This window comes from Leucopleurus acutus (assembly GCF_964270905.1).
Source record: "Leucopleurus acutus genome assembly, chromosome: 10".
In the NCBI taxonomy this organism is placed as follows: Eukaryota; Metazoa; Chordata; class Mammalia; order Artiodactyla; family Delphinidae; genus Leucopleurus; species Leucopleurus acutus.
This window is the reverse complement of record NC_139153.1, coordinates 84392932-84519879: the sequence shown is the minus strand read 5'-3', so window position 1 is coordinate 84519879 and position 126948 is coordinate 84392932. Positions and strand designations below refer to the sequence as shown.

At 42.1% G+C, this 126948-nt stretch overlaps 23 protein-coding genes, 1 long non-coding RNA gene and 2 pseudogenes across 27 annotated transcripts; 14 read left to right on the top strand and 12 right to left on the bottom strand.

The window, feature by feature from the left end:
- Positions 1-16672: 16672 nt before the first annotated feature.
- On the top strand, positions 16673-17421 carry H1-4 (H1.4 linker histone, cluster member). Its single transcript, XM_082849067.1, has one exon. It carries the CDS (start codon positions 16720-16722, stop codon positions 17377-17379), a length of 660 nt encoding a protein of 219 aa, XP_082705193.1. The 5' UTR covers positions 16673-16719; the 3' UTR covers positions 17380-17421.
- A 1076-nt stretch (positions 17422-18497) lies between these two features.
- On the top strand, positions 18498-27814 carry LOC309967358 (histone H2B type 1-M). The gene is made up of 2 exons (XM_082847949.1): positions 18498-18917; positions 27439-27814. The coding sequence occupies exon 1, from the start codon at positions 18528-18530 to the stop codon at positions 18906-18908; it is 381 nt and encodes a 126-aa protein (XP_082704075.1). The 5' UTR covers positions 18498-18527; the 3' UTR covers positions 18909-18917; positions 27439-27814.
- A 980-nt stretch (positions 27815-28794) lies between these two features.
- LOC309967946 (histone H2B type 1-L-like) lies at positions 28795-34096 on the top strand. Of its 2 annotated transcripts, none has more exons than XM_082848932.1 (3): positions 28795-28905; positions 30397-30422; positions 33248-34096. In XM_082848932.1, exon 3 carries the CDS (start codon positions 33262-33264, stop codon positions 33637-33639), a length of 378 nt encoding a protein of 125 aa, XP_082705058.1. In that variant the 5' UTR covers positions 28795-28905; positions 30397-30422; positions 33248-33261; the 3' UTR covers positions 33640-34096. The 2 variants fall into 2 exon arrangements, with proteins under 2 accessions (XP_082705058.1, XP_082705057.1); XM_082848931.1 differs by having other exon boundaries at positions 33245-34096.
- Positions 34097-40481: 6385 nt separating this feature from the next.
- Positions 40482-40837, bottom strand: LOC309967128 (histone H4). The gene has a single exon (XM_082847633.1). The coding sequence runs from the start codon at positions 40819-40821 to the stop codon at positions 40510-40512; it is 312 nt and encodes a 103-aa protein (XP_082703759.1). The 5' UTR covers positions 40822-40837; the 3' UTR covers positions 40482-40509.
- A 2838-nt stretch (positions 40838-43675) lies between these two features.
- Positions 43676-44308, top strand: LOC309967991 (histone H1.3-like; the record flags this gene model as incomplete). The annotated part of the gene is made up of 1 exon (XM_082849068.1): positions 43676-44308. One exon carries the CDS (start codon positions 43676-43678, stop codon positions 44306-44308), a length of 633 nt encoding a protein of 210 aa, XP_082705194.1.
- A 225-nt stretch (positions 44309-44533) lies between these two features.
- Positions 44534-44950, bottom strand: LOC309968003 (histone H3.1-like; the record flags this gene model as incomplete). Its single annotated transcript, XM_082849079.1, has 1 exon — positions 44534-44950. Exon 1 carries the CDS (start codon positions 44942-44944, stop codon positions 44534-44536), a length of 411 nt encoding a protein of 136 aa, XP_082705205.1. The 5' UTR covers positions 44945-44950.
- Positions 44951-47263: 2313 nt separating this feature from the next.
- LOC309967994 (histone H2A type 1) lies at positions 47264-48120 on the bottom strand. Its single transcript, XM_082849071.1, has one exon. The coding sequence runs from the start codon at positions 48090-48092 to the stop codon at positions 47700-47702; it is 393 nt and encodes a 130-aa protein (XP_082705197.1). The 5' UTR covers positions 48093-48120; the 3' UTR covers positions 47264-47699.
- A 284-nt stretch (positions 48121-48404) lies between these two features.
- Positions 48405-48790, top strand: LOC309967999 (histone H2B type 1-C/E/F/G/I-like; the record flags this gene model as incomplete). The annotated part of the gene is made up of 1 exon (XM_082849075.1): positions 48405-48790. Exon 1 carries the CDS (start codon positions 48410-48412, stop codon positions 48788-48790), a length of 381 nt encoding a protein of 126 aa, XP_082705201.1. The 5' UTR covers positions 48405-48409.
- A 4364-nt stretch (positions 48791-53154) lies between these two features.
- Positions 53155-53583, bottom strand: LOC309967998 (histone H2B type 1-C/E/F/G/I-like). The gene has a single exon (XM_082849074.1). The coding sequence runs from the start codon at positions 53554-53556 to the stop codon at positions 53176-53178; it is 381 nt and encodes a 126-aa protein (XP_082705200.1). The 5' UTR covers positions 53557-53583; the 3' UTR covers positions 53155-53175.
- Positions 53584-53864: 281 nt separating this feature from the next.
- LOC309967995 (histone H2A type 1-B) lies at positions 53865-54275 on the top strand (the record flags this gene model as incomplete). Its single annotated transcript, XM_082849072.1, has 1 exon — positions 53865-54275. The coding sequence occupies exon 1, from the start codon at positions 53883-53885 to the stop codon at positions 54273-54275; it is 393 nt and encodes a 130-aa protein (XP_082705198.1). The 5' UTR covers positions 53865-53882.
- A 931-nt stretch (positions 54276-55206) lies between these two features.
- On the top strand, positions 55207-55605 carry LOC309967993 (histone H3.1-like; the record flags this gene model as incomplete). Its single annotated transcript, XM_082849070.1, has 1 exon — positions 55207-55605. The coding sequence occupies one exon, from the start codon at positions 55207-55209 to the stop codon at positions 55603-55605; it is 399 nt and encodes a 132-aa protein (XP_082705196.1).
- A 5277-nt stretch (positions 55606-60882) lies between these two features.
- On the top strand, positions 60883-61247 carry LOC309968001 (histone H4). The gene has a single exon (XM_082849077.1). The coding sequence runs from the start codon at positions 60900-60902 to the stop codon at positions 61209-61211; it is 312 nt and encodes a 103-aa protein (XP_082705203.1). The 5' UTR covers positions 60883-60899; the 3' UTR covers positions 61212-61247.
- A 2804-nt stretch (positions 61248-64051) lies between these two features.
- LOC309967996 (histone H2B type 2-E-like) lies at positions 64052-64434 on the bottom strand (annotated as a pseudogene). The gene has a single exon. The product of its transcript is annotated as a histone H2B type 2-E-like (transcript).
- Positions 64435-65819: 1385 nt separating this feature from the next.
- LOC309967992 (histone H3.1) lies at positions 65820-66251 on the top strand. The gene has a single exon (XM_082849069.1). The coding sequence runs from the start codon at positions 65834-65836 to the stop codon at positions 66242-66244; it is 411 nt and encodes a 136-aa protein (XP_082705195.1). The 5' UTR covers positions 65820-65833; the 3' UTR covers positions 66245-66251.
- A 3729-nt stretch (positions 66252-69980) lies between these two features.
- On the top strand, positions 69981-70292 carry LOC309968002 (histone H4; the record flags this gene model as incomplete). The annotated part of the gene is made up of 1 exon (XM_082849078.1): positions 69981-70292. The coding sequence occupies one exon, from the start codon at positions 69981-69983 to the stop codon at positions 70290-70292; it is 312 nt and encodes a 103-aa protein (XP_082705204.1).
- A 5094-nt stretch (positions 70293-75386) lies between these two features.
- LOC309968000 (histone H4) lies at positions 75387-75766 on the bottom strand. Its single transcript, XM_082849076.1, has one exon. It carries the CDS (start codon positions 75748-75750, stop codon positions 75439-75441), a length of 312 nt encoding a protein of 103 aa, XP_082705202.1. The 5' UTR covers positions 75751-75766; the 3' UTR covers positions 75387-75438.
- Positions 75767-80435: 4669 nt separating this feature from the next.
- On the top strand, positions 80436-81170 carry LOC309967989 (histone H1.3-like). Its single transcript, XM_082849066.1, has one exon. It carries the CDS (start codon positions 80474-80476, stop codon positions 81137-81139), a length of 666 nt encoding a protein of 221 aa, XP_082705192.1. The 5' UTR covers positions 80436-80473; the 3' UTR covers positions 81140-81170.
- Positions 81171-81430: 260 nt separating this feature from the next.
- LOC309967083 (histone H2A type 1-like) lies at positions 81431-81895 on the bottom strand (the record flags this gene model as incomplete). Its single annotated transcript, XM_082847565.1, has 1 exon — positions 81431-81895. One exon carries the CDS (start codon positions 81893-81895, stop codon positions 81431-81433), a length of 465 nt encoding a protein of 154 aa, XP_082703691.1.
- A 6736-nt stretch (positions 81896-88631) lies between these two features.
- Positions 88632-89048, bottom strand: LOC309967794 (histone H3.1; the record flags this gene model as incomplete). The annotated part of the gene is made up of 1 exon (XM_082848649.1): positions 88632-89048. Exon 1 carries the CDS (start codon positions 89040-89042, stop codon positions 88632-88634), a length of 411 nt encoding a protein of 136 aa, XP_082704775.1. The 5' UTR covers positions 89043-89048.
- Positions 89049-90058: 1010 nt separating this feature from the next.
- LOC309967472 (histone H2B type 1-L-like) lies at positions 90059-90478 on the top strand. Its single transcript, XM_082848138.1, has one exon. It carries the CDS (start codon positions 90081-90083, stop codon positions 90459-90461), a length of 381 nt encoding a protein of 126 aa, XP_082704264.1. The 5' UTR covers positions 90059-90080; the 3' UTR covers positions 90462-90478.
- An 8745-nt stretch (positions 90479-99223) lies between these two features.
- Positions 99224-100489, bottom strand: LOC309966811 (histone H3.1). Its single transcript, XM_082847128.1, has one exon. The coding sequence runs from the start codon at positions 99859-99861 to the stop codon at positions 99451-99453; it is 411 nt and encodes a 136-aa protein (XP_082703254.1). The 5' UTR covers positions 99862-100489; the 3' UTR covers positions 99224-99450.
- An 863-nt stretch (positions 100490-101352) lies between these two features.
- On the bottom strand, positions 101353-101855 carry LOC309967505 (histone H2A type 1-like). The gene has a single exon (XM_082848175.1). The coding sequence runs from the start codon at positions 101781-101783 to the stop codon at positions 101391-101393; it is 393 nt and encodes a 130-aa protein (XP_082704301.1). The 5' UTR covers positions 101784-101855; the 3' UTR covers positions 101353-101390.
- Positions 101856-102159: 304 nt separating this feature from the next.
- On the top strand, positions 102160-102581 carry LOC309967997 (histone H2B type 1-C/E/F/G/I-like). The gene has a single exon (XM_082849073.1). It carries the CDS (start codon positions 102181-102183, stop codon positions 102559-102561), a length of 381 nt encoding a protein of 126 aa, XP_082705199.1. The 5' UTR covers positions 102160-102180; the 3' UTR covers positions 102562-102581.
- Positions 102582-105756: 3175 nt separating this feature from the next.
- On the bottom strand, positions 105757-106122 carry LOC309967440 (histone H4). The gene has a single exon (XM_082848092.1). The coding sequence runs from the start codon at positions 106104-106106 to the stop codon at positions 105795-105797; it is 312 nt and encodes a 103-aa protein (XP_082704218.1). The 5' UTR covers positions 106107-106122; the 3' UTR covers positions 105757-105794.
- A 3650-nt stretch (positions 106123-109772) lies between these two features.
- On the top strand, positions 109773-113721 carry LOC309967127. Its single transcript, XR_014326493.1, has 3 exons — positions 109773-109850; positions 111291-111359; positions 113060-113721. It is a non-coding gene; the product is annotated as an uncharacterized lncRNA (long non-coding RNA).
- Positions 113722-120359: 6638 nt separating this feature from the next.
- LOC309967672 (histone PARylation factor 1-like) lies at positions 120360-121373 on the bottom strand (annotated as a pseudogene). Its single transcript has one exon. The product of its transcript is annotated as a histone PARylation factor 1-like (transcript).
- Between the last annotated feature and the right edge of the window lie 5575 nt (positions 121374-126948).

Sequence of the window (126948 nt, the reverse complement as noted above, 5' to 3'; positions counted from 1 at the left end):
GTGTTGGGGACTGGGGGTCTGGATGGTCCACTGCTGTATTGCCAGCTCTCAGCTGGTATCTGATATTGCCTGGCATGTACTAATCACTCAGGAAATAGCTGATAAATTCCTAAGGCTGGGTTGTAAGAAGGACACACCCAACTTAGTCTTAAAAAATACCTATATAAATCTATACAAAGTGGTTTGTGTGTGTACACACGTACATATACATATGCATGTACACACAGCACAGACATGCAGTGAAATATTCTGGAAAGACGTGCGAATCTGGAATGAAAATACTTGGGTCTGTATGCCAGCTCTGCCATTTACCAAGTGTCTGACTGGGGGTGAGTCACCTGCCATCCCTGAAAAATCAGGCTTTTCATCTGTAAAATGGGATAATATCACCTCCCAGAGTTTTGAAAAACCAGTCAAATGAGAGCACGTGAGAAAGCACTTTCTTCCTTGTAAAACCTAACATAAACATGTGCAAGCTCATATAAAGATAGAAGTAGAGATAGAAATGATCTCTCACCTGTTGATCCATTCACAAATGTGGGCAGTTGAAGAGGATGTTGGGATTTCCAAGTTGGGACTTGCCAGCTTCCACCTGCAGAGATTGAGGTGACTTAGGTTGTGATAAGCCAGATCACTGCCTGCTTCGGGCAGCCACTCTCCCATGGCCGGAGGAAGCTTCCAGAGGAGTGGGCCTGGCAGACATGTGGTGTTGAAATGGCAGTGGACGCACCCACTCACCTGCTACCAGGTCTCTTCCAGGTGCAGAAGCAGCAGCCCCAGTGGACCGGGTGGGCATTTCGAACTCAGCTGAGACACCTTTCCAAGAGCAGAGACGCCTAAGACAGGGATGCTGCAAATTGTGCCTATTCCATTGGGGGCTCAGCTTGACTCCCTGGATATGGAGAATCACCCCTACTGGGTACCTGTGCAACTTTGGCAGAGAAAAGAAATATGTGGAAGGCCATTAAGGAAAGGGGCCCTAGATACAGTGGCTCTTTGGGAGGAAAGAATAAAGGAAGGGGAGAGCACAGAAGGAAACTTCGATGTCCTTTAGCTCAGTCCTTCAGGCTGTGGATGAAGAGACTGGGGCCCTGAGCAGCTGGTCTCTGTGTGGTCACAGAGCAGATCAGTGGCTTGTGCACGTCGCCCACAGAGTTATATTTCTGCCCTCGCCGTCTTCATCCTCTCAGGCCTCCACTGGAAAATCTACATGTCATTTTGAACCTTCCTTGCGTTCTATTCCGTGTTCCGGGTAACATCGGTAGCCTGGAATTGGCCATAGCGGCAGTATTTACACAACAAGAACTGGCTACAAATCAGTATTTGGGGAGTTTTCCTAGAGAATCCGTTGTTAAACGTTTACCAGCACACCACTACCTTAAACGTCCTTTGTTTCTACCCCATAAAGATACTCTCATACCGCTCATGACTCTCTCTGTCTCCATCTCTCTCTCGTGCACACACATTGGCTCATGCTATTGTGCTGTTTTCCTACCTAAAAGGGTTCTGTCTCACCTCCCAAACGAGCCCCATGTCTCTGGGCTGATTTAATTCCCACAGTCCTATGATCCACACCTATTGTGGATTCTTCTGCATTGTTTCCCATCTGCTGGGTTCTCATATCGACTTTCCAAATTTTATGAGGAACCCTGACACACTCTTCTCACACATCCTCACCTGCCTCACCCCTCACTTCCTTCAAGCTTTTGCTCAAATGTCACCTTCTCAGTGAGACCCTCCCTAGCCTTCCTCCTACTCCCAGAGGGGAGAGATCCCTGCTGGGAGGGTGGCCAAGGTCTGGCGGAGAGTGATGCTGGGAGTGTGGACTGTCAGTACAGCATGGCTAGGAATGCCATGAGCAAAGGCACTGCTAGGACACAAGCAGGGCTGTTTAACCAGTGACCCCAGGGATTTCCTCTGGGTTGCCTGGCAATGAACTGGGAACAATGGCTGCTTCTCTCCCTGTGGGAGAATCAGCCAATGTTCTCAGGTGCTGGGAGGCTGGTGCTCCCAGCTGAAACCCACACAGAAAAGGTTTCTTCTCCTATTCAAGTCTGGTCTCATGCTTTCTCTATGAAAAGGAACAGCACAGGCACTGGGTCCCCTTCTGGAGCACAGCCCCTCTGTGCATCAGGCTGTCCCCTTCCCTGGCACGTGACTCAGAGCTGCAGGAGAGCAGGCACTGCGCATCTGCCGACCTCTGCCCACGAGTTCCAGCAGACACAACAGACACTGTGCCTGCCAACCAGACAGAAGCCCAAAGTACGAAGACCTGTTAGGAGGAGTTAATGACCTCTAGAGGAGGGAGTCGGTGGGAAGGAGTGGCTATAAACAGCTTTCATTATGGGCTGAGATCGAACTTTTTAATCATTATTCTAATCACCTTGTGTCTCATCTTCTCAAATGTTCTTCATGAACGCTACAAACCAACAGCTCTTTCTGAAATTTCTTATTTATCCCTTTGTATTCCTCCCCCACCCCACCCCCACCCCCGCCACCCTTTCTTTTGCCCAGTGTTTTCCAGCTCTCTTTCCTCTCCATTTAGCATCAGCTATTTTTTAAGGAGCACTTTTTAAAAGTACCTTGTTTTCACACTAGGTGGTCAGTGTTGAAATACGTGGAGACTCTGCCACCGCTGCACTCCGCGGATGCCCCCGTGGGACCCAGTCACGCCGGAACTAAGGACTCAGCTCGGACTTCCGGTGCCGGTCCCGGCATCTGTGTTATGGAGCCGCAGAACGGTCCTCTGGCTCCAACAGTAAGAACCACGACGCTCGGATCTCACCTGTGACTCAGAAGCTGTGCCTCAGAATCAGACAAATATTCCTTGTTATCCAAATTTACTGCTATCTAAACTAGAGTTGGGGGCTTCCCTGGTGACGCAGTGGTTGAGAGTCTGCCTGCTGATGCGGGGGAGGCGGGTTCGCGTCCCGGTCCAGGAGGATCCCACATGTCGCGGAGCGGCTGGGCCCGTGAGCCATGGCCACTGAGCTTGCGCGTCCAGAGCCTGTGCTCCGCAACGGGAGAGGCCACAACACTGAGAGGCCCGCATGCCGCAAAAAAATAAATAAATAAACTAGAGTTGGATTGGGAGGAATGTGGTTCTTACCTCACTTCATTAGATTATAATGTTCACTCAAGCACTAACTTATTTTATTTAATCTTCATAATGTCATGAGGTAGGTGCTATTATTGTCCCATTTTGTAGATTGGGAGACCAAGGCACAGAGAGATGACCTAACTTGCCCAGGTCATGTACCTGGTAAAAAGGACGGATGGGGGAAGTGTGCAGATGAGAATAAGACACACACAGGGAATCAGCTTCATAGTGTTATTGGGAAGGCAAATGAGGTAATACAGGTAAAGACCTCAGAAGAGCGCCCAATCCGAAGGGAACCCTCGACAAATGCGAGTTGCTGTTTGCTGCTATTACCATAAAAGTAATTATCTAATTACACAATGCAACCAGTGGTCTAATAGCCCAAAGAGCTAAAAACTGCCTGTCTCTTTGGAGGCTTTGTTTGCTTTAATTTGGTTATTTGTTACACGAATTTTATATTGTTCTCTGGACTTTAGTCTTTAAGAAATACCCTGGCCTCATCTACCTGTTCCACCGGGGCCTCCCATTGGTCAAATCTACTGGAAGCCAGAGAGCAAGGGAGCCTGGGAATTGTAGTTTCCAGTGACAGCGGCTTCGGAGAGTAAACAGGCAAATGAGGGAAACAATCAGAAATTCAAACAAATATTTCTGCAAATCTGATGCCTCAGCATGAGACCTTGTATCTGCACTCAACCAGAGGTACACTTCCATCTTTAAGTGCAGAAAGGAGCAGAAATAAGGCCCTGCTCCTTTTTTTTAAACTTTTAGGTGAGTTATGATATTCTGTGAGAGAAAGAAGTGGGTATACAATTTTCAGAAAGCAAGAAGGCATTTGACTTTAAACAATTTACTCTTTTTATTTGTACTCAATCCAAATGAAGTGACTGCAACTTTCAAGGCTGTTTGTTTTGAGTTCTGGAACAATGTGAAATAATGAAAATAAAAACCCAGATATGGCCATCCATCAGACCCTACTTTGCAACCCTACAATTGCAACCCTACAATGCGACCTTGAGCAAATTATTTTCCCTTTTCATCTTCAGTTTCCTTGTCTGGAAAATGGAACCGATGATGATCACCCACCTCAGAGGATAGATGCAAAGATTAAGTGGGGATAATGTGCTTGGTACAAAATAGACACTGAAAACCATGCCCTCTCTTCCCTTTATTTCCCCTTGTATGTCTTTGGCTTATCTCTGGATGTATCCGTTATCTATTGCTGCATCACAAATTATCCTCAAACTTAGCAGCTTCAGGAGCTGAGCGTGGCTGAGCTGGGTTCTCTGGGTCTCTCACAAGGCTGCATTTAGGATGTGGCCAGGACTGCCATCATCTCAAAGCTCAATTTGGGACTGATCCGCTTCCAAACCCGTGCACATGGTTGTTGGAGGGACTCAGTTCCTCAAGGGCTGTTTGTTAGACTGAAGTCCTCAAGTCCTTGTTTCTTGTCATGTCGGTGGCTTACTGACTTTCTTCTGAGGAAATGAGCAAGTGAGAGAGTGCAAGTGGGGGCCCAAGATAGAAGCTACAACCTTTTGTAAACTAATCTCAAAAACGACACACCATAGCTTTTGACATATTCTCTCTTTTTTTTTAAGAGTCTGTGCTTTTTAAAATTTTTTATTTATTTATTTATTATTTTTGGCTGCGTTGGGTCTTCGTTGCTGCGCGCGGGCTTTCTTTAGTTGTGGCAACGGTGGCTACTCTTCCTTGTGGTGCTCGGGCTTCTCATTGCAGTGGCTTCATCTTGTTCCGGAGCACGGGCTCTAGGTGCGTGGGCTTCATTAGTTGCAGCACGCGGGCTCAAGCTGCTCCGTGGCACGTGGGATCTTCCAGGTGCAGGGCTCGAACCCATATCCCCTGCATCGGCAGGCAGAGTCTTGACCACTTCGCCACCAGGGAAGTCCCGACATAGTCTCTTTGTTAGAAGCAAGTCACCAGGTGCAGCACACACTCAAGAAAAGGGGATAACAGGGATATGAACCCTCAGAGTCAGGGATCGTTTTGATTCTGTCAGAGGATCCCCACCACACTGGATATATCACAACCTGATTAAAAGAAGGTGAAACTGTCTTCTTGATCCCGCGTCTTTAAAGATGGAAGTGTACCTCTGGTTGAGTTCAGATACAAGGACTCATGCTCAGGCATCAGATTCGCAGAAATATTTGAATTTCTGATTGTTTCGGTCATTTGCCTGTTTATTCTCTGAAGCTGCTGTATGTCACTGGAAACTACAATTCCCAGGCTCCCTTGCTCTCTGGCTTCCAGTAGATATGACCAATGGGAGGCCCCAGTGGAACGTGTTGGTGAGACCAAGTTATTTCTGCCCTTCCTGCCTTTGCTTCCTGGGGTTTCTTCAGCCTCACTGGCACTCTTTGGCTCCAGTCCCACCAGATAGCTGGTCTCTTGGTGGTCTCCACTCCTGTCTTACCAGCCTGTGTTGTTCCAGCTTCACTGGAGACTGGATCTCCAGTTGGGGCTGGCCCCAACTCCTAAATGATAGCAGCACCTCTTTTTCCTTTGTCCTAGCTCTTGGAGAAGTGGCAACTTCTTGCTGCTGCTTATCTTTGGTTACTCCTCATCTCTCTTTTGGTTTCTTAACTCTTTCATGATCTGTTTCACTGATTACCTCTATTAAATTCATCCTATATAAAATCCCTGGAGCAGTTTTTAATACACTGACAAACAGTGGGACTGAACCCAAATGATAAACATTGGTCTTCCCTGAGCAACTCATGTACAGAGCAGTGTTTGCAGCAAAAGTTTTCTAAAGCATTTGCGATGCTACATATCTGCCCTAGTGCTCATGCTGCTGGAAGTCCAGAGGGTGATTGCTTATTCAGGATGTAACTTCACCACTCTGGGCTTAAGTTTCCTATTTTACAAAGTGGGAGGCTTTGTGACATCTGTGGTCTCTTGAATCCCTGAATATTAGGGGCTGCAGAATTTCTCCACAGGGAAAGTTTAGGAACCATATTTTGGGAAGTGGGTGGAGGCACTTTATATGAGACCAAAGTTGGGGTGAAGGGGAAGAAAAGAAAACAAACAAAAACCCAAAAGCCTAAGTTGTCCGTGTCACAGAAGCGGGGCGTCACTGGTGGAGACTGTGGGGGAAGTTAATGAGGATTGTACTATGACTTCATAAACTAAGTATGTTGTCCTACAAATTGCTTCCTATTTCCTACTCCAGCCCCTGCTTTCTACCCCGCCCCAAATCAAAGAATAGTGCTTAGAAATAAAGTTTCAGGGCTTCCATGGTGGTGCAGTGGTTAAGAATCCGCCTGCCAATGCAGGAAACACGGGTTCGAGCCCTGGTCCAGGAAGATCCCACATGTCACGGAGCAACTAAGCTCGTGCTCCACAACTACTAGCCTGCACTCTAGACCCCCGCAAGCCACAACTACTGAGCCCACGTGCCACAACTACTGAAGCCCGCAGGCCTAGAGTCCGTGCTCTGCAACAAGAGAAGCCACCGCAATGAGAAGCCCGCGCACCGCAACGAAGAGGAGACCCCACTCGCCGCAACTAGAGAAAGCCCGTGTGCAGCAACGAAGACCCAACGCAGCCGAAATAAATAAAATAAATCTATTTTAAAAAAAAGAAATAAAGTTTCAAAACATGAAAATAAAATTTTACTGTACTTGGTATAACAATAATTTATAAAGGATGGCAGAATTAGTCACTGTTACAGGGCGGAGAGGCAGTACAGGAAAGCTCTCTTAGCTTAAGTCCTTGGGCAAGTTACTTAACATCTTTGGATGCAGTTTTGTCTTTTGGAAAATGGTGTAATAATAGCACCATTGTGCCAGTGACTTGTAATAATCCTTGTTATTACAAGGATTAAGTGAGTAAGTATTTGAAAAGTGCTTAGAACATATTGTATTTACTGGCATATTGTATTTACTCTATGGTAAACTTTATAAATATATTGCAATATTCTAAATTGTAACTGACTGTATTTGTACTGTAACTGATATAAATTATATTGGAGTATCATGGTTACTGTAAGTCTGGAGAATTCATATAAGAGCAACCGTGAGAAAAGGGAGGTTGGTGATCACCTAGAAAAAGAAGAGTTTGTAGAATGGTAACTTGTTCAGTGTGTCTTTTCCACAAAACAAAACACTGTACACAGGTGTCCTCAGGGTGGAGGAGCTGATTGATTGGGTGACCACTTCTTGATAAAAATATCCTTATTCGAACTATATGCTCAAAAAGCATCCTCTAATCTGTATCTTGGTCTCCTGACCAGAAAGTATGTACACCTCTGATACTTATTTTCAATATCAAGTGCACCTCTTATTATAAATTAATTAATGGCATTGCTTATTAACTCATTTCATGTGAATTTAGGTTTGTATAATCATAGTAATAGGTAATATGTAATGTGCAGGGTTGTTTACTATGTCTCAGTATTATAAGCACTTCAAAAATATTTTATCAAATCTCAGCATACTCCTAGTGAGTAGATAATAGCTGTATCCGTTAGATTTTGCTAAATTATATAACAAAAACCCCCAAAATCTAAGTGGATGACAATGGCAAGGGTTATTTCAGGCTCACATTGCATTTTTTTATAGATCGGTTGTGGTTCTGCTCCACATTTTCTTCATGGAGGGACCCAGACTAAAGGAACATGACATGAAAAGATCTCATTGCTCCTAACGATTCTGCTGGAAAGTGAGTACACCTCACTTCTACTCACATTTGATCTACCAAAGCAACTCCCATGGCAGGGACTGATATCAAGTTGGAGTGGAAGTGTACTCCTCACAAAGGTAGGCATGTCATAAACCGATATTAGTGGGCAGAGATGTATAATTCTCACAAAAAGGGCAGCAAAAACTTGGGAGTAAAAGTGAAATCTACCTCACTATCCTCATTCAAATTTTAGACATGAGAAACTTGAGAAATAGAGTTTAGTAAATTTCTTAAAGTTGCAAACCTGGTAAGTGATAGGATTGGGATCTGAAATAGAGCTGTTCATCTCCAGAACTGTGATAGCCAGACTCCAACATGGCCCTGGTAATTCTCATCCTCTGACATGCACGCACATGTGCAGACTCCCAAACTAAATAGGACTGATCTATGGAACTAATAGAATATTGTGATTTCTGAAGTTATGTCATAAAGGATATTGTGACTCCTGTTTTGCGCTCTCTTGGATCACTCATTCTTGGGGAAGCCAGCTGTGATGGAGTGAGCTCTCAAGCAGCCCGATGAACAGGTACACATGCCAAGGAACTGAGGCTTTCTGCCAATAGCCAACACTGACTTGCCAGCCATGTGAGCCATATGAGACATCTGGGATTGGATCTTCTATTCTCAGTCAAGTTTTCAGATGACTGCAGCCAGAGTAACATCTTGACTGCAATCTTATCAGAGATCCCAAGTCAAAACCACCCAGTTAAGTCACCCCCAAATTCCTGACCCATGGAAACTGTGTGAGATAATAAATGCTCATTACTATTGTAAGCCGCTAAATTCTGGGGTAATTTGTTACACAGCAATGGATAACTATGCCAAACTGCCACCGCCAGGTATGAATTAACAATATTGTGTAAGTGGATGGAACTTACATTTACAAACAAGCAAATTCATATAATTTAGGGGGAACAGAGAGGGAAATGTAAAGGGATGCTGAGGGAATAATAGGAAGTAGGATAGACAAAGAGAGAAAAGTCAAGAACAGAGAAAATATACACAGGCTCAAATGCAATCTATTCTTGTTCATTGAACCATCTCTTTTGAAGACACCAGCAACATCTTTGAATAAATTGATGTTGAAGAGATTGATTCGGAAAATGATTATGAGTTCAATATTAAGGTTAATGGAAAGGTAGTTAATATCTCTGAAGTCATTCTTTCTCACAGGGTCCACTTACTAGACAGAAGAGAATACTTCTCAAGCTCTTGCCAGAATTAAGGGATCTGTGTTTTGACTCTTAAGAGTATATATGTAGACACTTATGTTTTATATTCTTAAGCTCTTCTGGGCCAAGAAAGGATACCCAATTCTCCATCCCAACCCCAGATCTAAACTACTCTCCACCTGCACCTTCTGCAAGGACCCTTCCTCCTTCCAGATGCCACAGGATTCCCTTCCTGACAGCCCAGGGGACAAATCACTAACCTCTCTCAGGCTTTCATTTTGAAACAATAATGGGTTCTTGGAGTTTCCATATACTTCAACATCCAAATTAAGTTTAGAATCATTTATTAGATTCACTCTTTTCATATTTTTTTGTTTCGGTTTTATTGATTTATTTAGACTTAGGCCAGTGAACAATTTAACTCTGAGTTTAGAGCGTAAAATGTGCATGAGCTTGTGTATAGTGCAAAATACATAAGATATCAAAATATATACATACTCTGCAAGATATAAAGATAAAGAGATTAAGATCACCTCTTAAACTATACCTTCAATCTGCTGATGAAGACTATTATTTATTAAATCAATTTATTTGGTTGTGATAAGAAATCAATAGATTTCTCTACTGAAATTAAAGAGAAAAGAGGAGAGGGAAGAGATGAGAAGAAGAAATAGCGGAGCAAATTGCATTGAAAAGGAAGATCTATTACTTCCTCAAAATTTTGTTTCAGTAAGGGCAAGCATGAGCGCACGTGAGTGTGAGCGTATGATGTAAAATGTGTTTCCTAGTGTAGGTTACAGTCAAAAAGAGTTCTTAAAAAAATAAATAACTGGCCAGCTAATGATCATTTGAAAATAAACTGAAACCATTACTGTTTAGGCTACAAAGCATCCAACACTTAGTGGCTTATAACAACTATTTTATTATACCCATAGATTCTTCAAATCAGGATTTCTGATAGAGCAGAGTGGAGTTGGTTTGTCTCTTTGCCAGGATGTTTGGGACTTCACCTGAAAAGACTTGACCACTGGAAGCTGGAATCAGCTGGAGACTCCTTCTCTCACATTGCTGGTCCTTGCATTAGGATGGTTCAAAAACTGCTATGACTAACCAGAGTGCCCAAACGTGGTCTCCACAGGCAGCTTGACTTTCTCACAACGTGGTCTCAGAACTACCGAAATTCTCATGAGATAGATAGTTCAGAAACAGAAGCCTAAGTGTTCCAGCAAATAAGGCAGAAGCACCATTGCTTTTTAAGACCTAGCGGTGGAGGTCACACAGCCTCCCTTCCTTCACATTCTATTGGTGCAAGCTGTCACAAGGTCACTCAGATTCAAGGGGACCAGAATTAGACTTGATGCGGGAGTGACAAGACACATTGGAGAAGGGAATGTGGGTCAGGAGAAATAGTTGCGACCATTTTTGAGAAGCTAAATTTGCCATATTATGTATCCACGAGAATGTCCAGGACTGGTAGACTAGATAAGTAAATACATTGGGCCACATGTATAAAAGAAATATTAAACTGCAGTGCAAATCACCAAACTAGAGCTCTCCGCACCAGTATAATACAGAGGGCTGGATCTTGTTCAGGGAAAGAAAACAAGACATGAAAAATTAAATACATTGTGATTTTCCACATATACATAACAAACTCAGGCCAAACTAAAGCATTGTTTATGGATACACAGATAAATGATGAATCTGTAAATGAAAAAACACGTATATAATTTCTGTGAAAGTCCAGATAAAGAGCAGAAAGAGGAGAGAGATAGTACCTGAATGTCTGAGAAACTCAGCACCCATATATTTTTTTAATAAGCTTCATCATATTTTAAAGAGAAACATGTTGTTTACTAATAATAAAGTAATTGTGCTTATGGTAGAAGCTTTGAAAAACTATTAAAGTTTGGACACAAGAATAAAAATCACCTACATTTCCGCCACTTTGGCAAACCTATGTCACATTTAGGTATATTTCCCCCTTCTATGAAAAGTGGTATAACACGGTGAGATATGAAGAGAAACTTTTTTTTTTAGGAAACTTTTTATTTTGAACTAATTTTATATTTACAAGAAAGTTGCAAAAACAGTACAAAAATTTCCTTATATCCCTCAACTGGCTTCCCCTAATGTTAATGTCTTACATAACCATTGTACACTTATGGAGAACAAGAAATGGACGTTGGTGCAATATTGTTAACTAAACTTTATTTATTTTTCAATTCTTTTTTAAAATTTAATTCAAGGGGCTTCCCTGGTGGCGCAGTGGTTGAGAGTCTGCCTGCCAACGCAGGGGATACAGGTTCGTGCCCTGGTCTGGGAAGATCCCACATGCCGCGGAGCGACTGGGCCCGTGAGCCACAATTACTGAGCCTGCGCGTCTGGAGCCTGTGCTCCGCAAGAAGAGAGGCCGCGATAGTGAGAGGCCCGCGCATCGCGACGAAGAGTGGCCTCCGCTTGCCACAACTAGAGAAAGCCTTCGCAAAGAAACGAAGATCCAACACAGTCATAAATAAATAAAATTTTTTAAAAATTTAATTCAATTTTTTTATACAGCAGGTTCTTATTAGTTATCTATCTTATACATATTAGTGTATATATGTCAATCCCAATCTCCCAGTTCATCCCACCACCACCCACCCACCCCATCCCCACCACCATGTTAACTAAACTTTAGACTTTATTCAAATTTCACAAACTTTTCCACCAAGTCCTTTTTCTTTTCCAGGATCTTATTCAGGATCGCACATTGATTTTACTTAATGCTTTTCCTTAGTCTCCTCCAGTCTGTAACAATTCCTTAGTCTGTCTTTCCTTTCATGGCCTTCACATTTTTGGAGTATTGATCAGTTATTTTTTTAAATGTTCCTTGGGTGGAATTTGTCTGATGTTTTCTCATCCCTGGAATGAGTTTATGCCTTTTGCCAGGAAATAGCACAAAAACGATGAAGTATCCTTCTCAATGCAAGGAGTTCATGATGTTGATATGTCTTACTATTTGTGGGGTTTACCCTGCTCACTTAGTTAAGGTGGTGTCTGGGTTTCTCCACTGTAAATTCATTACCTTTCTCTTTGTAGTAGATAGATATCTTGGGGAAGATACTTTGAGACTATGCAAATCCTGATTGTCCTTCAAATTTCACTCAGTGATTTTAGTATCCACCTGTGGATTTCATCTGCAACAAGGAAAAGTTGTCCATTTTCCTTATGTATGTATGTATTTATTTACGGGTACATATTTTATCTATGAGTTAAAATCCAGTATTATCAATTTTTATTTTGTTGCTCAAATGGTACCAGCTTTAGCAATTAGTAGCTCCTTGAGAGTGGCTTGCATGGTGTTTCAACAAATTTTCATTTTATTTTAAGCATCTTCCTTTTCTGGCACCACAAGATGTTCCAGGCTCACCCTGTATTATCCCTGCTCCAGCCTTGGAGCCAATCACTTCTCCAGGTGGTCCAGGTTCCTTTGATTAGAGAATGATGCTTAAAAACCAAAGATTGTCTTCCAGGTGTGCTAATTGCTACTAGGGTGTCACTGCTTTTAGGTCCGCTCCGCTGACAGAGCAAGGAAGTATATTTGTATGTTAACCCAATCACATACACACACTTCTAGGTGTCTATATCTATTAAACTGGAGATGTATTTTAAAATATGAGTTTATATTAATACTTCTGATTCTAATCCAGCACAGGTTTCATTTTAGCCAAATACTTCTTTTTGCACTAGTGAGAACACTGGATCTCATTTTCTACACTGTGTTTACTTCTTTGTTCGATTCTAAACACATAAGTAGTTTCAGAATTGTTAACCCATAACCCTGAGAAAAACACTTTTATTAGATTACAACCTTTATGTGTAGTTGCTTTTGTCTTTAGCCTTATAGTATCCGATCAAGATACTGTTTTCTACAGTTACTTAAGTTAATTTTTATCTTCCCCAATCCCTTTAGTGTTATTATGTAATAACTGTAACTTAATATAGTTTGGTTAATTTGTTAGTGCTTGTATTCCATTCTGAGTTCCCCCATCTCTACTGCTTTTAATAGTGTGACTATTTTGCTGGTACATGAAGCATTACTATAGTTTTAAGAGTCAGAGTTGTACAAAAAGACATACTCAGAAAACTGTCACTCCCTTCTCATCCCTGCAACTCTGTTCCCATTCCTTCCTTCTTTCCATTCCTTTCTAATCCCCACCCCCATAGATAACAAATCCCTTTCATTTTTGGTTTATTCTTCCTGTGTATCTTTTGCACAAATGAGAAAAAAAATGTATTTTCTTATATCTTCATCTTTCTCTTACAGAGGGTATCATACTATAGATACTCTTCTGCACTTGGCTTTTTCACTTAACCATCTACCCTGGAATTCATTCCTCAATAACTCATAGAGATCTTCCTCATTCGTTTTTGTAGCTATATATTACCCAATTGTACATATGTGTTCTAGTTTATTCAATCGCTTTTATATATGGATATTAAAGTTTGCTCCAATATTTTACAGTTCCAAAGAGTGCTGCAATGAATAACCTTGAGTATGCACCATGCCCCAGCTTTATTTGTTGAATTAAATAAAAATAATAACAATTTCTGAAATAATATATAGCCCATTTTAAGAAGTTTTCCAGAAATGCTCTACACCAAAAGCCAAGGTAGAGTGCCTCTTAAAAGAGTCTACAAAGGGGAGGCTGTCCCAACAGATAGAGATCTACAGGTGGTCTTCATAGCGTCACCATGGCTGCGATCATACAACACGCCTGCTATGAGGAAGCTGGAGAAGGGCTAATTTGTTTAGCAAAAAAGCACCTCTTCCCCAAACTCTGTCTTGACTTTTCTACTGAAATAGAAAAGTCCAGAATCAAGTGCTTGATTCTGGAGCCCAGAAGTTTGGAGTAAAAGGAACCAAGTATAAGCCTCACTTTCCTTTCAGCTTTTCCACAAATCTCATCATTACTCTTAGCACAGTTGCTATCGTGTTCAAAATGCAAATGTTTGCAGAGTGCTCCCCATTTTTTATGACTTGGGGTTTCTTAGAGGCTTAAAAACGCCAATAATAGGAAATTACTTTTTGTAGATCATTAGCGATTAACACACTTGAGAATATTTCATGGCTGTAAAAGTTCAAGAAATGCATGAGGAAGACTCCTCCCACTCTGGCCATATGAGATTGCACTGTAAGAAATACATTTTACACGGTGGCACCCAGCACACCATCAAAAAGCTATGCAGAAAACTGAAACTACCTGCTTTGGGCTCTGATACTTTGTATTCTATTCTAGTTCATTAAAAAGGAAACATTTTGGCCTTGTGCTACAAAATTGATTTTGCAACCTTTAATGATTGTTCAGACCTGCAGCCTGAAAAACACTGAGCAAATGCTTTGAAGTCAAACAGATGTGAGCTGGAATCCTGGATGCACCTCTTACCAGCAGTCTTCTTGGGAGAATTATCTGCGGCAAGACTTTGGAATCTATATTTAAAGCACAGGTACAACACACACACATACACACACACACACACACAAACACCCTAGGTAGTTCTGATATAACTGACAGATCAATAGGAAAATAGAGCCTTTGGTGTTACTTCTATTTCAAATAAATGCTTGATGTAACAGTGGCAGATCCTCTACGTCTTCTTTAAGTCTGTCAAATAGTTTTATTTATAGAAAACACACTGCAACATAGGAGATGAGCATAGATGAGTTAAAAGATCCCAGAATTTGAAGAATTTAAGTACCTCCAAATCAGAAGTCGTTAGGAATACATAGAAAAAAGTGAGGTATTTGAGAGAAAATTCCAGTGTGCTCTGCAAATTTCAACTATGTAGGGGAGTGGTTTTGTTTGTCATTGCAAATGAGCATAACCCCACTGCCCTGGGATTAAAGTGCCCATAAAATCAATTTCTGTAGTAACCATCAAGTGGTCTGTTTTGGAGCCTAATCCCCTCCCTTTTTATTTTAATATATAACAAAGCGCATATTTATGTTTCACTAGCATGCACAAATTACATTGAAAATGTTTACATATTAAGGCTTTAAAAAATATTGATAATTTATATGTCTTTTATACCAGATTCAGCATTAATTTAAACAAGACTCTTTTGAGACATTTCATTAATGTTGAATCAAAGATCTGTATTCTTTTATTTCAGTAGTAGAGTCTGTTGTGTGTGGAGAAAATTGGGGGAATGGAACTAAAAATTAATGTGATGTCAAATGCCATGTTACAACCAGCTACACCCACAGAATTGTATCCTATCACCTTATAGCACTGGCCAAAATTTCAAGTCTTTCAAGTACATGGCTTGCAGTTTTTAAAGACAATTCCGTCCAGATCATTTTCCAGGAATAATTCCTTTAGTTGGGTTTTCATTGCCAACGTGTACACTTTGGTGATTGCCAATATGTACTACCTAAATAAAAGCACTTTTTCAAAGACCTTGCAAAGGGTGTCTTCAGAGGACAAAAACTTAACGTGAATGGTCCCTCAAAGCTCTGCTTCCGAGCTGGAAATCTGAACCTGTCATTCGATCCTACACGGAACTTATTTTCTTTTTGATGGAGCTCCGGGAAGCATAGGACCATAATCTTCATGAGTGAAGCCATATTTGCTGTGTGGACAAGTCATTCATCAGTTATTCAGTGATAACAGGGTCTGGGTTTCTCCAGTAAAGGGAATAGATATGTTATAATCTACAGTTTCCATTTAGTTCCCCTTATGATCAACGCTTGAATTCCAACTCTAAAGAGTATATTTCTATTTGATCCTGAAGCATGTGCCAAAAGAACTCACCAAGACTGCAAACAAATTCTTCCAAGTGCGCCTCCGCTTCCAGTGACTTCATAGAAAACATCTGCGTGTTATTTGAAAATTAATCCTTTTCCATCTGTGTATCCTGTGTTTTGGACTCCCTTTCCTTCCCAAATATCCTGAATTCAAGGTATCTAAACTCATGGAGCAGTTGTCCAGAGGAGGAGAAGCATCCGCCCCTCCCCCAACCCCTGGGAGCAGACAGGAAAAGAATTATCCTAAGGAATTGTTTAAAAACCCAGACGCAACAGAAAGAAATAAAACCATGGCTGCATACGTTGATGTCCCAGGGGTCCAACATTTAACCTCATATGGGCAATAATTTGTTTAGCATTAAACTAAACCAGTTTGATGAACTCAAATGCCCTCGGCTCAATAGACAGGACTCTCAGAGGAGCCTGTGTTACTTCCCTCACTTAAGTGCAGATTTGTAATAAAAATCCTAATGCCAGTTACATGCTTTTTGGACCTATAAGAACCTAACCACTTGGAGAATCATATTTGAGAGGTCAGAAAACTCCACAGTTAAAGATCGGTTTATAATTTACGAAGAAAATAGAAAGTTTTGTTTCTCTGAGTTGAAATTTGACAAGCACGGCGGGAAATATTGCTGGGTTTTGGCATAAGGTTTTGTGCTTTCCTCATAATTTGAGACCTGAGTGAAGCCTGAGACTTCGGGGATCATTTTCTGGGAAAAATCGGGCAATTCAGTGCAGAGAATTTTGATATTTTTGGCATTTTTTGAGGTGTAACAAACACAACTCGGGATCCGAGAGGACACTCTGAGGCTGCCAGCGAGGCGGGCTGGACAGCGCACCAATCACGGCGCAGCTCCGCCCTATATAAACGGGCGGGCGCAGCGGCGCGGCCCGAGTCCCGGCCAGTGCCTCTGCTTCCGGCTCGAATTGCTTTCCCAACAATCGCTTTCAACATGTCCGAGACTGCGCCCGCCGCGCCTGCTGCACCGGCCCCTGCCGAGAAGACGCCGGTGAAAAAGAAGGCCCGTAAGGCTGCAGGTGCCGCAAAGCGCAAAGCGTCTGGGCCCCCGGTGTCCGAGCTCATCACCAAGGCTGTCGCCGCCTCCAAGGAGCGCAGCGGCGTGTCTCTGGCTGCGCTCAAGAAGGCGCTGGCGGCCGCGGGCTACGATGTAGAGAAGAATAACAGTCGGATCAAGCTGGGTCTCAAGAGCTTGGTGAGCAAGGGCACTCTGGTACAGACCAAGGGCACCGGCGCCTCGGGTTCTTTCAAGCTGAACAGGAAGGCGGCCACCGGGGAGGCTAAGCCCAAAGCCAAGAAGGCGGGCGCGGCCAAGCCCAAGAAGCCCGCAGGAGGGGCTAAGAAGCCCAAGAAGGCGACGGGGGCGGCCACCCCCAAGAAGAGCGCCAAGAAGACCCCAAAGAAGGCAAAGAAGCCTGTCGCGGCTGCAGGAGCCAAAAAAGCAAAGAGTCCGAAAAAAGCGAAAGCAGCCAAGCCGAAGAAGGCGCCCAAGAGCCCAGCGAAAGCTAAGGCGGTGAAGCCCAAGGCGGCTAAACCAAAGACCGCCAAACCTAAGGCAGCCAAGCCAAAGAAGGCGGCAGCCAAGAAGAAATAGGAAGTTGCTTTGGCCTAAGGCTTAGAAGCTCGACACAACCCAAAGGCTCTTTTCAGAGCCACCCAAAGATATCAGGAAAAGAGCTGTTGGCACGTTTTAAGGGGGCGTGGTTAGGAGTGAAAGGCTGCAAGTGAGGGGCGGCCCTCCCTGGGGTGGGTCTTGATGGCCTCGGCTGTTACAATGTGACAGTCCCTTTAGGAAACTGGTGAGAGTGCGGTTAGACTGACCAGGGGACAGGCCTGAGCGTAAGCTTGTTTTAGGCTCCAGTATGCAGAGAGTGGAGACCGCTGGTTGAAAGTCCCCACTTAGCCCCAAAGGGCGCGGTAAGGGAGAACACAAACTCAGGGGCAGGAAGTCTCCCCCCACTGTATCAGGCACTACGTTCTGTAGGTGTCTGGAGACCACTAAAGTGAAATTTAAATGTTTACCCCATTGCACGAAAGACGGTTTATCATTTAATGAGCCACTTGCATTTTCTTTGCTTAACAAGGGCATGCCGACAGGCAAAACTGGCAAGTTTGCGAGAAAAATACTCCCAAGTATTTTAAGCATCATGGTTAATAAGTAACAAAAATTATCAGGACTTCTGATAGAGGACGAAGAGGTTAAGAATTGTGAACTTTTAAGAGGGTGACCCAGCCCAGCACGTTATGTGCAGGTAGTGGCTACTTATTGGTCAGCTGCCCAGGGCGCGGGGTAATGCGTTTACGAGCTTGTCCACCAGCTCCAGCTGGACATTAACACGGTGACTAGTTGCGGGGCCCGAACCAATGCACGAAGTTATCCAAAGGAACAGAGAAGTTGCTTTCAGTTACTAACTTAAAGCTAGCGTGTTGTCATTTCCTTTCATCTGCTTGCTGTGAAATACACAGTGCAGGTGCTTCAAAAGGCTATTTGTACTAGCTATGGGTAGTCTAGTGTAGGCCCGTCTGATTGGGTCAAAGCACACTAACTAAACAGCCAATGAAAAGGTAGACCTGCTAGTATCATTTACATTCCTGTTTGTGACGCCACAATAAAATTAATCCAATCATGAGCGAAATCTTACTAACCTAATTTGAATACCGCATCTATAAGTAAATGTGGCCTCAGCGGGGGCGACTCTTTTCCCAGGTGTTAGCGTTAGTGTTCGAATTTTTAACGCTACAATGCCAGAACCCACCAAGTCCGCTCCGGCCCCGAAGAAAGGCTCCAAGAAGGCGGTGACCAAGGCGCAGAAGAAGGATGGCAAGAAGCGCAAGCGCAGTCGCAAGGAGAGTTACTCCGTGTACGTGTACAAGGTGCTGAAGCAGGTCCACCCGGACACCGGCATCTCGTCCAAGGCCATGGGCATCATGAACTCGTTCGTCAACGACATCTTCGAGCGCATTGCGGGCGAGGCGTCGCGCCTGGCGCATTATAACAAGCGCTCGACCATCACTTCCAGAGAGATCCAGACGGCCGTGCGCCTGCTGCTGCCCGGGGAGCTGGCCAAGCACGCCGTGTCTGAGGGCACCAAGGCTGTCACCAAGTACACCAGCTCCAAGTAAACTTGCCAAGTAAGCGTCTTTACACCTAATCCCAAAGGCTCTTTTAAGAGCCACGCATGCTTTCAGCAGATGAGTTGTAATCCTTTCATTCCAAAGGTTATTTCCGGATGTCTCCTGCCAAATTTAAAGCTTCACTACTGTTCTTTAACTAATACAGCCGCGTAGAAAATACTTATGAGGAACTTAGAAAATAACAATATGTGCTGTTAATTGCGCGCTCACTATGGGCAAGTACACTTCCATAGAGCCATGATACCACATAACCAGATACCAATTTGCACTGAAAATGCCATTTCAAGTGTGCAGCTTTCCTCTTCGTGTGTAGGTCTCCAAGTTGATCCTAAGGTTGATCCGGAATTTGGCGATGACCCCTTACCCAGAGCACGAAGGCGCATGCTCTGACTTCATTCTGCTCGGAGCTTTTCCATTTCTTTCCTTTTTTAAAAAAAAACAAACATATAGACATGTATTTCTGGGAAAAATGCTGAAGGAAATGGGAGTTTTCACTGAAATGTTACACAGGTTTTTCTGGTTTTCTTGCTTTGTAATTGGTGCAGTTTCTGCTTGAAGCTCTGAGCAGCGGGTGGGGGAGGGAGAGGAGGAGCCTAGGCACCGAGGAAAGGGAAAGGGAAGCCTTCAAACCCTGTCAGCTACTGTATCTTCTTTCCCAGAAAGTCATATTTAATTTATAGTCCTTTGGGGGCAGCATTCAGCTTTAAAGTCCTCTGGGTCACAAGAGGGAAGCACAGTACTCAATCAGTTAAGGCGCCTGATCTGAGGCCCCCTTTTCAGCACCCTCTCCGCTTTACCGGATGTCCCAGAGCGTCAAGGACGGAGAGGAAGTAGAATGAGAATGAAAGCCTTTTCTGGCCGGTAGGATAGGGGTAAAGGTTTTCACTGCTGAGGAATAGATTCTGTCGGGAAGATAAATCTCTGAAAAGAGGTCCAGAGGGGCTGGGAGGGAGTGGCCGGGAGGAGAGGAATCAATGGTCAGAGGTCACCAAGAAAATTGCCAGGTAGATGAGGCTGGGCTGGGAATGAAGTGCTGGTTGAGATGGAAAATTTAGGTGGAGGGTATTGTTGGCTGAGGGAGGAATGAATTTAGAAACTTTAGGGTTCTCACGATCTCCCAAAGAAACAGGGATTCATGGATTATGGGGATAGATTTTCCATAATATGGCAAGCTGGGTACTTGGATGAACGATTAAAATCCAGAATAGTATATTTTTTAATTTATAAAAGCAAGGAAGAGCCACCACAAAACTAAGGAACTCTCGGTCCCAGGGGCTTGGCCCACGTGAAACCCCAAGCACCACAGCTGACTTCACCCAAACTTGCGCTTTGTTTTTTAGGGTGTTATGTGACGCCTGGCCATGGTGGGGAGCATGATAAGAACTCTTTCCCAGTGAAGCTGAGACACCAGACCAAAATGAACTAGAAATAAACACACAAACACACTCACCATAGATGATGGCAAACAGTCTGCCCTGAACGTTGGTGCTGAGTAGATTCCACTGCTGAGAATTCGGACTACAAGCCAGACTTCACACTTACTTGTCTCAGCTTTAATACCACAAGGATTCAAAACACCCAGGCTGAGAATTTAATTTAGGGATATCCCAAATATCACCAGGGATTTAATTTAGGGATATCCCAAATATCACCAGGGATATCCCTGGTGCCCCTGAGCACCTGATTTAATTTAGGGATATCCCAAATATCACCAGAGAATTTAATTTAGGGATATCCCAAATATCACCAGGGATATCCCTGGTGCCCCTGAGCACCTGCTAAAAGCAAATACAAATCCTCTCTGGAAGAATAAGCTTCACTTTAGGCCTCAATAAACCTTCACAGACAAATATCCAAGAAAATGAATGAGCAGCTTCACAACCGAAATTAACCAAACACACCATGAGATAAGGCACCATGACCAAGAGCAACAGACAATGAAAACAAAAGCACAAATTAACAGATACAGACTTCAAGTGCCTAACTTTAATATCTTAAAAAAAAAATATGTGCGGGATTAAGAGGATACAAAGAATGATCACATAGATTTGAAAAAAAAAATAGAAATTCTAGAAATATATATACATTTATTTCTAGAATTTCTATTTGTTTTCTATAGAAACAAATGTTACTATTCTATAATTAATTATATATATAATTATATATAATATATAAATATAATATAAACATAAATTTATATAATACATATAAAATTATATATATAACAAGTTATATATATACATATAAAATTATAACAGAACTGAAATTAAAAGCTTACTGGATGATTTTAATAGCCAGTTGGACCCAGCTGAAGAATTTTCATGAATTATATAACCAGATCACAAGGAATTATCCAAAATGAAAAGAGACGAATGTAAAAGTGAGTTTAAGAGATCTGGAATTAGTAGTAAAATTGTCTGGCATGCATCTAATCATAGTAGCAGGACACGCAGAAAATGATGCAGATGTGAGATTCAAATGATCATGGCTGACAGTTTTTTAGAATTGATGGATTACTCATACAATGAAAAATAAATGTAGTGAAAAATGATACAACAGAAAGGGTTACTGTGTGACACTAGACTAAACCATATACATTCTTACAACAAATATAATGCTGATTTTCATAGGGTTGTGCCTTCTAATCTGTGTGGACACGTGGCATCAGACCAAAGCACTGTTTGAAATTCTTGGGGGGAGAGGACTTGAGTGACTGATTATTTACATGCATTTTGTCTCTAGCTAAAACTTCTGTTAATGCTAATCCATATTTAATGGACTATCTTGATTTTCATTGCATATAATACTGTCATTAGCAAATAAAAAATCTTTGATATTCTTCCCAATAACAATTTCTCTTAATCTCTTTTATCTTGTTATTGTGTTAACTAAAATCACAAACTATTTCATATTAGACATGCTATTAGATGTCACCATCTTTTTTCTCCTTTTCATGGAAATAGCTTTGGTAGTTCATTATTTATAATAATACCTGTGTGTGTGAGCACGTGTGTGTGTGAGAGAGTAGTCTTTATTGTGCTAATGTAGTTTCCTTTTAATTCTTTTTTAAGAGTTTTTATTAGGAATGATTTATGAAGTTTTGTCATCTGATGAAATAATGTCCTTTTACTCCTTTAACCTTTTGCAGTTAAGTACATGTAGATTTTCTAATGTTAATCCATGCTTCCAGTCCTAGGACAAATCTTATTTGGTCATGTTGTATTATTATCTTAAATAATGGCTGGATAAATTTTAATATTTTACGTGGATTTTTAAAATCTCTACTATTCATATATAAAATCATTCTATGATTTTCTCTTTTGGGTTTAACTTAATCAGATTTTGTCCTTAAGGTTATGGTAGCTTCATAAACTTCACTGTAGGGCTCTCCTTTATTATTTACTGCTTTATAATAAATTATCCCCAAACTGAGCAGCTTAAATCAATGGACATTTATTATCTCATTCAGTTTCTGTGATCAGGAATCCAGAAGTGACTTAGCTGGGTGGTTATGACTCAGGGTCTCTCAGGAGGTTGAAGTCAAGATGTAAGCATAGGCTGCAGTCATCTGGAGCATAGGCTCCAGACTGTAGCTGGAGGATTCCCTTCCAAGATGGCTTGAATGCCATCTTGGATGCCAGACAAGTTCCTGGTGGCTGGTGGCAGGAGGAACTCAGCTCCTTGCCACATGGACCTCTCTGGAGGGCTAAATGACGCTTCAAAACACGTTAGCTGTTATCCCACAGAAAGAGAAATTATATAGAGAAAGAGAGTGCCAGGAATGCCTTCTGCAACCTAGTTTCGAACATCACACACTGACGCTTCTGCCACTTTCTATTCTTTAGAAGCAAGTCACTTAAACCTAGCATATATTCAGAAGAGAATTAGAATCCACTTTTGAGGTAAGGATATTTTAAAAATTTGTGGACATATTTTAAAACCACCACATCATTCTTTTTATGCTTTAAATACTTGAATGTAAAAAGTATTTGTGCTTTAAAGATTAGATAGAAATAAGTTGTAAAATCACCTGAACTTAATACCTTTATACTTGGTAGATTTTTAGGAATTCCAGCAACCTAGACTATAATAGACCACTATCCACAGAGACAAAGTCAATAAAACTCCCACATGATGTCCTGATGGACTTTTCTCTGAGATTGTAAAGGACAAAATAGCGGCCTCTGCAGTGAAATAAAACATTATCTCAGCACATAGCAGGTTTTTGTTTTTTTTGTTTTTTTTGCGTTACGTGGGCCTCTCACTGTTGTGGCCTCTCCCGTTGCGGAGCGCAGGCTCCGGACGCGCAGGCTCAGCGGCCATGGCTCACGGGCCCAGCCGCTCCGCAGCATGTGGGATCTCGCGGACCGGGGCACGAAACCATGTACCTTGCATCGGCAGGCAGACTCTCAACCACTGCGCCACCAGGGAAGCCCAGCAGGTACTTTTTAAAATATTGAATGAATTGAATTAATTCATCTGAGAAATCCTAAACTGCAATCAGGAAAGCAAATCTCTGGTGCACGATTGTTTTGGAATGTCCAACAAACTAATACGTTTGGTCTTTTTGAAAAAGAAAACAAAGAAGAAAATAAATATAGTAAAAAATTAAAATTTCAGAAAATACTGTGGTATATGAAAATAGGAGAAAATAGAGCTTCCCTGGTGGTGCAATGGTTGGGAGTCTGCCTGCTGGTTCAGGGGACACGGGTTCGAGCCCTGGTCCGGGAAGATCCCACATCCCAAGGAGCAACTAGGCCCATGCGCCACAACTGCTGAGTCTGCACTCTACAGCCCGCAAGCCACAACTGCTGAAGCCCGCTCGCTTAGAGCTGGTGCTCCGCAGTGGGAGAAGCCACCGCAATGAGAAGCCCGTGCACGGCAAGGAAGACCCAACACAGCCAAAAATAAATAAATTAAAATAAAAAAGAAAATAGGAGGGCTTCCCTGGTGGCGCAGTGATTGAGAATCTGCCTGCCAATGCAGGGGACACGGGTTCGAGCCCTGGTCTGGGAAGATCCCACATGCCGCGGAGCAACTGGGCCCGTGAGCCACAATTACTGAGCCTGCGCGTCTGGAGTCTGTGCTCCGCAACAAGAGAGGCCGCGATAGTGAGAGGCCCGCGCACCTCAATGAAGAGTGGCCCCCGCTTGCCACAACTAGAGAAAGCCCTCGCACAGAAACGAAGACCCAACACAGCCCAAAATAAATAAATTAAAAAAAAAAAAAAAGAAAATAGGAGAAAATAATAATATAGAAAATGGTAATGAAATTTAAAATTGACAAGAAATTAAAGGTAACAAAAATTTATTTAAAATATAGGAGTGAAGATTGATGATGAGTAAAAAAATACAATGTTTCAAGTGTAAGGTAACAGATTAAGAGTTAGCAGAAACTCCATAAAAGAAGAAACTAAAGTGAAGAATTCAGTTATGAAGGTTTATAAGGAGATTCTTTTTTTTTTTTTTTTGTGGTATGCGGGCCTCTCACTGTTGCGGCCTCTCCCGTTGCGGAGCACAGGCTCCGGACGCGTAGGCCCAGCGGCCATGGCTCACGGACCTAGCCGCTCCGCGTCATGTGGGATCCTCCCGGACCGGGTCACGAACCCGCGTCCCCTGCATCGGCAGGCGGACTCTCAACCACTGGACCACCGGGGAAGCCCTATCAGGAGATTCTTGATGTGTGTCAAAATGTCCTAGCAAATTGTGCCATGGCAGTAGTTTGCATATTTATTTATAAATCAATTTATTTAAGAGATAGTCATTGAATGTGTCTGGGCTAGTCACTGGCATGGGCACTGGAGATACAAAGAGAAATAAGGTTGTCCTTGACTTCCAGGAGCCCTCAGTTTTGTAAGATCGTCAAGGAAGCTTACAGTTAACTGCTTTCATTTCCCTTTATCTTTCACTAAGGCCCAAACAAGTGTTTATCACTCTTTGGAAGTCTGCAGTTAGGTGAATAGACTTAGGCTCATGTGGGAACTACCAAATTCATTAAATTAAGGCAAAAAAAATCATCCCAATATTTGAGTGATAAAAAAATATAGTAATATTAATACCATTGTGGGGCTTCCCTGGTGGCGCAGTGGATAAGACTCCACGCTCCCAATGCAGGGTGACTGGGTTCGATCTCTGGTCCGGGAACTAGGTCCCACATGCATGCCGCAACTAAGGAGCCAGCAAGTCACAACTAAGAAGCCCACCTGCTGCAACTAAGACCTGGTATAACCAAATAAATATTAAAAACATAAAAACTGCATATAAAAATAATAATAATACCATTTTGACATAGTGCAGAGCTAAAAACAGTCCATAAGGCTGCACTCACACATCTGACACCAACTTCAGGGTTCAGAGGTCTCTCCAAAACTACCCTCAGATTAGATAATTTATTAGAAGGACCCACAGAATTCACTAAAAGCTATTATACTCAAGGTTAGGGTTTATTATAGCAAAAGAACACAAAGCAAAATCAGCAAAGGGAAGAGACACATGGAGCAGAATCTAGGAGGGTTCCAAACACAGAGCTTCCGGTAACCCTTTCCCAGTGGAGTCATGGAGTGTTAACAACACCTTCCTGCAACAATGTGTGACAACACAATATGTATGGCCAACTAGGGAAACTCACCCAAGCCTTGGTGTCCAGACTGGATCTTTAGTATCCAGTTCCTCTGGATCTAGTACAGATATGGCATGGCCCAAAGCACCCAACATAAATGATCCTATTACACTATCCAGTGTAGCTCAATGCCTCCTGGTAAACAAAGATAACTCTTATCATGCAGGACATTCCAAGGGCCTACAGATCACATTCCATCAAAGGGCAAAGGCCATACCTCCTTGGATAAGGTTAATTCTGAACAAAGTCATAAGAAAAACTATATTTTTACAATTTTGAATTAGATATCTATCGACTGTAACTTGAGTTCTACAACTATTTGCTTTTTATGATTCTCCTGTCACATATTTCTGCATACTTAGATAAACTGTGAACCCAGAAATTATAAGATTTCTTTTGGAAGACTAATTTTTGTACTTTATTCAGATGAACAACTTCAGCAGTCTTCTCGATTCATACTCCCAACTTCCCTCCAAACCCTAGCTGCAGGAAAAGAAGACTTAGGAGAGGTAGAGTTCAACTTTGGGAAAAGTTTGGGGAAAGTTTCATGTTGGTGGCATGGGCATTTAGTGCTAAATAGAAGAAAAGGCTCCTTTACATGAAAAGCAGCATTTGAGTGGCTCTTCCTTTCATAAACCATGAAATTTGCCATCATGCACAGGGAACAGGAATTGTAGAAAACTAAAGGAGTTATGCTTTAGAGTTTTGTTTAAAAGTTTTAACAGTGAATGTTAAGCTGTATTTCATAAATACAAAACAATATCACAGCCAAATTATAGCTATTTTTTTTAGGAAAGAAGGAGGAGGAGCATGGGGAAAAGAAGAAAGGTGAGAGAAAATGAGGAGTCAAACTACTACAAAAGGGAGGGAAAGGGCCTAGCGACCAAAGAGAAGCCTATAAAAGACTGTGATAGGAGAGAGGCAGTGGGTGGACAGGCTTAGTCATGTGTTTGGTATTTCAGCTGGGTATAATACCTGTTACATAACTGAAATATTCTCCACATTTCTTGGGTTTTAGGTTGAGTGGATTAATTAAAATGGTATCATATCTGGGAGACTTTCTCTGACCAGCAGATGTAAAATGATACCTCCCTATCCCATTTTTTACTTTCCTCCATTCATTCTTCTTTGTTATACTTAGTACTTATTGACATAAGTTTGTTTATTATTTGTTTCCCCTCCCCATTCTCAAGATTGTAAGCTCATTGGAGCAGGGTTAGTCTTTTTTGCTACTGACTCCCTAATGCCTTGACTGTTTCAGACACAGTAGGCTCTCAGTAACCATTTGCAGCACGACATAATTAATTAATTAATTAAAATACACATACGTCTGCAACAACAGGAATAGAGGCCAGATCTGGTTGTTGAAATGGTTCAATTGAATGAGTGACTCTTCTGGGTCTCACTTTCTTCATCTATACAAGGAGAATAATAATAATGCATTACTTCTTAGAGTTATATTAAGGATTGACATAATTTGTGTAAAGCTCTTAGAACAGTTATAGTCATTTCGTAAGCACTTAGCAGTTGTTAGCAATTGTTATATTTTCCTTAATCTCTGAATTAAAATGAAAATCAGAGTGACTAATTCTCTTCAGGTCAAAAACTAAAGGGAGAGAATATAAGCTTTTGAACTATTTGAATTCCGCCCCAGTAATGGTAGTTGGGAGATTTGAAACAAAGATTACATTATTGAGAAATATCTCTTGACTGAGCATGGTTTGAGTTATTACGTGTTAATGCTAATAATGACTAAAGTGTAGGTAACACTGGAGCAGAGATTCCTCATAGCACATTATACAAGCGTATGTAAACAGAACCCTCTTCTTTGTATAGCAGATATTAATGTTGATGGCAAAATGGCACCTAATATATAAACCTTTCTTATTTCTTCAATCAGGGGAGAGACATGAGTGCAGAGAAGAAATGAATGCAAACAGTAACTGAAAATGAGAATCTGGCCGTAGAAGTTATGAAGTATGATGTCTGACCTGCCTGAGATGATAGATTAGTGTGTATGTCCCACCAAAATCCTACCCATCCTGATTTGCTGCACACTGACTTATCAAAAGGAGATCACTACCCGAGTGGAAGAGCCTAAACAAGGTGTTTTAGCTTTTTCATTTTATTTTTATTTACATAATAAAAACAGAATTTACTTCTGTTACAGGCATAATTACTGGGAACTCATTATTTACCGTGGACTACCTTTGCTGGGGGAAGTCTGAAAGGATAGCAAAACATTTGTAAATGAGACGCTATATTTAATAAACTCTATGGATAATTGAAATTCCGCTTTCATTGTTGATTCAAATTCTTCTCCTAAGATCTTCCCTTTCTGGACAATTTATTTATATTTCAGTTTATTTTCTGGCATTAAGTTCTGAGTGGGTAAGACCTAAGAACTGTTTTGGCTTTGTTAACAATCTCGAAAGTAAAAACTTAGTTTAGCTAAGCTGACATTTAAGAGGTCACCTTCAACATCTGAATTAAGGGGAACACATTACTTCTCACCTGAAGGATTTTTTTTCTTCTTTTTTTGGCCGCGCCTCGCGGCTTGCGGGATCTTAGTTCCCCAATCAGGGACTGAACGCGCGCCCTCGGCAGTGAAAGCTCGAAGCTCTAACCATTGGACAGCCAGGGAATTCCCTTGAGGGATTTTTAAAAACAGATTGCTGGGCCCCACCTCACAGTTTCTGTTTCACTAGACCTGGAGTAGGATCCAGTAATTTGCATTTCTAAATTATCAAGGTGGTGCTGAGGCTGCTGGTCGGGGATCACACCTAGAGAACTGTGCTTTAAATTACGACTTGGGATGTCCCTGAAATGATACTACCAAATAGCCGCACAAGACTGAAAAATCACCTTGAGGTTTAAACTGGAAGCGTCAAGTCCTGAAAATGGGCACCTCCTTCCGGTACGGCCACGCAAGGGTGGAAAGAATAACGTGGCGTTCCACGCCCGGCCTCTGTCTGCTCCCGCCCGTAGCCACGCCCCCCCACGCAGGGTCTGTCCAAGGGCCGTCCCGCCTCGCCGCTCCGCGCCGGCTCCCTCATTGGATCGTCTCACCCAACCTCACGTTCCGCGGCTTCTCCCAGAGCTCCACGTTACGCATACGCCACGTTACGTCACTTCGGCTCCCCCCACCTCCCCGCCGCCCCGGGGGTCTCCAGTAAGCTGCAGGCTTCCGCCAGCCGCTTGCGCGCGCGAGATTTCGCGTGGCAGCCACCTGCTGATGCGCAGGCTTTGCCAATCCAGCTTTTCCCCGCTGGATACTGGAGAGTCCCAACAGTCCATGAGGACGTGCGCAGATTAAAACGGGGAACCGAGCAGTTTGAAGACCGAGAAACAGGGCAGCAGCCCTCCGGTAGTTTTTTTCTCCTCTCTCGACTTTTTCTGAGCTGACGCTTTCCCTCATAACTAATCCCCTGGACACCTTTCTTGCACCACCCTATTTATTATCAACACATTTCTAGGGCACTTTGTGTGAGGATTAAGTGCGTGTATATGTATGTGTGAATTTTTATTACTTCCCACTTGAATATATGTGTTTCAAATTTCATCTTGAGATGCACGAGGGGCCTACATTTATTAGGCTACGGTAGACACAGACCCTACGGCCCACAGTACTTTTAGAGGCTTACGAAAATATTTTAATTTCTTCTAAAATCACAATTTAAAATAAACTTTTAGGTCGATGAAAACGTTCTGTGTAATACTAATATTTTAGTGTTTATATAATTTTAATAATGTTATTATTTTTCTTATAATTTTCACGGAGGAGAGGGCCCAGGAAGGCAAAAGTGCATAGGGCCCGCAAAACATAGTGCAGCCCTGGGTGCAGTTTGCACACAACCATCTCCAGTTATTTACTTAAAATTTTTTTTTCTTTTGGCATACACCTAGACACATTTCCAAGTGCTTTCCAGATGTTAACTCCTTTAATACTCGTAACACACCTGTGAACTATTGTTATCCCAATTTTACCCAGATAGACTGAGTCACTTAGAGCTTATGAACATTTTAGCATATTGAGTCATCACAAAACAAACATAGTATAGTGTATATCTCTTAATTTGAGTGAATCTTGTTTTGTATCCTCAAATTGCATTTCATAGTTTTATTCATACAGATGTGGAATATTTTTTCCTGGACTTAGAATCCTTAGAAAGTGTTGTTCTGTTGTAAATGATTTCTGGTTTTTCTGTTTCAATTCCAGAAAAGCCATAAATTTTTATGTGGTGCTCATGTAGCAACCAACGCTCTTAAGCTCTGTAAGGTCTAATTGTTCATAGATTTTCATGAATTTTTACAATGACATATTATTGTCAGACAATAAAGATAACATCTTTTCTTGTTGCATCCTTACCCTTCTTACTTGTACTTGTCTCATGGTATTGGCCAGACCCTTGGTGCCATGTTGAATAGGAGTAGTACCACCAAACTTTTGTCTTTCTTTTGACTCTTTGGGAATCATTCTAAAATTACACTATTAAATGTTGTGCTCACTGTAGCTACTCCTTATGAAGTAAGTAGCTACTCCTTATTCTTCTAGTTTGGTAAAAATGTTTATAAAGGCGGAGTGTCATATTCTAACAAATATTTTCCCAGTATCTATGCAAATGATAACAGTGTTTCTCTATTAATTTCTTACACTGGCAGATTTGATGTTAAACTTTTCCTCCATCCTTGGAATAAACCCTATACGATATACTATTATTTTTTTTAATAATATGGTCTCTTGGTTTCCATTTGCTTGCATTTCAAATAGAGCTTTTTAAAAAAAAAATGAATTTCATGAGTAAAGTGAGACTATAATTTTCTCTTGTCTCTCTCTTCCTTTCTCCCTTTGTTCTAGGTCTGTATTGTTCCTGTCCAGTTTAGGTAAGTGTACACAATTGCAAAAGAAAAAAAAGGAGAGCTATTTTTCTATTGAAATGGCTTCTGTAAAATAGGGATTATCAATTACTTAAATTCATTAATAATTAAATTCATTAATTAAATTAAATTCATTAAATTAATTAAATTAAATTCATTAATACCTGTAAAACCCAGCTATGCTTGATATAATTTAGATTGAAGAGTACAGGAGAGTTTTTTTTTTAACTACCTGTCATATTTCCATAATCATAACTTGTTTATTCAACCCATTACTTAATTTTTTTCTTGAAAATTATCCTTTTCTGTTAAGTTTAATTTTTTGTAAAAGTTATTCATAGCATTCTTGTGGTTCTTTATGTCTCTTTTTTGGTAGCTACTTTCCCTTTTCTATTCCTATGATTTATTCACACACACACTCTCTTCTTTTTTCCTCATTAGTTTTTCTAGATGTTTGTCTATTGTTGTAAGGTTTTTCAAAGAACAAGCTTGTGGTTTATGGATTATCTCCATTTTTTTCTTTAATTTTTTTTTTTTTAAATTTCAGGTCAGGGTTGACATATTTAAAATAATATGTCAATGTGAAAATCCGTGAGAATCTATAAACAATGAGATCTAATAAGAGCTCAAGAGGGTTGGTAAATATGTGCACCACATAAAAATTCATGACCTTTCTATATATTAGCAATGACCTATCTGGAATTGAAATAGAACATCATTCACAACAGTACAACACATTTTAAGAATTCTAAGGCTGATCCTTTCTACTTTGATTTATTTTCCTCTTGTTTTTTTAGCTTTTTTTGTTGAACACCTAGTTTGCATATCTTTAGTGTTTCTTGTTCCTTAATATATGCATATAATATTATATATTTCCCTTTTAGTACAGCTTCAGATACATCGAACAAATTTTATATGTATTATTCTCATTCATATTTCTCTCATAATATTACATAATTTCCCTTATGATATTCTAATCCATGGTATTTAGAAGTGCACTTTTAGTTTCCAAGCATATGGGAAGATTGTTTTATTTTTACTGTCTTAAAAAAAATATTTTCTATTGCTCTTTAATTAGCTGATAAAAGAGTGCCGTATATATGAAACTGGTTTTTTTGTATCCATTGTGACTTTTTCTAAACTCGGTGTTGAATTTTTGAAATTATTAAATGTGTGCTTTTAAAAACTGGACAGTCCCTTTGTGTTAAGTGCAGGAATCACAGATAGATCAAGTTTGTTCACTGTGTTGTCCAAATCTTCTATAACCATACCTGTTTTTCTTTGCTTGTTATGTGAATTTATAAGAGTAGTATAGGAGAGCTTACCCTACAGCTGTAAACTTGAAGTTCTCTTGCTGATTCTTCCAGTTGTTGCTTATATAGTTAGTGGTTGTGTGGTCAGGTGCATATAAGGTCCTGAATGTTACATCTTATCAGTGGATTTTTATTTTATCATTATGGAATATAGCTCTTTTTTATTTCTAGTTCTATTTTATTATTTTTTTTAATTTAGCCTGGTTTTGATGGTCCCTTGTTCCTTGATTGTATTATTACATTTTTATTTCTTCAAACTTCCAGTAAATAGTTATGTTATAGTCTCGGTAATTTCAATATCTGAAATTCACTGCCCGAGGGAAAGAGAGGGAATCTAAGGCTCTTCTTTGTTTGGATGCCTGACCCTCCACAGTGTCTGTTTTCCTCTTCGATTTGACAACATTTACTATAAGCTTATATTTGGACATTCCAAGTTCCTGGTAGAATGCCTGGCACGTAACAGATGCTAAATAATTACTGAATGAATAAATCACAATCAATCTGTGTACAGTATATCTAGAGAACTTGGGTTCACGATGCTTCCTTCCTGAAGGGGTTTATGTTTGCCTTCACAAGTCACTAGGAGGCGCTATGAACCTAGGTTACTAATTTCAGGAAACACGGCAGGGGCGGGGGGAGGGGGGGGGGCGGAAGGTTGGGGAGCCTGAGGAATGTTAGGAAAAAATGTCAAATTCAGGGAGGACACCTCTCTGCAGAAAGGAAAGATGGTACTGAAAGAACTAAGAAGCCGGTTTCAGACGAAGATGATGATGATGGTAATAATAAAAATAAAGTTAAAATAAATGTGTTAAACACCGGATTCTTAATTTTTAGTAAGTTTTTGGGTTTTTGTTTTATCATTTCACTAGTTAGACTGAAGAACTATTTCTGACCCTCTTTTGTGGCTAAACTGGATGTGATTTTCTCCTTTCCAATTCGAAGGTTTTTAGCCCTATAGGCTATGAAATTCTTTTCTTTCTTATCTCCCTTCAAGTGATGTAATTTTATTTCCCTGCCCTTTGTTTTTACGCTGTATTTCTGCATTTTCTGTACAGTGGGAAACACTGTACTCGGAATTGTCTGGATCACCGCCTATTTTTTTCTCAGTTCTTCCTTTCCCTCTCACTGGATTCAAATGTAAAGATACAGCTTTTCCAGGAGCTGTAAACGGGCCTTGCAAATCAGAGACTAACCGTGCCACGAGCTTTGCCTCCTTGATTTTTCAAAACACTGGAGAGAGTTACTTTTAGTTTTTAAAATTAACAAACTATTCTGAATTGTTATAAACGAATCAGAACTCATTATAAAATAGGTTAACTAGATTAAAGAAGGTGGCCTGATTGCTGGAAAACTCTCAGGATATGACCAGTGAGACAGTATATCTGGAATGATTTATTTGCGTGCAGACCTCAAGACGAACGAATCAGCAATTGCATAACTAAGTCTTCATTTGCATAACGTTGTCTACAAATAAGCAGGATCCGGTGGAACGGACACCGTTTTCTTTTCTTTTAGAAGACATCGACGGTACAATGCCTGAACTAGTGAAGTCTCTGGCCCCAAAGAAGGGCTCCAAGAAGGCGGTGACCGAGGCCCAGGAAAGAGATGGGAAGAAGCGCAAGTGTAGCCGTAAGGAGAGCTACTCCGTGTACGTGTACAAGGTGCTGAATCAGGGCCACCCAGACCCTGGCATCTGGTGCAAGGCCATGGGCATCATGAACTCGTTCGGCAGTGACATCTTGGAGCGCATCGCGGGAGAAGCGTCGCTCCTGGCGCATTACAACAAGCGCTCGACCATCACTTCCAGGGAGATCCAGACGGCCGTACGTCTGCTGCTGCCCGGGGAGCTGGCCAAGCACGCTGTGTCCGGGGGTACCAAGGCTGTCACCAAGTATACCAGCTCCAAGTAAATGTTTATAGCCACTTTTCAGAGCCATTTCACATTTTCACAATCAGAGCTGCGCACTAGCTTGTGCGGTTTCGTGAACTCTGGGATTTAAATTAGTGTCAGGGGTAACGCTTAGCAAAGTACTTAAAAAGCAAGAGATCCTCGGGTGGCAAATCTACTGTATATGGTTTCTGACAACTGTTCCGCGTATGAGGGTTCCCAACGGCTAAAGCGAATGTGCACTGAAACCACTTAGTGCTAACCCCAATCCTTGGAGCTCTAGGTAACCTTTATAAAATTTGTACAGGGTGCTCTCTGGGCTGGAATCTGTGCTTTGTGAAGCTCTGGTCTTGGTTTTATGTAAAGCGTCAGGCTGTAACGTCCAGGAGACCACAGTTATGTTTGAAAATCCCACCGTCTAAAACCGGAACTTTCTTAGTATGACTTTGGAGGGTCTTCCGCCTAGGTTCATTTGTGTGGATCTAATTCCTTTTCCTCACACTCCCTCACCCCCAGCCCTTTGCCTAGGGCTTTCAAGTCCTGGCTGAACATTTTATCTAAGATTCTTTACAAGCATATTATGTTGGGTGGCTGCAGCTCTCCAGTAAGGGGAAAATAGTTACTAACTTTTTATTTTCTTTTATCTCTTTCCTGGTCATTAGATTTTTGTTTGAAGAATGCAGTCTTCTCCCCACTCTCCTGACTCGTTTTACACACTAGACCTGTAAAATTCACAGAATTCTGTATTCAGCCGCCTGTCTTCTCACTAGAGTAGCCACATAATATAAAGATTGGCTCTGCCGCCTCCAATCTGTCCTTTTCTGTCCCCGGTGAGCTCCCTTCTGAGCCCATCGCCCTATCCTGCCTCCATATCTCCTCCCTCTGCTCGGTTCAGAAACTGTGGAGGGATCCTGGCAAGGAAGAAGAGAGGGACCCAGGGTCGGCTCAGAACGCAGAGAGGAAGAACTATGGAAGTAGAGATGCTTTTTAATGTTGTGAGCTGAACACTGAGGTTTGGAAGCCTACGGTTTGTGATCGCATAGTGCCCAAGAGATTAAACCCCGGGAAATAAAGAGCAGGGCTCTTCCCTCATTTGTCCGGAAACTGCAAGGTAGAGGTGTCCTTCAGGAAGTCAGGAGAAAAAGGTTCAGTTGAGGGTACTTCACCCATAAATGGAAATGCCAAATCCACCCAAGCATTGCTATCAGTGTCCTTGAGAAACACTCCTAGCCAGCCTCCAGGGCCAGTCTATCTGGTCTCCATTTTATTGTCTCAAAAACAAGTCTTTATTTTCAGGTTACTGAATTACAGTTCGACTGTTTCTGATCACCTTGACTTAGTCTGAGGTAATCCTGAAACTCGCCTGTTCACAGGGTATTTAGTTTCCATTCCAGAGTCACCGTGAGGGCTTTTCGTTTTTTACCTGCTCACAGCCCTTGGATAATCACCCACCTCACAAAAATCAAAAATCTGCTATGGCCCCAAGCCCTGAAAAGTCTGGCCCTCACCTAACTCTCCAACCCAGCCTCAGAGGATTCTTTTTCTCCCTTTTGTTTTGTGTTTCTTCATTGTTTTTTGGTTGTTTGTTTTTTTTCCAGGCCTTTGCCGTTTTTCTCTGTCTGAAATGCCCCTGATTCCACATCCATCCCCAGCACACACACAGTTTATTGATCAACAACTTCAATTTCAGCTTAATCATTATTATATCCTTGGGGAAGTTGGCCTCCATTGTTAAAGGCTCTCACAGTCACAAACAACTGGATGTATACCCAGCCCCGCAAATTAATCATTACTAAGAGGACATGGGACCCTTAGGATTGATGTGGTTGAATCAGAACCCCATTCCTGAGGCTAAGAGAGGGACTCTGCCTTCCCTGGAGCACAAGACAGGGAGGAAAGGGACACCTCAACAAAATTAAGTCCGTATTAGAAAGGAAGAGGGCAAATGACTTTGGGCAAGGCACTTGCACTGCCTGATGTAAGGGCCTTCTAGGCAGACAGAAGGAGCACCCACCAAGTTCATTCATATTCAAGTGCCAAGCACTAAATTATGTACTGAGGACATAAAGCACTTGAGTGTGCATCAGAATCACCCAGAGGGCTTGTTAGGGGACAGATTGCTGGTCCCATTCCCAAGTTTCTGGTTCATTAGCTCTGGGGGAGATCTGAGGACTGGGCTTACTAAAAAGTGCCCAGCAGATACAGTGCTGCTTATTTGGTAGGAGGCTTTGAGAACATCTAATATATGGTGAAGAACAAGCTACCAAAGCCCCTGCCCACATGAGCTTCCTGGTGGCAAAGATAAGTGTATGATAGAAGAAGATGAAGGGTGTAGATGCCAAACAATGAAGTTTAAATTTATTTTGCAGATGACAAAAATTTATAGAAAGCTTCAGAGCAGGGACTGATATAATTGGCTCCAGTGTTAGGAAGGTGTCTCTAATGGCAGTAGAGAAGCGATTCCATTCAGTATTTTGTCAAATATTGATTGGATTTCCTCTGTGAGAGGCCTTAGTTACAGTGGTGAGACAGACAGGCTGATCTTCTGGGGCTGATATCCAAGTGGGAGGAGAGAGATAATCAACACATTGATAACTCAGCAAGATATTTCAAATAGAAGTTCTGAGGCCTGTGAAATTATTTGAAATAAAACCAGGTGCTGTGATAGTAACTACGTGATGCTTTAGATAAGGGAACCCACAACCCAGGGAATAAAAGTTCCAGGCCAAGGCAGGGAGGAGTTTGTGCTCAATGAATATAAGGTCTGTATGCTAGGAGATTAGTAAGGTAAAGGGGTAAAAATGAGGCTGGGGATTAAACAGGTACCTGAACATGTTGGACCTTATAGGCCAAAAGAAGGCACCCAGATTCTTATTGTGTCATGGGAAACTCTTAGAATTTTTAATAACTCTAGCCACTATGGGGAGAATGAATTTTATGGGATCAAAAGTAGAAAGAAGCAGGGAATAAAATTGAAAGCTTATTGCAATAATTCTGGTGAAATTATTAGAATTAGATTTAGGAGGAGAAAGTCAAAAGGATTTATTGAAGAGTTAGGTTTTATGGGTGAAGAATCAAGTAGCTAACATTTGTTGAGCCCTTTATATGTTTAGGAAACTATGCCAAGCTCTTTAGAAACATAAACTCACTTCATCTGCTCAACATACACATTATCTAGATGCAACTTTTCTCTCCTTTTAATTGAGCAAAGTGTGGGGCTGGTGTTAGACCCAAGGCAGTGTGGCTCCAGAGGTTCTGTGCTTATCTACTTCCCTGCAGTGCTAATAAAGTTCTTGGATAATCAAGAATTCTAGGAGAGGATGAGTTTTCTGAGACTGGAACATGACAATTTTTAAATCCCCTTAGCAACTCCATTGTAGATGTCAAGTGAGTAGTTGTATATGTGAGTCTGGAATTCAAAGGCAAATGGGGACTGGGCATAGAAATTTTTGGAAATTTTGGAAATAGATATTTTAATGTTGTCAGCATGGCATGAGATTGGAGATTACCCATGGAGGAAGAATAAAGAAGTGAGTTTATCCTGGAGGCATTCCAAACTTTAGAGAAAAAGAGACAGCAAAAGATTCTAAAGAGTGACAAGTGAGTTTGGGAGAAAATCAGGAGAGCGGAGTCAAAAAAGTCAAGAAAATAATGTACTTCACCAAGGAGGACATGACCAAGTTGGTGTGATGTCTAGAAGGCTAAGAACAAACATGAGCTTTGGATATAGTTAATAGAGATCCCTGGGAACTCGGGTTATGGGACTGAAGGGAGGCCCAGACCCCATCTGGGACAACTTCAGTACTCAATTATTACTTCTTTCCTAGGAACAGCTCCACTCAGGGCTGAGCGCCATGTGTGGCCATTATGTTTTTACCCTCTGTCTTGGGCCATCATATTTGATCGATGCAGGCATCTGCCCAGCTGGATCAATCAGATTTGTTTTCCTAGAAATTAGGAAAAGGACCTGAAGAAAAAGACAGGACCGAGTATTCACTAATTGCTTAAGTGTGGTCAGCAAACTTAAATTTCAAGAGAATTATTTTTTTGTTTAAATAATCTGGAATTGTTTTTTTTTTATGTTTACATCCAAAAGAACTTCCGTTAATACACTTGCAACTTCTTAAGAATATATGTAAACTATATTTGTCAAACATATGCATAAACACATAATCCTATGTTTTCACTCAGTCCTCACGAAAATACGAATTTTCACCTACATTACAGATAAGGGAACAGTGGTTAGTAATTTACCACAGACCACAAAGATAGAAAATGGTAATTCAAGACTTCAAGTGTATGTCTTCATGGTTCAAAATGCCACTTTCTTTTTCTCTGGGCCTCTGAGAAATGTCATGAGAAATAAGAATGCTTATAATAGCAATAATAATAGCCCAAACATGGAGCATTAACCATGTACCATGCACTGGCCAAAATGCTTAACAAATATTTAATGTTATTCACCCCCAAACATGTAAGATAGGAACTACTGTTCTCCATTTATGAGGAAACAGAGGCATAGAGCGGTTGGTTAAGACACAGAGACAAAGAATAAGCATCCCTCTGTACAAGCTTTCCAGCTCCTTTTTATCTCTGAAAAGGGGTATTGGGAATGATTCTTGTAAGCTTAATAAATGATTTATTCAATGACAGAGACCCTGTTGAATATATTTATCAAGACTAGCAATGGAAGACAAGTTCAAAGGGCCTTAAGAAGAAATTCATGGACTTCCTCCTTAATCAGGCTAAAAAATAAACACCCCACTGTTTTTATTTACTTTCGAATCTCATGAGATACAGTCATTTTGGGCCTTCAGGCCTCTGAGAATCAAATTTTTTCCAAATGGGCTATCTTGCATTCTGAGTTATGAAGTGTTAAGACCTGATCTAATTTCTCGAGAGTATATAGGTCTATTGCACATAGTGAATAAATGGTGACAAATTTACTCTTTTTCAATGTGTTCTTTATGCATTTTGTCTGTCCTTTCCTCTCTAGCCTTAAATTTTGGATCTTTACACCTCAGACTCTAAAATCCTAGACTCCAAGCTGTTGACAGGAATCCATGGAGCTCTGGGAATTCCTTTTATGAGCCCCATGAAATATCTATCTATGTCCAATATGTGTACTTTCTACCAGTTTCTCAAAGGAGCTTCTGATCCACATGTTAAGAACTACTCTCCTCGGGGAAACAGTACTCTGAAATATACAGATTACAACTGCTTAAGACATATGGATAGCCCACCCACCCATCTCTAACGTGTAATGAGCCCCTATTCTGTGTTCTGCCTAGCATGGAACACAGTGGAAGAGATGTCAAGGAGAGAGGCTCACTTGGCATTAGCTTTCTTTGAAAGAGCTTTCTGGCCAATGGAAGGACAGTCATACTGGTAAATAAGTTGAGAAAACCGTATTTGGTATGATAAAGTTAAGTTGCTGTAACAGAGACTCAAAAGTAAGTTAGCTTAAAGACAGTCTTGTTCATGGAACAGATACACTATGATTAGTCCAGCTCTGTGAGGCAGCTCTGCCCCTCCTGATCAATCAGGAACTCTTGTTCCTTACAAGTCATTGTTCTGCCACCCCTAGAGCCCGATGGTCTCTGCTGGGTCAAACAAGATCAGCACCTTCATAGCTGGCAGGAAGAGGAAAGCTTTTAAAGCCTGGGAGTGTCTTCTACTTACACTCCAAAAAGAGCACTTAGTCACATACTCCCGTCTGCTCCTAGACAAGCCAGGAATGTTATCTCACACTAGGGAGCCACCTGTCCAGCTATACCTTATTATAATACAGTGAACCACTTTCACTGGAAAGAAATACCAGTTGTATCACAATAAACCAAGATGTTTTCACAGAATAAAGCCCATTCTGAGGACACCAAAGAATACAGTGGCATGCTGACAATCCTGAGACTGTAGAAAGTTTACAGTCGGTAAGAAAAGGAAATGGGTAACCCACTTGAGAGCTGCGCATTTTGCCTCATTTCCTGATGTGTAGAGAAGAGGTGGGATTTGACTCAGGAAGACCTGGATTTGAAAGGCCCAGTCCAGCACTTTTTGTCAGGATATGTGTTATGCAACTCTCTTCTATAAGGTAAATGTGCTTGTAATCAAGTCTAAGAATATTCAAGATAAAGAATCAACATAATAAGTTGGTAAACATAAACCTGTATATTTATATCAAGCATGTATATCAACCTTAATAAAAGCTTCTTTTGGATTGAGAAACCAGTAGCTTTGGACATGGGAAGACAGCTCAGAGAAGCAGAGACAAGTTGTCCTGTCTCCATTCCACTTTTAAACAAGAGGAAACCCCAAGTACTCTTTTATTTTACTTAAGTATAGTTGATTCACAATGTTAATTTCCAAGTACTCTTATTGTTTCTCTGGTAGAACTTGACTGCCTTCGACGTATTTTATGTTGATTGATCATCCCCCTTTCTCCTCCACCATTTGTCATGTGATATCCAAGAAGGCAGACTGTTTTAATGTCTTCAGCCCACAGAAGTGTCTACTTCCATTTTCCATTTTCCTAGCATCAGGGTTTACCTCTTACCTCTTCTGTGATGTTCTCCACCTTTTTTCACTGACAGTTGTGCAAAATGTCACCTGCAGTTTACTGTCCTGTTGGTCTCCTAGCTATAAGCACACTAAATACTTTGAATATACAGTTCGACCTGAGGTTATGGACCAGCTTTAGCGACCTATCTGAAACATACAAAAAAAGAATCAGATAAAATCAACTTAAATTTACAGATTGTAAACAGTACTTGACCCAAACATCTTAACAAAATATTAGAACAGAAAGCGCAAAACTCTTTTGAGTGAAAGAATAGGTGGCCCTGAAAAGGGCCTTTGGTTTTATAGTAGGCTCAGGGAGATGGCCAACAAGAGTTCAGCCACCAAAGCCATAAAGAGTGCGGCCCTGCCGCTTGAGCGCGTAGACCACGTCCATGGCGGTGACAGTCTTGCGCTTGGCGTGCTCGGTGTAGGTTACAGCGTCCCGGATCACGTTCTCCAGAAACACTTTCAACACCCCACGGGTCTCCTCGTAGATAAGACCAGAGATACGCTTGACGCCACCACGTCGGGCTAAGCGACGGATAGCAGGCTTAGTGATGCCCTGGATGTTATCTCGCAGAACTTTGCGGTGGCGCTTGGCGCCACCCTTCCCCAGCCCCTTTCCACCTTTACCACGCCCAGACATCCCGAAAGTACAGCGATCACACCCGCAGCGAAGTGATCTCCACAGCGCCACTTAGGAGTTTTATAGTAATGTGACGGACCTGTTTGAAAACTGCAAGAGCAGAGGCGGTGACCACATTCAGTTCCCACCCTTCCCTTATATGTCCCTTGCTCAGAGCTGTGGCAACTATGAGGGGCGCCTGAAGCGACGGTGGATCCTGGAGTTGGGATTTAATAAATGCTCCTATATATGGATACGTGTGTTTGTGCATCCGTACAATACGGGCAGCTGTTAAGTGGGGCAACAGATCATACACTTTCCACAAAGAAGCCTGATACTTGTTCTTCAGTCTTTCCAAAATATGAAATAATCAGTTAGTACACGCTGTTGTCCCATATAAAATGCTTTAAATACGGTTTTAAATAAATCATATCTTTATTGTTTAAGCTTCCATTAGTGTTGTCCATTTATGTTTGGTTAACTAAGCAGAGCTCTTTGGTATGCAGGCTGGATGACCCCACAGAGGGAACTAAAAATATAAGAAGGTTACACGTTTAAGAGGTCAAGTCAGGTTAAAAATCACTGAGCGCTACATTGGAGGTTTATAAATATGTATATCCCAAAGTGATAAAAAAAAAACCTTGTTCTGCTGTAAGTCTAAGATTTATGGTTTGATTATATATTTAATTGTAGACAGTTTGTATCTGGCATTGTATCTGTCACCGCATTCTATTTCTGCAACCAGGTGGCATTACAGTGGCCAGTCAAGCTCTGGAGACAGCCTTCTCTACATACTAGCTTGTGACCTTGGGCAGCTTACACTCAGTTTTTTTCCTTTTATCGATAAACGTATAAGAAAGTGTAAATTATAGAGCACTTGAATTTAAAAGAGATAATCCAAATTGCTTAAAATAATATCTGTAGATAAGTAATCACTCAGCATTATTTATTATGACATATTATAGTATCATGTCTGCTCCCAACTCCTCTACTCAAGATTCACTCCTCTAAAGTGAAAGTCTAAGTGATTATCTAATTTACTAAAACCTTCTTTTTGAGGACTCCTCAAAATAATAAATACCTAAAGATTTAATTTATGGTTAATTCCCTTGAGTTCCAGCTGACTTGGATAGCTTTGGTTTTTTCTCCATGGTCTGTGAAGAGGCCCAAGTTCGTCAAAGCAGTTCTATGAGTTTACACTGCACAGAAACAAATTCCAGAATGGCATTCTTAACCTGGGCTATATAGATGGATTCAGAGCATCTGGAAACTTGTATTGAGCAAAACCTCTCCCTTTGTCTTTACTTTATACTCCAAGTGAACCTTAGCATTTCCTCCACTTGTGAATGCAGGCAACAAACAGTGTGAGTGTCAGGACCTGTGCTATATTCATAACCATGTTGCAGTTGCAGCCGTCAATATCTCAATCTCTAATATTGTTTAAATATATTACACCTTCTAAACTGCAGTAATTCTTGGTCATATGGGTAATCTTGTTATTTAATGTATTAATAAAGAAGCACATGTTAATACTTCACCAATTTGGATTTTTGATAAATTTGATAATGGTATTTTAATACAACTGTTTTCCTTTGTAATCCTATGTATATTATCTTAAGCACTGAAAAGCATTATTCCGGGAAGGGACTCATAAGGTTTATCAGAAATACAAAGAAGTCCATGGCTGCTTCAAAATAAACATATGTTAAAGACAGTCTGAGGCCTGAAGAAGAAAATCAAAGCACTTTCTACCATCAATCTATTTCCTACTGAACATAACGCGTAACCTATAATGTGTTTCCTATAAACCTATATCCTTGCTTAAATAAGAAATGTAGTAATGAATATAAATGCTTTTCAATTTCCCTCTCTTAAGGGAATTCTATATAAGTATGTGTGGGAGTATTGTGCGTGTGTATATTCCTTAATTCTTTTACTTGGGTACTTTGCCAAAGTTTATCTTCCAAAGCATGACAGAACCCTGAACCCAAGAGCTTGTGAACATTTTAATAACTGATCCTTCCTAATAAAGTCAATGTAAATAAGTGAATCTTTAAAGCCCCATAAAGCGGTCCAACTCTATTTTATGCCTGTACCTGGACCTCCTCTGCCATCAGCTAGTGCAACACAAGCCCAACTACCAGGTCAAGAGGATCATTGATTATTGCTTTTGCTATTTTCCTACATAAATTTTGAATGCTTAAAGCCCCCAAATTAACTAACCCTCTAAATAGTCGCAAAAAGCTATGATAAAACTTTTCCAAACTAAATAATGACTTTTCTTATCAGATATTGCTGTTATTCCAAGCAGCCTTTACTACAGTTCTTGTACAGAAATCCTGAAAGAGCCTGTGTTATTTCTCCTCATATGAAACAGATTTTCCAGGTAAACGTCAATGAGAATCAAGCAGTTGTTGAAGGCATGAAAAGCCAAGAATGTATAGAATGTCACTTGAGAGCAAGCTATTGAAGACAGAAAGAGAAGAATTTATATTTTAAAGGAAACTCAAAAAGTTGTCTCTCTGACCTGTGAATCTGTAGGAGTGTCGGGGGGTTTTGAAAAAGGCTGAGACCAAAGTGATAAAAACTGGAAGAAGAAACTGTAAAGGCCTCAAAGCTTGAGCTGTCCCGGTTCATTGTAGAATATAACTGGTGTGGTTCCTCCACAGGAGATTTTTAATTTTTTGCTTTCCTGAATTGTAACAAACACAACTCCGAGACAGAGCTGAGACTAGGTTGCTTTCAAGCTGGAAGCCAGCTGGGAACCAATCAGCGCGCAGTGACGCTGTGTGTATATATAACACACACATTCTCGGTCTGGGTACTCAACTCTGAGTCTTTAATTTTTTACTGTTAGGCATCCACACCAACAACCATGTCTGAAACCATACCTGCTGCGCCTCCTGTTACTTCTGCGGAAAAGACGCCTGTGAAGAAGAAGGCTCGCAAGTCTGCTGGTGCCGTGAAGCGCAAGGCGTCAAGGCCCCCGGTAACCGAGCTCATCATCAAGGCTGTCGGCGATTCCAAGGAGCGCAGCGGCGTGTCCCTGGCTGCGCTCAAGGCGCTGGCAGCTGGCGGCTACGACGTGGAGAAGAACAACAGTCGGATCAAGCTGGGTCTCAAGAGCCTGGTGAGTAAGGGCACCCTGGTGCAGACCAAGGGCACTGGCGCCTCGGGCTCTTTCAAGCTCAACAAGAAGTCGGCCACCGGGGAAGCCAAGCCCAAAGCCAAGAAAGCGAGCGCGACCAACCCCAAGAAGGCTACTGGGGCAAAGAAGCCCAAGAAGGCCACAGGCGCTGCCAGTCCGAAGAAAACCGCTAAGCAGACCCCGAAGGCAAAGAAACCATTAGCAGGTACCGGGGCCAAGAAAGTGGTCAAGAGCCCGAAAAAGGTGAAGACAGCCAAACCGAAGATGGCCAAGAGTCCAGCCAAGGCCAGAATTCATAAGCACAAGGTAGCCAAGCTTAAAGCGGTCAAGCCAAAAAAGGCGACCCCCAAAAAGAAGTAAGAAAAAAAGACTTGAGTACCTTAAAGGCTCTTTTCAGAGCCACCCAATTAATCTTAAAGAACTTGTAACACCATTTTTGCCAGAGGGGAGGTTGGGAGGAGCGTTTTATTTCCTCGCTCGGAATGGAGGTCCCAGTGCACAGGAATCTTTCACAGAAAAGGTGGTTGGCTCTGAAAAGAGCCTTTGGGTTTTTCAGAGGTTGGCACTTAATCGGGAGAAACAAATCTACGCCCTCTCCCCGCGGATGCGGCGGGCGAGCTGGATATCCTTGGGCATGATGGTGACGCGCTTGGCGTGGATGGCACACAGGTTGGTGTCCTCGAAAAGCCCCACCAGGTAGGCCTCGCACGCCTCCTGCAGCGCCATCACGGCCGAGCTCTGGAAGCGCACGTCGGTCTTGAAGTCCTGCGCGATCTCGCGCACCAGGCGCTGGAACGGCAGCTTGCGAATCAGCAGCTCCGTGGACTTCTGGTAGCGGCGGATCTCGCGCAGGGCCACCGTGCCGGGCCGGTAGCGGTGCGGCTTCTTCACGCCGCCCGTGGCCGGCGCGCTCTTGCGGGCCGCCTTGGTGGCCAGCTGCTTGCGCGGTGCCTTGCCGCCGGTGGACTTGCGAGCGGTCTGCTTAGTACGAGCCATGACAGATTTCCCGAAAGCAGCTAGCTGGTGGAAAAATGAAAGCCTGCCCCCCGCCCCCCCCCCCACTGGTGTATATAAAGAGTTCCGTTCTGATTGGACAAGGCATTTGTTCCTTGCGGCTCGCAGTGAAGTTATTGGTAGCGAGGTTCACTCTCCGACATCAGCCTCCCTTTGAATGGCTGTTTCCAACCCTTTCTCACCTTTATCTTCCTTATGCTGTTTCTTTACAATGTTCTTTGGCTTTCCTCCGCAGAACTTAACACAAATTATTACAATGCTTAATCTTGTTTGCAGAATAAAATTTTTAAACTTTGGTACCTGAAACTGGCTTTCTTTTGATCAACTTTTTGAAAAGGCGTGTTGGATGTGATTGGCCAAGAGATTTTTATACCCTCATTCAAATGTAGTAAGGCTAATTTTACGTCAATTTCTTGTTTTCTCTTTTTAAACTCTTAGAGATTTTTTAAAATAACAAAATACTTTCCTTTTATTTCCCCTTTTATATTACAGGTAAGTCGTGTTTTGGTAGATTATATTATCTATGAATTTCATTTCAGGATAGTAAAGGGGGTAGTTACAGTATTTGTTATAGAAAAAGAGTGTTGGGTCTGATAGAATTGAGAACCATCAGTTTAGGGGTCCAGAGATCATATGAAAGCAGAACTCTAGCCCCCTGAATACATCCTCCTCTACCTTCCCCATGAGACTTAACGTGGCTTGCCCTTAAGTCTTATGATGAGCCCTTGCACTGCATTCCAAGCTATCATGCACCAGTGTCAGTTTTCTGGCTTGGGGTAAGAGCTGCGGCCACAGGAGCAGAAAGGAATCCCTACTATTAAGATGCATTGTGTTTTAAAGATATATGTAAGTTTCATATTTTACAAAAACTAAAGAATTTACACCTATATAGCTTGTGATCTGATCATATGTCTGAGGGTTCTTTAGGGCCATATTCAAAAAGAGAGGGAGGGGAGACAGGAAAGGAGAAAGAAATAAAACTTTTTGGAAACTATTATTATTATTTACTATTAAAGAATCTACTTGTATGACTACCATGAATCCCAGACTGGGTTAACAGTGAAAAGTTCTGGAGGTAACTACACCCCACTCTGGACAGAAGACTGTGGTTATAACCACAGTCTTCTCTCTCTACCTCAAATGAAAGCCCAGCTGCATGAGTCCTCAATCTCTGAAGTCCTCTTCATGGAAGATGCCAAAGCCAGCTGTGTGAGAGGTTTTATCAGAGGAGAGGACGACTTCGTCCTCCCAGAAGACAAACCCTCTGCTTTCTGAGGCAGGTAGCAACCCCAAACCTGCGCAGGCCTCAATTCTTGGAGATTTTCGGAATGCACTAAAACCATTAACTCTGATTAATTTCATGCTTGCTATTATATTAACAAATGTTTACTTTTCACTAACTATACCATTCTCACATAAAAGCACCCCACTATGTTTCACAATTTCAACTGAGCTTCGTGTAAAATGGTGTTAAGAAAAACTCAAAACTTGTAAATGGTACACAAGTATGTCCCGTAAAGTCATGCTGAAGCCTTTGTTAAGCTCTGCCTAAACAAATTCTAGCTCCAGGCTATGCAGTATTGTATTCTTTTTTTTTTTTTTGTATTGGAAACAATTTATTAGGAAAAAATATGGAAGCTTTTTTTCATAACAATTTTGATAAATACAAATGTTGACAAATCAGAGTGTATAGAGAGCATATTGGTTATTTGGGAAATTGTATCATAAAATGGATGGGCTCCACAAATTCTTCGATGTCCTTGAAAAAAAGAGTGCTAAGTCAGTTTGGGCTGTTGTCACAAAGTACCATAAACGGGACGGGGTGGGGGCTTGTAAACAACAAAAATGTATTTCTCAGTCCTGGAGGCTGGAAGTCTGAGATCTAGGTGCCGGGATCATCGCCTTCTGGTGAGGACTCTCTTCCGGGTTGCAGACTGTCAGCTTCTCATTGTGTCCGGCTGTTCGGCCACGTCCCAGTCGGGCAGCGGTAGGTCGGTGGAGCGGAGTCGGCCCGGGTCTCCTCCACCCTGAGGAGGGGTCGACCGGCACCGCGCACGAAGCGGCCCTGGCGGGAGGGAGACCAGGGGGGAGGGGGTCGGTGGGGAGCTTGACTCGCAGTCACTTCCGAGGGGACGCTGAGCCCCTAGAGCTGGGGGCGGACTGGCCTCTGCACTCCAACGAGGGGGTGGTCAGGAAGGAGGGACGCTGTCCCTGGGGCCCAGTATTTACAATTAATTAGGGCCCAGCTCAGTAGAGACTGGCTATTAAAAACAAGTATGAATTACAGATCAACTTGTCCCATTAGGATGCAAAACAATTCCTTTCAACATGAGATAGTACTAAAGGAGTGGTTTAAATGATCTTGTAGGTCACCAACTAGATTTGCACCTAAACTTTCAACATTTACCAAGTATTATTCTACCATTATCTTTTTCTGAGGGTTAACAACTGAGGGCTTGCAGCATTGATGGACTTAATTACTTGTGATACAAGGTCTCTCTATATCATTTTTACTGAGCTAAAGAGTACTTTTTTGATTACTTTAAAGAGTATGATTAGTTTGCATTTCATAAGTGTAAATACATCTTCTAAGTTGACAAAATGTGATGAGAATCATTTTCAACAACCTGCTTAAATAAGGAAAATGTAAGCCCTTTTAATGAATACTTGGGTGGCTCTGAAAAGAGCCTTTGGTTAAGATTGATTCCTCAAAGATCAAGAATTTGAATACTGCAGTTTACTTGCCCTTGGCCTTGTGGTGGCTCTCAGTCTTCTTAGGCAGCAGCACGGCCTGGATGTTGGGCAGGACGCCGCCCTGAGCGATTGTGACTTTGCCCAGCAGCTTGTTGAGCTCCTCGTCGTTGCGGATGGCCAGCTGCAGATGACGCGGAATGATACGCGTCTTCTTGTTGTCGCGGGCCGCGTTGCCCGCCAGCTCCAAGATCTCGGCCGTCAGGTACTCCAGCACCGCCGCCAGGTACACCGGCGCGCCGGCCCCGACCCGCTCGGCGTAGTTGCCCTTTCGGAGCAGGCGGTGCACTCGGCCCACAGGAAACTGAAGCCCAGCCCGAGAAGAACGGGTCTTAGCCTTGGCACGAGCCTTCCCACCTTGTTTTCCGCGTCCCGACATCTCATCAATCTAATCAAGGTGCTTAGCGAAGAAGCAGCGAAACGAAAGTACAAATTTTCTTAACAAATGAGAAGCAATTATACTTCGAAGCCGAATTGTAAATTACACTGTTTGATTGGTTAAAAGGGTCTAAAAGCTTGCAACCAATTAAAAAGGAGACCTGCTGTCACATAATTTGCATACCACCGAACAACGTGGAAAATTTATCCAATCAAAGTGTAAAGTTTTAAATACCATATTTGCATACTAGCTCTACAAATATCCTGAGTGATGTTTCCACGACATACTTTTTTCTTTAACTTGGCGTGGTGTTCGTCATGCCTGAGCCGGCCAAGTCCGTTCCCGCCCCGAAGAAGGGCTCCAAGAAAGCGGTGACCAAAGCCCAGAAGAAAGATGGCAAGAAGCGCAAGCGCAGCCGCAAGGAGAGCTATTCTGTGTACGTGTACAAGGTCCTGAAGCAGGTCCACCCGGACACTGGCATCTCGTCTAAGGCCATGGGCATCATGAACTCCTTCGTCAATGACATCTTCGAGCGCATCGCGGGCGAGGCGTCGCGCCTGGCACATTACAACAAGCGCTCGACCATCACGTCCAGGGAGATCCAGACGGCCGTGCGCCTGCTGCTGCCCGGGGAGCTGGCCAAGCACGCCGTGTCCGAGGGCACCAAGGCTGTCACCAAGTACACCAGCTCCAAGTGACCCCAGCAAAAAAGTGCTTTTCGTGGTTAGTCTCAAAGGCTCTTTTAAGAGCCACCCACTTTTTCAGCACAAGAGCTGTAATGATTCGTCTCTAATATAGCTGCGATAATAGACTCAATTTTAATTTATTGAAACGAACTTGTTGCTGTATGGTGCTAACACTTGAAGTATACAGCATTTTGTTTTGAAAATATGTATTTACTTTCTAGGTAAATGGTAGCATATCCTTCTCTTGCTTTCACTGCTCACTTTGGCTACAAGGCTAGCCAAGTGTGGACATGTAAGTATCATTTGAACTGCTGTGATGTAGTGTGCTCTACGAACTGACAACATGAAAAGCAAAGAGGATTTAAGAAATCCTCTTAAATCCTTGGCAATGCCTTGTTAGTGCTGTGTGGTAGTAAGAAGAATATGTACATGCATTCGATTTAATTAAAGCAATATAACTTTTCTATGTATTAATGGGAGCAGCACAGTTAATGTGCATAGAAATTGAAAAACGAGTATCACTGGTTCCAGGATAGGACCATTTAATTGTAAGGAGAATTTTTCCAAGGTTTGGCTAATGAAAAGTTAGACCATTGCCGAACCCACTGGCAGTTCAGGAAAGAAATACCCTTAAAATATTTTGGTGCCTCCTCTCCCTTAAATTATGTTATTTTCTCTAAGGGTGGATGTTATGATTATTTTGCCCTAGTCAGAAAAAAAAAAACCTTTTTAAATGAAAATAATTCATACCACCACCACTCTTCTGTCCTATGTATACATATATAACAGTCATGAAAATTGACACTTTTCTCATAATCACAAACCTGCTTAAGTTTATAAACTGCCATAAATGGCATCCCATATGGAACAAATACTAAGAATGTATTTCCAACATATTTTTAGGATTTCAACCCTGGTAGGAAAAAAGTACTAATAGTCTATAATCTTGTGTAATTAATGACTACCAGGCTTCCCATTCCCAACACAACACATAAATATGCACACACAACATACACAAAAAAATGCATAAACATTCAAACAATACATATAAAGAACAAAAGCAAAAATTTTAAAAATGTAAAAGAATGAAAACTAAAAATAACAGATAGCTGTATTTGAGAGTTTATGTTATTGTAAATAGTCAATTTTTGCTTTCTGTAGTCCCAGAGGTAAACATCTACACCAGGTCTATATGAGCTTTAGGGGAGTATATGAAATCCAAGAAATTACATACAGTAGTGTGTCCATATGTTCGTCTTCCCACCAGAACAGAAAGTATATAGCATTCTGTCAAATTCTAAAAATACTGTCACTTACTGTGCTAGGCAGAATGATGCCTCCCCACTTACGTCTACCTTTTAATCTCTGGAGTCTGTGAATATGTTAGGATACATAACAAATGGGAATTAAGGTGGCAGATGGCACTGACTTTAAATAGGATTATCCTAGGGAATTCCCTGGAGGTCCAGCGGTTAGGGCTCCGCGCTTCCACTGCAGGGGACATGGGTTCAATCCCTGTTGGGGGAATTAAGATCCCGCATGCTGTGCTTGGCCAAATAAATAAATAGGATTATCCTAGATAATCCAAGTGAACCCAATATAATTACAAGGGCCCTTAACAATGGAAGAGGGAATCAGAGTACAGAACCAGAGAGATGGCAATGTGAGAAGAATTTGGCCAGATACTGCTGGCTTTCAAATCTAGCAAAGGGCTGTGAGCCAAGGAACAAGGAAAATCCTCCAGGAGCTGGAAAAGACAGGAAACAGATTTCCACTGTTAGAGGCCCAAGCCCTCTGACACCATTTTAGTTCAATGAAATTCATTTCAGAATATTGATCTAAAGAACCATAAAATTATAAATGTATTGTTGTAAGCCACTGTATTTGTGATAATTTGTCAGACCACCAATTGAAAAGGCACTCACGTTTAAGAATTATTGATTAATGTATTCAATGAGCTTTAAGATTATAACTACATATGTTTAAATTTAAGTGTAAATATAAAAATGACTATAGATAGAAGTAAATTCTTCCTAAAGTTGCAGACTCACATAATTTTGACATTGTTTTAATTTTAACAGCGGCAATTTACATTTCCTTTTTTTTCTTCAATTTTTATTTACTTTTGGCTGCGTTGGGTCTTCATTGCCGCGGGCTGCGCGTGGGCTTTCTCTAGTTGCGGTGATCGGGGGCTACGCTTTGTTGCGGTGCGCGGGCTTCTCATTGCGGTGGCTTCTCTTGTTGCAGAGCACGTAGGTTTCGGTAGTTGTGGCTCACGGGCTCTAGAGTTCAGGCTCAGGCTCAGTAGTTGTGGTGCACGGGCTTGGTTGCTCTGTGTAGGATCTTACAGGACCGGGGCTCGAACCCGCGTCTCTTGCAGTGAGAGGCGGATTCTTAACCACTGAGCCACCAGGGAAGTCCCCTATGTTTCCTTTTCTGCTAGTGTGTCTAGGGTGTCTGATTTTAACAGCAGAAAGTCTAATTTCATGGAGCAGCACTTTGTTCATTCATTATAGTATTATTACTTCTGATTATAATACTATATCAAAAAGCTTGTCTTCATTATATATAAAGTGTAGGAGTAATGGGAAAATTTACCTCATAATGTCCATAAATAACTTCATGAATTGCAAATCAAATTGTAATGTTTGCTTTCATTGTAACTACTGCATTTGTTTAGACAAAACTCTCAATGAGTTGGTTTCAGTAATATCCTTTTTTGTTTGTTTTTTGTTTTGTTTTTGGCCGTACCACGCGGCTTCTGGGATCTTTATTCCCCGACCAGGGATTGAACCAGGGGTCAAGGCAGTTGGAAGCGCAGATACCTAACCATTGGACAGCCTGGGAACTCCTATAACATTCTCTCTTTCTCTCTCTTTTTTTTTTAATAAATTTATTTTATTTTATTTTTGGCTGCTTTGGGGCTTCACTGCTGCACGCGGGCTTTTCTCTGGTTGTGGCGAGGGGGACTACTCTTCATTGCGGTGCGCGGGCTTCTTATTGTGGTGGCTTCTCTTGTTGCAGAGCACGGGCTCTAGTAGTTGTGACACACGGGCTCAGTAGTTGTGGCTCGCGGGCTCTAGACCGCAGGCTCAGTAGTTGTGGCGCACTGGCTTAGTTGCTCCGAGGCATGTGAGATCTTCCCGGACCAGGGCTCTAACCCGTGTCCCCTGCATTTGGCAGGCGGATTTCCTAACCACTTGGCCACCAGGGAAGCCCAACATTCTCATTTTTAAAGTAAGGAACAGAGGATGTGAGAACCAAAGATTATTTACCTCACAGAACTCAAATTCCAACCAATGTCTTCTGATGCAATTTTCTTTCAAAGATGTCTAGATAGAATTCAAAAACACTTCACATGTACAGATTTCTCAACACTTTAGGAAGTATTTTTGCATGAATTACCTCCTCTCCCAGCACTAGGCTACATCCCTTTTCTTGGTGCATTTCTTATTCATCTTTCATGATGTGTCCCGAATCAGCCAAAAAGGAAGACGTGGTTAGGCTAGGAGATGAAGCTCCGGATCCCAAAGGCCTGCATGCTGCACTCCAATTCGACTCACTTCTTTTGTCTCCTGGAATAAATGCTTTACCTACCTGGGAGAACTGATGGTGATAAACCCTTCCGAGATCGAGAGTAAAGAAAATGTATGATCATCAAAGTGCCTGATGCTGAAACGAAGTGAAATAAGCAAAAGGTTTAAATCAAGGGAGACTTGACACCATGCATTAGTCAGTGTCCAGTCAGGAAAAGAGAAAACTCTTGGTTATTTTTACAAAGATAATTTAATAAAGGTTACACAGGTTTTGGAAGGAAGAGCAAAACCCGAGCTGAAGTGTTTCAGAAACAACTGAAACTGGACCACATATAGGGGTCTGGGCACACAGGAGAAGGCAGAGGTACTAGAATGTCGAAGTTTGGAGCGGAGGCCGGGTGGAGGTAAGGCTCTGAATTCTGTGGGGTGGGGCATGATTCTGGGAGTGTAGGGTCCATTCTGGGGAAAGGGCCGGAGGAAGCTGGGAACTGAAACCAATTCCTGGTACCAGAGCGCCAAACCATGGCTAGGATGGAAGAGTTCCCTTTCCTAATCCCACCCAGCCAGCCTCCCTTGCTCTCGTAATTGAAAATAAGGCGTGGTGGACAGAAACTCTTGGCTTTTTTAGTATAGAATATAGGAAGGTTTGGGAAAGAGGTGAAACAGAAAGAGCCTGTTTTAATAAGCACAAGTGCTTCTCTATACATAGACTTATTTGCAGAAACAACTCAGCCAACTCCAGTATCTAACTGCGTTCAGATAACATGCCCAAAACGGGCAACAAGAGGGAATCACAACTCCTCACATGAAAATGTAAGTGGCTCTGAAAAGAGCCTTTGTTTTAACAGAACCTATAAACATTTACTTGGAGCTGGTGTACTTGGTGACAGCCTTGGTGCCCTCAGACACAGCGTGCTTGGCCAGCTCCCCAGGCAGCAGCAGGCGCACAGCCGTCTGGATCTCCCTGGACGTGATGGTCGAGCGCTTGTTGTAATGTGCCAGGCGCGACGCCTCACCCGCAATGCGCTCGAAGATATCATTGACAAACGAATTCATGATGCCCATAGCCTTGGACGAGATGCCGGTGTCCGGGTGGACCTGCTTCAGCACCTTGTACACATACACGGAATAGCTCTCCTTGCGGCTGCGCTTGCGCTTTTTACCATCTTTCTTCTGGGCTTTGGTCACCGCCTTCTTGGAACCCTTCTTCGGGGCAAGAGCGGACTTAGCCGGTTCAGGCATGCTTGCTGAATTCGAAACGCACACTAAACTATGACTCTCATATGCCTGCTTACGTCTAGAATCTCGTCTTTTATAGGCGACCTATGCAAATAAGGTGTTCAAGAATATCCAGAACTGATTTGATAATGCATTAGTGACGAGATTATGTAAATTTACTTGCATCACATCTCCTTTCTTATTGGTTGTCTAGTAAAAAGACGATTTTAACCAATCCTACCTCGCATTTGACAATTCCACCCAGCTCTATAACTGTCATCTTGTTGCTCTTTATAGAACATTTCTTTTCCGCTTTTCTTGTGGCTGTTTTTCCCCTGCTAGCACTCGGTATGTCTGGGCGCGGGAAGCAAGGAGGCAAAGCTCGCGCCAAGGCTAAGACCCGGTCATCGCGAGCCGGGCTGCAGTTCCCCGTGGGCCGAGTGCACCGCCTGCTCCGAAAGGGCAACTACTCCGAGCGGGTCGGTGCCGGGGCCCCCGTGTACCTGGCGGCGGTGCTGGAGTACCTGACGGCTGAGATCCTGGAGCTGGCGGGCAACGCGGCCCGCGACAACAAGAAGACGCGTATCATACCGCGCCACCTGCAGCTGGCCATCCGTAACGACGAGGAGCTCAACAAGCTCCTGGGCCGCGTGACCATCGCTCAGGGTGGCGTCCTGCCCAACATCCAGGCTGTGCTGCTGCCTAAGAAGACCGAGAGCCACCACAAGGCCAAGGGCAAGTGAAACGTTTAGCAGTTCTTCAGTCCCCGTTCCGAAAATCAAAGGCTCTTTTCAGAGCCACCCACTTTTCTCCCGGAAAGCGCTGAAATACTTCGTAAGTGTAGGAGACGTGTTCAAGTCTTAATGTGTAGTTCCGCTTAAATTTTGTTTATATTGGTCTGTTAAAAGTTTTGCGTTTAAAAATGGGAAACCGCTCCCATGTTTGCCACAAAGGGGCTAAATTGTTAGCCGTTGGTCACATTTTATGCACCATAAATTCTTAGAAAAATTCATGAAACTAGCTTTCTGCCATCCCTTTAACTGAAAAGATGCAATACGTTTGTAAACTCACATAAGGAACCCCTGTTAGGGGAATTCTGTGTCAGGACATAAATTAGGGCTTTTAGGCTATGGATAACGTATAAGTATGTAAATGACGATACAGACCATAATGCCTCATGTTGAGTGGTGGTTTTGCATGTACACGCGGTATATACATTATTACATATAATGTATAGTCAAACGAACTTGGTGTTAAAAAGTAAAATATGAATAAAATAAATGAGAGAACAAAGGAGGAATAGCTGACCAATGACATGTCTGGGCGGGCTTTTTAAATTCTGCGAATGACGGCATTATTACTGAGAATTGTTTAGTCCATTGGTCGTTTCTCCTTTCAGAAAAATTCAATGAATGAAGTACACTAAAATCTCTACTAAGTGAAACCTTACTGTTATGGACTCAATTCAAAGTGGACTATAAACTTGAAATAACATTTCGATAACTCATTTAATCTTTAATGGAATCCAACCGTATTTCTCCTAAAGGCAACGTGAGAACCAATTAGATCACAGCGCGGGAACTAGGAATCAGCCTGATCTGCACCCATACATAAGGTCAGAACCGGCACCAGCACCATACTACTCTCCAGCCAGTTTCCTTTTCTGTTATCGTCATGGCTCGTACAAAGCAGACCGCTCGCAAGTCCACCGGCGGCAAGGCGCCACGTAAGCAGCTGGCCACCAAGGCGGCCCGCAAGAGCGCGCCGGCCACGGGCGGCGTGAAGAAGCCGCACCGCTACCGGCCCGGCACGGTGGCCCTGCGCGAGATCCGCCGCTACCAGAAGTCCACGGAGCTGCTGATCCGCAAGCTGCCGTTCCAGCGCCTGGTGCGCGAGATCGCGCAGGACTTCAAGACCGACCTGCGCTTCCAGAGCTCGGCCGTGATGGCGCTGCAGGAGGCGTGCGAGGCCTACCTGGTGGGGCTCTTCGAGGACACCATCCACGCCAAGCGCGTCACCATCATGCCCAAGGACATCCAGCTCGCCCGCCGCATCCGCGGGGAGAGGGCGTAACCCAAGGCTATTGCTTACTCTGAACTGAAAAAGGCTCTTTTTAGAGCCACCTACTTTGTCGATAAGAACTATTGTAATGCTTTTCCTTATTTTACCTAGGCAGTTAATAAACAACAATCGGAAGAAAAACTTCTCTCTACTCTTTTTTTTCTGCCTTATAGCAGGATATAAATCTGTACTGGAGACCGCACAGGCTGTTCAGACCAGAGAGGCTCCAGAGGACTCTTAACAAACCTCGCTGTTAGTTTCCTCCCATATATTTGCCTTCCCACAGTTTGCTGCCCTTAGAAGCCTAAAAGTGCTTTTCTTTGTCCTCTCATTTCTCTACAAATCTAGTCTTTGTTGAAGATGCTATGTAAACTGGAGTTATAAGCCACCTCTTTGGATTACTTTCTCCTGGGTCTCTGCTACTGTATGTATGAAATATACATGTTAATAAACCTGTTTATTTTTCCTCTGCTAATCTGTGTTTTGTTACAGGGGCCCCAGCTGAGAACCGAGATGTACAGCGGGAAAGTTCTCGACCACCACCACCACCACCCGCCCTCCACCTGGGAAAAAGAAAGAAGATTGAATTAAAATCAAACGAGCAAATTTAGATGGAAAAGGTTTATTGTCCTATGGTGCAATTACATTATTACCTTTACGTTATCTTTTCTACTGGAAAGAGATAATAGTCACCTCTAATAGACAAAAATCATTGAAAATTTCAATATCCTATAAATTAGCATCTAAATTCATAGACACTTCACAGATATTAGACCCTAATAAATAGTTAAACAGAAACGCCTTCCCGTAGAATAACTAAAAAACACTTGGGCAGACTTTTTCGACTATGTTCTCATATGACAACAAAACGAAATTCAGTCGGTTCCTTTACCTTAATTTGACATTTATATATATCTTAACAGATTTCAGAGCTGTTCTGTAGTGACCAGAGCCTTCCCTTTATCCTCAGTGAGCCCATGCCTTATAAATTTCCACCTTCCTGTATGCTGCTTACCAATGATGATCTGCCATGACGTTGAGTGACAAGTGTTCAATTTCCCGGGCCTAAAGGAAAAGGTGAAAAGAACCAGCACCTCTCCTAAATCCCCCTTTATTTCCAATCAAGTCACAATTACATGATATCTCACTTACATTTTTTTTCAAAAAGGCAAAATCATGATTCAGCAAATAAAAATGAGTATGTGTCAAAGAACTTCACTTTTCAATAAATGAACCAACAGGTAAATGTTCAAAGAACATTTAAGAAATTAGGATATTTACAGAAAATGTAAAAAAGAAAGTTTAGAACAGGATTGTTAAATTAGTTTAAAATAAAATTATTTTATTATCCAATAGGTCATAAATCTTCCACTGGATAGAAATTATTTGCCTCTCTGCCAGTTAAGTAACTTCACTAATTTTGGTACCTACAGTCAATAGTAAATAGTTAGATGGTCTAAGTACATTTTTATAGAATCCTTGTGTGGCCTATAACCTTGTATATTGGACATCATGGCCCCTCCTTTTTTCCTTACTTCCAAGTCTCAGACAATTTTTCTCATACTGAGGCAGGAGATAGATGAGCCCCAAGCTGAGCAGCTGGAGTTTGTCGCCTGTGGCCAGATACTCCAAGACAAAGATAATAGCTGGAGCAGAGAGGAGCTGAGTCCTGCCCAGATAAAAGATAAAGAGACCATATATACCTCATTCTCAAGGTCAAGGAAACCTTCCAGACTACACATGCGCAGAAACACTCCTTGGAGGTCAAATAAGGAGGGGGCACCACCCCATAGTAAGTGATGTCAACCTACCCATAAGCCTCTTTGCTAGAATCCATCTTGGCTAAGAGATGCAAGAGCACACGTGGCAGGACCCTGAGATAATCCAAATATGACTTAGAACCAAGAAAAGCAAGATGATTGGTCAAAAGAAACCTGGAAGAGATGCCCCATATAAGTGATTTAAACTACTGCAAGCACTCAACATTCTGAGTTCACCCAGGTGTACCTATTGAGAAATGGAATATTTCCTGCCATATCAGTAAACAAAGGATGTCACAGCAGAGCTTGCAGCCCTCCAGTGTGAGCTGGTGAGCCCTGAGGGAACTTAGGAAGGAAAGAATACCTGCCATCTAGCAGCCATCAGACTGCAGCCACTCCATACAGTGAGCCCTGAGGAAACTCAGGATGTGAAAATACAGGATACTGGCCCCAGACAGCTGAGGTGCATATCAAAGGAATGAGTTCGGTGAGCCCAGACTCTTGCATCTTCCAATACATAGAAAAGAGCTAAATTCCTTAATTTGAGATATCTAGTTTCCTTTAATTAACAATAATCTTTTGATGTTCCTGACTACCTGCCCTTTGTTGCAAAATGTCTATAAAACCTGGCTCTCCCCTAGCCTCCTAGGAGCAGTTCTCTCAGGGTTACTTGAGATGCTGGCCTCCCAGGCTTTTAAGTCCTAAAAATCTCCACCGAATAAAACATAACTCTCAATTTTTAGGTTGTGAATAATTTTTTAAGTCCACACTATTCACAAGTACTCTTTTTCCTCCTCATAAACACTTTAGTTGTTTCACTACTTTCCATCTCTTTGTGGGAATTCATTTCTGCAAAGCCAGGGGGCCAGGGGCCTTGTCACTGGCCACTGTCCCTGGTGGTCTGGTGGCTAGGATTCCGCACTCTCACTACCGTGGCCTGACTTCAGTCTCTAGCCCGGGAACTGAAATCCTGCAGGCTGAGGCCACCCAAGATCAACACAGTGAATCGTTACCAAAAAAAAAAAAAAAATTATATATATATATATATACACACACACACACACACACACACACACACATATGTATGTATATAAATATATATATAAACTTTCAAGATAAATTTCTATGACACACCATGGTGTAACTCCTTGACATTCTTATTTTACTCATGCATCAAATAATGGACACTTTAACTTTTTATTCTTTCTAGACTCCAAAGTAATTTACCTGATTTTTTAACCTCATTCTCTCTTAGTCTTTACCTACTTTCCAGGAATAGTAAATTGTTTTCTGGCCTTCCTTCTTTTAAGGAAACGCTTTTGTACTTCTACTAAATGATTTCTTTTCTTCTTTTGTTTTATAAAACCACTGAGTGCACAATCTATCAAACAATCTATCAATCAAAGAACACTCATTGCTTTCATAATCAGTTCTGAATGTTCCCTCTCAAGAAACACACTTTTGGGGAAAAAAAAATAAGCATAAATTTTCAGGTACTCTCCATTTCCTGATATTCTGCCCTTGAAGAATTCTAAGGTCAACAATTTTTCTAGTATTCATCTTTTCTTGCCTTGATAAGTAATGGTTTATTCCATAAGACTGCCTTAGTTCTCTAATGTGATTTTATTTTTTAATTTATTTTTGCAATGCTTCATTCTAGTTGAGACGTGTATCTGTAATTGGGTTTCTTAGAAATACATTGAACGTCCACTGTGTTCCAAAGCCCATGATAGCAAGGTTGGATACAGATCAAGAAACAGAGAGGGAAAAGGAAAAATTCTAGAGCACCACTGACCAAAGAAAACAATGCAAGGCAAACATTTAATGAAAAAATTTTCAGTAGCCACATTTTAAAAAGCAAAGAGATGCAATATTTTAAATAATACATTGCATTTAACCCAAAACATCCAAGATATGTTCATTTCAACATGTAATAAATATAGAGATATTAATGCAATATCTTACATTCTTTTTTTCAATCTAAATCTACCAAATTGGGTTTATATTTTAGTCAATCTGACACTAACTTTTTTACTGGAAATGATTTGTATTTAAATTCCATACAGTTTATTGTTTAAAATTAAGTTCACATGCCCAGGTTGTTCAAACATACCTAAAAATTTCCAATAACTGAAATGGAGTATCAGCCTTTAAATTTAAATTAATTAAAATGAAGTAAAATTAAAAATTCAGCTCCTCAGCAACATCAATCCCATTCCAAAAAATATATTTTTTCATATATATATGAATATATTATATATATCATATATAATAACGGCTCAAAAGTTATTCCTGACTACTTTATCAGACAATACAGTCTTAGGCGGAATTGTGTTCGGAGCGTGGAGATGGCAATGGAGACTGCTGGTTAAATTGGGGGAGTTATATAAATTTAAATGTAATGATGTAAGTTTAGCACTGACTTCTTAAATAAAAAGTTTGCTCACAAAAAGATATGGAGATTAGGAAAGCAACTGAACACAGGCCCAGATGACAAAATACCAGATTGAGAGATTTAAGAATATTGGCGAGAAAGTCAATCTTTGGAGCATGAAGATGGAATTTCCGCAGGTAATTACAGTAGTCCTCAATGACTGTGTTGAGCATTTGACCAGAAATTTACTTTTTGATTTTCAGAACACCTTTGTGATGTCGGGGTTAACATTTCCATTCTACAAATGAAGAAAACAAAGTAAAAATAAGAAAACACCTGCCACAAAACCGGTCCTGGAAGTCAGAAGGTGAAAGATAGCAAATACTGAGGGCGCAAGCAATGGAGTCATACCTCCCAAAAACAAACACGCCAGCGGAAAAGCCTTGTTGCCCAATGGATTTCAGAAATTTCCTCGCTCCCTAAGACAAGTTTACCACCATAACTATTTCACCTTCATTTAAAGTATACAAAAATGCTTCTCTGCGGGCTTCCCTGGTGGCACAGTGGTTGGGGGTCCGCCTACCGATGCGGGGGATGCGGGTTCGTGCCCCGGTCCGGGAGGGTCCCGCGTACCGCGGAGCGGCTGGGCCCGTGGGCCATGGCCGCTGGGCCTGCGCGTACGGAGCCTGTGCTCCGAAACGGGAGAGGCCACAACAGTGAGAGGCCCGTGTACCGCAAAAAAAAAAAAATGCTTCTCTGGGAAGAGAGAACCCAGGGACTCGTTTGCATTTCAGATATGGGTTTAAAATGAGAGGCAATGTATAATTTCGGTTAATGACTTGGCCTAAATATCCAAACTTGAAAAACAGATGCTGGCTTAATAGGCACAATTATTTCATTCCCTTGATAAACAAGAGAATTTTTTTAAATGCCCTTAAACAGAACGTGTTAAACTGAATTCTGAGAATGAGCAGACAAAGCAATCTTCTCTTTTCGGCTCCGCCCCACTGACTCTCGGGCATGGTGGGCGGGGATAAATTAGCTTACGAACTAACCCCACCCCCTACCCACCCTCATTTGTAGTTTTCAAAAAGGTCCGCTTCCGGATTTTAAATAGGAATTTCGGTGTGCTCTCCCTATTTGTGAGTACAGTACCTCATCTAGTCTTAGTGATGTCTGGACGTGGCAAAGGCGGGAAGGGCTTGGGTAAAGGGGGCGCCAAGCGCCACCGCAAAGTCCTGCGGGATAACATTCAAGGGATCACAAAACCTGCAATCCGTCGCCTGGCTCGTCGCGGTGGAGTAAAGCGCATCTCAGGTCTTATTTATGAGGAGACCCGCGGGGTTCTGAAAGTGTTTCTGGAGAACGTAATTCGGGACGCGGTCACCTATACCGAGCACGCCAAGCGCAAGACTGTCACGGCCATGGACGTGGTCTACGCGCTCAAGCGCCAGGGACGCACTCTCTACGGATTTGGCGGTTAAGTCGGCACCCACAAACTAATTTTCTGTAGCAATGCCCAAGGCCCTTTTCAGGGCCACCTAACTACTCGCTTGAAAGAGCTCGTTGCCCTGAACTGGTGTTTTCAGGTTTTTTTGTAAGGAACTTGAGTTCCGAAGTTTGTTAGATTTTTGGGGTGCAGTTGCTTTAATGCAGCTCATGTTTGCTTAGGTTTGAGTGCATCAAACGTTTACACCGTGTTGCAGTTTTAATGCCATACGATGGCTTTTCCAGTGTAGAACCCTTAAGCGTCCCACATTGTTTGAATAGCACTTCTGATTCTTAGGAATTCTCGGTCTTGCAAAATTAACCAGTGAACTTTAAGATTTTACTAATTTATTAGATTTTCCGAAATACGGAATTACTGTTTGACAGTAAGCTGTGAATAGTGTTGAGGGACAAATATAGGTAATGCCTTATTGGCCTGCTCAAATCTCACTCAAAACTTTAGTAAATTTTAAATATTCAGCCCCTAGTAGGGCAACTCAAGGGACAAGGTATAATGAAAGAAGCTAAGACTGAACTGTAGAGAGTGAAGGCACCCATGAGGAGGCCCAGGTGGCACATGTGCTGTTTCTTCTCTCCCTTAAAAGCATTTATATTTGGATTATGTAAACTGATTACCAGATGTTTTTTAATCTACAAAGAATTTGGGATTTGTCTCCTGCCTTTTCAAATCTATTCCCTGGTAGTCTGTAATAAAGCAACAACTTTAATTCATCTCAAGAACCCTCCGGTTTCTTTTCTCAACTATAATGTCAGAAACCGAGCTACATGGACATCTAGCCCTGTGCTGGGACTCCGCCACACCAAAGGTTTTCTCATGTTGTCAGTATTTGCAAAGGAAAAGGGGAAAGAAGTCCCCCAAGTAATAAATGAACAAATTCTGTGTCTTGGCTTCAAAAGAAAGTCACTGGCAGAGGCCTGTTTAAAAGGACTTCAAGGTATTAGGTGCCTTTTCCTTACATAGGTTTCCTGCCTGCAGGCCATTTGAACCAATCCCAGTACTGTGGCGGCAGGGGTGTGGGGAGGGGATTGGGAAAGGAGCAATTGTTAGTTAACTGTCTTTTGGTCCTGCTGGGTTCTGTGATCGTCTCTTAAGGTGGCCCCCAGGATTTCCCCTCTTGAGGTTCACTCTCGTGTGATGAAGTCCCTTGAGTGTGGATGTGACCTGTGACTTGCTTTTAACCATCAAAACAGGTGACCATAGGTGACAGGATATAAAAAATTTTGTGTATATGACTATGTTATCTAGGATTGTAACATCCTTGACTCTTACATGATGGTTTTGGTGAACCAAGTATCCCTGTTGTCAGGCCCAAATGACAAGACACTCACAGGGCTATTTAGGAACTGAGGGACGCCTTCAACTAACAGCCCATAAGGGCTTCAAGCCAACAGCCAACAAGAAAATAAGACCCTCAGTCTTAAAACTACAAAGAACCAACCAGTAAATTAGTTTGGAAGTGGATATTTCCCCAAACATCCAAGAGACCTCAGTCCTGCATAACACCTCAATAGCATCCTCACAGAGGACCCAGCTAAACCCTGCCCAGACCCACAGAACCTGTGAGATAATACATGTGTGTTGTCTGAAGCTAGAAATTTCAAGGCAATCTGTTATGCAGCAATAAAGACAGCCAACACATTTGGCATCTTCATCAATCCATGTCATCGAAAATAACAGATATGATGAACTGAAACTCCAATCTTTATCTAAAGGAAGACCTACATTTAAAAAAAAAAACTTTAATGTGAACAACATTGTTTCACAACTATGTGAACCTCTACTCACACACCCAATACTGACCTGGCACATACATTGGTAGTGTCTTGCTGGCCACCCAAATACCAACTCTATAAGCCATGAAAAGTACTAAAAGCAATTTATCAGTCATTTTGCTTTCAGCAATACAGAAACTATCAAAATATTAACTCAGGAAAACTACATTTCATTCCATATTCTCTGTTCTCCCTGCACTTGTACATCTTCTCTTACTCCTGTTTTTTGTTTCTTCTTTTTTTTGCTCCTGTGTAAATGAATACAGAACCTAACACTGACTGAAGGCAAGGAATACAAAAATGAAATATAAAATAAAAATTAGTCAAATTGAGGATTTCAGACCCCACTTCAGCACCATGTAGGGTTGATTATATAAATAATAGCCTCAAGACAAAATAAAGTGAAAATCTTTTCTTTTTAATGCAAATTTGAAAATTCACCTTTGAAAGCGTATACTTGTAGTTGAGATTAAACTCTGAGGTTCCAGTAAATACCCCAGGCCTAGTCCAGTATATACTGTATAACTGAGATTCCGACCCTTTGTAAAGTACGAACACCTTCTCATGAGTTAATATTTGTGAAGCACAATTACAATTGTAATTACAATTACAACAAAAATTATTTTGTTGTAACATGGGCATTATATTTAAAACAAGGAACTCAAATACAGGTACTAGCATTACACAACTTTAAGTCCACAGATACTCACTCTAAAATTTTCAATCTAAGCAGTGACTGGCTACAAGAACAATTTAAAGATTTTAAGAAATAAAAACACAAAACCCAGAATACTACAACTTTCTACTGGTTCCTACAACACACATTTCAAATTCTTTGCTGCACTGAAGAACAAAAATTCAAATAAACCTCTCATACTGCAATACTGTTTCCTGCACTTTAAAGAATGACTGTAAAAAAAGAAAAGAAAAGAAAAAAACATGTTTTAAAAATACTGACAAATCTTGATATTATAGCTCTCAATATGCAAAAAAGAGTGGCTCTAAAAAGAACCATTGAGAAATACTAGAGGCATAGAAAAATTTACTTGGAGATGGTGTACTTGGTGACAGCCTTGGTGCCCTCGGACACGGCGTGCTTGGCCAGCACCCCGGGCAGCAGCAGGCCCACGGCCTTCTGAATCTCCCTGAATGTGATGGACAAGTGCTTGTTTTAATGCTCCAGGAGCGACGCCTCGCCCGAGATGCAAAGATGTTATTGACAAACGAGTTCATGATGCCCATGGCCTTGGACGAGATGCTGGGGTCCGAGTGGACCTACTTGCAGCACTTTACAGACATAGATAAAGATAGAATAGCTCTCCTTATGGCCGCACTTGCGTTTCTTGCCATTTTTCTTCTGAACCTGAGTCACTGCCTTTTTGGAGCCGTTTTTTGAGTTGGGACAGAGTTAGCCGGCTCTGGCATGGTAAACAAAGTAAGCAAAATTGGGGGATTAAAAGAATGAGAACAAAAGGAACATCGCGAGTAGTTATATCAAGGATATACAAACGAACACTCACAAAGCTAAACTTTGATTGGACAAAAGCTGACCAATAGGTTACTAGTATGTAAACTAGGATTCAAAAACTCCCTTTTTTATTGGATCAAAAACGAACACTTTTGTATATTCCTATAGGTTGATTTACAGCACTGTTATGAGACTATAAATTCATTCACACAAAACAATCAATTTCTTTTTAATTAAATGAAAGTCTTCGCGTTTGGATGCGGAAACCAGGTAAGGAAATCCTGTTATCTAGCCCAGTCCAGTCCTGACCGCAGCTCTGTCGGGTTTGTCCGGGACACCTTGGGACCCTCGGAAGGAGTCCCGAAATGCCGGCCCATTGCAGTGTTATCAAGAAAGACTCGATCGCCGCCATCTTTTTTAAGGTTCCACATTGCAAAGCTTTTCATGACGGCTCTCACCGTTAGACCCAAGGTGACATTTTAAAAATGCATCAAAACCAAACAACAGAGCCAAATTACCAGTTGTTTTGTTTGTTTGTTTCTTTTTTTTTGCGGGCCTCTCACTGTTGTGGCCTCTCCCGTTTCGGAGCACAGGCTCCGGACGCGCAGGCCCAGCGGCCATGGCTCACGGGCGCAGCCGCTCCGCGGCATGTGAGATCCTCCCGAACCGGGGCATGAACCCATGTTCCCTGCATCGGCAGGCGTACTCTCAACCACTAGCGCCACCAGGGAAGCCCCAAATTACCCGTTTTGAGTCAAACACACTAAAGATCCAGGGATTCCAGGATATTGGGATTTTGCTGCGTGTTCCCTGAATAATACAAAATTCCTTACATCTTAACAGTATTTCCTAGAAGGCCATGTTACAGTGAGCTAGATGTTTACGGTCAATGTGGAATAGGATTCATGAGATGCTTAGACGATGGATTTTTAAATAGGGGGAAGGTCTGGGACTAAGATCCGATGAAAACGGGTTAACTGCAGAAAATGGCGGGTGTCTAAAGTCTAAACTTTTCCGAACACATTCTATTTTATATATCCAAACAGGAAAAAAGTTGAAGAATATTAAATGAGTAATGTGTTTTTGGACAATACTTGAGTGTGTGGGTATTATCGATAAAACAACTCGGAAAAAAAAAATTTTTTAAGGGGCTGGGAAGATGTCTGCTAATTGAAATTCACCAATCCCAAACTTTCACCTAATGGATAAACCAATCCTAAATCGCTCGGAGCACTTCCGGAATTTAGCGGCGGATGACTAACAGGAATTGCCCACAATCCAATCAGAGTGATTCTGTTCCTGTATAAATATAGAAGCAAATCTACCAGTTTAGCCTCTTTATTTTGGAGATAAGTAATGGCGCGTACAAAGCAAACTGCTCGTAAGTCGACCGGCGGCAAGGCGCCGCGCAAGCAGCTGGCCACCAAGGCGGCCCGCAAGAGCGCGCCGGCCACGGGCGGCGTGAAGAAGCCGCACCGCTACCGGCCCGGCACGGTGGCCCTGCGCGAGATCCGCCGCTACCAGAAGTCCACGGAGCTGCTGATCCGCAAGCTGCCGTTCCAGCGCCTGGTGCGCGAGATCGCGCAGGACTTCAAGACCGACCTGCGCTTCCAGAGCTCGGCCGTGATGGCGCTGCAGGAGGCGTGCGAGGCCTACCTGGTGGGGCTCTTCGAGGACACCAACCTGTGTGCCATCCACGCCAAGCGCGTCACCATCATGCCCAAGGACATCCAGCTCGCCCGCCGCATCCGCGGCGAGAGAGCATAAATTATTATTGCCAACAAGTGCCAACTTAAAACCCAAAGGCTCTTTTCAGAGCCACCTATAATTTCACTTTGAGGAGCTGTATCACAAGGGAGTAGAAAATCACCCCGACCCTCACCAAGGCAAGGCTGGAGGAGGGCAGAACTCCCTTCTCCCCCAAGTATTCCATGTACCAACCCCAGGAAAGGACGGTCACCCCTGCACACTCTGTCTTCCATATAAGAACAGGACATTGATTCCTGATGCTACTTTTCCTCTGCAATCCTTAAAGTTATTTGAGAAACAGCCAGGGGAAAATAGGTGATATATAAATGTTTTTATCCTCTTAACCCCTAAAAGAGAAATAAACCTCCCATGTGAAGATATCCTTATCCCAATATGAGAATAGAAAGTATTCTTAATAGAATTTGGGAATTCAACACTAAGAAAGCTGTATAAGCAAACTTCATTTGTCTGCTACCCCAAGTACAAGCCATATATGTGTGTGTGTGTGTGTGTGTGTATACATATATATATATATATATATATATATATATATATATATATATATATATATATATAGCCTGCTTTAGTTACTTCGGTGGTCTCATTTCTGAATGACCTCTGCGTACAAATTGTTTTTTTCCTCCGTTAATCTATGTCAATTTAATTATTAGACCAGGCAAAATAATTCAAATTTCCCTCTCCCTGATACAAGAAGTCCAGGGATGACGTCAGGTATGAGAAAAAGGGTGGGTCCTTGAGCAACCTGGAAAGCATTCTAGGGATGCTTTATGTGGCATGCACACACATACACGTGTGTGCACATGAACATGAACATATTCAAGGACCCAGGCTGAGTACTACTGGAGAGCAGTTTGGTGTTAACTTATTTGCTTCTGTGCTGAGCAATACATCCTCTGGTAAAGGTCGTCATACTTTCTGTACTGAAAATAGAGACCTGGTACCCAAAACATGGGTTCCATGGGATTTCCAGAGTTCAACTTCCAGCAGCACCACCGGCAGAGTGGGCAGCAGTGCTGTCAGTGATACAGTTGGGCATAGCACTAGTGCACCAAATCTGGGGCCTGAACTAATAAGTATGTTCAGCACATCAGGAATTCATAGGTTGTTGCAGCATATAACTGAAAATTCAGATTGTGCAGAATGTGTCTGCACCCTGCATGAGAAACATAATATAGTCACTAAGGCAGAACTTAGGCTTTGCCATAATCACCTATTATTCATCCTCAAAGAGCCAGTGAGACAACAGCTCCCAACTTTCCTCTAACAAATGCAGAATCCTAGGACAAACCCTAGAGCAATGCCAGGTTTGTGGATCCAGTCAGGTTTTACAGATGTTGGCAGTGGGAACGCCCAGCCTTATTCCTGGGTTTACTCCCGGTCGGGGGGGATTAGGCAACACTGGAGGCTCTCCAGGAGCTACGTGAATAGCTCTGCAGAAAAGTGAGAACACACGTCCCATGGCAGGAACCAAAGACACTGGACACCAACAGTTTATTTAACAAACGTTGCAGACTGTTACTGGAGCAAATCCTCAGCTACAGAAACCAGAAGTCACCTTCAGAAACAGTGGGGATAGCGCAGTGCAATGTTTTTGAAACTTGAAGCAAAACTGCAAGTGTTAATGGCAATGCAATGTGATTTCTGTGTGACTATTGAAAGGCTTATTAGGCTCCCAGTCATCATCGCAGAACTTCTGCCATTTTAAAAAATGTAATTTTCAGGTGGAACGCAGGAAATACAAAAAGCAAACCAAAACTGGGGGTGGGGGGGCAGCTGGGGAGAAACAACAAAAATCCTCTGCATGAAAGTCCACAACAGCTTTATTTATAAATTAGAAACAACTTAATATCTTTCAACTGGTGAATGGTTAAATAAATTCTCATACACAATGCAATGCAATCCTACTCAGCAATAAAAAGGGAGGCCATTGATACATGCAACTACCTAGATGGGTAACGCTTAGTGAAAAAAGCCAGTCTCAAAATGTTGCATTTTGTATTATTCCATGTATATAACATTCTCAAAATGGCAATTCTAGAGGTGGACAACAGATTAGTGATTGCCCCAGGACAGGGGAGAAGTGAGTGGATGTGAATACAAAAGTGTTACATTAAAGAGTTCGTTGGTGATGATGGAACAGTTTTGTGTCAGCGTTTAGATGGTAGTGACACATAAAATTGCACAGGGCTACACACACACACACACACACACACACACACACACACACACACACAAATGAGTGCATGGAAAAATTGGTGAGAGCTGAGTAAGGCCTATAGGCTAGTTAAAAGTACTTTGCCGATGTCAATTACCTGGCTTTGATATTATAAGATAATAAGATTTCACCATTAGGGGAAACTGCGTTCGAGGAACTCTAGGTACTATTGGAGCAACTTTTGTGAATTTAGTTATTTCAAAATAACAATGTAAAAAAAGCTGTGATCTTTCTTTAGCAGTTGCTACTGTGTATTGCTTTGGATTCCAAGGCTTGTTTAACAAATTTTGGTGTGTTTTGGTTTGTTTTTGCATAAATAGCAGTGTTTTCCTTTCTTCTGGCTGTTCTAGTGATGACGTGTCCATTGAACAGCAGTTTGGTTCATTTATGTTGGTGTGTGATTTTTTAGCTCTTGCTGTCACTACCTCAAAAGTAAATTGAGTTTTCAAATTTGATATTTGTAATCTCAAATTTACTGATGGGGTAATTGATTGAGCTACTGCTCAGCTCTTAGGACGGTGTGCTTGGTATATCATAGTGTGAAGTAAAAATAATCTCTTATTTTGAACATTCTATTTATTCCAAGGACACCATTTAAATCATAGTGCTCGACAATTTTTTTTAAATAATATAATAATCTAGGAAATATCACATTTTTACTTCTGGCACTTGCATAAAATCTTTTTGCCTAACATTGGCGTTTATGATAGCTTTGCATGAATTCCATGCACCAACCACAGTAAAGGACAATCACCCCTCCACCCTCTGTCCTCTGTATAAGAACAGGGTATTATTAGCCCCTGACAATTTACATTCTTTTCCTCTGCAATCCTTCATTGTTCAAATTTATATGCTTAATCTGTATAAGTGAAAGCACACTGTACAAACTGGTGTTATATTAGAAATGCTTTGAAATCTTTCCATGTGCCTTAGGCCTGTCTGTATTATAAATACTTTGTTTTTAAGAACAAAGTCCAGGGCTATAGAAATTTATTGTTCACGAACTAGATGCTATTTTGTTTACAATAACTCCATTATCAATAGTATTGATCCTATTTTATGGATAAGGCCACTGAGTCTCAGATAGATTAATAAACATGCCCAATAATAGTTTGACAGCAGCTTGCTTATGGATTCCAAACCCAAAGCCTGGCGTGGTTGCTTGTCAATGTATTTATAAATTACTTTGTTTCAGGAATTTGGGCTTAAAGGCCAGTGGCAAAGATACAAGAATATATGGAATGGATAAATCTTTAAACACATACAAACATACTTAAACGAGGCAATTCCCTTTGTGTATACGTTTGATGCTTCTGTTTAAAGATTCTTATTTTCTGAATACCAGTAAAACGCCCTAGCCCTTGTTCATTTCAGGTCTTAGAAGCAAGGGGCGGGGACCCAGTACGGTTTCCCGCCTTTCTGGTCTTGCAGTTTCCACAAAGGTCCGCACAATCGCTACATAAGGGGCTGCAGGTTGCTAGCGTTAGACTCGGTTGTCGTGCTTAGATTTTCTCAGTTATGTCTGGACGGGGCAAGGGCGGGAAAGGCCTGGGCAAAGGGGGCGCTAAGCGTCACCGCAAGGTTCTGCGTGATAACATCCAGGGCATCACCAAGCCTGCCATTCGCCGTCTGGCCCGGCGTGGCGGTGTGAAGCGCATTTCCGGCCTCATCTATGAGGAGACCCGCGGGGTGCTGAAGGTGTTCCTGGAAAACGTAATACGGGATGCTGTCACCTACACCGAGCACGCCAAGCGCAAGACTGTCACCGCCATGGACGTAGTCTATGCGCTCAAGCGCCAGGGACGCACTCTTTATGGCTTCGGCGGCTAAGATTGACCTTTGTAAGGTTTTTCTGTTTTCTACAGCAAAGGTAAAGGTCCTTTTCAGGGCCACCTACCTTTTCTATGGAAGAGCTCACACTTAGCATTTCGTGGTCTGTAGGGTAGTTTGGTACAGATGGGAGAAGTGAAGCACTAAAATGTTGCTTAGACATAGTTCGGTCTTCAGTCCCTAAGGTGTTTTCACAATGCTGGAGGTGTTACTATCGCAGTTCCTGATGTATAGATTAACTGAGGACCAACAGGTGGCTAGTGGCTAAATGTGGCCACGCAGCTGGTAAGTAAAGGGTCATGGGTTCTTTGAGTAGAAATAAATATTGGGTGTCCACAGACACTAGAGTACAGCTCTTACATGGCTTATATACTAAATTAAATTATGAAAATGTGACAAGACAAAGGAGTTTGGGCTAGGATAGTTAATGGTAGAAAAGGAACTAGGAAGATAAAGGCTAGTTTAACAATGCAGAGTTCTCTCTGTTTTAAGCTTCCTATCTGGTGATAATGCTATTTTCTTCCTGGTACAGGGAGGGAATCTTCCGTATGGGAGTTTGATTTCCTGTTTTCAGAAGGAAAATAGGTCAGAGTGCTCTTTTGCACCTGTTTTTCAAGTGCCTTTAGCTCAAAATAACTCAAGCCAAAGTGGCATATTTTAGGGTGGCATATTCTGCCACATTTCACCTCCAAGCACACTACCAGGCAACTTTCCCAGAGGTCACAGAGCAGAAAGGGTCACAGACCAAATTAAAATGCTTAGAAATTTTAATCAATTTAAACCATGTTGCAAAAAGCATGGGGAAATAGATGGACAGCAGAGCATAGTTAGGATAAGACAAACAAGTGGAAGGTCCTCGCTAGATGAATCCTGTTATTTACACAATATTCATATCTCCTTTGCTCTCTGCCACATCAGCCTTCTTTCCTGATGATGGGCCTCTGAGGACCAGGGTTAAGTTGAACAAGAGGACTGAGCAGGTGGAAGGTAGCTGGGCCAATCACACACAGTTGCTCTATTAAACAGATCTAGGGGTATATTTGCTTGGTCTATAGTTGTCACTCACCAATGGGTTTTATCTGCATCCTATGGGCAGAGGTCAAGTGGGTGGCTGACTTAAGATATCAAGTATGAGATGCCTCATAGATGCTGAGAATTTTATGTGCCTCGTGAATGTGTGGTGCCCACTTGGTCCTTCAATCCCATCCTCTCTGTTCAGCACACGTTTATCTCTAGTCTCTGAGTCTAACGTATACTTAGATGTAACTTAACGTATACTCAGTCCTTCGCAGAACTGAGCACTCTTCAATAACATAGTGAATCCCCCTTACACCTGCCTCCTCTCCCCTCACTCTTCCCTGCTCTCTCCTCAGCCAAATACCTGCTACTCCTTCTGGGCCCGGCTGTCATATTGAAACGGAGCAGGACAGTATGGTCTATGCCCCCATGTTCTCAGCCTGACTTTTGTCTGTGTAAAGTCTTTAGCCAAAGAATAAGTTTAATCAGAGAAGTGAGAAAATACAGAAACAAAGGAAAACTGTCAAAGAAGACCAAATAATAACAGTTTAGTCCTTAAGCATAGTCAAGGACATTTAGTTCCTCCTCAAGGGCTATAGTTAATGTTCTGAGCCACATCCTGTGAGCTGCCTTGTAGGCACTGAAACCCCCGCCAGGTGGAAGAAGTTAACTACATGATGACCAGACTGCAGCCATGACATAAGATGCCACAAATCCGAGAAATGGCCTCAAAGAAATGGGAACAAACCGACCCTGGAAGTAAAGACTAACTGTACTTAATAATCAAGATGATGCTGGTCAGACCACCACATGACCAATTTCAAGATGACTGTGAGAGCTGACTGGACTGTTTCTGCATGTAGCGCCCTCCCTCAGCCTGGAAAAGCTCTTGCCCACTGATTGTCAGTGGGGGAGAGTCAGCCTTTGGACAGGCGTTCGCCCTCCCCCTCCCCCCACCCCAGTTGCTGGCATCCAAAATAAAGCAAACTTTCCTTTCCACCAACCTTGCCTCTTTATTGGCTTCTGAGCAGCAAGCAGCCAGACCCCACTTCCGGTTACAATATGATCTTCTTCCTCATATCCTCATCGTTTCCTTGCCTGCAAAGGGCTCTAAGAATGAAATTTCTGACCATAAGTGTTCCTATCTGAATATAGTCTATCTTTTATTATTTTTTCTAATTGTTTTTGTTTAACCTTCTGGTTCAACCAAGCTATAAATTACTGGAAGTTAGAACTAAGCTTTCTTCTTTCCTGGTGTCACTCATATATCAATGCATAGACTGAATATTCAAGGAAGATACACTAACTTGGGGCAAAACACAATTACACCCTTATTGTGTAGCCTTTGAACCCAGCGTTGGCAGAGGCAATCTGCCACGGGCTCTGAGGGTGTGCCAAGAATGCCATTTATCAGAGTTGAGCAACCTTAAAGAATGGGATAGTGGCTGTCCCCAGACAAAGAGCGGATTTGCTTAGTACACTCACGTTCAATCCCCCAAGCTGTACCCTGGCTGTGATGCAAACGCACTGTGTGTGCAGTATCCATCTGGGCCCCTCCAGGTCGCCCCTGTGGGACCTGATGGACAAGGGGATCCAATGCAAAATTGCTGCTTGATGTGCTGTGCTGTAATAAAGCCTCTTGTCTCTGACCTAGGAGTGTTGTGTCTACTGCCAGCAGCCATGAAAGACTTACAGGTTATCTTATCTTGTAAGTAGGGTAAGATCCCAGACTCTTCACAAACTCTGACACAAAGTGAAGAAGAAGGAGAAGGAGAAGGAGAAGGAGAAGGAGAGGAAGGGGAAGGGGAGGAAGAGGAAGGGGAAGGAGAAAGAAGGAGAAGGCAGCAAGGTGGAGAGGGAGAGGCGGGAGGAGGAGAAGGGGGCGGAGAGAGAGAGGGTACGAGTGCAGCATTTTATTCCAGGGAGCTCCTCAATAGCTGTCTGCCCCTCTTGGTGGCACTATCAGGCCTGGAATAAGTGTTAGGCTTGTCCAGCCTCAGAATCTCTCTTTCTTTCTTTCTTTATCTCTCTCTCTCTCTCTTTTTTCCTACACAGCATGATGAAATTTGCAACTCACTCAGATTTCTGCAGTGGGAGGGACTGATCGTAGATTGGGAATAATGCAGGCAGAGAGACCTGTCAGGCCACTATAGGGATTAGAAAGCTGTATAGGAGAAACAAAACTTTCCTCTACCCTTTTAGGGTCTCTAGCTGGGCTTGAGAATTAAGTTGACATAAGACAGGTTAACATGAGAAAAGCACACAAATTTTATTTAATCTTTTTACATGTACATGGGAGTCTTCACAGGAAAATGAAGACCCAAAAAGCAGTTAAGCCTAAGTGCTTATATACTAGGTTGAACAAAGAGTAGTAACTGTGAAATAGCAATTAAAATATATGGGGAGACTAAAGGAAGATAAGGATTATTTTAACAAGGTCTGTTTGTATAGATTCTCTCATCCTGGACTCCCCATTTCTGGTGATAAGAATGTTCATTTCCTCCTGGTATAGGGATGGCACGTTTCACATGGGATAATTATCTGCTTTCGGGAAGAAAAGGGGAGACCACAGCCCCATTCTTTCATTAGCTGTTTTTCAAGCGCCTTAGCTCAAAATAATCCTTATGCCAAAGTGGCATATTTTGGGGCGGCATATTCTGCTCCATTTCAGCTGATATTCAATTTCCGGGGTGCCAAGATGTCTCACCATTTACGGCACACTCTGGAAGAGACGGCTCAAGGAGGATCTATGAACTGATAATGGAGAACAAGGGTTTGTTAATTGAGTGGAACCACAGAACAGAGGAATAGGACCCAAAGAAGCAAACTGAGAAGGATCATGGAGAACAATGGGATCTGGGTTAGGAAGAAAGGTACCACAAAACACTGTGAGAAGATTGTGAAGGCAGGAGTAATAAACAGGGTCAGATGTGCATGGTTTTGGCCATTCGAAGGTCACTGGTAACTATGCCAAGGATATATTTAGTGAGTGATTTGTGAAGAAGTCATATAATCAGGAAAAGACATGAGGATAGTGACTCCAGATTACCCAAGGCTTGGAGATTTGATAAATGGAAAGGATCTAGTAATTGACAGAGGTATGGATTAAACTGAGAGACACTGAAACATATTTATATGTAGATGGGAAAGAGCCAGTAGAAAGAGGAATAAAACTTTAAGGTGGGATATCACTATGATTAGATCAGGATGACCAACTATTGTGCAAATAAGTTATTGATAGTGGAAGTGGGCTCCATTAATAACTGTCTTAAGATAACAGGGACAGAATGAAACTGTCCCTGGGTGTGTGTTCACCCACACACCAGGGTGTGTTTTCACTGACACAAACACAAAGCTTCTGGGAGTGAAAGATTTAGAACACAGGTGGCAGGATGAGCATGAGAAGGCCTGAAGAGCACCTCTTCCGCCTGGTGGGAAAATGGAGAGGTAAGGATGCAGTCAGAGGTGGGATGGCCATAAGAAAGGTCACATTATCAACGTTTTGGAAACAAAGCATTAAGAGTGATGACCTTTTAGTCATGTTAAGAGTTCCAACGCGTCCTCAGGAGTACGCTAGATAAAACAAAATTTTACAATGTCTCTTCCACCCGATTTGAGTTCACTACCTATGGCTCCATCTATCCAGAGCTATCTGCGACGTTTTCTGTAGGAAGAAGGCTGCTTAAAGGCCCCAGGTGCCCTCTTCAGGACACTAGGTGCTGGGTCACTGGAACATTCTGGACAAGTTAATTTTAATGTTTTTGGGGGTAAAATGAACTCAAACGTTGAAATTCGAAAACTGATGCCACGTCAAATGCAATTCACTTCTGTTGAGTAAAAACTCCAGCAGTTTCACTGCACGATTTTGTTTATGGCATGTCTGAGCCGCCATCTTGAGATAGTATCTAACTCGGAAAAAAGACCAAAAAAACGCGACAGCCGGGGTCTACAAAGAGATAAGCGACAGCCTTAATTAAAATCGGCACCCAGTATTAATGTAAAACATTAAATATTACCTTTGTCTCTCCTTTGTGCTAGTTAGCAGCCCTTCATGTGACCAAGTGGGTGGCCCTGAGAAGGGCCTTTTGTGAGTAAACAAGAGCTTCACAGCCGAAGACCGCAATGAAACTTAGCCGCCGAAGCCGTAGAGAGTGCGTCCCTGGCGTTTGAGCGCGTAAACCACGTCCATGGCGGTGACAGTCTTGCGCTTGGCGTGCTCGGTGTAGGTGACAGCATCGCGGATTACATTCTCCAAGAACACCTTCAGCACCCCGCGGGTCTCCTCATAGATGAGACCAGAAATACGCTTCACACCACCACGCCGGGCGAGACGGCGGATAGCAGGCTTGGTGATGCCCTGGATGTTGTCACGGAGAACTTTACGATGACGCTTGGCTCCCCCCTTTCCCAGACCTTTTCCACCCTTGCCTCGGCCAGACATGACTAGCACCAACTCCTAACCTCTTACAGCGCTTAACAGCGGGCTGCAGCCTCTTATATATCAGTTTTACGGACCTATTAGGAAACTGAAACGGCGGGGGCGGGAACGAGACCTCTGCCCCCGCCTCTTCCCTTCCTCACTGGCCGTCTGCTATTGCCTAGCAGGGAAGGGGGCGGGGAAATGCGACTCAGTATCTGTTTCCTGTTTCCTGGTTGGGGTCCAGAGTCGCTGGTTTTGTGGACTCTAGTCGTGTGCCTGTGGGTTTTCTCAATTAATATTGTACAAGTCTCCTCACCACTTTTATTATTTAACAAAAGGAGGCAGTACCGCCACATTTGTCTGCAAAAGGGAGAGAAAGCAGAATAAAATTAATTTGAAAACATGAAGATACTTAAAAAAATGTAAGTATTCTTAAAAACTCTAGTAATGCTTATTAGGTTTGGCTGATCCTGAACATTTCCGTTTGGCGAAGCGTTTACATAACCATCGTTTTTCAGCATTCCTGGTAAAGAGGGATGTCTAGTAAGGGGAGCCAACATTAATTGAATTTCCGCTCTTTTCTCCCCAATTTATAAAGCACTATTTACATTGTGAGGATGAAGAATCCCAGGATTGAAGACCTAATCCTGTTCTAATAAATGGTATTGTTGGGGGTAGAACTGAGGTCTTCTGATTCTGTGGTCTTATGTCCTTGCCACCTACCACCGAGCTATGTCATTAAAGCATTGAAGATACATCAGGATGAATAAGTTTGCAAATTAACAGAATATTTAAAAAATAACAAAAGAGTGAAATACTGTCCAAGTAAAAAGGGTAACTGAAGTTCTACACACAGATAAGTATTGGTTAATAGACAAATGCCAACATTACTCACAGTCCACAACTTCACATTGAGTGCCTTCTATGTAACTACAGAGGTGATTTAAAAAAAAAAAAAAAGCCTTCTCTGCTGCTGCTTACCATATAAGCGGTCAGAGGATTATTAACTTCCTTGAGTCACAAACTTTTTGAGATTTAGTTCAGGTGCAGTTACCTGTGGATTTAGACATTGTGATCTCCCCTGCTCTCCTTTTTGAGAAAGTCACTGAACAAGAATCATTGATTCATTGCATTTATTCATTCAACAATTTAGGGTCTACTATACGCCAAGAGTGGTGTACAAATACCAGGTTTACAAAGACAATCACACATTCTTTTAAAGAACTCAAACTCTAGCTGAAGAAAGAGAAAAGTAAACTCGGGGTGAGGGGCCATGTAATCAGCGCACCATCCTCCTAGATTCATCCTGGTAGTGATGGGTGGAGCAGTCATATCCCAGCAACATTAGCATCACCTGGGAGCTTGTTAGACATACAGAATTTCAGGACCAGCCCCAAATCTACTGAACTGATACGACATTTTTAAGATCCTCAAGTGAGTGGTTTGCTCATTCAAGTTTGAGAAGAATTGTTTTAGAGCTGTGCTTTCCTATATTTGTATTAGCCACTAGCCACATATGCCCATTTAAATTAATTAAAATTAAATAAAATTAAAAATTAATTTCTTCAGTCACTCTACCTTTAAGTAAGTGCTCAATAACCACAGGCAAATGTAGTTGTTGTCTGTTCTACAGTGCAGATACGGAACATTTCCATCATTGCAATAGGTTGCATTGGGCTGTATTGTGATAGAGAACTTCTTCTGGAGAACTTGTAGCCCAGACTGGGAAAGAGAGTGTGGTAGGTACCTGAGAATGAGGCTTGCTGCAGGAAATGAGGATTGGAGTATTTTTGAGGTATAATAGAAATTAGTCACCTTCTGCATGTACCAGATATTACAGATACACAGAGGGACATGTAAAAACGAAAGTGGAAGTTTGAGAGTAGTAGTGTCCGTTTTAGGAAATAAAATGAATAATATTGATATATAGTTGTGCTTGAAGGGGAGTTTCAAGTGGTAGAGTGTCCTCAGGTGAGACCATCTGATAGGAAATTAAAATAGATGTGATTTCTCATCACCCTTCTGAACACATTACATTGTAAAAAAATGCTCTATTTGCTCTATAGCCCTTATTTTTAATTTGGCCTTTTTGATATTTAGTCAGCATAGTCACTCTTCTCCTTAAATGTTTGAAATTTACTGAATTTTGGAACACTTAAGTACAGCCCCTGTGGATTGCTCTGGTAAGCCCTACCTATCTCTTTCACAGTCATTTACTATGGTGAGTGGGGGCTTGACACCAAAATTGAGAGAACATGAAGTTGTGAGACATCCATCACTTGTTTAACTTTAGTTTTTCTTATTTATTTTTTACATCTATAAAGTAAAAATAGTTCAGATCTTAGTCTAGCAGAAAGTCAATGGTTTTAGAATATATACAGATTTAGGATTCAAAAGAAATACAGATAACTTTTTTGTGGGCTACCAAGTAATAGGTGAAACTTTTCAACTTTATAGTCCCATGGGGTGATCCAGCTTTCAAGAACCTTGTCCATGCTACAGTTAGAGCATAAATACCTGGATCTCAAGAGATAACAGTACCTACACACAGTACAGCTCCATCCTCCTATACACATCTAGGGCAGAACTTTTCAGGTGAAATCAAGTCTCAATTATTGCCCTCCAGGAATGGCAGAGATTACCTATAAACAATTAAGCAGATGACCCTGAGCCCCAATGTCTTCTCACTTATTTGGAACCTAAATAGCTGTGGGAACCGGTAACAGTTGCACAAGAAAGAAATGGTAGCATCTGCTGTAGAAAGAACTTTTCACCTATCTTAAATTGAGTACATACAACTTAGGGAACAATTCCAACAAGTATTCAACAACTGATATCATGACTACAATGATCATCAAAATAGTAAAGGTTTAAAAATCTGAATTTTAATTTTATCTTTAGGTCTAGATAGTATTAGGCTCTGGGCTGAAAAGGAAAAGGGCGTTATATAATGTTTGTTACTATTGCTATTGACAGTGATGATACTGAGGATGACAAGTAGCCCCATCCTCCAGACAAATGTAAAATGCCTTCCCTGGGAAAATTGGAATGTTCTAGATCCAATCCTATAAGCTTCCCTCTTTATACACTGTATTTGTAATTGGTATATAACATGGTCTCAAGTCCCAGAGACTTAGTTACAGACAGTGCCAGCCAATAATGACTATTTAAAAACAAGCCAAGTCATTTTTATGGAGTTAGTTCAGTGCAAAGAGATGACATCTTTTAAGTTGATTATCCTGTCTTGGAGTTATATGAAAAAATTCTCAAGTCACTATTGAATGTAGGCCAGAATAAATAGATTTTAGGAAGTAGGGGTATTTATTTTAAAAAAAACACAACACCAAAATACTTTTCTTGTTTATTTATTTTGACAAACATGAGGTTTAATTTCAGTATCTGATTATTTGGTGGATATTAATTTTGTGCTTAATTATTCAATATTTATCGAATTCCATTAGCTCTCTGTGTTACAAAGAGATGGAGTAGTAAATCAGTCATGTTTGCTATGAAATATTTATTCAACTCCTTAGTGGACACATTCAGCCAATTAATTTAGGTCATGATAGCCTAGTTCATATTTTGTTAGTAAAAATCCCAGGGAAACTTATGAAGATTCAGTAAGTGAGTTTAATGAGAATTTTTTTTTACTTTCTAGTCCTCTGTGTCCCTATTTGCAATGTTGAAAAAAGATAAATCAAATTTGTATTTTAAGTATCATTTTGAAATATAGGAAATATGTACATAATTCTGTGCTAAATAATGGAGGAAGAAAATCTTATGGACGGAATATCATTAGGCAATATTACAATTTTAACCCACTTGATCTTACAGAGTTCTTGAGCTCAGAGCTGGTAAAGTGATGTAGAACTGCCAATCTGTTGCTTCATGATTCACTTTTCTTCTTTGTAGATGGTGTGATTGATCTCTAATGCCCATTCTAGGTCAGAAAAATCTATTATACTAATTTTTAGAGCAGGTTGGTGACTCTATTTGGAGCTGTTTATCTAGAAAATAAATGGAGCAGCCTCACACCCCATCCTTCCAAAAAATGTTTAAATCACCGAAACACTGGGAGCAAACCCAGTTTACACACTGGTCACTCAAATACTTTTTTAAAAAATCTATCCTTTTAAAAATACTTATCCATCTTGTACGTAGAATTTTCTACCCCAGTGCCAATTCCCAGTGCTTAGAGCAAACAAGTTGCAGGAGAGCTGTGCTATTGCTCCCGCGAAAAAACCGATTTTCCTTGTATATTTGAGTAAAAATGAGGTTATTTATATAAGGTTGAAAAGAAAACAATGTGTATGACAATGCCCTGGAAGAAAGATTTGCAAAGGAAGCAGAGAGAACTAGTAATTTTAAGGAAAATCTGAAAGTTGTCTCGATTTGACCGAAGTTTCCAAGAGAGTTGGGGGAATCAGGAAAGTTTCAGGGGGCCGGCTTTGAAACTAGGTATAGCAAATAAGGCAGGAATGAAGCCTGAAGAGTCTCGGATCAGTTTCCCCCAAATCCCTAATTATTTCGTGCCCAGACTTCTTATATTTTTCTTCTTTTTTAAGGGGCAAAAAACACAGCCATTCGGCAGAGCCGAGGAGCCCTTCGTAGCAGCGCGGCGCACGGAAAAGGCAACCAATCATCACGCAGCGACTCTCTATATAAACCCCCAGCCGGCGGTTCCCGGGACACGCCGTTCTGACAGTTTAAGCTTACTTTTTGTCTTTCCTGGCTAAACAGAAAAATGTCGGAGACTGCTCCAGTTGTTCCTGCTGTTCCCGCACCTACAGAGAAAACACCTGTTAAGAAGAAGACGAAGAAAACGGGCGCAGCTGCTGGAAAACGCAAGGCGTCCGGGCCCCCGGTGTCCGAGCTCATCACCAAGGCTGTCGCCGCCTCCAAGGAGCGCAGCGGCGTGTCCTTGGCCGCGCTGAAGAAAGCGCTGGCGGTCGCTGGTTATGACGTGGAGAAGAACAACAGCCGCATCAAGCTGGGTCTTAAGAACTTGGTGAGCAAGGGCACCCTGGTGCAGACCAAGGGCACTGGCGCCTCAGGTTCTTTCAAGTTCAACAAAAAGGCGGCCACCGGGGAGACCAAGCCCAAGGCTAAGAAGGCAGGCGCGGCCAAGCCCAAGAAGGCTGCTGGGGCAGCTAAGAAGCCCAAGAAGGCCACGGGCGCGGCCACCCCCAAGAAGGCCGCTAAGAAGACCCCTAAGAAAACCAAGAAACCGGGGGTGGCTGCTGGGGCCAAGAAGGTGGCCAAGAGCCCGAAAAAGGCGAAGGCAGCCAAGCCGAAAAAGGCGGCTAAGAGTCCGGCCAAGGCCAAAGCCCCCAAAGCCAAGGCAGCCAAGCCTAAAGCTACCAAACCCAAGGCTACAAAGGCTAAGAAGGCGGCCTCCAAGAAGAAGTAAATCGGTAGCGGGACGTCCTACTTTGAAAATCTCAAAGGCTCTTTTCAGAGCCACCCACTAATTTCAGATAAAAGAGCTTAGCCGGATATGTTTCCGTAGGTAACCAACAAGCCTTGTAATAAGGTAAAATTCTTTTTTAAACTTAAGCAATTTTTTTAAACTTGCCGCCTTAACGTGATTGGCTATGCGTCAGGGTGCGCGCGCACCGCCACGTACAAAGCTCTCCGAATGTTGTGATCACAGTCCTCTAAAGAGAGTTTAGTGGCTCTCAAAAGAGCCTTTGCGGCAGATTCACTTGCCCTTGGCCCTGTGGTGGCTCTCGGTCTTCTTGGGCAGCAGCACGGTCTGGATGTTGGGCAGGACGCCGCCCTGAGCGATGGTGACTTTGCCCAGCAGCTTGTTGAGCTCCTCGTCGTTGCAGATGGCCAGCTGCCGGTGACGCGGGATGATACGCGTCTTCTTGTCGCGGGCCGCGTTGCCCGCCAGCTCCAGGATCTCGGCCGTCAGGTGCTCCAGCACCGCCGTCAGGTACACCGGCGCGCCGGTCCCGACCCGCTCGGCATAGTTACCCTTGCGAAGCAGGCCGTGGACTCGGCCCACGGGGAACTGGAGCCCGCCCCGCGAGGAGCGGGTCTTGGCCTTTGCTCGCGCTTTGCCGCCCTCTTTTCCTCGTCCAGACATGTTAGGAAAGAAATAGTGCAGCTTGAGGAAGGGGTTATTATAGTCTCTGGATGTTTCTAAAATTTCCGTTCCCATTGGTTTGCAGAGGCTATTGAGAGAGTTAACCAATCAGAACGCACTTCCGGAGTTACTTGCATGGGCTCCAGGAGAAAATACTGCACCAATTAGAGGCTGAGATATTAAGACTTGTATTGATACATACTTGGAAGCAGTTGAAAAGCTTGGATTTTTCCGCTTGATGAATGTAGTCCTATTTGGGGGGAGTATTCATGCTATTGTTATTCTGCCTAAATCTGCATAATTGTTGCTACCACCCTGACACCAAGGGATAGAAAAAAGTAAGCTACCCCTGGCGGTTTATAATTTACCCTTTTCTTTGCCAGATTTTTTTCCCCCTCAGATGTTGACAAGATCCAGGGAGCTGGGTTGGTGGTCTAATATCTTTTGGTGAATAGGCAACAAACAGGGAGGCAGAAACAAGTAAAAACCGTTGATAAAGGGAACGAGATTGCTTAGAGAGCACCTTGAGCTGGAGTAACCAGGGCAAAATAAATGGCTCTAGGAAGATGGGTTGACCTGATATTACATCATTTCCCCTTCATCCCTGTTTTTGTTGTTGTTATTTTCTGGGGAAGGCCACTCGATTTTATTGGCAAATCTTGACCAAAATCTGAGTTCTGCAGACCATTAGGGGGTTGTAAACATGGATGGGGAAAAATTACATCTTTATTTTACCAAAGTCTAAATGCAGCTAAGCATTTCCTTCAAGTGTATCTGTAGGCAGCTAATCACAATGGATTTTGCAGCGCCTCTGACTTTTTCAACAGTGGCCATCACAGATGTTTTTGGATCACTTTGAAGATATTGCAGATATATTGAAATAAAATTTACATCATTCTGATTCCTTGAAACTGACATTTGTTATTCCACCTGTTGTTCCTTGTTATTTGATGTGACTAATGAAACACATTTTACATAAAAGAAATACATTTTGACAGCTGTATTTTAATGTGGCTAATTTTCTTATCCTGTATGCTTTAAGTATTTTAAAACATTGTATTGAGAAGATATTTGTTTACAGGTTTCTCCAGACTATCCATAGAGTCCACTATACAAAACAAGTCATGAGTCCCTGAGCAGATCTTCAGTGGCAAACACCTCATGGTTGAAAGACTTCATCTTATTTCTTTGTTTACAACATACCCAGCGGCCCCCACCCCCGCCCCCAGCTACACATACACACACACACACAACTTACTGGTTAATAGTTTATTAAACTTTACTATTTAAACTTTCTTTAAATGAAAAAAGGAGGTAGCCTGTGATTACCTTTCTAGCTTTTCTAAGCAGGAGTTCATCTTTTCCCCATCACAACTGTATTCCATACTTTCTTCTTTCTAGACAGGGCCAAAAAACCCTCCTCTTAGAAGACTGGTTTGGTTGAGAAGGCGATTTGGATAAATGGGAAGATGTGAAATGGTTACTTAGAAGAATCTTTTTGAAAATAAGAGATTGCATCAAGGGGGAAAGATAAGGAAGGGGGAAGAGACCTGTGAGGTCTTTAATACCCAGAATGAGAGAGTTTGGCTTTTGATTATGAGTGATGAGGAATAAGTGTTATGTGGGAATGTGACAGTCAGCAAGAGTGGTTACTATATAGTATCTCTGTAGTTCGTTACATTTTACAAACCACTTCTATGCCTGCCTCACTATAAAGCATTTGCAGTAGGTATAGCTAAGCTGCTTGATGATTATTAGACTGCACCACGTGGCTTGTGGGATCTTAGTTCCCCAACCAGGGATTGAACCCAGTCCATGGCAGTGAAAGTCCTAACCACTGCACTGCCAGGGAATTCCCTAAGCTACTTGTTTTAAAGTTAAGAAAATTGTGGCTTAGAAAGATGAAATGGCCAGAATCACCTTGTCAATAAATGATGGACCTGGGTCTCAAACACAAGTTTCTTTATTCCTAGTGTCATTTTCTGAGCACTGCTGCCCATCTATTATGTCAACTGGAAAAGGAGTAGAGTTCTCTATTTCCTTTTTAGGCTCATCCAAAAAAAAATAACATTCATGTATTTCTATTTTAGGCCCTTTATGAGCGATCCAATTCACAATCCCTTTGGAATGCACCAGAAGGGATTAAACACGATTCAATCAATGCTCTTCTAGTTTTACACTGGTTTATGTAAATTAATATTCATATTCCTTTCCTTGGGACAGTTTCTAATTTACAAGGAAATCAGAACTTGTTTAACTCTTTCACCATCTCCCAAAATTTTTGTTGCAGTTAAAGCAGGTTAAAATGAACATCTCGGGATGGTCTTGATATTCTGCAGCAGGATGATGAGGGATCAGGAAGCTCATTCCTAGTCCCTGTATTTATTTCATCAGTAAACCACATCCCTAGGAGGGTCTCCTGAAACACTCATCCTTGCATTTCTGATGTTCTTTTGCTAAACAAAGGTGGTCTGTCAATCACAGTGGCAAAAACCCAGGTTTAGAAAAACTCAACAGATCTACACTTAAAGATGGCAAATATCAAGCAGGAGCTTGTGTGAGTAGTTGTCTCCAAAATGTACCAAAAAAAAAAAAAAGAAAGAAAGAACGAAAAAAGGATGTCTTAGCATGGAAGGTGTGAAGGGCATGTTCATATTTTCTTAGCTGCAGGAGGGTACTTATGCATATGGCATAGGCGTAAGCCAAAAGTAATTTGGGGGCCAGGCTGAAGTCACTGCTTTCTCCCTTCTACTTAGTAATTGCCTGACTCCTTTTAACTGGAGGAGGCAGATGGAATTCATGTCACTGTGTGGAGGCCTTGATTACTCATGTCACTCAGTCACTAAATCAGGTAGATGTTTAAATAAGTTTCAGTAACTGACAGTTTCTCCCCTCTCACATTCTCTCCTTATCCTCTCATACCTGGATGATTCCATTGTTTCTTAACCAGTATCCTAAACAGTTTCTTCCTAACTGGTTCTTCCTAACAGGTTCTCCAGCCCCTAATTCCTAAATTCTGGTCATTCTGTCTTATAAAAATTGTCACTCTTGGGCTTCCCTGGTGGCGCAGTGGTTGAGAGTCCGCCTGACGATGCAGGGGGCGCGGGTTCTTGCCCCGGCCCGGGAAGATCCCACATGCCATGGAGCAGCTGGGCCCGTGAGCCATGGCCGCTGAGCCTGAGCGTCCAGAGCCTGTGCTCCGCAATGGGAGAGGCCACAACAGTGAGAGACCCGTGTACCAAAAAAAAATAAAATAAAATAAAATAAAATAAAAAAATTGTCACTCTTGCCTTAGGTTCAAGTGAGAATTTTGTAGCCTTTTTTCATAATGATACTTTCTGCTCACAGTAACCAGCACTAATAACTGAAATTTACCTTTCTATTCCTTTTTGTTGTTGTTTATTTTTTGGACAACTTTACTCATCTGCAATTCCTTCTCTCCTTCTACCTGGGAGAATCTTTCCAATTTCATCTCAAGTTCCAACTCCATGAATAAATTCCCCTAATTAGAAAAATCTAGTTTCTCTGATAATGTGCTTTGATGATATTAATAATTGGGTACCATTATTATCAATGGAAAATTTATAATGCATCTATTCTTTTCTGTCATTAAACTAAACCCTAGGTCGTTAGTCTTCTTTATCTTGTTTTCCCACTACTCTAGGTGTTTTTTAATTGACTGAGCTTTAAAATCCTGTCAGATGGGTAGGATTACCCCCATAATAATCAGATTCAGTGATTTTCTGTTTTTCTGTGGAAAGCTAAGGGTAATAAATCTCTCTGCCCCTTCTATGACCCTCCTCATGGCTTGATTTAGGCACTAGGTCCCTTACTTTCTGAGGTATGCCATCCAAGGTGTTGGGGCTACTGAAAAAAAAAAAAGCCACACCTTTGCAGTATAAAAGTCTTCAGATGTAAAATATCAGTATTTACCTGTGTACATATGGGGTAGGCAGGATGTGGAAAAAGAATGGCATTTCTGAATTATCTTGATTTTTAGTTATCACTTCTATAAAATAAAGCTACTGGTCATTCAGAGATTATATACTTGTTTGTTTTTAAATTACATGTACTTATAGGCAACCAGGTAAGCCTGAAATGGTTATACAACTTAATTTTCCAACAGGTACAAATAAAATGTGACATGATTTACATTTGTGATATTTCCCCAAGAAAATCAAAATTCATTAAAAAAAAATCTCATGTTAAGCACTACCATTTCAATGTATGCCTTTAAAATTAAAAAAAAAAGTGTGTGTGTGTGTGTGTGTGTGTGTGTGTGTCTTAACAATCAAGATCATTGTTTGGATGATGGACAGAAAGGCTAAAAATTGTCCAAGTTAATGTTATAATTTTATTGCTGTGCATCAATTATATTTCTGTGCAATTGGCTGTAATAATTGTAGCATAATAGAACACAGTTTTATATGATCCTGTACATTTTCAAAATCCACCCATTTCCTTTAACATATTATGAAAATGTTAAGATAAACATATCAGTCTTCCTATGACAGCTCTTCCAAGGAATAAAGCCTCAGGGGTAACTGTTGAGGATCATACTGATGCTATTGTTTAATATAGCAATGCCAAAGGGGGAAAGTTTTGGCTCTATCCTTTATTTTGTGTGTGTTTTTTTTTTTTTTTTTGGCTCTATCCTTTTTAACTGAAACTTTCTTAGTTTCAATTTCCTCATCTGTAAAGAACTAATAGAATAATAATTATGTATATTAGTAGAGAACTATTGAATTTACCTTATATTTCGGAGACTTCATAGACTAATACATGACTTCTGGCCGACTCAGTAATGCAACCGCTCAATTAATGTTGATTATTTCTACGTGGTAAAACTATATAGTATTAAAGTTACATGAACTCTATCAATCTTTTATTTCTGTAATCAGGAATAAACTGAATGGTAATTCCTGTTTGTTCAATAATTTTTATTTTAAATTCCAATTTGACTAATTTCCTGAGGGTTTGTTTTAGGCAAAGGACTGTTCTAGATGTTCTGATGGATTTAATAATACAACTAGGTGTTTTCTGTGCCCCCTTGGTCCTCATATCTTGACATCAACCATCTGGTGAGACAGAAACAGACATTTAAAAACTTACTGTGCTAGAATCTCAAAGAAAGTACAGGGTGTGGGCAAGTACGTTCTAATATGGAATGCCTTTATGTAGCGTTACAAATATCTAACACTCCATTATTGGAATTATGAATAGCTAAACTTTTTTCCTTATATGGGTCCAGGCTCCCCAGTTCTCAGCACCCGAGTCTCAATGCCTGACAGACTTCCAAGAACAAAGATTTCTTTTATAAAACCTTTAGGACTTACAATGGCTAACTTGGCCTGTGTATTTATTTACAGCGTTGTTTCTGTTAAATTTACCACCTGACCTCTTTCCTTACTGATCCTCAAGGGGAAACAGCCCATTAAAAAACCATAAATTAATAGAAGGATCTCAATTTTGTAGTTAAGGATACCTCACCCATCTTGAACCTGAAATTTGCTGAAGTGTTTGAATAGACATAAAATCCTTCCAAACGGTCTACAGTAACCCAATTAGTAACAACCTTTCTACATTTCCAAATAACAGACTGTATAGTTTCAGAACAAAATTCCTTACTTTTTTCCCTTCAGCTACCATTTTAGAAATAGTGAAGAATTTGTTACTTCCACAAGAAGGGAATATCGTTTCAATACAGAATAACATAACACTGCTGTTTTGTAGGGATGAGAAGAAAGCGAAGACAATATTTTCTGCAATAGAGAACTGTCAAGCTTACAGCTGATTTTCATGTTTTACTGACAAATATGAGGTACTTTCATAAGATTTGATTTAGAGATTAAGATAGGGAATTTAGGAAAACAGAAAAAGACCCCTGTAATGGCGTCTGCTGAAAGGCTCATGATTCCTATTCGAGTTCATTCCATTTTTTCCTACTCAGAGACCCACCCAGCTGCCCCTGTTGGTTGCTTTGGCCCTTTGTAGAGAAGACCTGGTGGGTAGAGACCGCCAGCAAGTTCTCAGGAGCTGTCAAGTTCTTCCCTTTGGTGATAAAGCTAATAACCTAAGCCTTGGCTCCGTTTTAGGGGTGGTCGTGGTATATCCGTGACAATTCTCAACAGGTCCTTGTGGTTGCTAGCGAGCTGGGCCTCACAATTCTGGTGAGCAAGGGAACCCTAGTGTAGACCAAGCGTTTAGCCACGCCTAAATGTACCAAACCTACACAAAATACACCAAACGGGAGTGTGCAAGTAAAGCCGTGGAGGCAGTTCCTACACTGAAAACTTAAAAATAACATAGGCTTTTTAGGACTTCCCTGGTGGTGCAGTGGTTAAGACTGCCTGCCAATACAGGGGACACGGGCTTGAGTCCTGGTCCAGGAATATCCCACATGCCACGGAGCAACTAAGCCTGTGCGCCAGAACTGCTGAGTCCACGCACTGCAACTACTGAGTCCACTGCTGCAACTACTGAAACCCTCAAGCCTAGAGCCCGTGCTCTGCGAGAAGCCACTGCAATGAGAAGCCCGCGCACCACAACGAAGAGTAGCCCCCGCTCGCCGCAACTAGAGAAAGTCCATATGCAGCACTGAAGACACAACGCAACCCAAAAAAAAAAAAAACCCCACACCATAGGCTTTATAAAGAGCTTAATTCCGAGACTCTCTCCACAAAGGTCTCTCGGGACTGCGCAAAATTTGTGCTCTTAATGACTAAGTACTACGGCACCTTTTATATGATCAAGTGATTGGCTCTGAAAAGAGCCTTTGGGTTTCAGTTATCACTCGATTAAGAAGGCCAATTTACGCCCTCTCCCCACGGATGCGGCGAGCAAGCTGGATGTCCTTGGGCATGATAGTGACGCGCTTGGCGTGGATAGCACACAGGTTGGTGTCCTCGAAGAGCCCCACCAGGTAGGCCTCGCACGCCTCCTGCAGCGCCATCACGGCCGAGCTCTGGAAGCGCAGGTCGGTCTTGAAGTCCTGCGCGATCTCGCGCACCAGGCGCTGGAACGGCAGCTTGCGGATCAGCAGCTCCGTGGACTTCTGGTAGCGGCGGATCTCGCGCAGGGCCACCGTGCCGGGCCGGTAGCGGTGCGGCTTCTTCACGCCGCCCGTGGCCGGCGCGCTTTTGCGGGCCGCCTTGGTGGCCAGCTGCTTGCGCGGCGCCTTGCCGCCGGTCGACTTGCGAGCGGTCTGCTTAGTACGAGCCATAATGAGAGATTGCAAACACAGCTACAACTACAAGCCGTGCTGTTCTTGCTCTTATTTATACAGGCGAAGTCCTCCTGATTGGTCCGAATCTTCAAATTCCGCGCCGTGAATTAAGTAACTGGATAGGCCTTGTGATTGGATACCAGGTCTCACTTTAGAAAATCTAGATCTATTGCAGTACGCTCTATATTTTCTCGCTTAAAGTCCTCCGCCATTTATTCACCCTGTATGTTACATGTTTTATATATACCTTAATTGGTTTTGTTTTAATCCCTTTGTTCGGGATTAAGTTTGGGAAGAGACGAAAATGAACGTTCCCGAGTTCTGAGCCCTTTCAAAAACTACGGTTTTGAATGTAATTGATCGAGTCCAGTTTCGTCACTTATCAAAGGTTCTGATTTTGAATAAACGTTTTATTTTAGCAATGCAAGCACCATATTACATAATTCCCAGCTCTCCAACAAACGCTGGCATCACTTCCAGACAATGTTCCTAGAAAACATGAAAATACTACCGCCGTTGAAATGGTGACGATCCTTAATTCTTCGTAAAGCTTAAGTGTTGCCGACTTTGATCAAGCCGAACTGGAAATGCCAATGGCATAATTTTGAAAACATTTATATGTTTAGCTAATTTCTATGTTCTCTTTTCTAGAATTACTAACCCGGTAACTGAATTTTGGCAGAAAACTAGTCATAAATTTGTATCGGGCGTTTGTCTCTTTAGGTCCGGATCTAGAGAGAAACAAGGCTCACAAGTAGATACTTACGGACAAGACATTAATTTTTTGCCCTATTTTGAAAACGAAAGTTATTTTTTCTGATGGTGGGGGGTGATGTCGAGTGTTAGTTCCACTTAAACAGCCAATCAAAAAGCAGATTTGAAATCACCTTATTTGCATAAAAGGTTTCTACTGGCTGATTTGACCCAATCAGGAATTGAGATAGATTAAGCACCTATTTGCATAGAAGCCCTACAAAAATAGGCCAACATTGTAACAGGTGTTGTCAGTTTTCGTCTGTTTGATAACTTTACAGCATGCCTGAGCTGGCTAAATCTGCTCCTGCTTCCAAGAAGGGATCTAAGAAGGCGGTGACCAAGGCGCAGAAGAAGGATGGCAAGAAGCGCAAGCGCAGCCGGAAAGAGAGCTACTCCGTATATGTGTATAAGGTGCTGAAGCAGGTCCACCCGGACACCGGTATCTCGTCTAAGGCCATGGGCATCATGAACTCGTTCGTCAATGACATCTTTGAGCGCATCGCGGGCGAGGCGTCGCGCCTGGCGCATTACAACAAACGCTCGACCATCACCTCCAGGGAGATCCAGACGGCCGTACGTCTGCTGCTGCCCGGGGAGCTGGCCAAGCACGCCGTGTCCGAGGGTACCAAGGCTGTCACCAAGTACACCAGCTCCAAGTAAATGTTTCCAGGCGCTGTTAAACCCAAAGGCTCTTTTCAGAGCCACTCACACTTTCAAAAGGGGCTCTAATGCTGCATACTATTCGTTTCTAGAGAGAAGTAAGGTCAGGTTTGAAAATTGACTAATTAGGCATCTTTACCATTCTAATTTTTTCAGAAACCGGGCTCTTTTTACTGAGCAGAAATAATTTTAGCGAGCACAGAGCAGAGAAACGGTTTTATATTAAGAACTGAGAAGTCAGTTTTAGTTGCTGACCTATTAAGAATTTTAGCAGTCAGACCATCAAATGACTGTGAAATCTTTAGTTATTCATGTAATAGAGAAAAGGAAGGGGTAAGAAACCTCAAGTAGCCTGGAAATATAAAACCTTGATTTTTGAATACAGTCCTTGGCTGGCAGTCCAGTGAGTCAGTCAGTCTTCCCTTAAGGCTGATTGGAATTAGCAACAATACAATTTCAGCTACAGATTTTCATAATACCATGAGACTAAGGATCATACACGACAGGCTACCTGCAATGTCGATCAGAGCTCTTTAGTTGCTATCCTTATCAAAAGTGGACTTTTGATAAGTCCACTGTCATGGCCATTTCTCTGCTGGATTGGGGAGGGTGGGGGGGAGTTGCAGAGTATTGTGAGATCATAGATCTGAGTGTGCCCAAGATTCTTCTCTAAATGAACTCTTGAGTGGAAAAACTAGGACTCTGAGTTTATTCATTCATTCATTGAGAGCCTATTAAGTTTCTCAAAAAGTGACAGGTACTAGGGACAGAGCAATGAGCAGGATAGAAACAATCTCTCTCCTCACAGGGTACACTCTTTAGACAGTACCCAAACGAACAGAAGGGAAGTATCAGTCTAAATGTCACTTTAGCATTGCCAAAAGCTGAACTGACTCAACCTTAAATTTTTAATTTCCCTGGAGGCAGTTCTGGAAGGGAGGTGGAGTAAGAGAGATGGCAAGGGAAGAGGAGACAGTAAAAGAGAGAAAGGAATTACAAAAATGTGTGGAGTTCAAGTTTGTATTTGTGGACTATGGTTAACAACAGATGTTATATATTTACATTTTCAGGTTACCATGTTTTATCATTGGTCCACAAGAATTTTGTATTGGTCCTAGCGCTGTGACTTACTGAAATGTAGGATCTTACTGAAATGTAGAAAGGAATACTATACTAATAAATCTTGTCCATTATTCCTCTTAAAGATTCTCCTTAATAAGATTTCTTCTTTTTTTAATGTGCACCTGTATGACTTAGTATTAGATACCCCTAGAAGTGACAGACAGCCTAAAATAGTCAGTGGTTAAGCAAAATTAAAGTCTTTTTCTCTCTATGTAGCTCAGGCCTGGAATGGGCGCTCCACTCTCCTTAGGGAACTCATCCCTTTCTATGTATAAGGTATGTTCTCTCTATTATTTGAGAATATTCTCAAATATATTCTGCTATTCAATTCTACTATGGAGAGCCTACCGAGAACAAACTGGATGGATGAAATTCATAAATATTAAGTACGTAATTCATAAGTAGGAAACATATAAGAAATGTTGGATAGGTGAGCAAGGCATTTATGAGATACAAAATTCAGAAGCTGTATTTACTGTAAATCATTAAGTTAGTACCTCGTGAGATGTTAGAGGGAAAGTAGAGCTTGTGTGTGCTACATGGAGATATAAAGTGATGAAAGAACCAAGAAGTGCCAAATATTTGTAAGACACTAAGTATTTATGAGTTCCCCAATATTTATGAGTTCTTAAACTGACCACCCACTGGTGACTCCCACTTTGGTACCATTTGCCCTCTACAGACAACATGCACATAAAAGACATGTTTCCTTGGTATGTCACTGGTGACCTCCCTAGATGGGAGGCTGTATACTCAGCCCTGCATCTCTCCAACAGAGCAAGCATGTGTTTGCTCCAAAGCACTTCCATCTGCTGGACCCCTTTGCTCAAAGTCCAACCTAGTTCTCAGCAGAGAAGAAATTCAAAGGAAGGCAGGGAGTGAGAGGAGAGAGAGGGAGAGGGGAGGGTCAGAGAGAGATAGGAGAGAGGGAGGGGGAGGAGAAGGGGGAGAAGAGGAGGAAAGGGAGGTTTCACATGAAAAGTGAAACCAAGGATTCAACTGATCTTTTGCAACCTATCTGAAATGTGTTCATTTGTCCAGTATCTTTTCCCTTGTTTCTTGCTATATATTTAAAATTGATTCAATCAAATTAATCAGGGAACTTAAATTGGCCTGTGAGACTTTATGTTCTATGACCTTGGAAATGGCCTGCCTGGTAGTGTATTGGGAGGCTACCACTGCATTAATTTCTCACTTGTCATTCTAGTTGTCATTCTTAATAAGATATGGTCCCTGTTACCTAGGACATATAACATTGTCCTATAGAGCAAATAATAATGTATACAAATATATAACAGTAATGAAATATGCTTAAAATTGAAGGGCTTTGAGGTTCACTACCTGGGAAATTTGTTGTCACCATTTACTAGCCAGGTGACCTTGGGCATTACGCAGAATCACTCAGCATGCTTCCCCATCTGTAGAGATAATACAGTAACTCTTATAGGTGACTTGCTCAAGCATATTTAGTGTTGGGACTACCCCAGAACTCTGTTGTTTCAATGCTCTGTCTACCACTATCAGGAAAGAACAGAGGACATGTGCATAGTGACTTTAGAAAATACACAGGTTTTCTGGAAAGAGAATTAGAGCAAGTGTGGATATCTGAGGTGACAGATACATGATACTAACTTCAGGGCCCCAGTTCTGCACAGATAAACTCTATAAACCTTCAGAGGCAGAGGCACACTGGCTGTTAACCTCTCCTTCCTGAGCCCTCAGAGACCTTGTTTCCCAGCTTCCCTTGTAGTTGGGTGTGGCCTTCTTAGCCCACATAGCTGAGTTCCTAACAATGGAATGTAAATAAAAGTAAAGTTTGACATTTTCAGGTCTGGGGCATAATAACCTCCCACGAAGACTTTCCAAGCTCTTTCCCCTCCCAAGACAAAAGTGTTTTAGAAACAAAAGAGGCCCAAAATAGAGTTATGTCATCACACCAAGACTTAATTACAGTTTTGGCTTCCCCAGAAATGAAATCTTAAACTAGTCAAACAGGAATTCCTGCTCAGCACCAGTCAGGTAATCAGCCGGACAGACCCCTGCCAACCCCTAAAGGAAAGCAACCTTGCAATAAGCTACCCACTTTTTTTCCTAGTGTAACTTCCCTGTTCCTGCTCCCTTCTGCCTAGAAAAATCTTTTCTTTTGTACAGCTCCTCACAGCTCTCTTCTATCTGCTAGCCTGGATGCTGCCTGATTCATGAATCACTGAATAAAGCCAATAAGATCTTTAAAATTTACTCCATTGAATTTTATTTTTTAACATGGGAAAGCAATGTGTTTAGGATGATTGAGACACAGAGATAAAAGCGCACCTGGGCTCCAGAACCACTGCTTGGAAGAAAGAGCTACTTGCTGATCTAGAACACCCTTTTTGGACCTCATAAAAGCAGAGAATAAACTTGCAATAAGCCGTAAGGTTGTCAATTGGAAAAATAATAATAACCTGAAAGTTGAGAATTATGTTATATTCAGCAGGTATATGGAGGATTTAAGCCCAGGAGACAGCCTCTCAAATAGCTCTGAGGGACTGGTCCTGAAGAGGTAAAGGAGGATCCAGGATATATAGGAGTTTTTGGAAAAAAAACAAAAAAAAACAACAACACAAAAAAGCACGTAGTTGTAACGTCAAAAGATTACTGTTAAAGAAAACAGCCATCTCAAGTTAATGAAGTTAGCCCTTTTCTATATCTGGGAAGATGCAAGAGTCTGGACTCATTGAAATCATTCCTTTGATATATATGTAGCTTAACTATCTAGGGCCAGTATCCTGTTTTTCTCCATCCTGAATCCCCTCAGGTTGCACAGGCGGGGGTGGTTGCAGGAGCTGATGGCTTGATGGCCGCCACATCCTTAGTTTACTGATATGGCAGGTGACATTCTTCGTCCACAAGGTTTGGGGGTTTATCTTAATATACCCTCCACCAAGGCAGGGTCCCAATCTCTATTTTCTAAAAGGAAGTTCTGTTACTTGCTGGATCTCAAACCTTGTAGAACTAGATAGCTAGCTACATTCTTTAGCTGGCAAAGGATAGAGGACATTTTCTTCCTCCCCGACAGTTTCAGTTATCTGGCAAAACCTGAAGGACACCAGTTTTCCATTCTTTCCTTGAACACTACTTATTAAAAATGAAAGTAATTAATAGTTTACACTCCATAATGAAAATCTCTGCATTTGGACTGCAGCGTCTCCCAATAGGAAGGGTTCAGAAGAGATGTGATCTCTTAGTTCTGTGCCAAGACACAGCTATAGCTCAAGATCTGCATCTGAGAACATGTAACACCTTTATCATAAATAAATAAATGTATTTTAATTTTGTTTTATTTTTAAAATCATGGGTTTGGCCATCAAATCATCACCATTTTGAAGGTTTTAATATAGAGTTCTATTAGCCATGAGCCAACAGATGAGCAGTTTTATTTATATTTGGGGACTTATCCATAATTATGCAATGTAATCTCAGAAAATTTACTTGTTAGAGTGTATAAAGCCTTTTTAGAAATATTACATTTGGATTCTCTTTTTTCTGAAAAGTAAAACGATGATGGTGATTATTTGGAACCTCAAAATATCTTACTTTTTATTTTAAATAAATTATCAAATAATTAATGGTCTTTCCTTAATGACTGGTATCCTTGAATCAGGCTGGCAGTCCTCCCTGGGATTAGTACTCATCTCTTCCTGCCCCGGCCTCAGTTTACCATCTGAATTGGGTGTGCTCAGGAAACTAGAACAATACTTTTGGGGGGAAAAAAATGTGTAAAATCGTTGCTGAGCTTGAGACTTGAAACTCCAGTTTGAGAAAACAGAAGAGGAACCTGGTTCTATCTAGTTGGTTATCAGACCTGCGACCATCATTCCAAGTGATGCTCCCAACATAGGACCTTCGCAATCACGGTTTCTTCTCTATGGAATGATCTTCTTACAGATGTATGAAGACCCCTCTCCCTTCCAAGCTTCATGACACTGGCTTTCATGTCTCATCTCAGTCGTGAAGTTTTCCCCACCCACCTTATTTAAAATGGCAACTATCCACCACCCATCTCCCACTCTGTGGCAGTGCTTAATCCCCTTGGTCTGTTTTCTTTGTGTTTTCTTAATCCTCTTTACCTACCAAAAGACTGTTTATCTTTGTTTATTTTCTGCCTCCCACAATAATCATCGGTGAGCTCCGCACAGTAGGATCTTTGCCATGTTACGCATTACTCTTTCCAACACCTAGAACATTGTTGAGCACACAGTAAGCACTCAAAAAGTTTTTGATGAGTGGATGGATGGATGAAGTAAAATGGACATATGCACATAACACAAAATGTCCATCCATTCTCTAGTGATGGAGATAAAGTCCATGACAGTTTTATCCAAATGAACCCCTGTGAGAGGTAGTTCCCCTCACTATGCTTCCATTTCTTCATCATCATATTTGAGCTGATAATGGCCCCCCCAACCTACAGAGTTATTGTGAGGATTAAATTAACTAATCCATATAGGCCCTAAATTACAGACTTTGAATTGATAAAATCATGAATCTGGACAGTTCCCAAGGCCGGTATTGTTAGCATCTCTACTTGGCAAATGACATAATAAAGACCAAGAGTGCTACATGGACCTTGCAACACAGGGGGCTTGTATTCAGCCAGAAGGTCACTACTGACTGACCCAGTGATATAAAGCTGGATAGCTCACCACTGTTCCTTATACAAAAACCCCTTACCTGGTTCCTGAAGACATTTGATTTTCAATTCAAATAAATCGTTTGTTACCTGAGGGTAAACAATTTGCCTGTGTCCATAAAACTAGTAAATGGAAGTACTATGCTATGAGTCACCTTTAATCCCAAATGTTTATATTTTATAAATGATTTTCTCTTTTCTCCCTAACTATAAATCCTCCAGGTCAGCTCCTATTTTCAAGGTTTGAATAGCACAAAATAAAGAAAAATGGGCCTTGATTTTTGTGCTGGAGCACAACTGAGACCACCTGAAAATAAAGCAGAACCTGATTAAATGAGAGAGAGGGACACAAAAACTCCTATGTGCAACTCCTCTCAAGACCTTCCATCTCACTCAGAGCAAAAGCCTAATTCCTTACCGTGACTTACAAGCACCTGCATGATCTGGCTTCCTTTCATTTCTCTGCCATTATTTCCTCCTACAGCGCCCAGCCCACTCCACTCCACATAGCCCCCCTGGCATCTCAACATTCCTCCTCCTCTCCCTCTTTTTTTTTTTTATAATTTATTGATTGATTGATTTTTGGCTGCGTTGGGTCTTTGTTGCTGCATGCGGGCTTTCTCTAGTTGCGGCGAGCAGGGGCTACATTTTTTGTTGCCGTGTGTGGGCTTCTCATTGCGGTGGCTTCTCTTGTTGCGGAGCACGGGCTCTAGGCGTGCGGGCTTCAGTAGTTGTGACACGCAGGCTCAGTAGTTGCAGCACGCGGACTCAAGAGCGCAGGCTCAGTAGTAGTGGCACACAGGTTTAGTTGCTCCGCGGCATGTGGGATTTTCCCAGACCAGGGCTCGAACCCGCATTCCCTGCATTGGCAGGCGGATTCTTAACCACTGCGGCACTCACCAGGGAAGGCTCCCGTTTTCTCTTTCCACAACTTCTTCCTCACAACTCTTTGCTGCAATAACTACCTCCATACTGCCGTCTTCACTGGTCACCTTATCTAAATTTCAACTCCCCATGACAATCCTTATTCTTGCTTTATTGTTCTTCTCGCCATCTAACATATTACATATGATACTGATTTATTGTCTATCCCAGGGTCAAATGTAAATTCCATGAGAGCAAAGAATCTTGTCTGTTTTGTTCTCCAAGTATATTCCCAGTGCACAGAACAGCATCTGGCGCATTGTAAACTCAACAAATGTATGTGGAATAAATAAATTTAAAAAGTCATCAATGTTAAATGTTGTTTGTTGGGGGAGTACTCATGGCATCACAATTAGGTTTTAAAGTAGATGTATATTAAAATGTTGAGAGAGGAAATGATATGATTTGCTTGACAATAATCAAGGTAGAAGAGGTATAAATTTGGCCAGTGTTGATGTTGAGGCTGGGTGAGGAGTACGTAGGGTCTGTTAAACTATTATCTCTACTTCCATATATTCTCAAGTGTTGCATAATAAAAAAAAATCTTTTTTAAGTTTTAAAAAATGAAACAATATCCAGGGTGGGGGGTGGGGGTAGGGAGATAAATTCCTAAATAATTTTATTTTTTTAAAGGCTATGGAGAAAGGCCACCTGAAAGACCAAACAAGACCTTGTGCTAATCTGTACAGGAAAGCACAATGTGAAGACAGAGGTATCCACTCTCCAGGATGTTCCTCCTTGTAGCATCCCTGAAAACCTAGTAATGTCAACCACTGAAAGCAGCTGCATTTCTCGATATAGACTCACATTAACCCTGTCCTCAGAAATTGCTATAAAAGCCAAATACTATTTGATTCATTACAGTGAGATAACCTGTCATCAAGCAAGCCAGAAAGTCCTCCTTTGCAACTACAAGGAAAGCCTGATTCAGTTAGGTAACTCCTTGCTAAGCCTGGAGTCCAACAGGAGTTAACCACAAGATTGGAATTTATTCAATATTTAGTCCTGGCCCTAGCTACCTATTGGAAGCACCTGAGTTTTAATAATTACTGTTGCCTGGGCCCACCTCATACAATTATAGTCATACTGATTGGACCCCAAGCAAAAATATTTTAATAAAAGCTCCAATTGACTGTAATGTGCAGTCACCACTGAGACCACTGATCCATAATGAAATCAGACTCTAGAGGCACCTTGTGATGTGCAACTGCTTGACAGAAATTTCATTCTATTACATAAATAAGTGTAGTTTGCAAATGCTTTCTCCTGCTAAGAGTTCAGACAGGCTGCTTTTCTTGATGAGACCAAAAACACCATTTTAAAAAATAGACTTCTTAATCTAGCGTTCATAAGAATCACCTGGGGTGAACTGGGTACAACGTAGATTCTGACTCAGTAGACCTGGGTTGGGTCTGAAAATCTACGTTTCTAGCAAATTCCCAAGTGATGTACATGCTGCTGGTGGTGGACCACACTTTGAGTAGTGAAACTGTAGAAGCCAGCAGGGTTCTCTGTCTTGGGTTCTGCTACCAATAAGTTTATTAGAAATCCTGACTGAGAATTTTTTTTTTTATAGAAGTCTACTATCAGCAAAATAACGCCCTCATTGTTCTCTGTGTAAAAGGTCAAACATTTCACGGGAAAGCCAAAACTGTTTCACCTTTAACTTGGCAGAGATTGGAACTGAGCAAATTGAGGTCTCAGAGACATTAGAAAGCAACGACAAACGCTCTAGCTTCTCAATTGTCAATACCCAAACATGTGGGAACACAGCTTTAGAAGGGGTAAGCAGCAAATCCACACCCACCTTCACCCAAATTCAACCTTTTGTGGGTAAAGCAGCTCACCTTCCATACATGATCCACGTACTCCAATAACCCGACCTTCACATCACACCGATTACTGCCCCTTCCAAACTACCTAAAACACGGCTTATTCTATTGCCAAACCTACCAATCCCCCACTCCACCTGCATATGTTTATATTACATTTCCCACGAGACAGCATTGAGGAAATTTTGCACATAACCTACGAATTGAAGGTATGCAAAGCTGCCAGAATTTAATTAACTGAAATAGTACAGACACTTGTAAAGTTACACGACACTCCCAAAACACAAGCTTACCGAGTAACTCATGAGGGAATTTCCACCTTAACATCCCAAACCAAAACTCTCCGAAACAGAACAAACTAAATGACAGCTACTTTAAAGAAAACGTGGGTGGCTCTTAGAAGAGCCTTTTTAATTGGATTGAGATAGCTGAGGAAGCTTTACGCCCTCTCCCCGCGGATGCGGCGAGCAAGCTGGATGTCCTTGGGCATAATGGTGACGCGCTTAGCGTGGATGGCACACAGGTTGGTGTCCTCGAAGAGCCCCACCAGGTAGGCCTCGCACGCCTCCTGCAGCGCCATCACGGCCGAGCTCTGGAAGCGCAGGTCGGTCTTGAAGTCCTGCGCGATCTCGCGCACCAGGCGCTGGAACGGCAGCTTGCGGATCAGCAGCTCCGTGGACTTCTGGTAGCGGCGGATCTCGCGCAGGGCCACCGTGCCGGGCCGGTAGCGGTGCGGCTTCTTCACGCCACCCGTGGCCGGCGCGCTCTTGCGGGCCGCCTTGGTGGCCAGCTGCTTGCGAGGCGCCTTACCGCCGGTGGACTTCCGCGCAGTTTGTTTAGTTCGAGCCATCGTAACAAACCCAACAAAAATGAAACCAAGTAGACAAATAAGTAGGAAGAGGTCCCCTTTATATATACTCAGAAACGTTCCGATTGGCCTTGCGCTATTTCAAAAGCCCCGCGAAACAAAACCATTGGCTGAAGAGTCAACGCAGTGATTGGTGAAGAACTAGAGACTCTGATTGGATGAAATACTCCACATTTCAATCCCTCTTTTTGTTATACTCTGCGACCCAAAGGAACTAATTTTCTAATGTTCTAGTTCAGCGCATCTCACATTATAAGTAAGGAACCACTTGGGAATCGTGGACGATGCCAATTCTGAGTCAAATCTATGTAATGGGGCCTAGAATTCCGAGGACTACGCTTTAAGAACAGATTTACTTGTATTTTTTTTCCTCCGTTGTTACTTTTTCTGAACTGAACTTAGATTCCCCTGGGCTGCCACTTCCTATCTCCACTGGGAAACCACGGGGAAAGCGACGGGCCGGGGACGACCAGCAAACAGTGCGCAACAAATGATTGACTTTCCTATGGTGGCCAAATGGGATTTTGCTTCAGTTTGTTACAGCAGAAATTAGTTAAGATAGCCGCCATCATGTTTAACTCTTCTTTTAGCCCAGTCAGCCAGTCTCTCAGAGATCTTTCTTGCTTGCTTAATTTCACTTTGAAACTGATTATTTTCTAGTAGAGTTGTACTATGCACCTGGTGTTTATTTCTCCGAGAAAACACTCCCTTCCTCTGTGAACATTTTTCATTCCAGAAAGGAGATCACGGTGCGATAACCTCAAGCACCACCAGAGCCAGTCCCAGGACCGCCGGACGCCATCTTTGATTTTGAAATTTTCCTGAAGTAAAAAAGAACGCAAAATTGCATTCTTATCTGCGACCCTATTTTCCACTCCTAGACTGTATAAGATAACTTCCTACTCTCTCAAGGGAGGGCACAGTCTTGAGGGCACTAGTCTGCTGTGGTCTCCATTGCCTGGCAAAGCAATGAAAGCTACTCTTCTACTTCCCCAAATCTATGTCGCCGCTTACTATTCGGCACGGGTGAACAGAGGCCGAGTTTCGGTAACAAGTTCAGAACTTGAAAAGCCCGCGCTGATCTGATTTGCCAGCCGTTCTTTCGTTTGGCTGTTTCAAACGTCTTAGTGACATTCTAAGCTACCACCCCCAACCTGCCTTCTCCGCAGGATAGAATGTTTCCCTTCTCGCTAAATAACCAAACTACCCCAGGTTTTTAAAACGTTACCAAAACTTGCTTCTTCACCACTACTAAAAGCCCTTGCTTACGGTACTAATCACTTTTTTGTAAAAGTTGTTTCCCTGAGTCACATTTCAATCAGTCCCGTTAGATAGCGAAGACAACTTGCGATAATAAACTGTGGCGATTATCCAGTGGCTTTATCCGCGCGTAAGCTTCATAGACCCAGCCCAGGTTTAGTTACAAGCTTTTTTAAGTGTGAAAATGTGGACGGCTCTGAAAAGAGCCTTTGGGTAAAAAGCTATAGACACGCACTGATATTGGGACTGGTTCACTTGCCCTTGGCCTTGTGGTGGCTCTCGGTCTTCTTGGGCAGCAGCACAGCCTGGATGTTGGGCAGGACGCCGCCCTGAGCGATGGTGACTTTGCCCAGCAGCTTGTTGAGCTCCTCGTCGTTGCGGATGGCCAACTGCAGGTGACGCGGGATGATACGCGTCTTCTTATTGTCGCGGGCCGCGTTGCCCGCCAGCTCCAGGATCTCGGCCGTCAGGTACTCCAGCACTGCCGCCAGGTACACCGGAGCGCCGGCCCCAACCCGCTCGGCGTAGTTGCCCTTGCGGAGCAGGCGGTGCACACGTCCCACGGGAAACTGGAGCCCGGCGCGCGAAGAGCGGGTCTTCGCCTTGGCACGTACCTTACCGCCCTGTTTCCCCCGACCAGACATGACGAAACAGTAAAATCAAAGCAAAAACCAAAGAAAATGACCCTCAGAACACAAGAAACTAGACTATTATACTCTGCGGCGGTTTGGTAAAACAGCCTGTGCGATTGGCCGAACACAAACCTTAGCCAATCAAAAGCTAGTTCTAAAACAACAACGTTACTAATTTACATAGAGAGTTTGTAATTGAAAAGTCAAATTATGTAAGGTTGAGCTAAGGGAAGAGCCAATGAGACTTTGTAATAAAGAGCCTATCAGAGATTAGGATGCTGAAAAGACCAATCACAAATCGCAATTCTGCCATCTCTAATTTGCATACAGACCAAGCAAATACTGAGGCCGGTTGCTCGTGGGCGTATTTGTTTCTCGTTCGCTACCTGGGGGTTTTGTGGGTCTTGCGATGCCTGAGCCAGCTAAGTCTGCTTCTGCTCCGAAGAAGGGCTCCAAAAAGGCGGTGGCCAAGGCCCAGAAAAAGGACGGCAAAAAGCGCAAGCGCAGTCGCAAGGAGAGCTACTCCGTGTATGTGTACAAGGTGTTGAAGCAGGTTCACCCAGATACCGGTATTTCCTCCAAGGCCATGGGTATCATGAATTCATTTGTCAACGACATCTTCGAGCGCATCGCAGGCGAGGCGTCGCGTCTGGCGCATTACAACAAACGCTCGACCATCACGTCCAGGGAGATCCAGACGGCCGTGCGCCTGTTGTTGCCCGGGGAGTTGGCCAAGCATGCCGTGTCCGAGGGCACCAAGGCTGTTACCAAGTACACCAGCTCCAAATAAGCTCGCTCCCTCTCCAATAACTCAAGGCTCTTTTAAGAGCCACCCACATTATCTCTTAAGGGTCTGTAACTCCAGACTTTAAAATTATATTTATATATGACCTAGGAAAGAGAAAAAGCTTTGAAATCTTTGGAAATTTACTCTTTCGTAAGAGACGTTTACGTTTGTAAGAGAAATACCCCTTTTGTATGGGTGTCTCTTACTCTACCAGGAAGAGGAGGATGGCCGAATCTGTTATCTATGGAAAAGCCCACAACTTACATCTGCATAACAACGTTACCCTTGTTTCCTGTGCTTTCACCTGGTTGCCCATTCCCATCGTTTTTAGTTTTTAGCTGAAGAGGTATTTAAGGTGGTAGCCGCAGCCATTTTGTAGATTTTGTTTTACTGGGGCTCTCCAATGTATACAGGAGGTACATCGTTGTTACGTTTGGTTTTTCTCCTGTCAATCTGTCTTCTATCAATTATTAGGCCAAAGAATCTAGAAGGGAAGAAGGGAAAAAAAATTTCTTCCCTACATCTACACAGTGAGTTTTGTGAACATGAAATAAGTTACTATATTTTGAATGGTGCTTGTGAAGAAAATTCCCTCAACTCCACATATAATTAAGGCATTCATTTCTTGCTTTCCGAAGTTAATTTTAAGTACATTTTAAAATAATGTATTCTTGAAAACAAATACGTAAGTATACTTGAGAAATGGATAAGCATGGTTTAAGGGGAAATCCCCCAACATATGATACAGTCCCGACTGCCTCTTTGAATGTTAAATTTGAGCATCTTACTTAAACCCTCTGTGAGCATTTCTTTCTAAAATGGGAATAATAATTAGCAACTACTCTGTGGCACTGCTGGGGTGATCAATAAAAGAGCACAAGTAAAGTACTCAGGGTGGTGACTGCACAGAGAGGGTCTTCTAAAGTATTAGCTGTTGGCTAAAGCCTCTGGTTGAAGTGCTGGGAAGCTGCTCTTAGTCCTGCCCACTTTGGAGTCTCAGAATCTTGAAGCCATAAACAAGGCAGTAGGCCGGAAAGCCTACTAGCATTTAACACCAATTAGGATTCCTTGTCTGGCAGTGTGAACAATCCAAACCACTTCTAACAGTCCAAGCCCCTCTTTGAAACCAGTTCGTTCCCCTGAACTGTTCTGAGGACAACCTAGTGCCTGTGACTGTAAGTCTTCCCTGCCTTTGATGGCCAATTCCTGCAACATGTGCCCTACTTTCCAAGGACTTTCTCATGCCTCACTAGGATTAGAGGTACCTCTTTTAATAAGGTGTTGGGTTATAAGGAAGGCCATATAAGAACTACTCACCTCCCTCCACCCAACCACAATACTTCCTTTCTGCATCCAGACTTTCCTTCTTGGTCTTCCTTCCATTTGGAGCTTCACTTTCTCAATCTTTTTTGCCCTCAAGCATCACTTATGAATAAAGCCTTCTATGACCATATCATTTAAAATGTCACCTCCTTCCTCCATACTTTAATGCTTTTCCCAGCTTCAGTGGTCCTCATAGCACCATCTTACATACTGTTTTACCTGTTTTGTTTGTGCCCCCTCCAACAAAATATAAGCTCCATGAATATAGATATATTGTTTTGTTCACAGTTGTTCACTGCTATAATTCCATAGCATCAGACAGTGCCTGGTATATGCCATGTGCTCAATTTTGTTTGTTTATTAAATTAACATCGTCATATGAATTTGTTTCCTCAAACCAGTGCCTTAGCTCAAATAACATCTGATCCTTTTCATATTTAAGCACCAGAGCCCGTATCTTTAAAACAGATGAGATTCCAAATGACTGCATTGATTTCTGGCTCGCAAAGTATCACCCTACAAATTACTTGCAGGCCACAAGGAGGAAAAACCTGCTTTTACAAAGACACTAATCACCCTAAACCAGTAATTGATCTATCATATCGAATCTGGATAACCCCGACATCCAGTGCCTCTGATGTACAATAGTATTTACATACAATCATCTGTAACTGTTCCTTGACAAGAAAATTAACATGATTTCAGTCAAGTCTAGGGAAAATCACTTGTAGGGCATTCAGGGTACAGAAGTCAAGGAAAATAACCCCATCAGGAAACAAGCCAAAGCAAGACATCCTATAGGCCAGGTCTACAGCAAATCAATATCAAAAAACTAAATGAGATCAAGGAGAAGAAAACTTGTAGATTAAAAGACCTGAGACAAAAAAAAGACAGAAACCTGAGACTGAAAAGGCGTGGTTGGATCTTCCTAAGCAAACCAGATCTCTAAGACATTTGGGGGCATAACTGGGATTTGTTACTGTGAACCCAGTATTAGATATTAGGGAATCTGGTTTTAGTTTGGCAGTGATTATATGGGAGCTTTTTTAAAAAATAAAATAGTGCGTACTTAATTTGAGGTAAAATATACTGATGCCTGTGTAGCATTTTTTTAAAATCATGTCAACTGTAAAGCTTAGGTGACATTTATGTTGTTCATTAAGTAACATACTTCCTATCGGCTTTTTAAAATTTTAACAGAAAGTCAGAATACAGTGTTCTCTATGACTAGAAACACGTGCTAGCTCTCCCCACCTGTGCATTTTAATTTTACCCCCAAAGCACTGGTACAAGGGTTTTAAGTTTGCAGAGCCCAGCATCAGGACCACACTCCAGCAGAGCTCAGGAGCGCGCCCCCGCACAGGGGACGACCCGCCCCACTCGTAAATTCACCTTTGTTCCGGGCCCCGCTTTCCGCCACGAGCGCGGGCTTTCTTTGTTCCTCGTCCTCGCCGCCATTTTGAGCACGGACCACAGGCGGGGGAAGGGAGCCTCGCATTACTACATCGGGGGCAGTGTAAGCCGACTTCTCTCCAGTATTCAAGCACTATGCATACACGACTCCAAACTTGAAATACACCAGAACTTAAGCGGAATCTTCCTAGGGAAGACAGTGCTCTGTGAGTTTCTTCACTGCCTCACGAAACGTTAAAATGCTCAAACTTATACCCGAAACCACTTCCACAAAGCAGAAACATACACAAATCAGCCAACTTCTGCCCTCCTAAAATGTGAACTAGAAATTAAAAAGCACGAAAAATAGCTTTTGACTAATTAAAAGTAAATGAAGTACACCTCATAAAAAGCAAGGAAAAAGAACAGCAAACAGTGCTAGCTCTTTCACCGAAACATTTGGGCGGCCCTGAAAAGGGCCTTTGGTAGTAAAAGATGTTAAATCGCTGAAAACGGGCGACCTAACCGCCGAAGCCGTAGAGGGTGCGGCCCTGGCGCTTGAGGGCGTACACTACGTCCATGGCGGTGACGGTCTTCCGCTTGGCGTGCTCCGTGTAAGTGACCGCGTCTCGGATCACATTCTCCAAGAACACTTTCAGTACCCCACGGGTCTCTTCATAAATCAGACCAGATATGCGCTTGACCCCACCTCGCCGGGCCAGACGCCGGATGGCGGGCTTGGTGATACCCTGGATGTTGTCGCGCAAAACCTTACGATGCCGCTTAGCGCCCCCCTTCCCTAATCCCTTACCACCTTTGCCTCGTCCGGACATGGTAATACTGCTCTGACAATACTCAAAACAGCGAGAAAAACCCCGAGGCAATTCCCTTATATGAGCGGGTTTCGGACCGAATTGAAGACTGAAAGCGCGCTCGCCCGCACTTTCCTTTAGCCCGCCGGCCCCTCTCCTCGCGGCCCAGTCTCGATGACGTCATGATGAGTTAGTCCCCGCCCGCCGAACGTGCCCTTCACGAAGGAGTCTACAGCAGGTCCTCCGGCCCTAAGTGGGACTTCTAGGACCTATTTAACAGCTGCGTCAGACTAAAAATGTTAACATTTTTTTTTTACTAATTATCTTTTGCTGTTTGGGATGCTTTGGAACGGTTGCTCAGGAGCCTTGGCCCACACGACCGGAACTGCTGCAACCTTCGCTGGAATGCGGAGCCCCGCTTTGCCCCCAAGTTTACGATACTTCCAGCATTACTCCTCCCTACAACAAAATCCTTTCAAACCGAACCCCCCGCTCCGGAGGACTTTAAAAACTGCAGGACTTCACCCTCTCCATCACGAAGCCAAGGGAAATCTGACCAAAAGGATTTTCTTCCCAAAGGCGAATACATGGTTGGTTAGTGATTCTGTGGTAGAATTCTCGCCCGCCGCGCGGACGCCCGTGTTCCTTTCCCTCTTGTTTTCGTTTCCTTCCCTGTTTACTAAAACCTGTAATTCTCATTTAATTATCTAACCACCCCTCACCTCTGCGCCCAGTAACTTAACTTTGTTAATGTTTACTTTTCTACTCCTCGTCGTTTCCTCTGATTCTGTTAGCGATATTCTTCCAGAGACTTGGCAACTTGTAGCCAAGGAATTGAAATAAATAGGCGCTTTCTTACATTTTTTGTAGAGGCCACGTCGCCTTTGAGTAGACTTAAGAGTATTATTAGGAAGTATTTTCGGAGAGAGAGCAGAGTGGCGCAGCGGAAGCGTGCTGGGCCCATAACCCAGAGGTCGATGGATCGAAACCATCCTCTGCTATTTTCCTTCTGTAGTTAAAATTGTGTAACTTTGTTTCACAGTAAGGAAAAAAAATAAAATGGCGTCCCACCCTTTTTTTTTTTTTTTAATTCTGGAGCTAAAATGACTCCCTGAAAATAAGCGTGAAACCGTTTAAGTGATTTCTTCTGGTTGCCAAAGTAACCGTGCTATTTTATCACGACAGTTCTCGTTGCCCTATGAAGCTGCGAAAATGCTGAATTAAACTGAGGGCAGGGGTGGAAGCCAAGATCTTGAGTTACATTTCCTTCTATAACAGAATTCGGAAAGCACTACTTTTAGGTAATTGTGGCCATGTGGTTAAGCTGATAGACTAGAAATCTCCTGGGCCATCCCAGCGCAGATTCTTTGCAACTGCTAGAGTTTTAATCTTTGGAGTAAATAAGTAGCAGTTTGGGACAGAGTGCAGAGTTTGGGAGGCCATGATTGTACTTTGACCTGAGAAAACCACTTCGGCGGCTACTGGTAAATGTGTCTCTACCCTCTACCTTGCTTTACAGTCTCTAACAGAACTATTCTCTATGCTCATTTTTTAAATATATGTGTGGACTGTTTTATAGTTTTCTCTCTCTCAGAAAGGATTCCTATTCATATATTTATGTGTTAGATACTGTCCTAGGCGCTAAGAAAAGGCATTAAGTAGCCTACAGTGTAGAAATGCTTTTAAACAAGTAAATACGTATGTACAGTACAAGTTGTTTCCTGGTAGCCCTATGACCACCCAGTAGTTGGTGATTCGCTGGAAGGAGTCACATGAATCAACATTTACCCAAGGTTAAGATTTATTACAGCAAAGGAAAAAGTGCAGACACACAAAAAAAGATATACACGAGGAAATACTAGAGAAGGCTTTCTTGTCCTCCATCTTCAGGTAGGGCACGGATGCTCTTTCTTGCTTGAGGAGAAAAGTCATGGAAAGTAACACACCAGTCATGGTCAAAAATTATTTTGGCTGGATTTCATTGCCGATAATCTTCTCAAAGATGGAGTCTTCAACAGACTGGATATATATATATATCTACATATATCTATATATATCTCCACTTCAACATGTATATTCACAATGTTATGTATGTATACATATAGAATCCTAATTTGACCACTCCAAACTTGGATGTTAAGTGCACAACTCAAACTTAACATGTCCAAACAGAACTTATCCTAACCCCACACACACCACCCCCAAAATGCTCCTTCCTCTCCTGTGGTGGTCCCCATCTCAGTAAATGGAAACGTGTTAAAGCAAAAAATCGTGGAGCTATGTATGACTTCTCTGTTTCTCTCACACCCTCAATCCAATCAGCAAATCCTTCAAAACATATCCAGAATTCAACCACTTCTTACCACTTCCACCAACACTACCCATGATGGTTTAGCCACCATCTTCCTGCTTCCAGGAAGAGAGAGAGAAAACAAGTCCACGTTCAAATATTTTCAGGAGATAAGGATCTTTTTGTTAAATAATCTCCACCTTAAAGATAATCTCAAAATTCAAAAACATATGTATATGAGAAATTCAGCACATTTTTACTGAGCTCCTACTATTTGCCACATGTTATTCCGTGGACAGGGAAGAAAGACTGTGTGAAAGGGCCTATTTCTGTACTCCAGAAAGCTGCTAATTTACTAGTCAAGAAAAGCCAAGACCTACCACAAATAAGCCAGGAAGGCCAATGCTCCCAGGGTCTAGAATTTAAGAAAATTAAGGAAATGCCTAATGTGTAGACTAATAATGTTGACATTATCTTCAAACGAGGTGCATGAGGTCGCAGAGATTCACTGACAAGCTTAAAAGAAGCCATCCAAAATATAACTTTATATCACATCATTGGGCCAAGCCCTCTACCATACATTATAAATTCTATAAATATTTTGACCATAGAATGATTTTATTGTAACACGTTTTTGTGTTGATTCATTTATTAAATGTAAAAATTGTCACAATCAAAATTTTTGTAATTCTACCGTAGTGCTTATTTCTTAATATATGGAAGCCTCAAATAATAGTAATGGCACTGGACTCCCCTAAACCCTGAGAAACGCCAAAAAAAAAAAAAAGCATTCTCTTTTCAAACAGATAGAAATATACTGTGAAAAGTGCTTTGATGTCACGTTATGACAATCAGGGAAAATACCAGAAAACATGGGAAAGGGGAAATTGTTATGCCTGGGGGCCTGCAGATATCCATGCCGGGTGACAAGAAAGACAATCGTGTAGATGCTGCCTTATGTAGTAAGACTGCCTTCTTACTGACAACTGTCCAGGCAGACATCCCAAGTACCTAGAGTTTGAAAATTGCGAGCGTGACTGAATATTAATAGGGAAGAAACTCTGAGTTCTCTTATTTAAAAATATCCCTCGATGCAGGCAATATGCAATATTTTGGCATCCTTTGGGTGCCATAAACTCCAGTTTTTCTGCTCGAGAGTCGTACAGTCAATGACTTTTCCCTCCATGGAGTACCCAAGACAAAAATAATTGTCAATTCTTACCCTTCACAAGACCCTGCTCCTTGGCCCGAGATAACCCCCGTAATCTCGAGTTTCTATTTTTCCAATGACAGAGAGCGCCGGCGGCGTGGGGGCCATTGCCTTTTTGTCATTACGTAACTGTCACGACTCAGAACGGGGCAGAAAACTTACTTCCTAAGTGTCACAGCAAGACCACATGCTCGGCGACCACGTGGCCTAACGGATAAGGCGTCTGACTTCGGATCAGAAGATTGAGGGTTCGAATCCCTTCGTGGTTAGTGTCACCTTTTATGCCCTTTTCTAGTAATCGATAGCCACATCTCATGGGTAGGTGGTAGGAAATCATGTGTTTTTCGAACCCTTTTCTTCCTGCCCTATTTTAAAGAGGTTATTCTCAAAAGCCTTGGGAGAACCAGTGTAAAGAGTGGCTGGAAGTCAAAACCGAAATAAGGCCTTCCAATAATTTGGGGCTCTCAAGCTCTCCCCATATTTGGATTTGAGCTCCTGAGTTTCATTTTCAGAGGCTCGGCTTGTCCTTGAAAAGGGAATTCCGATCTGTAAACGGAGCTCTCTCGAGCTGAGCCCCCAGTGGGTAGCACGGGGGGAAACCTGCTGCTTCTCCTTCCCCATGGCTTCGCCCAAGGCCACAACCTCTTCACAGTTCTCTTCTCGTTTGAGTTCCGGGTGCTGGAATCTGTCACTGGTTTCCACTCTTCCCCTATCTTTTCCATCTTAACTTCCTTGTTTTCCTTTGGTTTTGCTGCCGTCAAAAGGATGAGAACAGCTTATATTCAAACCTAAATTACAGAACAGAATACTAAGGTCACTGAAATAGCCGGACTGTTTGCGGAGTGTGTATGTATACAAACAGGAAGGCAGAGAACATAGCTGGGCAAAATATACAAAAACATTTTTCCGGGCTTAAATAACTGAATTGATGAATAATTTAGGATGAGGAAAATCTCATTTCCAATTGATGACTTCCTGGTGAAACATACGGTGTTTTCAGATTCAAACGTTGGTTCAAATCACACGGAGGCTTAACTCTTTTCTACTTAACGTATTCCTCTTTGCTTCTCTCTTTGGTAGTTAAGGAAAGAACATACCCTTTGGGTTTAAAAGCTGTGAGGGGCAGAGGCAAAATTGCTCCAGATCTACCTCCCTATTTTGGAAACAATACAAGAGATTAGCACATTTAAAATTATCCTTTAATGTGTATTAAAAGGAGTGACAAATACCCTAAGGTATATTCTGCCTGGACAAAGTTTCAATCCCTACCATGTCACCATCATGCGCACACACACATACACATACACACATATACAATATGCCTGTGTTTATTTTATAACTATCTGTTGGATGTTTACAGTGTGCAAAGTTGGAAGGACAAGGATATAAAAGGGTGGTACCCCTACAACCTTATTCTCAAACAAGGTAACATGGGGTTGAAGGGACAAGAGGGATAAGACTGTTCAGGCATCCAATATCTCTGATTCTTTTTTGGAGAAAATTCAAAAATATAAAAAGCATATCACCCAATTCCTCAAGACCCCACTTTGGCCTCCAATCTGGATCAGCATTTCCTGAGTTTTTATTTTCAAGATAAAATGAGTTAAAATTTGTGAACTATCTTTGAATCACAGGTACTACGTAAGCCATATATTGTTAGGTAAAATTCAAAAACAGATTTTACTTCAAAATTTGTGCTTCATAGGTCTCAGTCCTCAGGAGCCTTTGGATCTCTGCTGATCTATGACAAGCGTACTTCAGAAGGATTTTCCAGGTATGAAAAGTCACAATCCCAGTCATTGGATTTGAACATGTTAGAAAGATCTTATCACCTTAACCACTTGATCTTAAAGAACTTGGTTCCCATGAACCTTAATAAGGAAACGTTGGTTATATGATTTTTTTTAAACAATTAATTTGTCTGGTCTCTACCTCAGTTTTCTCATCTGTAAAATAGAGACAGGTGATGGGGGGATGGGAATTTTCAGAGAGATCATCTTTACGGTCCCTTCAAATTTTGTTATTCTACACCGTGCACTCAGCCGTTTGCTATAGTTTACTATAAGGTGAAAAGAGGGAACTGGTGAGATTTTATGGTATTATGTGCTAAAATTAAGATATAAGTGGCAGAAGATGATCAAAGAAGGAAGAAACTAATAGAGACTGGAACACCTGGAAAAGATCTTTGATTAAATTCATTCATGTAAAATACAAAGAGGAGAGTGATGCTTTCATCTGAGGATTCACAGGAAAGGTACATTTGATGTGGGTCTTGCAAGAGGATTTTGCAGCAAGGGAGCAGAGACTCTCCAGGCAGAAGGAACTACTTGAGCAAAAGCAGAGCATGTGAACAGCTTCTGCTCCTGAAGACAGGGACCAGTGGTCAGATAAAACTAGAGTTTGATGAAGAGTTTGGGAGGATAGGGAGTGATAAGGGGTAAAGAGGGAGCGTCTTGGACCTGAATTTAAGAGGCAAAAAAAAAAAAAAATCAACAAAAACTGCCGAGACAGGGAACCAAAGCTGGGGAGCGGGTGGGAGCAGGGAGTGAAGAGAAGCGAATGGCCAGTGGTTCTCAGCCCAAGAAACCCATCAGAATCACCTGTGGCCCCTGCAGCCACGCCTGGACGTCACCCTCGGAGATACTGATTCAACTGTGCCGAGGGGTGGAGGAAAGGTGGACATCTTGAGAAAACTCCCTAGTTGCTTATAATTTGCTACCAGTGTTAGGAACGCAGGCAGGAAGATGGGCTGGGTGGGGAGGCGGTCAACAAGCGTAACGGAAGTCAGAGGGCCAGAAATCAGTTTTTGACAACGGTGGAGAAGCTGGGGAATACGTGAGCACACCTGCGTCTGACCGGAGGCAGCAGAGTTTGATTCTTGACTGTCATCCACGTGACGTGACTCAAATTCTAATCTCTCTATAAAAGGGGCTAAAAGTAACGTTATTGAAAGTTACTCGTCACCTCAATGCGTCTCTAACAGAGCATCTCCCGACAGGTTCTGGCGAAATACCTTCTTTACAAGGTACTAAAACCACACTCCCACAGTAAAGCGGGGAAACCGAACGACGAGGATGGGATTCGAACCCACGCGTGCAGAGCACAATGGATTAGCAGTCCATCGCCTTAACCACTCGGCCACCTCGTCATCTGTGCGGGGGATTTTGGTTAAAAATTGTATTTCTTTACGCAGCAGCGTTCTATTTGCCAAATTATATTATTATTTAGCTTTTTTTATTATTATTAATGAAGATAATGTCTTTTCTCCCTATAAATGGCCCTCTTGCTTTGATAAAGGAAGAAAAAATAAAGAAGGGACTGAGGTTCAGCCACTGAGGAAAATAGCATGAAGGATCCTCAAAAAATTAAAAATAGATCTACTGTATGATCCAGCAATCCCAGTTCTAGGTATTTATCCAAAAGAAATGAAAACAGGATACTAAAAAGATATCTGCACTCCCATGTTTATTGCAGCATTTTTCACAATAGCCAAGATATGGGAAGAAATTGTGTCTGTCAACAGATGAATAGATAAAGAAAATGTGGTTGTATATATATACAAAGGAATATTATTCAGCCATGAGAATGAAGGAAACCCCTGCCATTCACAACAACATGGACCTTGAGGGCATTATGCTAAAAGAGGTAAGTCATACAGAGAAAGACAAATACTATATGATGTCACTTATATGTGGAATCTAAAAATATGTTGCCTTACATGGTAAAAGTGATTTTGCAGATATGGTTAAATTGAGGATTTCGAGATGGAAGATTATCCGGGATTATCTAAGTGAACCTAAAGGAGGATCATATTCATTAGTAGGAAACGTGACTGCAGAAGCAAGAGGTGATACAAGGAAGAGGCCACTAGGTGAAAAAAAGCGAGGAAACATTCTTCCCTGAAGTCTCCAGAGGGAACACAGCCATGCTGACAACTTGATTGTAATCTTTTGAACTTCAGAACTGTAAGAGAGTAAATCTGTGTTGTTTTAAGTCACTAAATTTGTGGTAATTTGCTACAGCAGCAATAGGAAGCTAAGACAGGTTCTAAGGCATTGATATGACTGGGGCTTAATAGGTGGAAGGAAGCTTGCAGGGCTTTTTCTGGAACAATTTTTAGAAACCAGAGGCATTCATGGGGGCTCTTGTTTTGCTGTCACAGAGCACTGAAGGATACATGTTCAAACTGTGGAGAGAGTCAACAGAAAGAATTTAGAGTCCCACTGACAGCTGGGACTGCTGTATTCAGAGACCAGAGGGTTAGCCATCACACCATGGGACCCTGGTAGAACAAACCTTCAAGGTTAAGACTTGTATACTAATGCATCTGGTCTGTTGATCTTTAAGATGTTTCATCATAGATTCAATCTAAGGAATATTAAGAGAGAGCCTCCTCTAAGGGCACAGTGGAGGCTCTCAGATGACTATGATAGCTAGGGTCTCACTCTATGGTTTGGATATTTTCAGGTCTGCGTTCAGAGTTCTGCAGCCTACAGAGCATTTGCCTGAGTTCCAGAGGAGAAAAAAGTCACAGGTGGGGCCTGTGACATATGAACTCTTAATCATCCAAGCACATAATTGACTTTAGGGATCTGATTGACTTTAGGCCGGCACCAGGCAAAGCAAAAAGCATCAAGAGGAGAGATTTTAGGGGGGAGGTGAGGGTGATGGGGAGAGGGAAATTTTCAGTAGCCAGAGGAAAGAGCAAGGAGTTGGACGTTGATGGGAGAGAAGAAATGCAAGTTTAAGGGAGTGTCTATACATCAGAGTGTACTCCTGGTTAGGGAAAATGTGAGGGCAAGTTCACCAAAACTGAGACAAGTCCACTGAGATTTGAAGTCCAGGCGCTAGCCATTACATCATGAGGCCCTTGAAGTTAGGTCTCTACCAAAAGACTGATGTGTACTCCTAACAGGTCGGTTTATCTTCAAAATAAAGTAGGCAACACATAAGCTTGTGGAGTTTGTACAGAGACTCTCATGGGTACAACTCTAAGATGTACTCAACAAGGGTACTGCTGTGTAGTAGGAACTTTCTCAGGACAGTGTTAGCGTTTGGAAGCCGATGGAGCACTTTAAGTAGGCTCCAGGAAAGGAAGGACCTGAGTTAGAGGGACTGTAAAACATGAACACCTAATCATTGGAACCAGGATTCTAATTTAGCAGAATCTGAGGAACTCTGGGCAAAAGGCAAAAAGGGCCATCAGGTGTAAGGGGAAGTAGGGCTAGAATTCCGGAGGAAGGTAATCAGAGACAATCTTCTCTTGGCCAGTGGTTCTGTGTTGCTTTGGTTGTTGACTTGGAAGTAACTAGCAGCGCCTACAGCTAGATATGTACATCTAGCTAACGATTTAGGAGAACCGTAGGGGGAAAATTGCTAAGATGTTGCTGAGGTCCCAAAGAGATTTGGACTCAAACTGCTGGATTCAGAGCCCAGAGTGCTAACCGTGGGGTCCTTACATGAGGACCTTTCTACTTGCTACTGCAATTTATATATATATATAATATATATACAAATTATATATATTACATATAAATTATATATTGTTATATATTATATATGTTATATATTATTATATATAACATACATATTATATATAAATTATATATATAATTTATATAGATATATTTTCCTACATTAGGGTGATACGTTTTGAGGAGGCTTCAGAGAAGATTTGCGAGAGGGGCCTCTGAGACATGAAGTGTTAAGACCCTGAGCATGCAAATTACTTAGGATCTGACTGTCTTCAGGAACCCAGGCAAGAGTAGTTGTCGAGAGAGTGAACGGTGTTCCAAGGGGCTCCTCGGAAGAAGGAAGCCTGAGTGGGAAGGTTATGCCCAGAAACCAGTGTACATTATCGACTTGAGGGAAACACGGAGGAAATAGGCTGGCGACCAAAACAAAAGTAGGTCCCACCGAGATTTGAACTCGGATCGCTGGATTCAAAGTCCAGAGTGCTGACCATTACACCATGGGACCACCACTTACTGGGGGATTTATGAATATTTATTGAAGAGTCTGTCATTCCATTCAGGGTTTTATGGACTATCGTTTTCATTTAAAAAATATTCATAGAGAATCTGCTGTATGCCAATCAGTAGAAGCTCCAAGTGAAACGCGACGACCAGGGTTCAGGGTTCACAGGCACTACGAACTTCTCAGGACCCAGTTCGTGTTAGAAACTGATGGCACTTGAACCCAGGACTGAGATCAGGGGTGGAAAACGTGAATAGTCACCCAGGGGGTAATCTAAATGACGAGGATCGGAGGAGATTCTGTGGCCTAGAGAAGGAGGAGGAGCAAGAGAGGACAGGTGTGGAATCCCAGAGGCAAGGGTAAGGAAAGCTGTTTTGCAGGACAGTGTCTCCTTGCTGACGGGGATGGGGTATCTTGCGCAAGTGCTTAGGTGTCTAGCCTCCTCGAGGTACCACGGTGATTTAAGAGACGAGGAGGGAAGACACTAAAAGACTAACAGGTCCCACCGAGATTTGAACTCGGATCGCTGGATTCAAAGTCCAGAGTGCTAACCATTACACCATGGGGCCCCTGCCATTTTCTCGCCCCACGCTTTTAGGAACGTGTCTGCTGTGCGTCGTATGCGCTTCATTGGAAAGATTTGTCTTAGATGAGCGAAAGCCTCACCTTCATTGCTCCGCAATGCGAAAAGCCTAACAGAGCTCACTCTGCTTGGAATTTTTTCTCAGGGCCCCCGGAGGGTTTGAGTACCGGCGTTCCTTGCAAAATCAAAACTGTGCCTTTACTGAATTTCTTACCTGGGCCATGAACGTTTGTCTACATATGGTGTCAACACTTAAAAATCCCTTAGGACATGTGTGAATATAGAAAACGCAAGAAGAAAAAACAAGTTCAAGATAAGATAGGAAATTACTGGTAATTTCGGGAATAAGAAAAACCTTTTTCCTTTTTGAGTATTTTTACATCCTTCTTTTTGCTTATCCGCATTTCCTAATGGATCGACTGCAAGTTTAATACAAGATGAATTTTTGTTATATTTACTCTTATTTATGTTGCATATACTGTATGTTTATGTATTAGAGTTTTAGCAAGCAAAACAGTTTTGTTGTTGTTGTTGTTGTTTCGAAATTAAGCCCAAATCAGAAAACAGTTTTGAAAATTCTTTAACTGGTACTTCCTCCCTACAGTCTGGCCTCCTAAGTGGAATGATAAGAGGGCTCCAGAAGGAGGAAATATTGGAAATTTCTGTTTGAGATACTGATTCCCAAACATCAAAATACTCACGAGTGGAATAGTGATGCACTGGATATACCCAAATTCTTGGAAGAACATCGAAAAAATAGAGGCAGGCGAGGTTCGGAAGTCAGACCTGAGCTGAATTTCAGATAGGGAGATAGCAATGCAAAATGAACTAAAGCCTGAGCATTTTTTCAGCATATTTATGATGGTCTCAGAAATCCCTAGCGTTTACCAAAGTTATTTTCAAAGATTTTCTCTACATACAGTTATACTAAAGGACTAGAACTACCTGCTTCCAGTTTTATGGAGAAAGATAATAATAATCAGTAAAACAGTATATTCCGTGTTGTTTCACCGTTTCTGTAGCTGGTACAGCAAGTATTTCGACCTGGAGGGAAAATAAAACTCCGTAGCCGGCAGGATTCGAACCTGCGCGGGGAGACCCCAATGGATTTCAAGTCCATCGCCTTAACCACTCGGCCACGACTACATAACTGACTGAATTGTCTACATATATTCCCATGAGGAATAATATCTTTCCTCTTACAAACGTTCTTTAATTTCGACAACAGTTCTGGAATGCCTGTCATAATGGTAAAAAGCTCAGTAGATTGAGATGTTGGTTACAGACATAATTACAAATTGTAACACTTGTCTGACTTACAAGATACCAAAGACTTTACCAAGGTCACATTCCAATCCCTAAGAGGTGTAGTGGTCTCCAAATCTGAGAGATCAAGTTACCAGACATAATGAATAAGATTTATCTCTGTCAAAAACGGGAAATATGTATTTTTAACAAACCACTTTGGGGATTCTTACACATCCCGAACTGTCCCACAAGCTCGATCTGATGGTCTCTTGTAATCTTTATTCAATCTTTTTCTTTCTAAAATCAAGTTTCAATCAAGAAAATCGCCGATGCTAGCAGAGGATGGTTTCGATCCATCGACCTCTGGGTTATGGGCCCAGCACGCTTCCGCTGCGCCACTCTGCTAACATGCAACCACGCATTTTTCAATTCATATTTCAAGGGGATAAATTTTGGCATTTTCTTGGCTCTAAGAGATTGTGAATATCTTCCTATGGCTGTAAGAGTAGGAATACTATATTTATGTCCACACGTGGCTACACTCCACCTCCAAATACTACTGACTTAGAATTCACCTTCGAAAGACTTCTATCAATTGAGGTAAGAGTTTCCTTGAGCTCGGACAAGATGACTTTCCAGGTTATTGGAAAACCAAATGCACGCCAACGGGTACAATTTATAAAGGTGAAATTGTACAAGGAGGATTAACTTTTGCTTCTCTCAGTCACACTCGGATACCAGAAGCGTAATTATCTTAAAATGTTCGTTGTTTTTCAGTGAAAATATTTTACTCCGCAGCCGGGGGAAAAGGAGAGTTGCATTGGCCGGGAATCGAACCCGGGCCTCCCGCGTGGCAGGCGAGAATTCTACCACTGAACCACCAATGCCCTATCTGTTCACGAGTTTTTACTTGGCCTCATATAGTTATAATTATATTGTCCCTAAATTGTTAGTAAAAGAGTGACGATGTATGTTCTTTTCCCTAGGATTTTCTTAAATCCAGTTAAATAAAAGACGATATCTAAATTTTCTAGGAAAACCTGTGAACTAGAAGGAAGCTGAAACTGCTGATATGTGACTCTTGGAGGCTTTTGAAAATGAAAAACACCTATAAATACCCGACATATAAAAATATCTTTCTCCATCCCTCCCTCAATTTATATCTTTAATGAAAACACTTTCTGAAAATCTCTCATTTAGGATGCAAGCAAGTTCGGTTAATTACTAGGCCAAAGTGCTCAATTCAAGTTTGAAACACCAAGTTACTTCATTTTGGAAAAAAGACCTTCTGTTGTCCTTCTGTTTATGGAGACACAAGTTTGGCACGGAGGGTATTGTCAACGGAAGCAGTATAACAAAGAAAATAATAAAGGAAAAATATAATTCTCCCAATTCCTTCTCCTTACTTGCCTCTGGAGAGGATGACCACCAGTTGCCGAGGTCGCTGTGGCCCTTTGGAACAAAAGCCAAAAGGGGCCTGGAAATAAATAAGAGTTATCATCTCTGTTTTTCAGGACTTTTCAGTTCGTTTGGAGAAAAAACCAACAAGAGAAAACCACTGACGATCAATGAAAATAATCTACTGAAATGAGTCTTGAGTTTGGGCTTTAGGAAAGTAATGGACTCTGATAGCCTGGATTATAAAGCATGTGAAAGCCAGGAGGTTTTTCACTCTAGTTTCTATCTCTTCACCTCTTCTTCAGAATAAAGAAGTTGTAGTATTTATTTGGCAGCTGTGATTAGGATGCTTTGAAGGGAAAGAATTGCAGAAAGACTTTTAGCAAATTACGAGGTTATTAATGTTGCTCTTAAAGGAAGAATTTGGGCCATAAATTAGGTTTCAACAAATCCTAGCAACAGAATAATACATAACTGAACAGTATAAGAGATATAAATAAACTTGGTCAAGTTACCTAATTTGTTTGTTTACTCATACGTAAATAGGCCTAGCAGTAGTTGATTTACATTCCTCTAAGGACTGTAAAGGTATTGTAAATTTAAATGATGCCTATGAAAGCCTTGAAAAATAGTATAAAACCACCAGATAAATATTAGCTACTGATTTTTTATTTCATGGAACTTTTTAATGAACCACTGAAAGTCAGAAGTTGTATCTTCTATTATAAACAGAAATCTTCAGTATAATGATCATAGATGGTGCTCACGTTAGTTGTACTGAATTGGTTGCATAATGTAGGCTCTTCTAAAACAAATATCTAAAGTATGTTCTTTGTGTGTGATATAAAAATAATCTTTGCAATGTTCACTCTGTTTCCTCAGATTTTATTTACCATTTCTCAAATGCTACCACCTCAAAATGTCACCAAAAACCTCACTGAAAGAACAAAGCTAAGTTTATTGGACAAGAGAGAACACTATCTCAGAAGTCTTAATAGTGTCTCAGAGGGGAGAGGAAAAAGTTTAGCTATTCAGTGAGATTTTCAAAATCTGGATTTTTTGGTGAGTCAAAGTAGTAAGGACTGGATAAGGATCATGATATATTTTAGGATTGGTAGACACAGTTAGGAGATGATTTTGAGGTAGAATGTTGTATTTATTATCTATTGCTGTATAACACATTGCCCTAAAACTTAGTGGCTTAAAACAATAAAAATCTACTATCTCATATTTTCTGTGGGTCTTAAATTCAGGAGTGGCTTACCCAGGTAGGGTGTCTCTTACAAGGTTGCAAACAAGATGTTGACAGAAGTTGCAGACATCTGCTTACTTGGGGCTAGAGAATTTTCTCCTTCTCCTCCCCCTCCCCTCCCCCTCCCCCTCCTCCTCCTCCTCCGCCTCCTCCTCCTCCTCCTCCTCCTCCTCCTCCTCCTCCTTCTCCTTCTCCTCCTCCTCCTCCTCCTCCTTCTCCTTCTCCTTCCCCTTCCTCTTCCTCTTCCTCTTCCTCTTCCTCTTCTTCAATGTGTCCATCAATTTACTCCTCTGTATTCCTTAAAAACAAAATAAAAATCACAAGTTTAATACCAATGCTTTAAGTTGGTCTATATTTTCTTTACTTCTATTTGCCAGATGATCTTCAATGATTTCTGGGAAGAGATTCCTCTTCAACAGATTACATACAGGAGGGAAAAGCTGGCCAGCAACTTTATGAAAATAGTGTGAACTCTAGCAAAAGAGGTCCATTCCCAACTCAAGCCCCATGCCATAATCACATTCATCATTAGCAAAATGCACAGAAGTCATCACTTCCTGAATGGGGGCAAAAACTTTTACTCTCTCTTCATCACTTGCTGCCTCGACAGTTGTCTTGCAAATTCTCTTGAGGTTGGCATCTGTTTCAGGGAGCTCTCTGTACCCAACATCATTTTTATTTACTGGGTCAATCAAGCCAGCACCAGGAATGGTCTTTGTCACAACTTTCTTATCTCCCTGGTTTCTTATCTCTCTGGCTGCTTCTGTGAGCTTTTCATCTGTGTTTTTCAAGACACTAGTTTTCTTTTTATCTGTTACTTCTTTAAGCCTTTTCATCAAAAATAATTGACTGCAACAAACACTTTATCTTCATTTTGAACAATTATGTAATTTTTCTTTGCTTCATTTGTGCCCACATATACAGGAGGTTCATCAGAATTCTTGAATTACCTCCTGTGGGACTGAGTTTTATTATCTCCAATAAATGGTGTGGTACTCAGGAGTATTATAGTACTATTCCCACTTACGGTTAAAATTCAGCCTTGCTGATTTTTTCTTCATTTTATGTTTTTTAGCAAGGACATCATAAGGACCCAGTAATTGAATACAAGGCTTGCGGACAGTGAAGCAGCTGGTTTTTCAGGACCAAGTTCTTCATAGAACTTCCAGAAGTGATAGCAATCATGAAGCAGAGAAAGCGTATAATGCTTTTCTAGTTCTTTTTAAAGATCACCAGAGATATAAGCTTCATTTACTCATCTTCACACCAACTGCTTTTTCACACTGTTGCCCCTCCCCAACCTGCCTGTGCTTCCTGCTGCTGCCAACCATTCTGGAGAATTCTCTGCTAAACTCAGTCACTTGGCTATTGAATTGAAACTTCAGTTCTTCACCACATGGGCCTCTCCATGGGAGTATCCTCCTGACAGGGCAGCTGGCTTCCATCAGATCAAGTGGTCCAAGACAGAAACTTGAAGAAGCTGCAACCTCTTAGTACTTAGTATGACAATGCCAACCTCCACATTATTCTATTCACTCAAAGCAAGTCACCAAGTCCAGTCCACACACAAGCGAGGAAAATTAGTCTCCATGTCTTGAAGGAGTGAACATGTTTGAAAGCAAAGCAAGGGCTGAAAGAGTACTGCAGGTAGTCTGGTAAACTGTCATCTGATGCCTTCTATTAAGAAGCTGATGGATCTTTCAAGAGATTCCTGGAATAAACAACAGAGTTCTTGGAATAAACAAAGTTAGGTGCAATTTTTATCTTTCTGAGCAAGAGTCCCCTTCTACTGGGTGTTAAAACCTACTTCCTAGTATTCTGAACTTTTTAATGAAGGTTTGGTTTGACATTTTATGGAAATGATATGTTGGCTTCTACATCGAAACAGATGAGAATATAACATGCCCTTATCAAATAAATATTGGAGTCAATAAATATGGTTATAATATATAAGTATGTCAGATACTCTAACTAGATGATATGCTGGGGATTGAGGTGGAGAATGAGACTCAAATGCTTGGCTCAAGATAAATCTAGTGAAAAGAGAAGAGCATATAGAAAATCTAAAATTGGGAAATCCATGTGTGAGACAGAGTAAAAATGTCCTTTAGGAAAATCAGTCATCCAGACCTGATTACTACCTTGTGACCACCTGTTATAAGGTGTGGCCCTCAGATTTACTGGTAGAGCAAACTCAGTGAAATTACCACCTGAAGGGAATTAGGCCCTAGAAACTGATTCTCACTAGTAAGACTCACAGGATCCTGATGTTACAAATCAGAATACAATTTATTAATATAGAAGGGAGTTTATAACTTTTCAAGACTGGAATGCTCATAGCCACAGTTCAGATCGCCTTGATCCTGGCCCTGAGGCTCTCCAGAGGCCAACTTAGCAATAAGAAGGAGGACTTATGACATACCATTGACAAGGACTGCCTCTTTGACCAAACTTTACTCAGGCTCCTCTGAGCCCGCCTCTCTGCTAGGCCTTAACCTTGGCCTACTGAGTCCAATTTTAGCAAGAATCCTGCTAAGCCAGTTTATTGAGAATCCCTCTACCCTTGATAACTAATCAAGCTCCTGTTTGTAATTTTCCATCCTCTGACCCCCCTCACCCTGCCCACTTGCTATAAATCTCCAGCTATCCTTGCTATTATTCAGAGTTGAGTTCAGTTGTGTACTGGAGTCTCTTACTATCCTAGCTTGAATACAAATCTGTCAGATCCTTTTTAACAAGTGTTCAGTGCAATTTCTCTTTAACACTATCAGAGGAAAAGAAAGTGAGGCCCTGCCCTGGGACGGAGCAACACCATTTGAGGAACTGAAAGAAGACCTCTGTGACAGGGTTAATCAGAACGGTTGCTTATTATTTTGTTTTAAGCCGGGGAATGTCAGGATAAGATTTGCATTTTTTAAAAAAAGCATAATAAGGACACTGATCAAACTGAGAAAGAGGAGGTCTGGGAAGAAGACTAAAGAGGTTCATGTCAATACCCGGGCAAGACGTATGATGGAAGGAAGGAGGCCATGTGGTAACAAAGAGAAGAGGATACATGGGATATAACACTTTAGGAGGTAAAACTCCCAACTCCCTGATCGGATTGGGAAAAGGAGGGGCGGGGTCGGGGGAGGAGGAGGGAGGGGGAGGGAGGAGGAGGGAGGGGGAGGGAGGAGGAGGGAGGGGGAGGGAGGAGGAGGGAGGAGGAGGGAGGAGGAGGAGGAGGAGGAGGAGAAGAAGAAGTGTCCAGGATGGTCCCAGGTTCCAGGCTCAGCGGGGTAGTGGCGGGCAATGAATCTGAGAAAAACGCACGACTTGTTGTAGGCAGATAGGCAAAGGAACAGTCAGGAGGCAAAAGGGCGCCGAGGGTGAGCCTGGGAAAACGCCAACATTTTAGGGCCTTAGTGGTCCTCAGCAGTTAAAGACGCGGAAAGAAACAATCATAGAAGATAGGGAAACCAGAAGACTATGCATTCTCTGGTGCCAAAAAGGAGAGTGTTTAAATTAAATCTCTCGGTTAAAGAAAGTTGCCCATTAGGGGAATTCGTCCTCGTTCTAGAATTCCAATGGCAAGTTAAGGGCAAACGTATGCCACTGAAACTCTGTTAGAGCAGCTACTCTGTCTTCTTTATCTCATCTTGGGCTTAGAAGCCTTAACTGGTCTCAAGGCCGACTACACATGCCCAAGAGGAAAGAAGCCGCATGCTCTTCATTTCTCCCCCTACCCAAAAGACAACCCAAGAGCCTGACCCCGACGTGATTTGAACACGCAACCTTCTGATCTGGAGTCAGATGCGCTACCGTTGCGCCACGAGGTCACGGAAATAAGTAGCCTTTCTCCTACATTAGAATTTAAAAAATGCTTTCTCCTCGCCCCAGGCTCTAAAGGTTTATTCCTTTTTATTGGTCGATTTGATCATTTTTCTCGCCACTATTCATAGCTTCGCTAATGCTTGGTGGAAAAAGATAAGGGATTAACCAGATTAAATATTAATCCAAAAAGCCCAAGTGCTCCATGTAGGGGAAACTCAGTGGTTTCTCGCGTTCGATCTTTCCACTTGTCGGAATTTTCCTGTTTTGAGAAAAACTGTGTACGTACTGAGTTTAGATCCGCAATGAAACAGGAGTAAGAATTGCCACGATGTTCGAACTACCACTTTTCCTATAAATTCACTAGACTTCTCCTCTTCTGAAAAAGACTACTAGCCTTGCCCTGCCCTGCGGTGTCAGGCCTCGCCCCCCACTCCCCCTCCCCTCTTTTCTCAGCGCTCGCCTGACCTCATTCTCAACCTGGTGAAAAGCTGCTTTATCCTCAAAGCCTAGCGTAGATGGCATGTCTTCCCGAAACCCTCACTTCTCAGTGGGATTTCGTGGGCCTTCGGGTCTCTACAGTGTACACGTGCCATTCATTTCACAACAACTCGAAGCAAATTGCTAATATTTACTGAGTTCTTGCCATTTTCTGCCAGCCCTGTGCTCATAGATCTTCCTCCAGCCAGTGATTCTTAAAACGTGCATCAGTCGGGAACTTGTTAGCAATACAAGTCCTCGGCCAAACCCCAGGCCTACAGAATCGGAAACTCTGGAGGCAGACCCCAGCACTCTGTGTTTTAACAAGTCCTCCCTGATTGTGATGCAGGGAAAAGTTTGAGAATACTGCCCCAGCCTAGCCACCCGAAACTTTGCTCACTCCAAAAAAAAAAAAAAAGATTAACTTTCAGTCTTCTTCCAGGATGGTGGAGGGGCAATGTGGTATTAGTTTGCTGCCCTAGCAAAGGACCCCAGATTGAGTGGCTTAAGCAACAAGTTTATTTTCTCACAGTTCTGGAGGCTAGAAGTCCGAGAACAACCCTGTCAACAGGTTTGTAGATGGCGGTCTTCTCCCTGCATCTTCACGTGGTCTTTCCTCTGTGTGTCTGTGTCCTGTTCTTTTTTTGATAAGGACACCAGTCATAGTATCAGGGTCCACCCATATGACCTCATTTTACTTTAATTACCTTTTTAAAAGCCCTATCTCCAAACAAAGTCACACTCTGAGGTACTGGGAGTTAGAACTTCGACATATTTGGGGTAGGGGGGGGAGACACGAGGACACGATTCAGCTCCTAACAGGCAGTTCCCAGGTGAAGCTACTGCTGACAGTTCCTGAGCCTGGCATGGAGTGTAAGGATGGAGGTTCTGTGGTGTAAATCTCATAGCCTCTTCGCTTTTCCTACACGACCTCTTTAGGATTCAGCTTTCTCGGGTCTGACAAGTCAGCTATCACACTTCAATCGGATCTCCAGATTACATAATTTTGTTGCTATTATCTCCTCTCCCGAACTTTTGGTTCAATTTGAATTTATGTTTTAGAGTTGTTTTGAGTGGGATTTCTGGAGTGCACAGAAGTGAATTCTTGCCTTTCATCCACAATCTTTACCTGAAAGCACCGCAAAGCAGCGGTGGTTCCCTGAGTATATAAAGCAATCCGGCTCTATCTTTTCCTCTCCTTCATCTCTCAGCTCAAGCGCTCCTTCCCTGCTGTGGCCTTTCTCCCTGATTTCCATCAAAAGGTAAACTGAGGAACTGAAAGAAGATAAAGCACTAATAAAGCACTCTATTATTTGTTATTATTAGTTACAACTTCTTGGTAGTTACGTCGGTTGTAACTTTGCCGTACTTTTGACCGTTAGGTTCAATTTGTTTCCCCAGCTAGCCTGTAAGATTTTTGAGGCGTTGGAAATGCTTTCGTTTGCGATAGTAATTTCAGTGTTACAATTATAGTTGAGATTATTTTCTTTGAACAAATTACCCAGAGCACTATTACTATAGCGAGACCACGTGGCCTAATGGATAAGGCGTCTGACTTCGGATCAGAAAATTGAGGGTTCGAATCCCTTCGTGGTTGCTATGGGGTTAACCTATTACTACTCAGAAACTACCTGAGGACATGCATGGTGGTCATTCTAAATAAAACAATTTTCTTAGTTTTTCTTAGTTAAAGCCGGTAATCAGAAATCTCCTGCATGGTTATAATTCTTAATAAAACAATTTTCTCAGTTATACCTGAGGACATGCATGGTGATCATTCTTAATAACACAATTTTCTTAAAGTCGGTAATCAGAAATCTTGATAGTTTTATACTCCATGTACCTCCGCTCCACACCCTTTCCTTTGTTTTTGTTTCTTTTTACCCGTCCAGTGTCTGCTTATCTCTGTCTCCACAGTATCCACCAAACAGTAGGTTCTCGGTTCTCCCGGTCTGCTCTCAGCAAAATTTGGTCTGCGGACCAGTGGCAACATCCGGGAGCTTCTTAGAAATGCAAGGTTTCCCAGCCAGTCCCAGTTCCGTCTCAGCACTACGCTTGAACTACAAAATTAGAATTTGGGGAGGGGGGCTCAGGAATCTGTGTTTTAACCAACTACCCAAAACTGAGTTCTATACACACTCGAGTGTGAAAACCATTCTGGACCTTATAGCTGCATAACGTCTCTCAGGTTCTTCCAGCCCACTCGACGATGGTGCAAATACCTCAGACACAGCCTTTCATGATTTAGCGCGAACTACCTGCGTTCTTTTTTTCCTTTTCTTTTTTTTTTCTTTTTTTTTTTTTTTTTGCAGGTGCAGTTTGCTTCCTCGGAGATGGGGTTGATTTAGTTATCTTCACAACGAGATTTCTCCATTGGACACTTAGTCCATCAGCTTACTTTATTTTTTGAATGTACATATTTTTTGTTGTTGAGGTATAGTTGATTTACAATATTATATTAGTTTCAGGTGTACAACATAGTGATTAAAAAATTTTATAGGTTATACTCCATTTAAAGTATAAAATATTGACTATATTACCTGTGCTGTACAACATATCTTTGTAGCTTATTTGTTTTATACATAGAAGTTTGTACTACCTGCGTTCTAAGACTGT

What these genes read in the sequence shown, in the direction of transcription:
- LOC309967989 (XM_082849066.1), top strand. Translation starts at nt 80,474, where the DNA reads ATGTCGGAGACTGCTCCAGTTGTTCCTGCTGTTCCCGCACCTACAGAG.
- LOC309967998 (XM_082849074.1), bottom strand. Translation starts at nt 53,556, where the DNA reads ATGCCTGAACCGGCTAAGTCCGCTCTTGCCCCGAAGAAGGGTTCCAAG.
- LOC309967358 (XM_082847949.1), top strand. Translation starts at nt 18,528, where the DNA reads ATGCCAGAACCCACCAAGTCCGCTCCGGCCCCGAAGAAAGGCTCCAAG.
- H1-4 (XM_082849067.1), top strand. Translation starts at nt 16,720, where the DNA reads ATGTCCGAGACTGCGCCCGCCGCGCCTGCTGCACCGGCCCCTGCCGAG.
- LOC309967505 (XM_082848175.1), bottom strand. Translation starts at nt 101,783, where the DNA reads ATGTCTGGTCGGGGGAAACAGGGCGGTAAGGTACGTGCCAAGGCGAAG.
- LOC309967128 (XM_082847633.1), bottom strand. Translation starts at nt 40,821, where the DNA reads ATGTCTGGGCGTGGTAAAGGTGGAAAGGGGCTGGGGAAGGGTGGCGCC.
- LOC309967997 (XM_082849073.1), top strand. Translation starts at nt 102,181, where the DNA reads ATGCCTGAGCCAGCTAAGTCTGCTTCTGCTCCGAAGAAGGGCTCCAAA.
- LOC309968000 (XM_082849076.1), bottom strand. Translation starts at nt 75,750, where the DNA reads ATGTCTGGCCGAGGCAAGGGTGGAAAAGGTCTGGGAAAGGGGGGAGCC.
- LOC309967994 (XM_082849071.1), bottom strand. Translation starts at nt 48,092, where the DNA reads ATGTCGGGACGCGGAAAACAAGGTGGGAAGGCTCGTGCCAAGGCTAAG.
- LOC309967440 (XM_082848092.1), bottom strand. Translation starts at nt 106,106, where the DNA reads ATGTCCGGACGAGGCAAAGGTGGTAAGGGATTAGGGAAGGGGGGCGCT.
- LOC309968001 (XM_082849077.1), top strand. Translation starts at nt 60,900, where the DNA reads ATGTCTGGACGTGGCAAAGGCGGGAAGGGCTTGGGTAAAGGGGGCGCC.
- LOC309967992 (XM_082849069.1), top strand. Translation starts at nt 65,834, where the DNA reads ATGGCGCGTACAAAGCAAACTGCTCGTAAGTCGACCGGCGGCAAGGCG.
- LOC309967472 (XM_082848138.1), top strand. Translation starts at nt 90,081, where the DNA reads ATGCCTGAGCTGGCTAAATCTGCTCCTGCTTCCAAGAAGGGATCTAAG.
- LOC309966811 (XM_082847128.1), bottom strand. Translation starts at nt 99,861, where the DNA reads ATGGCTCGAACTAAACAAACTGCGCGGAAGTCCACCGGCGGTAAGGCG.
- LOC309967946 (XM_082848932.1), top strand. Translation starts at nt 33,262, where the DNA reads ATGCCTGAACTAGTGAAGTCTCTGGCCCCAAAGAAGGGCTCCAAGAAG.